This window comes from Pseudophryne corroboree, chromosome 2 (genome assembly GCF_028390025.1).
Source record: "Pseudophryne corroboree isolate aPseCor3 chromosome 2, aPseCor3.hap2, whole genome shotgun sequence".
NCBI classification, from domain to species: domain Eukaryota; kingdom Metazoa; phylum Chordata; class Amphibia; order Anura; family Myobatrachidae; genus Pseudophryne; species Pseudophryne corroboree.
This window is the reverse complement of record NC_086445.1, coordinates 521,678,359-521,822,537: the sequence shown is the minus strand read 5'-3', so window position 1 is coordinate 521,822,537 and position 144,179 is coordinate 521,678,359. Positions and strand designations below refer to the sequence as shown.

General features: G+C 46.5%; 1 protein-coding gene and 1 pseudogene across 2 annotated transcripts; both read right to left on the bottom strand.

The window, feature by feature from the left end:
- Positions 1-26,585: 26,585 nt before the first annotated feature.
- RLF (RLF zinc finger) lies at positions 26,586-143,534 on the bottom strand. 2 transcript variants are annotated; one of them, XM_063954177.1, is made up of 8 exons: positions 143,442-143,534; positions 51,516-51,670; positions 50,917-50,998; positions 50,126-50,261; positions 47,795-47,997; positions 47,369-47,505; positions 33,285-33,426; positions 26,586-31,101 (listed from the first exon to the last, which is right to left on the bottom strand). In XM_063954177.1, the coding sequence occupies exons 3-8, from the start codon at positions 50,971-50,973 to the stop codon at positions 26,965-26,967; spliced, it is 4,812 nt and encodes a 1,603-aa protein (XP_063810247.1). In that variant the 5' UTR covers positions 50,974-50,998; positions 51,516-51,670; positions 143,442-143,534; the 3' UTR covers positions 26,586-26,964. The 2 variants fall into 2 exon arrangements, with proteins under 2 accessions (XP_063810247.1, XP_063810246.1); XM_063954176.1 differs by lacking the exon at positions 143,442-143,534 and adding an exon at positions 143,212-143,435.
- LOC135052756 (5S ribosomal RNA) lies at positions 90,438-90,556 on the bottom strand (annotated as a pseudogene).
- Positions 143,535-144,179: the final 645 nt, after the last annotated feature.

Below are 144,179 nucleotides of genomic sequence, written 5' to 3'. Positions count from 1 at the left end.
GCAAACCGTAGATAAGGCGGCCAGATCGGAATGTGAAGGTATGCATCCTATATGTCCAGAGACATTAAGAATCCCCCCTCCTCCAGACCTGAGCTCACCACTCTCAGAGATTCCATCTTGAATTTGAACATTAGTAAGTACGGGTTCAACGACTTGAAGTTCAATATCGGTCTTACCGAACCGTACAGTTTTGGTACTACAAACAAGTTGGAATAATACCCCTTGTTTTGCAGATGAGTTGGAACTGGAACAATGACCTGAATCTGTACCAGTTTTTTGATGGCATCCTGTAAGGTTAAACTTGTCTCTTGCGAAACTGGTAAGCCTGATTTGAAGAATCTGTGAGGTGGGAGCTCCCGAAACTCAAGTCTGTAGCCCTGGGAAATAAGATCTATTGCAGGGTTCCTGGCATGAACCTGTCCAGATGTGACTGAAAATTTTTAGTCAGGCTCCCATCCGCCAGTCTTCCAGGCATTGCGGTCCACCGTCATGCTGAAGGCTTTGAGTAAGCAGAGCTTGAGCTCTGTTTCTGCAAACTGGCAGTTGATGGTTTGCGTGGTTTACCTCTAGCGCCTCTGGTGGCTGTAGAACCACCTCTGGCTTTGCCCTTAAACTTGGCTGTCCAAAAGGACTGTAGATTAGGTGCTGAGTAGGCCTTCCTGGCTGGGGGAGCTGCAGAAGGAAGATATGTGGACTTACCCGCAGTAGCTTTGGAGATCCATTTGTCTAGTTCATCTCCAAATAAGGCCGCTCCTGTGAAGGGCAGACCTTCCACGCCTTTCCTGGAGTCCATGGCAGCAGTCCACTAGTGTAGCCACAAGCCCCTGCATGCCGACAGTGCCATAGCAGTGGTGCGTGCGTTAAAGCAAGCCTCTCTCTTTTACGGCCTCCACCATACAGTTCGCAGAGTCCTGTATATGCTGCAGGAGTAAAACAACATCCCCCCTAGACAAGGAGTCTAACCCTTCAATTAGGTTAGCTGACCATTTTGCAATGGCTTTTGTGATCCAAGCACATGCAATAGTGGGTCTCTGGGCCACCCCAGCAGATGTATACAAGGATTTGAGTGTAGTCTCAATTCTACGATCAGCAGTGTCTTTTAGGGAGGCTGCACCCGGGTACAGGCAATACAATTTTTCGTGACAGCCTGGAAAGTGATGCATCCACTATCGGTGGATTTTCCCATTTTTTCCTATCCTCAGAAGGAAAAGATAGGAAATTTCAAATCCCTAAAAGGTTGCTATCAGGATTAAACCACGGTTCTTCAAACAGTGTATTTAGGTCCTTTGACACAGGAAAAGTGGCTGAGGATTTCTTTTTTATATTAAAACAGGATTTTGATACCTACCAGTAAATCCTTTTCTCCTAGTCCGTAGAGGATGCTGGGGTCCACTTCATGACCATGGGGTATAGACGATTCCGCAGGAGCCATGGGCACTCTTAAGACTTTTCAATGGGTGTGAACTGGCTCCTCCCTCTATGCCCCTCCTCCAGACCTCAGTTATAGGAACTGTGCCCAGGGAGACTGACATTTCGAGGAAAGGATTTACTTTAAAGTAGTGGTGAGATACATACCAGCTCACACCTCAACCATGCCGCACAACATGGCATTCAACAGAACACACACCAACAGGCATGAACCAATTACAGCAACATGCTGAAACTAATATAACACAACTTGTGTAACTCTAATAACAAAACTGCAGGTAAAGTACGCACTGGGACGGGCGCTCAGCATCCTCTACGGACTAGGAGAAAAGGATTTACCGGTAGGTATCAAAATCCTGTTTTCTCATACGTCCTAGAGCAGTGTTTCCCAACCGCGGTCCTCAAGGCACACTAACAGTCCTGGTTTTAGTGATATCCAGGCTTGAACACAGGTGACTTAATTAGTACCTCAGTTATTTGATTTAAACATCTGTGCTGAAGCCTGGATATCACTAAAACCTGCACTGTTGGTGTGCCTTGAGGACCGAGGTTGGGAATGCCTGTCCTAGAGGATGCTGGGGTCCACTTCATGACCATGGGGTTTATACCAAAGCTCCAGTACGGGCGGGAGAGTGCGGATGACCCTGCAGCACCGATTGACCGAACTTGAGGTCTTTATCTGCCAAGGTGTCAAACTTGTAGAATTTAGCAAATGTGTTTGACACCGACCAAGTAGCTGCTCAGCAAAGTTGCAATGCCGAGACCCCTGGGCAGCCGCCCAGGATGAGCCCACCTTTCTAGTGGAATGGGCCTTCACCGACGTCGGTAACGGCAATCCAGCCGTAGTATGAGCGTGCTGAATCGTACTTCTGATCCAACGCGTAATAGTCTGCTTGGAAGGAGGACACACAATCTTATTGGGAGCATACAGGACAAACAAAAACTTTGTTTTCCGTATTCTAGCTGTTTTAGCGACATAAATCTTCAAAGCCCTAACCACATCTAGAGACTTTGACTCAGTGAACGTGTCAGTAACTACTGGCACCACAATAGGTTGGTTTATGTGGAAAGATGAAACCACCTTCGGAAGAAAATGTTGAGTCCTCAACTCTGCCCTATCTTCATGGAAAATCAGGGAAGGGCTCTTGTGAGACAAGGCCCCCAATCCAGACACCCGCCGCGCGGATGCCAATGCTAAAAGCATCACCACTTTCCAAGGGAGAAACTTCAACTCTATTTCTTGTAGAGGCTCAAACCAATCTGATTGAAGGAACTGCAACACCACGTTAAGGTCCCATGGTGCCACTGGAGGCACAAATGGAGGCTGGATGTGCAGAACCCCTTTCACGAATGTCTGAACTTCTGGAAAGGAGGCCAATTGTTTTTGAAAGAAAACTTATAAGGCCGAAATCTGGACCTTGATTGACCCCAATCTAAGGCCTGCATCCACACCAGCCTGCAGAAAATGGAGAAAACGTCCCAACTCAAACTCTTCCGTAGGAGCTTTCTTGGATTCACACCAAGACACATATTTTCTCCAAATACGGTGGTAATGTTTAGACGTTACTCCTTTCCTGGCCTGAATAAAAGTGGGGATGACTTCCTTGGGAATACCCTTTCGGGCTAGGATTCGACGCTCAACAGCCATGCCGTCAAACATAGCCGCGGTAAGTCTTGATACACACACGGCCCCTGCTGTAGTAGGTCCTCTCGAGGAGGAAGAGGCCGAGGATCTTCTATGAGCAACTCCTGAAGATCTGGATACCAAGCCCTCCTTGGCCAGTCTGGGGCAATGAAGATTTCCTATCTTCATGGAAAATCAGGGAAGGGCTCTTGTGAGACAAGGCCCCCAATCCAGACACCCGCCGCGAGGATGCCAATGCTAAAAGCATCACCACTTTCCAAGGGAGAAACTTCAACTCTATTTCTTGTAGAGGCTCAAACCAATCTGATTGAAGGAACTGCAACACCACGTTAAGGTCCCATGGTGCCACTGGAGGCACAAATGGAGGCTGGATGTGCAGAACCCCTTTCACGAAGGTCTAAACCTCTGGAAGAGAGGCATATTGTTTTTGGAAGAACATTGACAAGGCCGAAATCTGGACCTTGATTGATCACAATCGTAGGCCCGCCTCCACACCAGCCTGCAGAAAATGGAGAAAACGTCCCAACTGAAACTCTTCCGTAGGAGCCTTCTTGGATTCACACCAAGACACATATTTTCTCCAAATACGGTGGTAATGTTTCGACGTTACTCCTTTCCTGGCCTGAATAAGGGTGGGGATGACTTCCTTGGGAACACCCTTTCGAGCTAGGATCCGGCGCTCAACTGCCATGCCGTCAAACGTAGCCGCGGTAAGTCTTGTTACACGCTGCAGCAGGTCCTCGAGAAGAGCAAGAGGCCGAGGATCTTCTATGAGCAACTCCTGAAGATCTGGGTACCAAGCCCTCCTTGGCCAGTCTGGGGCAATGAAGATTGCTCGAACTCTTGTTCTTCTTATGATCCTGAGCGCTTTTTGGGTCAGCGGAAGTGAAGGGAAGATATACACCGACCGAAACACCCACTGGGCCACCAGCGCATCCACTGCTATTGCTTGAGGGTCTCTCGACCTGGAACAATATTTCTGAAGCTTCTTGTTGAGACGAGATGCCATCATGTCTACTTGAGGAACTCCCCCAAAGACTTGTCACCTCTGTGAAGACTTCTTGGTGTAGGCCCCACTCTCCTGGATGGAGATCGTGTCTGCTGAGGAAGTCTGCTTCCCAGTTGACTACTCCCGGAATGAAAATTGCCACCAGAGCCTTTACATGTCTTTCTGCCCAGAGGATCTTCGTCACCTCTGCCATTGCCGCTCTGCTTTTCATTCCGCCCTGCCTGTTTATGTACGCGACTGCTGTTACATTGTCCGACTGGATCTGCACGGGATGATCTTGAAGATGTACCGCTTGTTGAAGGCCATTGTAAATGGCTCTCAATTCCAGCACGTTTATGTGAAGGCAGGCTTCCTGACCTGACCATTTTCCTTGGAAGCTTTCTCCCCGAGTGACTCGGAGACTTGCATCCGTGGTTACCAGGAGCCAGTCCTGAATCCCGAACCTGCGTCCCTCTAGTAGGTGAGAACTGTGTAGCCACCACAGGAGCGAAATCCTGGCTTTTGACGACAGGATTATCTTCCGGTGCATGTGTAGGTGGGATCCCGACCACTTGTCCAACAGGTCCCACTGGAATACCCTGGCATGGAACCTGACAAACTGTATGGCCTCGTAGGCCGCCACCATCCTGCCCAACAACCGAATGCACTGATTGATCGACACACTCTTATGGTTTCAATATCTGTTTTACCAATTTCTGGATTTCCAGAGCCTTTTCCACCGGGAGAAATACTCTCTGAACTTCTGTGTCCAGAATCATCCCGAGAAAAGACAATCTTGTTGTCAGTTCCAACTGTGACTTTGGATAATTTATGATCCAACCGTGTTGTTGGAGTATTGACAGGGAGAGTGTGATGTTTGTAACAACTGCTCCCTGGATCTCGCCTTTATCAGGAGATCGTCTAGATAAGGAATTATATTGACTCCTTTTTGACGCAGGAGAACCATCATCTCCGCCATAACCTTGGTGAATACCCTCGGCGCAGTGGAGAGACCGAAAGGTAACGTCTGGAATTGGTAATGCCAATCCTGAACCGCGAATCTCAGATAAGCCTGGTGAGGAGGATAAATGGGAACATGCAGGTAAGCATCTTTTATGTCTACAGACACCATGTAGTCCCCCTCCTTCAGACTGGAATCACTGCCCTCAGTGATTCCAATTTGAACTTGAATCGTTTCAAGTAGAGATTCAGATTTTTCAGGTTTAGGTTTGGTCTGACCGAGCCGTTCGGCTTCGGAACTACAAAAAGGCTTGAATAAAACCCCTTCCCTTGTTGTGACAAAGGTACCAGGACTATGACCTGATCCTGACATAATTTTTGGATTGCCGCTGTTACTGCTTCCCTTTCTGGAAGAGAAGCTGGCAAGGTCAATTTGAAAAATCGGCATGGGGGAACGTCTTGAAACTCCAGCTTGTATCCCTGGGACACTATTTGCAACACCCAGGGATCCAGGCCAGACAGAATTCAACCTTGGCTGAACAGTTTGAGACGTGCCCCCACCCGAGCGGCCTCCCGCAAAGGAGCCCCAGCGTCATGCTGAAGATTTGGCAGAAGTAGGGGTAGACTTCTGCTCCTGGGAACCTGAAGCTTCTGTGGACTTCTTTCCCTTTCCCCTACCTGCAAAGAAGGGGGAACTTCTCGCTTTTTTGTATTTATTGGGCCGAAAGGACTGCATGTGCGGGTGATAGGTCTTTTTTGCTGATGCAGGCGCAGAGGGCAAAAATGTTGACTTACCTGCGGTAGCCGCCGAGACTAACGCATCCAGTCCATTGCCAAATAAGGCCTCACCTTTATATGGGAGAGCCTCCATATTTATTTAGGAATCTGCATCCGCGTTCCACTGGCGAATCCACAATGCCCGCCGAGTCGATACTGCCATGGTAGCGGCTTGTGAACTCAAGAGTCCAATATCTTTCATCGCTTCTAGCATGTATGCTGCAGCGTCTTTGATATTCCCTAACTTAAGGAGTATTTCATCTTTATCAATCGTGTTAATTTATGAATGACACGCTTTCTGACCATTTTTCAATAGCGCAACTCACCCACGCGCAAGCAATTGTGGGCCTGAGTAGCGTATCATTGGCAACATAAATGGATTTCAATGTAGTTTCCATCTTTCGGTCTGCCGGCTCTTTTAGTGAAGCCGTGCCAGGTGCGGGGAGAATTACCTTCTTTGTCAACCTAGACAGTGCACTGTCTAACACGGGGTGACTCCAATTTTTTCCTGTCCTCCACCGGGAAAGGATAAGCTATCTGAATTCTCTTGGGAATACAAAATTTATTTTCGGGATTCACCCACATTCCTTCAAAGAGTGTATTAAGCTCGTGGGAACGAGAGAAAGTGACCTTAGGTTTCTTTTCTTTATAGAAATAAGCCTTCTCCTGAGGTACAGGAGTGGCTTCCGTGACTTCCCTTATAGCCACAATCATATATTGTATATTTTTTGCTAATTTATGATCTATTTCTCTGGAGTCACTATCGTCGACACAAGAATCAGTGTCCGTGTCGGTATCAGTATTCACAATATTCGCAAATGGTCTCTTATGTGACCCAGAGGGGTCGCCTGCGGATGGAAGAACAGAGCCCTGAAACATCACATCCTCCACAGATTTTCTCCAGCACTCAGCATGAGATTCAGACTTATCTAATTTCTTATTGATATGATGCATACTATCACGTATTTCTTTCACCTATGTAGGCTCTTGGTGTGCCGGCAGCGCCACCACATTACACTTCTGTGTCCCTAAAATGGTTTCCTCTGGGGAGGAACTCCCTGCCTCTGACATGTCTTACACACGTGTACAACACACACACAGACACACTGGGACTTATAGGGGACAGACCCACAGTAAAATCTGTCAGAGGGACACAGTTTAGGAGCAGCCAGCTCACAACCCCAGCGCCAGTATCTAATGCCTGTGAACACAGAAAGCCCACTGACATGCAGCGCTTTTTACACAGTAAAACACACTTGTAAAGCACCAAATTCGCTTGTGCCCCCTTGTTTTGCACCCTGATACTTGTAGTCAGAAGTGGAGGACCAGCAATGTCTCTGCAGCCTGAGGAGAGAGAACATGGCACTGAGCAGTGTGCTGGCTGCCTGAGGAAGAAGCTCAGCTCTTTTTACCTCAAACTTTTCATAATAATTATAATGGCGGGGGTAGGGCTGTGCCTGGGCATCTTATGCCCCCTTTTTGCCAGTTTATAGAGGTGTTTTTGCTGCTGTGTGTGTGGGCAGCAATGGCGCGCCGCGCTTTCCTCACCGTCACTTTTCTTGATAGATCTGTCTTCTTCTACTCACCTGTCTTCTGGCTCTGTGAGGGGGGTGACGGCGTGCTGTGGAAGTGAGCATCTAGGCTCGGCTAGCGTTCAGTTCCCTTCAGGAGCTAATAGTGTCCTGTCAGCCATAAGCAGAGCCATGAAACTCTTCAGGAAGTTGGTTCCTACTTCTGCCCCCTCAGTCCCACGAAGCAGGGAGTCTGTTGCCAGCAGTTCTCCCTGAAAATAAAAAACCTAACATAAGTCTTTTCAGAGAAACTCAGTAGAGATCCTCAGAGTGCATCCAGTCTGCCTGGGCACATTTCTAAGAGGTCTGGAGGAGGGGCATAGAGGGAGGAGCCAGTTCACACCCATTGAAAAGTCTTAAGCGTGCCCATGGCTCCTGCGGAACACTCTATACCCCATGGTAATGAAGTGGACCCCAGAATCTTCTAGGACGTATGAGAAAATAAGATTCCTGTCTCCTCTGTCACCTTATCAGGGATATGCAGAACTTCTGATAGCCTCTATTCCCTGTGACAGAGTAGCCCCACCACCTCTGAGTTCACCTCCCCCTCCTCCATGTCTGACCCTTCATCATCAGAGTCAGACTGCAGGATATGTGCCAAAGTATGTTTTTGCGGACAAATGGCAGGGGACCGAGACGCTGGTTTGGGGACAGAGTCTCTTTTCATAAACTCATCATCAATTGTCTTAAGTATTGTGTCTCTTTCTCATTGTGGGACAATTTAGTAGAAATATTGGAAATCATTCCCTTAATGGCGTCCAGTTAAGCTGGCTCGGCCTCGCTAGCCTGGGAAGGTACACTACACTGAGTACACCGTAGCGAACCCCCTGGAGAAGAGGAACACTGTGCCTTACATGAAACACTCTTTGTCTGACATACTGTGATAGCACACACACACACACAGGAAGAGGTTAAATGCACAATTAACCCACAAAGAGCCCTTCCAGGGAGAGACAGATAGTATGGAGCCAGCACACAGCGCTCTTACCACTAATTGCCAAGCTTAGCTGGGTCGCAGACTAAGTACCCAGATTGGGGACTTAATACACTAATAAACACGCCACCCCTGCTATGACCGACTGGTGCTGGAGCTGCGAGTCCCTGTCAGTCAGCATCTGTGTCCACTGCAGAGGGAAAATGGCGCTGGTGAGCTGCTGGATCCCCTCATAGTGAAGCCCCCTCCTTTCAATGGCACGCCATCTTCCCGCTCTTTTTAATACTGGCTGAGGTAATTTTGTGCCTAAAATGGAGTCAACCCCCTTTTAAGTCTGTAATGCCAATCTGGGTACTGTGTACACATAGTGTACAGAGACTCAGTTCGCCCCCATCAGAAGCTGTGCATCTGCACTGTGCACCGAGTCTGGAGACCCAGCTGCCCCATGTAGAAGCCGCAAGTCTCCGTACCCTCATGCCGCCATAATGGCCGGCGACCCGCTAACCAGTACGCCGGCTTAGTACTCACCACTCTTCTTTCTTCTGGCTGTTAGGGGTGGCAGCGTGCTGCGGGAATGAACGCTCGCCGTGGTGGGCTTGCGAATAGTTTCCTCCAGAGATCGTGTCCTGGCAGCGGGGAACGGGTCCACTAACCCTTCAAAAGGTTGGGTATTTCTCTTTCCCTCCCTCCCCCCCCCCAAGTCCCACGAAGTAAGCAGGCTGGTGCCATCCAGTCCTGCCTGAAAATAACAGATAAAATAAATAAAAATAACAAAATTAAAAAACAAATTGAAAAAAGTGCTGATACTCTAGAGTGCGGAGAGTAACATTTTTGGAAACTACTGGTCTGTGTATGTTTGGAATAGGGCTGGGTAGTAGCAAGGAGAGGGGAAGAGTCTGGTAGTTTAATAGCAGTGACTGGCTTTATGAGAGCTCTGATTTCGGTCCTGTATGGGACCAGCGGAGGGCAGGTACACCCAATATGCAGCAGTGGGCAACAGAGAATAGAAGAATTGGTGAAAAAATAAGATTTTACTTACTGGTAAATCTATTTCTCGTAGTCCGTAGAGGATGCTGGGACTCCGTAAGGACCATGGGGAATAGACGGGCTCCACAGGAGATAGGGCACTCCAAGAAAGCTTTGGACTCTGGGTGTGCACTGGCTCCTCCCTCTATGCCCCTCCTCCAGACCTCAGTTAGGGAAACTGTGCCCAGAGGAGATGGACAGTACGAGGAAGGATTTTTGTAAATCTAAGGGCGAGATCCATACCAGCCACACCAAACACACCGTATAACTTGTGATAACTTACCCAGTTAACAGTATGAACAACAACATAGCCACGGTTCAACCGATAAACTATAACATAACCCTTATGTAAGCAATAACTATATACAAGTCTTGCAGAAGAAGTCCGCACTTGGGACAGGCACCCAGCATCCTCTACGGACTACGAGAAATAGATTTACCGGTAAGTAAAATCTTATCTCTAACGTCCTTGAGGATGCTGGGACTCCGTAAGGACCATGGGGATTATACCAAAGCTCCCAAACGGGCGGGAGAGCGCGGATGACGCTGCAGCACCGATTGAGCAAACAGGAGGTCCTCCTCAGCCAGGGTATCAAACTTCTAGAACTTTGCAAAGGTGTTAGACCCCGACCAAGTAGCTGCTCGGCACAACTGTAATGCTGAGACCCCTCGGGCAGCCGCCCAAGAAGAGCCCACTTTCCTAGTGGAATGGGCCTTAACCGATTTCGGTAACGGCAATCCTGCCGTAGAATGCGCCTGCTGAATCGTGTTACAGATCCAGCGAGCAATAGTCTGCTTTGAAGCAGGGGCACCAATCTTGTTGGCCGCATATTGAACAAACAGAGCTTCAGTCTTCCTGATTCTAGCCGTTCTGGTCACATAAATCTTCAAAGCCCTGACCACATCCAGGGACTCGGAATCCTCCAAGTCCTGTGTAGCCACAGGCACGACAATAGGTTGGTTCATATGAAAAGATGAGACCACCTTTGGCAGAAATTGAGTCCTCAACTCTGCCCTATCCACGTGAAAAACCAAGTATGGGCTTTTATGTGATAAAGCCGCCAATTCTGAAACACGTCTAGCCGAAGCTAATGCCAACAACATGACCACTTTCCACGTGAGGTATTTCAACTCCACAGTTTTGAGTGGTTCAAACCAAGGTGACTTGAGGAAACGTAACACCACGTTAAGATCCCAAGGCGCCACCGGAGGCACAAAGGGAGGCTGAATATGCAGCACCCCCTTCACAAAAGTCTGTACTTCAGGAAGAGAGGCTAATTCTCTTTGAAAGAAAATGGATAAGGCAGAAATTTGGACCTTTATGGACCCTAATTTTAGGCCCAAAGTCACTCCTGTTTGAAGGAAGTGAAGTAGACGGCCCAAATGGAACTCCTCCGTAGGAGCAGCTCTGGCCTCACACCAAGAAACATATTTCCGCCATATACGGTGATAATGTTTTAACGTCACGTCTTTCCTAGCCTTGATCAGGGTAGGAATGACTTCCTCCGGAATTCCTTTTTCCGCTAGGATCCGGCGTTCAACCGCCATGCCGTCAAACGCAGCCGCGGTAAGTCTTGGAACAGACAGGGCCCCTGCCGCAGCAGGTCCTGCCTTAGAGGAAGAGGCCACGGATCTTCTGTGAGCAACTCTTGCAGCTCCGGATACCAAGTCCTCCGTGGCCAATCTGGAACAATGAGGATTGTGCTGACCCTGCTCATTCTGATTATTCTCAACACCTTGGGTATGAGAGGAAGAGGAGGAAACACATAGACCGATCTCAACACCCAAGGTGTCACCAGAGCGTCTACCGCTACCGCCTGAGGGTCCCTTGACCTGGCGCAATACCGCTTTAGCTTTTTGTTGAGACGGGATGCCATCATGTCGATTTGAGGCAGTCCCCATCGATCCGTGCGAAGACTTCTTGATGAAGTCCCCGCTCTCCCGGATGCAGGTCGTGCCTACTGAGGAAGTCCGCCTCCCAGTTGTCCACCCCCGGGATGAACACTGCTGATAGCGCGCTTACATGGCCTTCCGCCCAGCGTAGAATCCTGGTCGCTTCTGCCATGGCCACTCTGCTCCTTGCTCCGCCTTGCCGGTTTATATGAGCCACTGCCGTGACGTTGTCCGACTGAATCAGAACCGGTTTTCTCCTAAGCAATTCCTCCGCTTGACACAGGGCGTTGTATATGGCCCTCAACTCCAGGACGTTGATGTGGAGACAAGTCTCTAGGTTTGACCAGAGACCTTGGAAATTTCTTCCCAGTGTTACTGCTCCCCAGCCTCGGAGGCTTGCGTCCGTGGTCACCAGGACCCAGTCCTGAATGCCGAACCTGCGACCCTCTAGCAGGTGAGCACTGTTCAGCCACCGGGGAGACAGGGTGATCCATTGATGCCTCCGTAAATGAGACCCGGTCCACTTGTCCAAGAGGTCCCATTGAAAGGTCCTCGCATGGAACCTGCCGAAAGGGATGGCCTCGTATGAAGCCACCATCTTTCCCAGGACCCGCGTGCAATGATGCACTGAAACCTTTTTTGGTTTTAATAGGTTCCTGACCATGGCTATGAGCTCCTGAACATTTTCGATTGGAAGAAAAACCTTTTTCTAGTCTGTGTCTAGAATCAGACCCAAAAAGGTCAGACGCGTTGTAGGGACTAGCTTGGAGTTCGGTATATTGGGAATCCAGATGTGTATCTGCAACGTCTTCATGGACAGAGACACGCTGTCCAGCAACTTCTCCCGAGATCTCGCCTTTATGAGGAGATCGTCCAAGTATGGGATAATTGTGACCCCCTGCCTTGGTGAAAATGCTCGGGGCCGTGGAAAGCCCAAACGGCAACGTCTGAAATTGGTAGCGACAGTCCTGCACTGCAAATCTCAGGAACGCCTGATGAGGGGGGAATATCAGAACATGAAGGTATGCATCCTTTATGTCCAGGGACACCATCCAATCCCCCCCCTCCAGGCTGGCGATGACCGCCCTGAGTGATTCCATCTTGAACTTGAACCTCTTCAAGTACAGGTTCAGAGATTTTAGGTTTAAAATGGGTCTGACCGAACCGTCCGGTTTCGGAACCACAAACAGGGTCGAGTAATATCCCTCTCCTTGCTGGAGATGAGGAACTGTGACAATCACCTGTTGAATATACAATTTTTGGATTGCCGCCAACACTAGCTCCCTATCTGACGGGGAAGCCGGCAGAGCCGATTTAAAAAACCGGCGAGGAGGCAAGTCTTCGAATTCCAGCCTGTATCCCTGAGAAGCAATCTCTATTGCCCAGGGATCCACCTGCGAGTGAACCCAGACGTGGCTGAAAAACCGAAGACGAGCCCCCACTAAATCTGCCTCCCCCTGGGAAGCCCCAGCGTCATGCGGTGGACTTTGCAGAGGCAGGGGAGGAGTTCTGTTCTTGGGAACTAGCTGTGTGCAGCTTCTTTCCCCTGCCTTTCCCTCTGGCAACAAAGGACGATCCCCGTACCTTTTTGTTTTTATTGGAACGAAAGGACTGCATTTGATAATGAGGTGCCTTTTTTTTATGCTGCGGGGGGACATAAGGTAAGAAATTCGACTTACCAGCTGTAGCGACAAGATCCGAGAGGCCGTCTCCAAACAACTCCTCCCCTTTGTAAGGCAAGGACTCCATATGCCGCTTTGAATCGGCATCTCCCGTCCACTGTCAGGTCCACAAGAGCCGCCTAGCAGAAATAGACATAGCATTTATTCTGGAGCTTAATAAACAAATGTCTCTCTGAGCATCTCTCATACACAAGGCAGCATCTCTGATATGCTCTATGGTCATTTGAATAGCATCCCTATCTAAGGTGTCAATCTCCGTAGATAAGGAATCTGCCCATGCCACAACCGCACTACAAACCCAGGCCGACGCCATAGCCGGTCTAGCAATAGTACCTGAATGAGTGTAAATGTGCTTCAAGGTAATTTCCGGCCTGCGGTCAGCAGGTTCCTTGAGGGAAGCCGTATCCTGAGAAGGCAGTGCCACCTTTTTGGACAAGCGTGTCAGCGCCTTGTCTACTTTAGGCGAAGATTCCCAGCGTATCCTATCAGTTTGTGGAAAAGGATACGCCATAAGAACCCTTTTGGGAACTTGTGGTCTCCTATCCGGAGATTCCCAAGCCTTTTCGCATAATTCACTTAGTTCAAATGAGGATGGAAAGGTGACTTCAGGCTTTTTCCCTTTATACATGTGTACCCTCGTGTCAGGGACCAGGGGTTCTTCAGTAATATGCAAAACCTCTTTAATGGCAATAATCATGTACCGAATACCTTTTGCCACCTTCGGCTGTAATTTTGCATCTTCATAGTCGACACTAGAGTCAGTATCTGTGTCGGTATCTGTGTCATCGATCTGGGATATGGTGCGCTTCTGAGACCCCGAAGGGCCTGGCGCCACATGGACAGGCATGGACTGGCTACCTGACTGATCCCTAGCTTCTGCCTTGTCTAACCTTTTATGCAATAGATTGACATTTGCATTCAAGACATTCAGCATATCCACCCATTCCGGTGTCGGCGTTGCCGACGGCGACATGACATTCAAGCACTCCCCCTCCACATTAAGCAAGCCTTCCTCGTCAAACATGTCGACACACGCGTACCGACACTTCACACACACAGAGGGAACCCCTTTCCTGAAGACAGTATCCCGGTCAAGGCCCTTTGGAGAGACAGAGAGGAGTATGCCAGCACACACCCCAGCGCAATGATCCTGGAGACCAACACAAAATGTTTTTCCCCAGCAGCGCTGTATAATATGTTATCCGCCAATTATGTGCCCCCCCTCCCCTCTCTCTTTTAAACACCCCTTCACCGTGTGTAAGCAGGGGAAAGTCCGGGGAGCTTCCTCTCAGCGGTGCTGTGGAGAGAAAATGGCGCTGGTGAGTGCTCAGGGAGAAGCCCCGCCCCCTCGGCGGCGGGCTTCTGTCCCGCTCAAACTTACAAAAGTATGGCGGGGGCTCTTTTATATACATGTACAGTGCCCACCTGTACATGTATATTGTCTTTTGCCATAAAAGGTGTTTATATTGCTGCCCAGGGCGCCCCCCCTCCTGCGCCCTGCACCCTTAGAGTGACCGGAGTATGTGAGGTGTATGGGAGCAATGACGCACAGCTGCAGTGCTGTGCGTTACCTCCGTGAAGCTGAAAGCTTCTGCCGCCTGACGACTTCTGTCTTCTGTCCTTCTAGCTCTGTGAGGAGAACAGCGGCGCGGCTCCGGGGGTGGACGCCCAGTAAGAACCTGCGTTCACCCCCTCTGGAGCTAATGGTGTCCAGTAGCAGAGGAAGCAGAGCCTATCTTAGACAAGAAGGTCTGCTCCTCTCTCCTCAGTCCCTCGATGCAGGGAGCCTGTTGCCAGCAGTGCTCCCTGTGAAAAAGTAGAAAAAAAATCCAAACAAAAATGCTTTTAGGCAGAGAACTCAGCAGAGCTCTCTGCAGTGCACCCATCCTGCTCTGGGCACCATGTAAAACTGAGGTCTGGAGGAGGGGCATAGAGGGAGGAGCCAGTGCACACCCAGAGTCCAAAGCTTTCTTGGAGTGCCCTATCTCCTGCGGAGCCCGTCTATTCCCCATGGTCCTTACGGAGTCCCAGCATCCTCAAGGACGTTAGAGAAAAATGCAGATGTGTCGGTACCCAATACCACCTATGAAAGATTCACTAGGAATAGGTAGCAAATAAATCAGAAGCATATTTCAGATATACAGTGGGGCAAAAAAGTATTTGGAGAGCCACCGATTGTGCAAGTTGACCCACTAAAAAAGATGAGGTCTGTAATTTCCATCATAGGTACACTTGAACTGTGAGAGACCGAATCTGAAAAAAAGAAACAGGAAATCACATTGTATGATTTTTTTAAACAATTTATTTGCATATTCTTGCGGAAAAATAAGATTTTACTTACCGGTAAATCTATTTCTCGTAGTCCGTAGAGGATGCTGGGACTCCGTAAGGACCATGGGGAATAGACAGGCTCCGCAGGAGATAGGGCACTTTAAGAACGCTTTGGATTCTGGGTGTGCACTGGCTCCTCCCTCTATGACCCTCCGCCAGACCTCAGTTCGGGAAACTGTGCCCAGAGGAGATAGACAGTACGAGGAAGGATTTTTGTAAACCTAAGGGCGAGATTCATACCAGCCACACCAATCACACCGTATAACTTGTGATAACTTACCCAGTTAACAGTATGAACAACAACATAGCCACGGTATCACCGAAAACTATAACATAACCCTTATGTAAGCAATAACTATATGCAAGTCTTGCAGAAAAAGTCCACACTTGGGACGGGCGCCCAGCATCCGCTACGGACTACGAGAAATAGATTTACCGGTAAGTAAAATCTTATTTTCTCTAACGTCCTTGAGGATGCTGGGACTCCATAAGGACCATGGGGATTATACCAAAGCTCCCAAACCGGCGGGAGAGTGCGGAAAACTCTGCAGCACCGATTGAGCAAACAGGAGGTCCTCCTCAGCCAGGGTATCAAACTTATAGAACTTTGCAAAGGTGTTTGTCCCCGACCAAATAGCTGCTCGGCACAACTGTAATGCCGAGACCCCTCGGGCAGCCGCCCAAGAAGAGCCCACTTTCCTAGTGGAGTGGGCCTTAACCGATTTCGGTAAAGGCAATCCTGCCGTAGAATGCGCCTGCTGAATCATGTTACAGATCCAGCGAGCAATAGTCTGCTTTGAAGCAGGGGCGCCAACCTTGTTGGCCGCATACAGAACAAACAAAGCTTCAGTCTTCCTGATCCGAGCCGTTCTGGTCACAAATCTTCAAAGCCCTGACTACATCCAGGGACTCAGAATCCTCCAAGTCCCTTGTAGCCACAGGCACGACAATAGGTTGGTTCACATGAAAAGATGAGACCACTTTTGGCAGAAAGTGAGGACGGGTCCTCAACTCTGCCCTATCCACGTGAAAAACCAAGTACAGGCTTTTATGCGATAAAGCCGCCAATTCTGAAACACGTCTCGCCGAAGCCAACAACATGACCACTTTCCATGTGAGGTATTTCAACTCCACAGTTTTAAGTGGTTCAAACCAAGGTGACTTGAGGAAACGTAACACCACATTAAGATCCCAAGGCGCCACCGGAGGCACAAAGGGAGGCTGAATATGCAGCACCCCCTTCACAAAAGTCTATACCTCAGGAAGAGAGGCTAATTCTCTTTGAAAGAAAATGGATAAGGCCGATATCTGGACCTTTATGGACCCTAATTTTAGGCCCAAGGTCAGTCCTGTTTGAAGGAAGTGAAGTAGACGGCCCAAATGGAACTCCTCCGTAGGAGCAGCTCTGGCCTCACACCAAGAAACATATTTCCGCCATATACGGTGATAATGTTTTAACGTCACGTCTTTCCTAGCCTTGATCAGGGTAGGAATGACTTCCTCATGAATTCATTTTTCCGCTTGGATCCGGCGTTCAACCGCCATGCCGTCAAACGCAGCCACGGTAAGTCTTGGAACAGACTGGGCCCCTGCTGCAGCAGGTCCTGCCTTAGAGGAAGAGGCAAAAAGAGAAAAAACAACTTTGCAGTAGACTATTGTGTGGGTGCACTTTTGTTTTTGTTATACGACTAATAATTAAAACATAACTTTTATTAACTCATTTAAAATAAATCCTCACTCTCATACTCCACCATGTTTGGTTAATAAGATATATTTATATCTATACACACAAAAGTGCTTCAAAAAAATTGGAAATGTTCTGGTTAGTCTATCACCGAAAGACTTGTAGGGGGATGTAGACACTATGGCTCTACATCCGATTCCTAACCAACCAGCACAAGCGAAGCTTGTTTTAATGAGACCTCAATGGGTCATGATTGACCGGACCATTCTTATCAGGAGTATGTATCCTAAGAACAATATGTGCACATATGGGGGTGCCTGCTAGATTCCCCCGTGATTTGAGGATAATAAGTTTAACTGATTTTAGCTTTAGATATCTAGAAGAAGAAAGAAGACAGAAGATAAAAGGAAAAAAGGGGGAGAAAAAGTGGTGATCCTGCTGTTGGTATCTGGTCGAAATGGGTCATTAATTACAACACCGGGTATTCTCTGGGGGTCTCCCTCACAGATACTGACCCAGCCCGCCACCGTTTTGCTTCCAAGATCGGGCTCTGTCGGTGGGGTATGGTAGTAACTTTTAGACGCAATTGGTCGACTCACCAATGAGAGTGCACCGATTTAAAGATTTCAGAAGAAAGGCAAACTGCGGATCTGCTGTCTACGTTAGGCGCAGGTTTTAACCTGTGAATCATAGATGAGAGTCCGCTGATATAAAGAAAATTATAGGTAAAGATAACGGTAAACGTTTGCTGAAGAAGCTGTAATTATATCACTAGGCAGGTAAGAAAATACTGAGAAATCAATAGCATAAAATTGAATCTGGTATTGTTTTGAATTGTTGAGTAGGCAGTCAATCTGTTTGATAACTTAGACACACATTTTTTATATATAGAGCCCCTGCTGTGGGCTAAATTAGACTAGAACGGCTATAGCACATGCACCAAAAAATCCCACATAAAAAATATGATCATAACTACAACCCAAGGTGTAGGGCTGTTATACTGGGGAAACCAGCCATTAGAGAGGGGTGTGTCTAAACAACAAAATTATCAACTGCTCCCAGTTGTCTATAGGGCAACAGATAATTGTAAAGAAAAAACAGAATATGGAAAGACAGATACAATTATTATATCACGTCTATAACAGGCAAAATTAACACTATCAATCTGATAAAACAGAATGGGTTTTAGTGCTGCTAACAGATATTGGTTTCAGAAAGTTAAAAAAATGTACACAAAAATTATAAAATTGTGTGTGGAGAGATACAGAAAAATACCAGTCCCTGCCCAGTTCCCTGGGTCAGTCTGGAGTTAGGAGGATCTGCCTCATACTCCTGATGTCCTTGGTTAGAAGAGGAAAACGCGTTTCACCTGTCCTGCGGGCTTGTTCACTTCCAATGCTGCTAATTATGGTGGTAAGTCTGGTTTAAATACCTGTTACAGATAACCCAGCCAATCACTGGGATCCAAAATTTCTTGCCTGATTGGTTTCAGGCAATCAGCTAAAACCTGCGGAAGTGACGTCCTTCCACTGGTTGCCAGGTTACCTTTAATGATTAGGTTTACTAGAGGGGAAAAGGAATCCATGTGTGCGATTGCAAGCAAGTATAACAGGACTCATTGTCGCTGCACCTCTAGGCTATGCGCTGGCTACATCGCTGGTGCCCCATCACGTCTCCCCAGCAACCCGGGCAGAGGCGACACATACTATCGGGTCAATGCCTGAGCGTCCCTACAGCTTCTTCAGCAAACGTTTACCGTTATCTTTACCTATAATTTTCTTTATATCAGCGGACTCTCATCTATGATTCACAGGTTAAAACCTGCGCCTAACGTAGACAGCAGATCCGCAGTTTGCTTTTCTTCTGAAATCTTTAAAATCGGTGCACTCTCATTGGTGAGTCGACCAATTGCATCTAAAAGTTACTACCATACCCCACCGACAGAGCCCGATCTTGGAAGCAAAACAGTGGCGGGCTGGGTCAGTATCTGTGAGGGAGACCCCCAGAGAATACCCGGTGTTGTAATTAATGACCCATTTCGACCAGATACCAACAGCAGGATCACCACTTTTTCTCCCCCTTTTTTCCTTTTATCTTCTGTCTTCTTTCTTCTTCTAGATATCTAAAGCTAAAATCAGCTAAACTTATTATCCTCAAATCACGGGGGAATCTAGCAGGCACCCCCATATGTGCACATATTGTTGTTAGGATACATACTCCTGATAAGAATGGTCCGGTCAATCATGACCCATTGTGGTCTCATTAAAACAAGCTTCGCTTCTGCTGGTTGGTTAGGAATCGGATGTAGAGCCATAGTGTCTACATCCCCCTACAAGTCTTTTGGTGATAGACTAACCAGAACATTTCCAATTTTTTTGAAGCACTTTTGTGTGTATAGATATAAATATATCTTATTAACCAAACATGGTGGAGTATGAGAGTGAGGATTTATTTTAAATGAGTTAATAAAAGTTATGTTTTAATTATTAGTCATATAACAAAAACAAGAGTGCACCCACACAAGTCTTCAGCAAAGTTGTTTTTTCTCTAGTTTCTCCCTGACTCTGGGTGCACCACCAGGTACAATTATTAGGAAGTATACCTACTATACATATGATCATAATTCTGGTTCTATAAATTATCTTTTGAATTTTGAGGACTGGCGCGGAGTCACACCCTTGTTCGTTAGAGGAAGAGGCCACGGATCTTCTGTGAGCAACTCTTGTAGTTCCGGATACCAAGTCCTCCGTGGCCAATCTGGAACAATTAGGATTGTTCTGACCCTGCTTATTCTTACAATTCTCAACACCTTGGGTATGAGAGGAAGAGGAGGAAACACATAGACCGATCTCAACACCCAAGGTGTCACCAGAGCGTCTACCGCTACCGCCTGAGGGTCCCTTGACCTGGCGCAATACCGCTTTAGCTTTTTGTTGAGATGGGACGCCATCATGTCTATTTGAGGCAGGCCCCACCGATCCGCGATCTGTGCAAAGACTTCTTGATGAAGTCCCCACTCCCCCGGATGCAGGTCGTGCCTGCTGAGGAAGTCCGCCTCCCAGTTGTCCACCCCCGGGATGAACACCACGGACAGCGCGCTTACATGGCCTTCCGCCCAGCGTAGAATCCTGGTCGCTTCTGCCATGGCCACGCTGAAGTTCTCCGCTTGGCGCAGGGCGTTGTATATGGCCCTCAACTCCAGGACGTTGATGTGGAGACAAGTCTCCAGGCTTGACCAGAGACCTTGGAAATTTCTTCCCAGTGCCACTGCTCCCCAGCCTCGGAGGCTTGCGTCCGTGGTTACCAGGACCAAGTCCTGAATGCCGAACCTGCGACCCTCTAGAAGGTGAGCACTGTTCAGACACCACAGGAGAGAAACCCCGGTCCTGTGAGACAGGGTGATCCTTCGATGCATTTGTAAATGGGACCCGGACCACTTGTCCAAGAGGTCCCATTGAAAAGTCCTCGCATGGAATCTGCCGAAAGGGATGGCCTCGTATGAAGCCACCATCTTCCCCAGGACCCGCATGCACTAATGCACTGAAACCTTCTTTGGTTTCAATAGGTTCCTGACCATGGTCATGAGTTCCTGAACCTTTTCGATCGGAAGAAAAACCTTTTTCTGGTCTGTGTCCAGGATCAGTCCCAGAAAGGTCAGACGCGTTGTAGGAACTAGCTAGGACTTCGGTATATTGAGAATCCAGACGTGTAGCTGCAACGTCTTCATGGACAGACACGCTGTCCAGCAACTTCTCCCGAGATCTCGCCTTTATTAGGAGATCGTCCAAGTATGGGATAATTGTGATCCCCTGCCTGCGCAGGAGCACCATCATTTCCGCCATTACCTTGGTGAAAATCCTCGGGGCCGTGGAAAGCCCAAACGGCAACCTCTGAAATTGGTAGTGACAGTCCTGCACCGCAAATCTCAGGAATGCCTGATGAGGGGGGAATATTGGAACATGAAGGTATGCATCCTTTATGTCCAGGGACACCATCCAATCCACCCCCCCCCCCCTCCAGGCTGGCGATGACCGCCCGGAGTGATTCCATTTTGAACTTGAACCTTTTCAAGTACAAGTTCAGAGATTTCAGATTTAAAATGGGCCTGACCGAACCGTCCGGTTTCAGGACCACAAACAGGGTTGAATAATATCCCTCTCCCTGCTTGAGATGAGGCACTGTGACAATCACCTGTTGAACATAGAATTTTTGGATTGCTGTCAACACTGACTCCCTCTCTGACGGGGAAGTCGGCAGAGCCGATTTGAAAAACCGGCGAGGAGGCAAGTCTTCGAATTACAGCCTGTATCCCTGAGCAACAATCTCTATTGCCCAGGGATCCACCAATTATGTGCACCCCCCCTTTCTTTTAAGCATCCTTTCACCGTGTGTAAGCAGGGGAGAGTCCGGGGAGCTTCCTCTCAGCAGTGCTGTGGAGAGAAAATGGCGCTGGTGAGTGCTGAGGGAGAAGCCCCACCCCCTCGGCGGCAGGCTTCTGTCCCGCTCAACTTAGGAAAATATGGCAGGGGCTCTTTTATATACATGTACAGAGCCCACCTGTACATGTATATAGTCTTTTGCCATGCAGAGGTTTATATTGCTGCCCAGGGCGCTCCTCCCTGCGCCCTGCACCCTTACAGTGACCGGAGTGTGTGAGGTGTATGGGAGCAATGACGCACAGCTGCAGTGCTGTGCCTTACCTCAGTGAAGCTAAAGGCTTCTGCCGCCTGAGACGTCTTCTGACTTCTGTACTTCTGGCTCTGTGAGAACGGCGGCGCGGCTCCAGGGGTGGACGCCCAGTAAGAACCTGCGTTCACCCCTTATGGAGCTAATGGTGTCCAGTAGCCGAGGAAGCAGAGCCTATCTTTGACAAGAAGGTCTGCTCCTCTCTCCCCTGTCCCTCGATGCAGGGAGCCTGTTGCCAGCAGTGCTCCCTGTGAAAAAGTAGTAAAAAGTAGAAGAAAAATCCAAACAAAAATGCTTTCAAGCAGAGAACTCTAGAGAGCTCTCTACAGTGCACCCATCTTGCTCTGGGCACAGTGTAAAACTGAGGTCTGGAGGAGGGTCATAGAGGGAGGAGCCAGTGCACACCCAGAATCCAAAGCTTTCTTAAAGTGCCCTATCTCCTGCGGAGCCCGTCTATTCCCCATGGTCCTTACGGAGTCCCAGCATCCTCAAGGACGTTAGAGAAATAAATATTTGGACAATCAAAAAGTTTAACTCAATACTTTGTAATATAACCTCAGTTGGCACATACAAAGGTCAAACGTTTCCTGTAGTACTTAACCAGGTTAGCACACACTGTAGCAGGTATTTTGGCCCACTCTTCCATGCAGATCTTCTCTAGATCTGTCATGTTTTGGGGCTGTCGCCGGGCAACACAGACTTTCAACTGCCTCCACAGATTTTCTATTGGGTTGATGTCTGGAGACTGGCTAGACCACTCCAGGACCTTGAAATGCTTCTTATGGAGCCACTCCTTAGTTGCCCGGGCGGTGTGTTTGGGGTCATTGTCATGCTGGAAGACCCAGCCACGTTCCATCTTACTGAGGGAAGGAGGTTTTTGCCCACAATCTCACGATACATGGCCCCATTCATCCTCTCCTTAATACGGATCAGTCGTCCTGTCCCCTTTGCAGAAAAGCAGCCCCAAAGCATGAGGCTTCCACCCCCATGCTTCACAGTGGGTATGGTGTTCTTGGGATGCCATTCATCATTCTTCACCCTCCAAACACGGCGAGTGGATTTTATACCAAAAAGTTTGATTTTGCTCTCATCTGACCACATTACATTCTCCCAATCCTCCTCTGCATCATCCAGATGGTCATTGGCAAACTTTAGACGGGCCTGGACATATGCTGCCTTAAGCAAGGGGACCTTTCGGGCGCTGCAGGATTTTAATCCATGACGACTGTTACTAATAGTAACCTTTGTGACTGTGGTCCCAGCTCTCTTCAAGTCATTAACCAGGTCCCCGCCGTGTAGTTCTAACATAGTAACTAAAGGTTGAAAAAAGACAATTGTCCATCGAGTTCAACCTATTTGTGGTCTCCTATTGTGTCTTATTATAGGACTAGTTGACTAGTTATATTAACTATAATGCGTGCCTAAGGCACCATAACCCTGAATATCTTTATCCAATAGGAATTTATCTAACCCATTCTTAAAGGTGTTGACTGAGTCCGCCATTACTACTCTCTCAGGCAGGGAATTCCAAACACGTATTGTCCTTACTGTGAAAAAACCTTTTCGCCTCAATGTGCGGAAACTCCTTTCCTCTAACCTAAGTGAGTGACCACGTGTCCTCTGTGCTGATCTTAAAGAAAACAGGTCCCTCCCAAGCTCTGTGTATTGACCCCTTATATATTTGTAGATGTTGATCATGTCCCCTCTTAGTCTCTTTTCCAATGTAAACATGCCTAGCCTTGCAAGCCTTTCCTCATATTCCAGCGTCTCCATGCCCTTGATTAGTTTGGTCGCCCGCCTCTGTACCTTTACTAGCTCCAGGATATCCTCTTTGTAATAATATGCCCAAAATTGCACACAGTATTCAAGATGTGGCCTCACTAGCGATTTATATAATGGGAGTAAAATACTCATCTCTTGCATCAAGTCCCCATTTTATGCATGCTAATATCTTATTAGCCTTCTTTGCTACACTCCTACTTTGGGTACTGCTGCTTAATTTGTTATCTATGTGAACCTTTACATCTTTTTCCAGTACAGAATACCCTAATATTACCCCATTTAGTATGTAGGTGTTATTTTTGGTCTTGCCCCCACAGTGCATTACCTTACACTTGTCTGTGTTGAATCTCATTCTCCATTGTGCTGCCTATGCTTCCAGTTTAGTTAAGTCGTTCTGAAGAAAAACTCACCATCCCCCTCCGTATTTATAACCTTACACAATTTGGTATCGTCTGCGAAAATTGACACCATGCTCCCTAGACCTACGGTTAGGTCGTTGATGAAAAAGTTGAACAAAAGTGGTCCGAGTACAGACCCTTGTGGCACACCACTTAGTACTTTAGTCCAATTTGAAAAAGATCCATTGACCACAACGCGCTGCTCCCTATTATCTTACCAATTACTGGCCCAAGTGCATATTGTGCTCCCTAGTCCTATTTCTTGTAGCTTATAGATAAGACGCATGTGTGGTACAGTGTCGAAAGCTTTAGCAAAGTCTAAAAAGATTACATCCACCAGTTCTGGGATGATTCCTCACCGTTCTCAAGATCATTGATGCCCCACGAGGTGAGATCTTGCATGGAGCCCCAGGTCGAGGGAGATCGTCAGTGATCTTGTATTTCTTCCATTTTTTAATAATTGCGCCAACTGTTGATCTCTTCTCACCAAGCTGCTTGCCTATTGTCGAGTAGCTCATCCCAGCCTTGTGCAGCTCTACAATTTTGTTCCTGGTATCCTTAAACAGCTCTCTGGTCTTCACCATGGTGGAGAGGTAGCAGTCTGACTGTTTCAGGGTGTGGACAGCTGTCTTTTATACAGATAACCAGTTCAAACAGGTGCCATTAATACTGGTAACAAGTGGAGGATAGAAGAGCTTCTTAAAGTAAAGTAACATCTGTGAGAGACAGAAATCTTGCAGTTTGGTAGGTGTCCAAATATTTATTTTCCACAAGAAAATACAAGTAAATTGTTTAAAAATCATACAATGTGATTTCCTGTTTCTTGTTTATTTTTTTCAGATTCTCTCACAGTTGAAGTGTACCTATGATGCAAATTACAGACCTCTCATCTTTTTAAGTGGGTCAACTTGCACAATCGGTTGCTGTCTAAATACTTTTTGGCACCACTGTATAAACCATTGTAGAATTGTGTGTGTCAGTCCCATTAGTCATTAAATGAACCTAATTACTTCCTGTAAAATAAACAATTCGCTTAATAGAAATCAGGACATTAATATATTTGTAATGAGTTTCTTAAAAATAAGAACTTTTCTTAAGGATGCCAAAATACAGTATATTTAAGTTCTTTAAAAAATATTAACTTTATTCTTCAGTATCTGTTTTAATTAAATTCAACATGTTTAAGTAATTCTTACCATTGATTATACAGGTTTTTTTTGTGTTCCTTATATTATCTGTGTAGAAGGCTTCTTGACTTGAATAAGCTTTTCTTAATAAAACTCAATGTGTGAATGTAGTGGGGAATTGCAGAGTAGAGTCATCACACCTATGACAATGTCATTTTGAAAGTCTACTGGAACACTATCTCATCTGCTGGACAAAATGGATGTGATTCAGTTGTGGCAAGCGGCCCCTGCTGGGCGTTTAGTGAGCTATTCAATTGTTGCTCCGATAAGACAGCAACTAGCTGTGGTGTACATTTTTCTCTCTCGCAGCCTCTGGAGGTGCAAGAAAAAACGTGCGACTGGGCACCTGAATGGAGCAACAACTGAATAGCTCAACAGACATCCATTTGTACAGAGACCCAGCAGAGGGCGCATGCCACAAGTGAATCGCCCCCAACAAGTTCAACTATCATTAAGGACGCTATCTGTCCCTGCATTGGAGATCTACATGAACTCCTTGGCTGCTGGCTGCTACAAATTTTGGTAACACTGCGAATAAGTGTACTAACTTGGCCCAGCAATGTGCATAATGCTAAACATACACAAAGAGGATGCAACTACTGTGAACTGGAAATAACCACATCAGTGCTTAGCAATTACAAGAGAAAATCTTATTCAGAACAGGAAGGAAGTGTGGTTAATAGAAACGGTGATAGACAGTCATTGTTAAAGTCAGCTGCTAGTAACCATGATTAGCTCACGTATACTCATCTACATTCACCATCTCCTCATTCCAACCCTCTCACCAAAAAAATGCCAACTGCTGCTTTAATATTGGAGTTGAATAATAATTATGCCGTGCAATGGCCACAAAGTTTCCCAACCAACAGCTACAATTGTTATGACTACCTTATGTATCAATTGTTTCCCACAGCTCTTAAAATGTAAGCTTATTTTGGCAGTGCCAGGCTTTACCGTCATAATCTAATATGTAATTTGTAGCATTATTCTCAATGTACAGCACTGTATAGAATATGACGGCCAATCAAATTATATCTTCTCCAAGAATATGGGCAGAAACACATATTGGTTATTTGAAGTATTTCAACATTCCATTAACATTGTAATATAGCATTACAATACAGCATAAAGAAATAACAACCTGTTTTCGTTTTAACTTTATTAGTACCTTGAAGAGTCCTTAAACTTTTGTATGAAAACAAAATGGCCTAGATATATCAACAGCAAATATTACATTTTCTATTTTATAGTTTTAAGAATCTCACATTTTCAAATGGAAATTTTACAATCCTGCAAATATTTAATAAAAAGAAAGATGGTTTTCACATTTTAAAACTCAATTACGAGGGAAAAAGTATTAATATCTGCAGTGCATCAGAGAAATATCAGTTAAATCAAAGTATATTCATTCTACTTCGAGTAAAAAAAAAATATGTATGACAGACTAAGCCTACACTCAGTGCAGAAAATGCATACCTTTCTAAAGCACTTTCAAATGTAAGAAAGGAAGAAAACAACAAATGAAAATCAAGTGAATTTTTTTGCAAAAAATATTTAAAGCCTTATGTTATAGTAAAAAAATATATTTTAAAAAGTTGGAATGCTCCATCAAAACAGGTGAAATTTCGTAATTTATTGAAACAGAACTCAAAAAATATAAGAGGTTGTAGTGTACAATATATTACACAGTGCACTTTTAAGTGCATATTCATTCAAGTATGAAAACCTTGTAACACCCCAAAACTCCCAGACAATCATGCACATTTATTGTCAAAGGAAGCCCCGTTATATTGATGTCCTAGCACCAAGTACATTAATCTGTTGGGAAGATAAACCAAAAATTGTGATCACAGATAAAATACATTCATGAAATGTTACATCTAATTGCACAAAAAGTCTATATGGTACACCTTTTATTAACAAATAATCCTGTGTCACTCGATAGGTTCCCTCAAAATTAATACTGGCATATTTTTAGGGGAGGACAAATCTCTATGAAATACCCACACAGAGTTCATCAGTTTTTTTGCTGGAAAACAAGTCTATTAGAGGTGATGTAAAGTCAGAACGCTCCAGAACAACAACAGGCCTTTGATAAAGTTGGTGGAGCTGTTTTAAAGCTAGGTCACCACAGTCTGCCAAAGCTTTGTCCAACATTGTCCTTAAATTTTGTAATGTGGGTGTTGATGCTTCAGTTTTGCTATGGGACAAACATGTTTCATGATCATTTAGATCTTTACAGGATTGCTTCTGATTTTGCAAAGAATTCTGGAGCTTGCATTTCTGTGGATAATTCCATTCAAGCTCTTCAAACTCATCATCTGTTTCCCTACTCTCCTGTAAAAACTTTAAAAAAGATGATTCAAACCCCATTGGCTTAAAATTCTTTAGTCCAACAGCTGCCTGTCCTTGCTCTTCTTGATTGTCTTTTGTAGAAATGAGAGCATTCAAATCTACTGGATGAGTGAAGTAACTTTCTTTATTGTTTTCTGTTTTGTATGCCTTTTGGAAACTGGCAAGAGAAACATTTTCTTTTTCACTAGATTTAGCAGTTCTTTCCACATTTTTACGGAAAGGAGAGCGGATTTCTGTCTCTTTAAAGTTACTATTTGAGATCTTATTGTGTTTTGAGGATGTACTGTACTTCAAAAAGTCTCTCTCCACAGGACCATTTCTTCTGAAATCACTGTTCGAGTTCTTCAAAAAGTCATCCCCACCAAATGAGGTACAGCGAACATCGTTATGCAAACTGGGCATTTTGTGGTCTTGAATGCAGTCACGTTTGCGGGAACTGTATTCTTCTGCTGAAATGGATTGCTCTTTACTCCCAGGAAAGTTCTTAACACAGTAAACCAACTCTGCAGTATGATCAGCGACATAGGTGGGAGCCAGGTGATGTGTCAATTTGTAATGTCGAATAATACTACTTTCTAACTTTACGACTGAAGAGCACCCATGAATCATACATGGGAACTGCGTCATGTTGATATTTTGGGCACACATTTGTAATCCTTCCTCAATGGTTTTAAATTCAACCACCAGATCTTTCTTATTAACCCTGTTTTTAACTCTTAACCTTTTCCTTTTATAAAGCAAACGACCTCGACGTTTAGGTTCAACGTAGCTTTCATCCATTTCTTCTGCTTTTTTTTTCCTCTTTCTCCTGCTCTCATAGAGGTTATATTTCCGGTGACGGGACATGATGTGCCGGGCATATTTGTTATGATCTGTAAATACTGCAGTGCAGCCCTCTACATCACAGTAAATTTCAGACTCTTCGCTTTCAGTCTCTTCACTAAATTTTTCATCATCCGTTTGGCTTTTTAAGTGGTTATCAGCATCAAAGAGATCAAGGTCCAGGTCTTCAGTTTCACTATGATCGTGGCATTCTTTGTAATGCTTTGACAGTGCTCTGCCACAAATATAACTCTTTCTGCATTCTTTATATTTGCAAGTAAATATCCTTCTACATCCACCGTGCTCTGTCTTATGTTCCTTTTCTTTTTCCAAACATAAGGATTCCCTGTTATACTGATGCACAAGCTGGTAATGGCGAACTAAGCCCCGCTGGCTTGTAAAGGAAGAGTTGCATGATTTATGGATACAGTGAAATGGTTTGTGATACTTATTCAAGATGTAACAAAGCTTTCCTTGAGCTACCACTCGTCTCCTTCCCCTTCCTTTTCCAGTTGGATAGTCTTCATCTCTTGATGCGCCAAGCATATTACCAGTGTCTGTCTCATCAGAAAGTGAATCTGCGTAGGTCTCAGAATTAAAGTCCTCATTCACTGGAGATGTTCTTTCAGGACTTTCATTGCCGATTTCACTTGGCTGGAATTTTTTCCAGCAGTTTGTTCGTCGTTGACTTCTAATACGTGTTTTAATTTTCTTGTTTTCAAGTTTCCTAGCACTTGCCCTTGCCTTCTCTTTGCTTATGTGATGCTTCTTCTTATAATGAATGCGAAGTAACGTTCGCCTTGTAAAACGTCTTTGGCAGATATGGCACTCAAAAGGGGAATATTTTTTTTGTAACATGTTCAGTTTGAGAGCATTTTCCTTTGTATAGTTGTGTTTTTTACAATAATGCAATAAAAGAGCATCTTTTGTAACGAAAGCAGATTTGCAGCCTTTAAGCTCACAAAAAAATGGTTTGGCTGCTAAACGGGATAAATACTGGCTAAATATCTTTTCTTGCTTCTGGTTGATGCCATTGTGTGTCACAGCAGCGTTATTAGAACAACTGGCTACTGATTCGTTACCTTGAACCGAAGGTACTGTGGAATTAGAATTTTTTAGATTCAGTTGTCTCAGACTAGTGAGAAGTTCAGACAAGGTATCCTCTGAAGTAGCAGGCCTCTGAAAGCCATCAGAAGTAGGAATTTCTTCTTGTTCACTTTTTATGTTGATTTCTGCACATGCAATACCACATAATGTTTCTTCTGTTTTTTCATGTTCCTCTTTAACATAAGTACTGGATAGGGCATCGCTATTTACTAAGCTTTTGAGGACATTGTCTGAGTCACTTGTGTACTTAAATGTGGACTTCCGAAGTTTTTCAATATCAATTTGCCTTTTGTTTTCATTTTTACAACTGCAGTCTGAACTCGCATCATGATATAAACATGTTTCTGTATTGGCAGAATCTTCTGAGTGCTTGTCACTAAACTCTCTAGAGTTTCTACTTGGTAGCAAAGGTATGTAATTACAGCTAGAACCAAACAGTCCATCCTCCTCTTTTTTTGTGTCAGAAGATAAATCAGTTTTTTTATCAAAACAGTTTTCAGAGTGTGCTACGTGAGTGGCAATGTGATTCTGAAACTCAGAGTTACAATAATAAAACTTTTTGCATCGTGGAAAAGTACAAGTGTATGCAGCATCTCGAAAATGTTGAGCTTCATGATGGTAAAGACATCCTAAGTCACTAAAAACTAGGTGGCATCCTTCTAGTTCACACTTGTACTGAAGTTCCAAGTGCGTTTGTTTGTGATGTAGTAGTTCATTAATCGTTTTAAAACTTTCATTGCAGTCTATAGATACACACATGAAAGGCAGTGCTCCAAGATGAATTCTCATGTGCTGTCTTAAGTGAAAATTGGTTACAAAATGTCGCCGACAAAAAGCACACTTTTCTCTCAGATTCTTCAATTCTAAGTAATGCTTTGCATTTTCATCATTGTTTTGGTGTTCGGCTTTCAAATGTATACTTAAATATTTAAACTGTTTGAAAACTCTGGAACAACCTGTACCAGGACACGGATAAACATCTCGATCCTGCAGATTTTTATCTTGCATCATCCTAAAAGTGATGTAGCCATTGGTGTCGTGTTCTTCCTCGGCAAAATCTAGATCTGCTTTGAGTTCAACAACTTCATTTCTCTTTTTAGGACGATGTCGCATGGGCATTTTCATGTGGTCCATTACGTGAGGGACAAAGATTTCTTTCTTTTTGAACTTTTTCACACAAACAGGACATGTATATACTCCATCTTTGAGGTGCATTTTAGCATGATGGAGAATCCTCGCCTCAATGACTTCTCGTTTACAGATAACACAGTAAAACTTATATTGTAGCCAGCGTTTGTACCTTTCTGAAGACCCAATTGGCTTTTTCACTTTAATGCTCTCGGTTTCATTGGAAGCATATTCTTGGGATTCTTCATTCTGTTCAGTGTGTATAGCATAGCTAGCCAAAGAGGAATCCAAAATATCAGAATCATTAACTGAAGGTTCGCCATAGTTGTCTTCCTCTGCATCTGAAACTTCTTTTCCAAGGAGCTTAAGGCAATGCCGCTTTAATGTTTTCCAATCCCAGAACTCAGGATCAAACAACCAGTGACTTTTTAAGGATAGCAAGAGTTCACAGCGAAGAGAATTTGAAATAACGCTTGATTCTTCAACATTTTTTGGATCAGGCTGGAGAAAAAGTTCTTCCAATACACTTAGTCCTTCAGAAGTCGGTTCAAATAAAAATTCTGTGAGCTGGCAGGCTCGTCTCACCTCCAAATCTTGTGGCAAGAGGCATGCTATTGTTTTGCAAACAGATGTTTTTGTTGCATCGGTTTCATTTGACGTAATTTGAAGAGCCCGTATACATAGCATGATGGAAACTGGAACGCCGTCATCTCCAGCCTATAAGAGAAAAGTGTTTAAAGTTTTGATTCACAAGCATTTCAAAACATATTAAAATGCAGGAGCTACTTTTAATAATCAGTAACTTCTCCGTTTCACAGATTGTATTTATTGCAATAAGCAGCGATATTTGAATTTAACAGAGAAGAAAACCAAATAATTATACATTCCTGAGTAATTTTCTGTAAATGATCCACGTGCATAGGAAATTACTATAGGAAGAATTCATGAAAAGTGCACTACTTTTCTTTAATGTAAATGTGAAGCATAATAAATTATAGTTATTCCCAGTAAAACCAATAAAAGGTCACAAAATGTGAAAACAGATCTGGTCATGCAGATGGAAAGTATTTGAGATTTTGATGTATTTACTACTGCCGTCACATTCACATGCCAATGAATAGGCGATTCAGTGTTTCTTTTCAGAATGTAGCATAAACAAAAACAAATATATAATGCACACCAAAATCAGACATGTCCTGTGTTCCACAGCAAAATATTCTTTTATGATGCGCACGGTGATATATTTTTTTTTGCGATTTTGACTATATAGAAAGAAAGTTAGTGCAGATCGCAAGGTGTAAGTCACCTGGCGATCCCGATGCATGGTCGGTATCACAAGCCCAGATAGTCAAAATTGACTTGCGTGCACAGTCTATCTAGTATAAAAGATAGCCAAAATTGACATTAGCCAAATTCGTACAAAGCCAGTATTGCAAGCACAGTCATCTTTGCTTGCGATACCGACCTAGTCCCTATCGCATAGTGAGAATCAGGGTTTAGCCCAAATCTCACCGTGTGTATACACCTTTACTTGAATCCAGATAAAGAGCTACTGAAGTGTGTGCCACTTACCAACATCACTAATGATCCTATACAGTGGTATCTTTAACATGGATGGAGGAGGTATTAACTAAAACTTACCTGGTATTGAGAAAGCCATACAGATACAGTATTTCATATAGAGTATGCAAATACACACAGCTTCATTTTCTTACACCAACAAGATCTTATATTAACTACAATAAGCACAGCGACACCCTTGCACGTAACCCTGCTCTAGCCGCTTTGTCTGTGAAATGTTACGTTTTTTTTATGCTCTTAATCCTTTCACAACCTGGAGTATTTATATCACAGTGTGACCAGATCCCACGCCACAATTTTGCATCAGTTAAACCAAGAAAATTATTTTTGCTTGAATATTCTGTGCGCCTCACTAAAATTCAAATGCTTTTATTGGGAGATAGAGCTCACAATTAGCAGAATATTTAGGTAAATATTAACCAGAAACTTTTCCACAATTCCTGCAATAGTTACTTTGAACAAATTAATGTAGTGTAGATGGTTCACCTGAGTATAAGAATACCAAATATCTGTTTATAAAACATAGGGCACAATGGACTCTATTCAATTGAGCGCAATGTTAACTGCACCAGGAAGGAAATCCCGGAGCTATTCAATTGTCCTCATTGCTAGTAAGGAGATGCCAGTTCTCGCGCCTTAAGCCAGGTGTTCAGTCGTGAGTACCAACATTCTCTGACATAAGTACCTGTCGCGATGCTGTTTGCGCCGCGCTAAAAAGGCTGAAAACAGCACTGCAGCACTAGATTAGTCGGATTTCTGCTTGCACCTCAGGAGGGGTGTGGCTAGAAATCATCTAGTCAGACGTAACTTAGCATCCAATTGCATAGCTCCAGGACCTCCTTCCAGTGCTATTAACAAAATGTTGACTTTAATCAAGCTCAATTTTAGGACCCGCAAAGAGTTTTTTTTCACCCAATACAGCCGGTCTCTCATGTTGCCAGCAATGGTGGGTTAGGTGCAACCTGTAACAAGCTGAACAAGTCAGTAGCTAGTGTTATAGCCAGTACGAAGGAAAGGCCAGAAATAGACCTGCACTCACTGCACCTCCTATACAGACATTTAATTACTAGATCGCTTTATTCCAATGTAGAAAGCAGGCGCCTATTTGCTTCTGCATTGAATAGAAAACGTAGAGTCTCCAGCAATAAAGGTGTCCAGGAGCTGAATGCAACGTTTCCTGGCTACAGCTCTGAAACCTCATGCTGTCACTGAAGGAGCGTACAACTGCTAAAGATGGAAGACAGGCTGCCAAGCAGTAGGAGACAGATTAGGATAGACTAGAATTAAACAGAAAATGGAACAGATCATTTGGCACTTACCTCTGTATGCACAACTTTAATAAGAAAGAATAGGTGCTGACGTGTCTTGGCAATCACACCAAACTGCCTACATCTTTCAAGAAAAGTATTTAAGCATGGTTCAATACGCCGCTGAAGCTTACTCCAAAACAAGGTCAGCTCCCTGAAAGAAACAAAGACAGTACCCATAACGTCATGCCTCTCTTCCTTCCACAATCGCCAAAGCCACCTAGACAGGTCAACGTGACTTTCCCCAATACATTAAAGAAACACTCATTTATGCAGGCTGCAGATATAGATGAATACCATTTAGAATTTCAGGCGAACTTTACTACATGGTCCAAACATAAAACTTCTTACAATGAGCATCTTTGAAACTGCTGGAGAGTCAAAGCTTGGTAAAGAATTCTTATGATTAGTAGGTCTCAAGCTTTTCACCAACTCACATATATTACAAAATAAAGCATTTTTGTCAGTGTAATATGAGGACACACCATAGACTAAAAAATAAGAATTTACTTACCGATAATTCTATTTCTCATAGTCCGTAGTGGATGCTGGGAACTCCGTAGGGACCATGGGGAATAGCGGCTCCACAGGAGACTGGGCACAAAAGTAAAAGCTTTAGGACTACCTGGTGTGCACTGGCTCCTCCCCCTATGACCCTCCTCCAAGCCTCAGTTAGGATACTGTGCCCGGACAAGCGTACACAATAAGGAAGGATTTTGAATCCCGGGTAAGACTCATACCAGCCACACCAATCACACCGTACAACCTGTGATCTGAACCCAGTTAACAGCATGATAACAGAGGAGCCTCTGAAAAGATGGCTCACAACAATAATAACCCGATTTTTGTAACAATAACTATGTACAAGTATTGCAGACAATCCGCACTTGGGATGGGCGCCCAGCATCCACTACGGACTATGAGAAATAGAATTATCGGTAAGTAAATTCTTATTTTCTCTGACGTCCTAGTGGATGCTGGGAACTCCGTAAGGACCATGGGGATTATACCAAAGCTCCCAAACGGGCGGGAGAGTGCGGATGACTCTGCAGCACCGAATGAGAGAACTCCAGGTCCTCCTCAGCCAGGGTATCAAATTTGTAGAATTTAGCAAACGTGTTTGCCCCTGACCAAGTAGCTGCTCGGCAAAGTTGTAAAGCCGAGACCCCTCGGGCAGCCGCCCAAGATGAGCCCACCTCCCTTGTGGAGTGGGCATTTACAGATTTTTGGCTGTGGCAGGCCTGCCACAGAATGTGCAAGCTGAATTGTACTACAAATCCAACGAGCAATAGTCTGCTTAGAAGCAGGAGCACCCAGCTTGTTGGGTGCATACAGGATAAACAGCGAGTCAGATTTTCTGACTCCAGCCGTCCTGGAAACATATTTTCAGGGCCCTGACAACGTCTAGCAACTTGGAGTCCTCCAAGTCCCTAGTAGCCGCAGGCACCACCATAGGTTGGTTCAGGTGAAACGCTGAAAACACCTTAGGGAGAAACTGAGGACGAGTCCTCAATTCCGCCCTGTCCGAATGGAAAATCAGATAAGGGCTTTTACAGGATAAAGCCGCCAATTCTGACACGCGCCTGGCCCAGGCCAGGGCCAACAGCATGACCACCTTCCATGTGAGATATTTTAACTCCACAGATTTAAGTGGTTCAAACCAATGTGACTTTTGGAACCCAAAACTACATTGAGATCCCAAGGTGCCACTGGAGGCACAAAAGGAGGCTGTATATACAGTACCCCTTTTACAAACGTCTGAACTTCAGGGACTGAAGCTAGTTCTTTTTGGAAGAAAATTGACAGGGCCGAAATTTGAACCTTAATGGACCCCAATTTCAGGCCCATAGACACTCCTGTTTGCAAGTAATGTAGGAATCGACCCAGTTGAAATTCCTCCGTCGGGCCTTACTGGCCTCGCACCACGCAACATATTTTCGCCAAATGCGGTGATAATGTTTTGCGGTTACATCCTTCCTGGCTTTGATCAGGATAGGGATGACTTCATCCGGAATGCCTTTTTCCTTCAGGATCCGGCGTTCAACCGCCATGCCGTCAAACGCAGCCGCGGTAAGTCTTGGAACAGACAGGGTCCTTGCTGGAGCAGGTCCCTTCTTAGAGGTAGAGGCCACGGATCCTCCGTGAGCATCTCTTGAAGTTCCGGTTACCAAGTCCTTCTTGGCCAATCCGGAGCCACGAATATAGTGCTTACTCCTCTCCATATTATAATTCTCAGTACCTTGTGTATGAGAGGCAGAGGATGGAACACACACACTGACCGGTACACCCATGGTGTTACCAGAGCGTCTGCTGAGAAAGTCTGCTTCCCAGTTGTCCATTCCCGGAATGAACACTGCTGACAGTGCTATCACATGATTTTCCGCCCAGCGAAGAATCATTGCAGCTTCTGCCATTGCCCTCCTGCTTCTTGTGCCACCCTGTCTGTTTACGTGGGTGACTGCCGTGATGTTGTCCGACTGGATCAACACCGGCTGACCTTGAAGCAGAGGTCTTGCTAAGCTTAGAGCATTGTAAATGGCCCTTAGCTTCAGGATATTTATGTGAAGTGATGTCTCCAGGCTTGACCATAAGCCCTGGAAATTCCTTCCCTGTGTGACTGCTCCCCAGCCTCGCAGGCTGGCATCCGTGGTCACCAGGACCCAGTCCTGAATGCCGAATCTGCGGCCCTCTAGAAGATGAGCACTCTGCAACCACCACAGGAGGGACACCCTTGTCCTTGGTGACAGGGTTATCCGCTGATGCATCTGAAGATGCGACCCGGACCATTTGTCCAGCAGGTCCCACTGGAAAGTTCTTGCGTGGAATCTGCCGAATGGGATTGCTTCGTAGGAAGCCACCATTTTTCCCAGAACCCTTGTGCATTGATGCACTGAGACTTGGCTCGGTTTTAGGAGGTTCCTGACTAGCTCGGATATCTCCCTGGCTTTCTCCTCCGGGAGAAACACCTTTTTCTGGACTGTGTCCAGGATCATCCCTAGGAACAGAAGACGAGTCGTCGGAACCAGCTGCGATTTTGGAATATTGAGAATCCAACCGTGCTGCCGCAACACTACCTGAGATAGTGCTACACCGACCTCCAACTGTTCTCTGGATCTTACCCTTATCAGGAGATCGTCCAAGTAAGGGATAACTAAAACTCCCTTCCTTCGAAGGAGTATCATCATTTCGGCCGTTACCTTGGTAAAGGACCCGGGGTGCCGTGGACCATCCAAACGGCAGCGTCTGAAACTGATAGTGACAGTTCTGTACCACAAAACTGAGGTACCCTTGGTGAGAAGGGTAAATTGGGACATGAAGGTAAGCATCCTTTATGTCCCGAGACATCATGTAGTCCCCTTCTTCCAGGTTCGCAATCACTGCTCTGAGTGAATCCATCTTGAATTTGAACCTCCGTATGTAAGTGTTCAAAGATTTTAGATTTAGAATCGGTCTCACCGAGCCGTCCGGCTTCGGTACCACAACAGTGTGGAATAATACCCCGTTCCCTGTTGCAGGAGGGGTACCTTGATTATCACCTGCTGGGAATACAGCTTGTGAATGGCTTCCAAAACTGCCTCCCTGTCAGAGGGAGACGTCGGTAAAGCCGACTTTAGGAAAACGGCGAGGGGGAGACGTCTCGAATTCCAATTTGTACCCCTGAGATATCACCTGAAGGATCCAGGGGTCTACTTGCGAGTGAGCCCACTGCGCGCTGAAATTCATTGAGACGGGCCCCCACCGTGCCTGAGTCTGCTTGTAAAGCCCCAGCGTCATGCTGAGGGCTTGGCAGAGGCGGGAGAGGGCTTCTGTTCCTGGGAACTGGCTGATTTCTGCAGCCTTTTTCCTCTCCCTCTGTCACGGGGCAGAAATGAGGAAACTTTTTGCCCGCTTGCCCTTCTGGGAACGAAAGGACTGCGCCTGATAATACGGCGTCTTCTTATGTTGAGAGGCGACCTGGGGTACAAACGTGGATTTCCCAGCTGTTGCCGTGGCCACCAGGTCTGAAAGACCGACCCCAAATAACTCCTCCCCTTTATAAGGCAATACTTCCAAATGCCGTTTGGAATCCGCATCACCTGACCACTGTCGTGTCCATAACCCTCTTCTGGCAGAAATGGACAACGCACTTACACTTGATGCCAGTCGGCAAATATTACGCTGTGCATCACGCATATATAGAAATGCATCTTTTAAATGCTCTATAGGCAATAATATACTGTCCCTATCTAGGGTATCAATATTTTCAGTCAGGGAATCCGACCACGCCAACCCAGCACTGCACATCCAGGCTGAGGCGATTGCTGGTCGCAGTATAACACCAGTATGTGTGTAAATACATTTTAGGATACCCTCCTGCTTTCTATCAGCAGGATCCTTAAGGGCGGCCATCTCAGGAGAGGGTAGAGCCCTTGTTCTTACAAGCGTGTGAGCGCTTTACCCACCTTAGGGGGTGTTTCCCAACGCACCCTAACCTCTGGCGGGAAAGGATATAATGCCAATAACATTTTAGAAATTATCAGTTGTTATCGGGGGAAACCCACGCATCATCACACACCTCATTTAATTTCTCAGATTCAGGAAAACTACAGGTAGTTTTTCCTCACCGAACATAATACCCCTTTTTGGTGGTACTCGTATTATCAGAAATGTGTAAAACATTTTTCATTGCCTCAATCATGTAACGTGTGGCCCTACTGGAAGTCACATTTGTCTCTTCACCGTCGACACTGGAGTCAGTATCCGTGTCGGCGTCTGTATCTGCCATCTGAGGTAACGGGCGCTTTAGAGCCCCTGACGGCCTATGAGACGTCTGGACAGGCACAAGCTGAGTAGCCGGCTGTCTCATGTCAACCACTGTCTTTTATACAGAGCTGACACTGTCACGTAATTCCTTCCAACAGTTCATCCACTCAGGTGTCGACCCCCTAGGGGGTGACATCACTATTACAGGCAATTTGCTCCGTCTCCACATCATTTTCCTCCTCATACATGTCGACACAAACGTACCGACACACAGCACACACACAGGGAATGCTCTGATAGAGGACAGGACCCCACTAGCCCATTGGGGAGACAGAGGGAGAGTTTGCCAGCACACACCAGAGCGCTATATATATATATATATATATATATATATATATATATATATATATATATATATATATATATATATATATATATATATACAGGGATAACCTTATATAAGTGTTTTTCCCCTTATAGCTGCTGTATTTTTAATACTGCGCCTAATTAGTGCCCCCCTCTCTTTTTTAACCCTTTCTGTAGTGTAGTGACTGCAGGGGAGAGCCAGGGAGCTTCCCTCCAACGGAGCTGTGAGGGAAAATGCCGCCAGTGTGCTGAGGAGATAAGGCCGCCGAGAACGGGGCGGAGCCTATCTCCCGTTTTTCTGTGTATTTTGGCAGGGGTTAAATGCATCCATATAGCCCAGGAGCTATATGTGATGCATTTTTAGCCATCTAAGGTGTTTTTATTGCGTCTCAGGGCGCCCCCCCCAGCGCCCTGCACCCTCAGTGACCGGAGTGTGAAGTGTGCTGAGAGCAATGGCGCACAGCTGCGGTGCTGTGCGCTACCTTATTGAAGACAGGACGTCTTCTGCCGCCGATTTTCCGGACCTCTTCTGTCTTCTGGCTCTGTAAGGGGGCCGGCGGCGCGGCTCTGGGACCCATCCATGGCTGGGCCTGTGATCGTCCCTCTGGAGCTAATGTCCAGTAGCCTAAGAAGCCCAATCCACTCTGCACGCAGGTGAGTTCGCTTCTTCTCCCCTTAGTCCCTCGGTGCAGTGAGCCTGTTGCCAGCAGGACTCACTGAAAATAAAAAACCTAATTTAAACTTTTACTCTAAGCAGCTCAGGAGAGCCACCTAGTATGCACCCTTCTCGTTTGGGCACAAAAATCTAACTGAGGCTTGGAGGAGGGTCATAGGGGGAGGAGCCAGTGCACACCAGGTAGTCCTAAAGCTTTTACTTTTGTGCCCAGTCTCCTGCGGAGCCGCTATTCCCCATGGTCCTTACGGAGTTCCCAGCATCCACTAGGACGTCAGAGAAAATAGGATTTTAATACCTACCGGTAAATCCTTTTCTCCTAGTCCGTAGAGGATGCTGGGGACTTCAAAAGGACCATGGGGTATAGACGGGATCCGCAGGAGCTTGGGCACACTAACAAGACTGACTGGGTGTGAACTGGCTCCTCCCTCTATGCCCCTCCTCCAGACCTCAGTTATAGGAACTGTGCCTAGGAGAGACGGACATTTCGAGGAAGGATTTTTTGTTTAAACTAAGGGCAAAAAACATACCAGCCCACCCCACAAACATACCGTACAACTGGAGTAGCATGAAACCAGATAACCGTATGAATTAACAGCAACAAGCTGAACATAATTAATACACAACCCATGTGTAAACAAATATAACCAGTAACAACACAACTGCAAGTAAAAGTCCGCACTGGGATGGGCGCCCAGCATCCTCTACGGACTAGGAGAAAAGGATTTACCGTCGGGTATTAAAATCCTATTTTCTCTTACGTCCTAGAGGATGCTGGGGACTCCAAAAGGACCATGGGGTCTATACCAAAGCTCTAGAACGGGCGGGAGAGTGCGGACGACTCTGCAGCACCGATTGAGCAAACATGAGGTCCTCATCAGCCAGGGTATCAAACTTGTAAAAAACTTAGCAAAAGTGTTTGAACCCGACCACGTAGCTGCTCGGCAAAGCTGAAGTGCCGAGACCCCTCGGGCAGCCGCCCAAGATGAGCCCACCTTTCTGGTAGAATGGGCCTTTACTGACTTCGGTAACGGTAGCCCAGCCGAAGAATGGGCTTGCTGGATCGTATTACAAATTCAGCGAGCAATAGTTTGCTTAGAAGCAGAATTTTCAATCTTGTTGGAAGCATACAGGACAAACAAAGCCTCTGTTTTTCTGGTAAGAGCCGTTCTGGCGACATACAATTTTCAAAGCTCTTACAACATCAAGAGACTTTGGAACCGCCACAGCATCCGCAGCAACCACAATAGGTTGGTTAATGTGAAACGAAGAAACCACCTTCGGGAGAAATTGCTGACGAGTCCTCAATTCCGCTCTATCCGAATGGAAGATCAAATAAGGGCTCTTGTGAGACAAGGCCGCCAACTTTGAAACCCGCCTGGCAGACGCCAGAGCCAAAAGCATGACCACTTTCCAAGTGAGAAACTTCAACTCAACCTTACGCAAAGGTTCAAACCAGTGAGACATAAGGAACTGCAAGACCACTTCAAGATCCCACGGCGGCACAAATGGAGGGTGGATATTGTCGAAGTCGAAAAATATTGCAATACACACACCACATGCAAACACCACACAGATGGCATCCATGCATGTACTTAGTCTGGCGTGCGTGCAGCATACTCGCAAATTGCGTACAATCGCCTCCCACGGGAGTGCGCGTACAGGCGTGGTATGAGCAATTACAGAAAGATTCTTACTTGCAATGGAAATGATTACAGACACATGCCACAGTGCCCAGCCTGTGTCGAGTCACTGTACACACACACACACACACACACACACACTAATCTAACCAAACATGCACATCCTTCCAACACAATGTCTTGTTCACTCCAATGTTTGAACAGACCCCCTGGTCTGTGAAGAAAGACAAACACAAACTGAACAAGTCAACGTTTGGTGGGTGCCAGAACAATGGGAGACAAATATCCCAATAGATACACACAAGCCTGCGGTTGCAATTTATTAACTACAGGCAACCTGCAGTCTAGAAACCTTTGAAAGATAGATATAACAGCAGGGAAACACATATATATATATATATATATATATATATTTTTTTTTTTTTGTGTGCATCTTGAGAATGGTTGGTCATTTCATGTGTAGGATCATGTTGCCTGGAGATAACATAAGTAACCTAATGAACATGGAAATATCTGTCACACATTACATATTTCCCAAACTTAGTACACACATTACACATAGTCTCCCCTTTCCCCTCATGCAACTTTTACTTATTTACAAGGCACAACAAGGGAATTATACACCTTTACAGTATGCGAGGGGACAGTAACTGATCAGATCATGCTGCATGGTATCTACGTGTTCGGATAATTATGACTAATAATCCGGTGTTGGTTTGGAGAAGATCGCATGTCGTTGCGAATAGTTATTCGCAAAGGCAGATTAAAGGTATATTTGTGTTTATTATGTACTTGGTATGCGGCGGGAATCCAGAGCTGACCAGCTGTACACACCCCTGGATCAAGGCATCGCCCATCTCTTCAAACCGACCAATGACCTCTCCTGTACTGTAAACGACCATCCCTCCAACCAATCGGTGGAGAGCATACAACCCCATTGTATTGTATTTTGGGCAAGGTTATATAAACCTTGCACCTGGGCCGGTCACTCTCTCTCTCTGCTTTTTTAAAGACTCATAGGTCGTCTCGCCAGACGACTGGGAACCGGATCCGGGTGGCGCAAGCGACAAAGCGTACGTATCATTGGGTGTGACTCTCTCTCTGTGATTGAATTGTATTGTGTTGTACCATTTATATTGTAACTTATTGTAACCCCCTTTTTCAAATATATTATTACTTGTTGCTGCTTTGGACCACAACTTACAATCAAATACTGGTGTCGCATTCAGTTTCTGTTGAGCGTTTGTATAGTGTAATTGCCACACCTAGAGCTGCCTCGTGCTCTCAGCGTGTCGGTCTGTGTGTATGCACTGAGTGTAAGCTGCACGGCTATTCCGTCGTGTGTACGCAAAGTGCGTGCACAGTACGGGACTGTGTACGCTAACTGGGGACAGAGTACGTAGGTAAAGGATCTATTACAGCGATCGCAGCGGCTTCAGTTACAGTGTGCAATAGGGGTTAGTGGCTGCTTTCCAAGAAGTCTACAGAACTTCTCAATATGCAGCACTCCTTCACAAAGGTCTGAACCTCGGGAAGGACGGGCAATTCTTTCTGAAAGAAAATAGATAAAGCCGAAATCTGCACTTTGATGGAACCCAATTTCAGGCCTGCATCTACGCCTGCCTGCAAAAAATGGAGAAACCGACCCAAGTGAAACTCCTCCGCTGGAGCTACCTTAGTCTCAAACCGTGAAACATACTTCCTCCAAATACAGTGATAATGTTTTGCCGTAACCTCCTTCCTAGCTTTAAGGAGGAGAGTGGGGATGACCTACCCGGGAATACCCTTCCGAGCTAAGATTTGGCACTCAACCTCCACGCCGTCAAACGCAGCCGCGGTAAGTCCGGAAACACGCAGGGCCCCTGCAACAACAGGTCCTCTCTTAGAGGAAGCGGCCAGGGATCTTCCACCAGTAATTCTTGAAGATCCGGATACCAGGCCCTCCGTGGCCAATCTGGAAAGACGAGAATCGCCTGAACCCTTGTTCATCGAACGATCCTCAGCACCATCGGAATGAGAGGAAGCGGAGGGAACACATACACCGACTGAAAACACCCACAGAGTTACCAGGGCGTCCACTGCACTGGCTTGGGGGTCCCTTGACCTGGAACAGTACCTCGGAAGCTTCTTGTTGAGGCGAGACGCCATCATGTCTATCAGAGGCATTCCCCAACGCTTTGTCACTTCTGCAAATACCTCTTGATGAAGAGCCCACTCTCCCGGATGGAGATCGTGTCTGCTGAGGAAGTCTGCTTCCCAGTTGTCCACTCCCGGGAGAAAGACTGCAGACAGAGCGCTCACGTGCTGTTCCGCCCAGCGAAGGATTCTTGTGGCCTCGTCCATAGCCACCCTGCTCCTTGTTCCGCCTTGGCGGTTTACGTACGCCACCGCTGTTATGTTGTCCGACTGGATCAGGACAGGGAGACCCTGAAGGTTCTGTGCTTGCAACAGGCCGTTGAAAATGGCTCGCAACTCGAGAACATTTATGTGGAGACAAGATTCCTGGCTTGACCGTTTTCCCTGGAAATTTCTTCCTTGCGTGACTGCGCCCCAGCCTCGGAGACTTGCATCTGTTGTCAGCAGGACCCAGTCCTGGATTCCGAATCGGCATCCCACTAGAAGGTGAGAGCCTTGCAGCCAACACAGGAGCGAAATCCTGGCCCTGGAAGATACTTATTTTCCGGTGCATGTGCAGGTGAGACCCGGACCACTTTTTCAGCGGATCCCACTGAAACACCCGGGCATGAAACCTGCCAAACGGAATGGCTTCGTAAGCCGCAACCATCTTGCCTAGTACCCGAGTGCATTGATGAATCAACACACTCGTCGGCCTCAGAAGCTCCCTGACCATGGTCTGGATTTCCAGAGCTTTGATCTCTGGAAGAAACACACTCTGTACCTCCGTGTCCAGGACCATGCCCAGGAAAGACAGCCGAGTGGCCGGGATCAACTGAGACTTTGGCAAATTTAGTATCCAACCGTGATGTCGCAGAACCGAGAACAGAGATCCACATTTCTTAACAACTGCTCCTTGGACCTCGCCTTTATCAGGAGATCGTCCAAGTACGGGATAATTGTGACCCCTTGCTTGCGAAGGAGGACCATCATCTCTGCCATTAACTTGGTGAAAACCCTCGGGGTCGTGGAAAGCCCCAACGGCAACGCCTGAAATTGGTAATGACCATCCCGCACCGCAAACCTCAGGAAAGCATGATGAGGCGGGAATATCGAGATATGTAAGTAAGCATCCTTTATGTCGACTGACGCCATAAAATCCCCCCCTTCGAGGCTAGAGATCACCGCTCGAAGAGACTCCATCTTGAACTTGAAAGTGTTCAAGTATGGATTGAGGGATTTTAGTTCAGGTTCGGTCTGACCGAACCGTCCGGCTTCGGCACTACAAAGAGGCTCGAATAGAACCCTTTCCCCCGATCTGACGGGAAAACCGGCACCACGACCCTCTGTTGACACCGCTTTTGTATCGCATCCCTCACCACCTCCCTTTCGGGAAGAGAAGTTGGCAAGGCCAACACGAAAAACCGGTTGGGGGGCATCTCCTGAAACTCCAGCCTATACCCTTGGGACACTATGTCTAAAACCCAAGGATCCAGGGCCGAACGAGCCCAGACCTGACTGAAGAATTGGAGACGGCCCCCCACCGGCAGGGACTCCCCCAGGGGAGCCCCAGCGTCATGAGGTGGACTTGGTAGAGGCAGGGGAGGACTTCTGGTCCTGGGTGCCTGACACTGCAGGCGACTTCCTTCCCCTACCTCTACCCTTTGAAGCGAGGAAGGACGAATCCTTACCTCTTTTGTATTTATTAGGCCGAAAGGACTGCATCTGCTGATGGGGTGCCTTTTTCTGCTGTGTGGGAACATAGGGAAGAAAACATGACTTACCCGCCGTAGCGGTCAACACCAGGTCAGCCAGGCCGTCACCGAACAAGACACTACCTTAAAAAGGGAGAGCCTCCATATTCTTCTTGGGAGTCGGCATCAGCATTCCATTGGTGAACCCACACGGCCCTCCTGGCCGAAATCGACATGGCATTGGCTCTTGATCCCAAGAGGCCAACATCCCTCGCCGCATCCTTTAGGTAATCTGCAGCGTCCTTGATATAACCAAGAGTCAAAAGAATTTTATCTTTATCAAGAGCATCCATATCAGAAGCCAAATTTTCAGCCCACTTTGCAATAGCACTACTCACCCATACCGATGCCACAGCAGGTCTGAGCAATGCACCAGTAGTAACGAAAATGGCCTTCAATGTCGTCTCCAACTTGCGATCCGCCGGATCCTTGAGAGCAGCCGTGTCAGGAGACGGAAGCGCCACCTTCTTGGACAATCGCGAGAGAGCTTTGTCCACATTTGGAGACGACTCCCATTTTTCCCTATCGTCAGAGGGGAAAGGATATGCCATCAAAATTCGCTTGGGAATCTGCCACCGTTTTTCAGGCGACTCCCAAGCCTTTTCACAAAGCTCACTCATCTCATGAGAGGGGGAAAATTTTACCTCAGGTCTTTTCCCTTTAAATAAACAAACTCTTGTGTCAGGAACGGAAGGTTCCTCAGATATACGTAAAACATCTTTAATGGCAATAATCATGTACTGAATACTCTTGACAACCTTTGGATGCAAAGAAGTTTCATTCAAATCGACATCGGAGTTAGAGTCCGTGTCGGTACCTGTATCTGCCATCTGGTCAAAAGCACGCTTTTGTGACCCTGAGACTGTCTGTACCTGAGACAAAGCACCCTCCACTGACTGTCTCCATGTTTGTGTCTGAGAATCAGATTTATCCAGCCTCTTAGATAATATGGCCACATTCGCATTTAGCGTACTCAGCATAGTCATCCAATCAGCAGTCGGCTGTGCCGACAGAGACACACCCAAATCCTTTTCTGCACCCCCCCATAACTTCCTCCGGGGAGGAACATCCAGGCTCAGACATGCCGACACACCCACACAGTCCACAAGCCCGGGGACAGACCCACAGAGAAGCCCTTAGGGAGAACACAGAGGGAGTATGCCAGCTCACACCCCAGCGCCCATACACCAAAAAAACCTAATATATATGATCAGCGCTGATAACATAAATGAAAGCACCAATTTATGTGCCCACCCCCCGTCTTTCCTCCCTGTGTACTTGCGGGAGCTGTGGAGGTCCGGGCCAGCGTCTCTGCAGCTGTAGAGATACGAGAAAATGGCACTGGTGAGCAATGTGCGCTTAAGCCCCGCCCCTTCCCGGCGCGCAGTAGCCCGCTAAAATTCAAACTTGCACACTGGTGGGGGTAATGTATACGGCGTCCCGACACCGTATATTGTGCTTTTCGCCAGAAATAAACCCCAGTAACTGCTGCCCAGGGCGCTCCCCCCTAGCGCCCTGCAAGTGCCGTTGGTGATGCGCTGTACCTTCCGTTACTGAAGTCTTCTGCCGTCACTGAAGTCTTCGGTTCTTCTTAATACTCACCCGGCTTCTGGCTTCTGTGAAGGGGTTGACGGCGCGGCTCCGGGAACAAGCAGCTAGGCGAACCAAGTGATCGAACCCTCTGGAGCTAATGGTGTCCAGTAGCCTAAAAAGCAGAGCCCTTGAACTAAGAAGAAGTAGGTCTGACTTCTCTCCCCTCACTCCCACGCTGCAGGGAGCCTGCAGCCAGCAGGTCTCCCTGAAAATAAAAAACCTAACAAAAGTCTTTTCCAGATAAACTCTGTAGAGCTCCCCTAGTGTGTGTCCAGTCACTCCTGGGCACAAAGTCTAACTAATGTCTGGATGAGGGGCATAGAGGGAGGAGCCAGTTCGCACCCAGTCAAAGACTTTTTAGTGTGCCCAAGCTCCTGCGGATCCCGTCTATACCCCATGGTCCTTTTGGAGTCCCCAGCATCCTCTAGGACGTAAGAGAAATACTCACATTATACATTTAAATAACAAATCTATTTGCTTCCATTTTCTTCTTAGCTCCATGTGTATTTCTTTGTGCCTTCAGAATGCCTGTTACATGGCAGGATCCTTAACAGTTTTCCCTTCAAGAAATCAGGGTTGGGGCAGAAATGTCAGCATTCGGGACGTCAGCAGTCAGAATACCGACCATGGCATCCCAATGGTTGTAGTACAGATATGGGTCAGGTAAGTATTCTAACCTCTTTGGCGCAGTGGATGGAACCAGGAGGGGCAGTGAGGTCAGAATCTGCAGCCGCACAGTAGGCATTCTGACTGGTCACATCAGATGCGTCCATGTCATGGAAAGCCCAGCCTGGTGTGGTCGTTTCTGATGCAACCATGCCAGGCAAGTGGTTAAGACACAGTTTTACAACCAAAATGATCGTCTAATGGGGCCACATCGGCCTCACTAATGACCTTATTTATCAATGAGTGTTCCATTTCACTCAGTGATAAATTGCACCAGCCAATCCGCTCCTAACTGTCATTTTTCAAACACAATCTGTATCATGGCAGGTAGGAGCTGATTGGCTGGTGCAATTCATCACTCAGAGCGAAATTTATCACTCATTGATAAATAAGGGCATTAATATGTAGACTGGCCTCAGTGTATTCAAAACACTGTTTTAGACTTACTACTCAGGACAAAACCGTTCTTTTAAGATGAGCTTTTACACACTACAGTGACATACTTATTGATTTTCTGTAGAAAACGTTACAAATACCACTTACCAGGAGCAAGATGTTACTTCGTTTTGTAGCTGCTGAGTAAGATATGTAGTACAAAGTATAAACGCAGTGTTAACTTGGCCTTCGGATTCCAGGTTACATATCGTATCTAAAACCTCTTTCCCATCCATCCTTGAAATCTGTATTTATTAAAAGGAAACAAAGTGGTTAATGGCCTAAATCAGCTCAATATACCCGACTTTCCAGGCAGTGTCTACTTTGTGCTTCAACTATATTTCATTACATGCAATTATTTAATAAGGCAATAGCACAGGACTACCTATGCAATAGGTGTGCAATTGTAGTACTGGTTTACATCACCTACCTTGTCATCTAATGCCATGTCATTTGAAGCAATTAAGATTAGTTTGGGCTTGGAGGGCATAATATAATACATGCAATTGTGTTTTCTTGAATTCTTACACATACCTCTTTAAAAGCTTCTTCATTTGGTAACATGGTACATAAACATGTGATAAATGACTGGCGAAAATACAAGTCACTTGAAATCTCTGCAGACTCAGAGCAAACTTTCGATAGAAGCATTGCCTGCTGCATGCAGTTTGTCTTCATTAAATGTTTGATGCGCATCTGTAGAAAACAGGGGCCCTCTTGTGAAATCCATTTACAAACTGGTGTGAGAAAAGAAACAAAATATGCATTTAAGAAAAAAAGCACTGCTGCTCAGGTGATTTGGGTACTCTTTACAATTAAATAAAATCAAATACTTATTATGAAAAGGATAGAGGTATTATTCAGTTCCAATAATTATACAAACACTAAAAAACACTACATTTTTAAGTGCAAGCCGCAGTTCCATTTTAGGTGCCTTAGAGTAATATAAAAGGACTACTTGCATTACTATTGCTACGCGTCAATGTACCTATTTCATAATGGTAATTCGATAATACAGATTAAACACTTGATGACCATAGGTGTATCTCTCCTCTCCTCTTCATGGCCAGATGAAATTACCATTTTTTTTTAAATATATATATATATTTTTTAGATGCAACAGTGTAATTTTCTTAAGCTGGATACACACCTGTATGACAGTGCGACCCAGCAGCAAGAGGTCACTATTTATTGCATTGCCATACACACCACACGATCCACCATACCACAACGCAATATATTGTTACATGCTTCATGTAACAATACCACATCGTCCATGGAAGCATCCCATTGGACATGCAGAACAATCTGACAATGCGACCACCTAATTCATCAAACAATGAATTGGGTACATTTAAGGGTACACACTATGTGATGGTGATGGTCATTGTCCTTTATCCTATAGTGTGCACCCAGCTTTAGTCTACCCAAACATGTTTGGCACACTGAGTTAGTATGGGCACCAAGGAGGGGACCCTCCAACTCATTAAGCGGTTAACGTATACACAAAGATACGTTACATCTAGATTAACTTTCATTTATCTATAAACCTAAAGTACGTCCACAGAGATACTGCAGAGTCTTAGTTCGGCGAAAGCAGATGCATCTAACAATATCCCTTCAATCCTATACTGCCTATGCTGTTTATACCATTTAATTAGAAAATGTGCCACGTCTGCGGTGATGAGCAGTTTCTAACTGCAACATGGCTACTGTATCCAGCTCACAAGAGTTTGGAAACCATTTTTGTTTGTAACTAAATTGGTTTCTTACATTACAGAGAGAAATTTGCAGTCACTCCCCTGTTTAGCATTGCAATTCAGGATAAGGATTTTAACCGGCTGCTGATTTTCTAGTTCAGTATCTGCTCATCCAATCAAACATAACAGCAAGTAAAACACTGCATATGATTGCCAATGGAAATGAATGGGAGAAGCTCAGCCAATGTATTTCAAGTGGGCTTTCTCTTCCCAAAGAAACACAGTGCCAAATCTAATGAATGGGAAATAAAAAGTGAATTTTGCACAAAGTACAAATGCCCAAACTGGCTGATTTTAAAAGTACTTAGATGTTTAACGGATTGGAGAGTTTGAGGAATTTGCAATTTAATCACGGCACTTATTTTCTAAATACAATTAGCCATAAATAGTCTCTAATAACTGTCTGAGCACCATCATTACAGTTGCAGTTGGGTTAATTATGTACTTCCGGCAGACTGAATGCCGTCTGTCAATATCGCGACAGCGGCATCCCGCCCACTAGGAGTCCCCTTCTGGGCTCGCTGCGCTCGCCACGCTGCGGACTCTGTGGCTTGCCACAGGATCTGTGGACACCCACGAGTGGGAACAGCCCTGTTGTGCCAGGTATTCCGGCTGGCAGCACTGTCAGCTGTCGGGATTCCGGCGTCGGGATTCTGAACGCAGGGATCCCGACAGCCGGTAATACATACCGGTGGAAACAGTCGGCATGCCATGTCGTGGCTGTCCACGACACCCATAGAGTGAGAATAGAACCTGTGGCGAGTGCAGCGAGCCACAAAGCCCACTGCATGTGGAAAGCAGCGAGCCTGCAAGGGGCTTCGTTGCGGTTGCCTGCCTTAGCCGGTCCCCCATACTCAACCCCCCACAGTATGTACAGTTCTTGTACTGCCATCTATTGGTTGCTTTCTCCTCCCAGTGAGCAAGTACCCGGTTTTAGTCACCTAATTGGCTAGTTCAAGATTAGTGGTTTTCTCTTATGCACGATTCAATTTACTGTAATCAACGACATTTATAAAAAAAATTAAAAAAAGATCCAAATACCTACATTTCTCATGTCCCTGAGGATATAGTAATGGCATGGAACAACCAAGCTTAGCATACTCACCTTCTTCAGGCTTTTCTGTCTGCCGAGACAGGATTTTGACAAGCACTGGGCTCTGCCATGCTCCATTGCACGTGATGTTATCAACCAAGAATTGCAAATTGCCATTTCCAAATTCCAGCAATATGTCATGGGAATCCTGAGAGAGAGGTTATTTTCACAATTTGAAACATGTTAAAACTCACCAATAACAATGTTTGTATTAGGTTTGTTGTGAATTAAGCCTGGAAGTTTGGTCTCAATTTATGGGGTCAATTCAATTTGCCGACAGTTAAATAGCACCGGGAATTAGCTTCCGGCGCTATTCAATACAGTGCCATGTGACACTTAATTGTCGGGATCTCCTCTCGCACCCCCGGGGGGGTGCGAGCAGAAAGCAGAGAAAAGTGCCATCTCGCGGCTGGCGCGAGGCTGATTCTGTTGGGAATCAGCATCACGCTGGGCAGTTAAGTCGGAGAATGCCCGTTCTCCCGACAAATTAACCTGTTAAGTCCGGGAGAACAGGCATTTGCCGACTTAACATGAGCAGAATTAAATAGTGACGGGAGCTACTTCCCGGCGCTATTCGATTCGATTGTCGCCAAATTGATCTGACCCCTATGCGTAACTTTCTAAGCTGCACTTGTGGAAAGTATTCCCAAAATTGGTACTCAACAGATTTGGTACAATAGTAATTTTAGACTGGTCCACTACCAGTTAGAGGTCCATTTTTATAACTCTTAAAGAGTGCCATCATTAAAAAAGTACATTTTCTGAACACAAACACACATTAAGGAGCTTTAGAATTAACTCACCATAATAGACTTTTTAAATCGCAACCCAAAGTCAGATGAAAGATCATCTTCAGTCATTGAAAGTATGACTTCAAAACAACTCCTAAATATATATATAAAAAAAAAAAATACACTGAAGGAAAATTTTGCAAATTACAAGGTACTTTTAAAGCATGCGTCACACACACACACAACATTAAATACATTTATAGTGCTTTCCAGACTTGAGGAAATTCTCGGGAGAGAATTCAATTGTTTTGTGGGCACCCAAACTTAATGGGAATCCTCGGAGCAATTCAACTGTTCCAACCCCCACCTGCCCACAAGTGCAATGTTTGTGCGTCCATAAGTACTGCGATTAGCTGTGCAAAGGAGCTAATCCAGTCTAAGGTACTGCTTGGGGTGCCCAAATTTAAGTTTGGATGCCCAAAGTGCCGACTTATCGCACATTTCAGCTTGCACCTCAGGAGGCAGCAAGCTGAAATGTGGCTATTGGCATCCGAGCAGAGCAACAGTTGAATTGTTGTTCCCCGTATCGCAATCTACCGGCTGCCACAGGGAATAATAATTGATTCTACCCTCTAATGGAGACACAACACACATGCAAAGAGTTTACTTACAGAACAAGTTTATTAAGTAGCAGCAAAACCTCTTCAGACTCAGTGGTAAGATAAGGCCGTGCACTTGCAAAGCTTCGTAGAGAAGTTCCATATACATCTGTATAAAGTATAAGGTTTTCAGATGCTGTGTGATCTTCCGTGTGCTGCAGTAACACCTAAAGAAAGAAATCAGCTTCAGATTAGGAAATGCTTTTACACCACACAGGAACTTTGCTACCTAAACAATTGAGTAATTCTAGATAAAGACCAATATAAATTCTAAAATATATATTATTTTATTTTTGGTAGGAGACAGTACTTGATCCAGATAAAGAGCCATTAACGGCAAGATCCATAAAAAAAATTGTGATACACTGTAATATCAGATCGGAAGGATCAGCACTCACATACATACATTGAAAAAAGTAGTTAGTCGTTGAAAAATGTACAGCACAGGTAGGAGATTATATATATACAGGTTGAGTATCCCATATCCAAATATTCCAAAATACGGAATATTCCGAAATACGGACTTTTTTGAGTGAGAGTGAGATAGTGAAACCTTTGTTTTTTGATGGCTCAATGTACACAAACTTTGTTTAATACACAAAGTTATTAAAACTATTGTATTAAATGACCTTCAGGCTGTGTGTATAAGGTGTATATGAAACATAAATGAAATGTGTGAATGTACACACACTTTGTTCAATGCAAAGTTACAAAAAATATTGGCTAAAATTACCTTCCGGCTATGTGTATAAGGTGTATATGTAACAAAAATGCATTCTGTGCTTAGATTTAGGTCCTATCACCATGATATCTCATTATGGTATGCAATTATTCCAAAATACGTAAAAATCCGATATCCAAAACACTCTGGTCCCAAGCATTTTGGATAAGGGAGACTCAACCTGTATTATATATATATATATATATATATATATATATATATATATATATATATATATATATATATATATATACATATATATATATATATACATACACACACATATATATACACACACACACACATATATACACACACACACACACACATATATATATATATATATATATATACACACACACGCACATATATGTGTCTGATGCTGTCCAACAGATTGATAAGATGATGATTAAATTCAGAGAACGGGGATATGATCCCCGGGCATTACTACAAGCTAAAGTACATGCGCTGGCCAAATCTAGAGTACAACTATTGAATAATGTTAAGAGAGTATCACAATCCAAGAGATTTCCTTGGGTTAATCATTTCAATAGGACTAGCAGTGACATCAATCGTATCTCTAAGAGGTTGTGGCCAATTGTTTCTTCTGATTCAGATTTAGGATTGTCCGATACATCAATCATGCCCTGTTATACACGGGGCAAAAAAATAGGATTTTAATACCTGCCGGTAAATCCTTTTCTCTTAGTCCGTAGAGTATGCTGGGGACACTTCAAGAACCATGGGGTATAGACGGGATCCGCAGGAGACATGGGCACTTTAAGACTTTAAAAGGGGTGTGAACTGGCTCCTCCCTCTATGCCCCTCCTCCAGACTAGTTATAGTAACTGTGCCCAGGGAGACGGACATTTTCAGGAAAAAGGATTTATTTTGATTTAAACTAAGGTGAGATACATACCAGCTCACACCTCAAACATGCCGTACAACATGGAATTCAACGGCATGAATAATGACAGCAACAGGCTGACTATAACAGCAACACAACACGTGTGTAACCATAACCAATATCTGCAGATACAGTACGCACTGGGACGGGCGCACAGCATCCTCTACGGACTAAGAGAAAAGGATTTACCGGTAGGTATTAAAACACTATTTTCTCCTTACGTCCTAGAGGATGCTGGGGACACTTCAAGAACCATGGGGTTTATACCAAAGCTCAAGAACGGGCGGGAGAGTGCGGATGACTCTGCAGCAGAGATTGACCAAACAAGAGGTCTTCCTTAGCCAGGGTATCAAACTTGTAAAACTTTGCAAAAGTGTTTGAACCCGACCAAGTAGCTGCTCGACAAAGCTGTAATGCGCAGCCGCTCAGGATGAGCCCACCTTTCTGGTAGAATGGACCTTCACCGATTTCGGTAACGGCAATCCAGCCGTAGAATGAGCTTGCCGAATCGTATTACAGATCCAGCTGCAACAGTCTGCTTGGATGCAGGAGCCCCAATCTTGTTGGGATCATACAGGACAAACAGAGCCTCCGTTTTCCTAATCTGAGCCGTTCTCACTACATAAAATTTTCAAAGCTCTGACCACATCTAGAGACTTCGATTCCTCAAAGGCGTCAGTAGCCACTGGCACCACAATAGGTTAGTTCATGTGAAACAATGACACCACTTCAGGCAGAAATTGCTGACGAGTTCTTAACTCGTCTCTATCTTCCGCCAACTCAGACACCCGCCTTGCAGAGGCCAAGGCCAACAGCATGATCACTTTCCAAGTGACGAATTTCAACTCTACCTTACGTAAAGGTTCAAACCAATTAGATTGCAGGAACCGCAACACCACGTTAAGATCCCATGGTGCCACCGGGGGCACAAAGGGAGGTTGGATGTGCAGCACGCCTTTCACGAAAGTCTGAACTTCCGGAAGGGAAGCCAATTCTTTTGAAAGAAAATTGACAAGGCCGAAATTTGTACTTTAATTGAGCCTAACTTTAGGCCCGCATTCACCCCTGCTTGCAGAAAATGGAGAAAACGGCCCAGCTGAAATTCTTCCGTTGGAGCCGTCTTGGATTCACACCAAGACACACATTTTCTCCAAATACGGTGATAATGTTTCGCCGTTACCTCTTTTCTAGCCTGTAGCAGTGTGGGAATTACTTCACCGGGAATACCCTTTCGGGCTAGGATCCTGCGCTCAACCTCCAAGCCGTCAAACGAAGCCACGGTAAGTCTTGGTACACGCACAGCCCCTGCTGTAACAGATCCTCTCGCAGAGGAAGAGGCCAGGGATCTCCTATAAGCAACTCCTGAAGATCTGGATACCAAGCAATCCTTGGCCAGTCTGGAACAATGAGGATTGCCTGAACCCTTGTACTTCTTATGATCTTTATCACTTTTGGAATGAGTGGAATCGGAGGGAACACATATACCGACTGAAACACCCACGGTGTCACTAGGGCGTCCACTGCTATTGCTTGAGGGTCCCTCGACCTGGAACAATATCTCGGAAGTTTCTTGTTGAGGCGAGACACCATCATGTCTATTTGAGAAATTCCCCAACGACTTGTCACTTCTGCAAAGACCTCTTGATGAAAACCCCACTCTCCAGGATGGAGATCGTGTCTGCTGAGGAAGTCTGCTTCCCAGCTGTCTACACCCGGAATGAAGACTGCTGACAGAGCGCTTACATGCCTTTCCACCCAGCGGAAAACTTTTGTGGCTTCTGCCATTGCCGCTCTGCTCTTCGTCCCGCCCTGGCGGTTTACGTACGCCACTGCTGTTATGTTGTCCGACTGAATCAAGACGGGCAGATCGCGAAGATGATGTTCCGCTTGTAGAAGGCCGTTGTAAATGGCCCTTAACTCCAATATATTTATGTGTAGAGAAGTCTCCAGACTAGACCACTGTCCTTGGAAGTTTCTTCCCTGAGTGACTGCCCCCCATCCTCGGAGGCTTGCATCCGTGGTCACCAGGATCCAGTCCTGTATGCCGAACCTGCGTCCCTCGAGAAGATGAGCACTCTGCAGCCACCACAGCAAGGGCCAGGGTGATCAACCGATGCATCTGAAGATGCGATCCGGACCATTTGTCCAAAAGATCCCACTGAAAGATCCTTGCATGGAACCTGCCGAAGGGAATTGCTTCGTAAGAAGCCACCATCTTTCCCAGGACTCGCGTGCAGTGATGCACCGACACCTGTTTTGGTTTCAGGAGGTCCCTGACCAGAGATGACAATTCCTGGGCCTTCTCCTCCGGGAGAAACACCTTCTTCTGTTTTGTGTCCAGAATCATTCCCAGGAAATGCAGACGCGTCGTAGGGATCAGCTGCGACTTTGGGATCTTCAGAATCCAGCCGTGCTGTTGCAACATTTCCTGAGAGAGTGCTACGCTGACCAACAACTGCTCTTTGGACCTCGCCTTTATGAGGAGATCGTCCAAGTACTGGATAATTATAACTCCCTTTCTTCGAAGGAGTATCATCATTTCGGCCATTACCTTGGTAAATACTCTCGGTGCCGTGGACAGACCAAACGGCAACGTCTGGAATTGGTAATGACAATCCTGTACCACAAACCTGAGGTACTCCTGGTGAGGTGGGTAAATGGGGACATGCAAGTAAGCATCCTTGATGTCCAGCGACACCATAAAGTCCCCCTCTTCCAGGCTTGCAATAACCGCCCTGAGCGATTCCATTTTGAATTTGAACTTCCTTATATAAGTGTTCAAGGATTTTAAATTCAGAATGGGTCTCACCGAACAGTCTGGTTTCGGTACCACAAACATTGTGGAATAGTAACCCCGTCCCTGTTGAAGGAGGGGAACCTTGATTATCACCTGCTGGAGGTACAGCTTGTGAATTGCCGCCAGTACTACCTCCCTTTCCCTGGGAGCAGCTGGCAAGGCTGATTTGAGGTAACGGCGAGGGGGAGTCGCCTCGAACTCCAGCTTGTATCCCTGAGATACAATTTGTACAGCCCAGAGATCCACTTGTGAGCGAACCCACTGGTTGCTGAAGTTTCGGAGACGCGCCCCCACCGCACCCGGCTCCACCTGTGGAGCCCCAGCGTCATGCGGTGGACTTAGTGGAAGCTGGGGAGGATTTTTGTTCCTGGGAACTGGCTGCCTGGTGCAGCTTCTTTCCTCTACCCCTGCCTCTGGGCAGAAAGGATGCGCCTCTGATCCGCTTGCCTTTCTGAGGCCGAAAGGACTGTACATGATAATACGGTGCTTTCTTAGGCTGTGAGGGAACCTGAGGTAAAAAAGTTGACTTCCCGGCTGTTGCCGTGGATACGAGGTCCGAGAGACCGTCCCCAAACAATTCCTCACCCTTATAAGGCAAAACCTCCATGTGTTTTTTAGAATCAGCATCACCTGTCCACTGCCGAGTCCATAATACTCTCCTGGCAGAAATGGACATTGCATTAATTCTAGATGCCAGCAGGCAAATGTCCCTCTGTGCATCCCGCATATATAAGACGACGTCTTTTATATGTTCTATGGTTAGCAAAATAATATCCCTGTCGAGGGAATCAATGTTGTCTGACAGGGTATCAGACCATGCTGCTGCAGCACTACACATCCATGCTGAAGCAATAGCAGGTCTCAGTATAGTACCCGAGTGTGTATACACAGACTTCAGGATAGCTTCCTGCTTTCTATCCGCAGGCTCCTTTAGGGTGGCCGTATCCTGAGACGGCAGTGCCACCTTTTTTGATAAGCGTGTGAGCGCCTTGTCCACCCTAGGGGACGTTTCCCAACGTAACCTGTCCGTTGGCGGGAAAGGGTACGCCATCAGTAACCTCTTAGAAATCACTAGTTTCTTATCGGGGGAACTCCACGCTTCTTCACACAATTCATCAGATTGGGGAAAAGTCACTGGCTGCTTTTTCTCCCCAAACATAATACCCCTCTTGGTAGTAACCGGGTTAACATCAGAAATGTGCAATACATTTTTCATTGCAGTAATCATGCATCGGATGGCTTTTGTAGATTGTACATTTGTCTCATCCTCATCTATACTGGAGTCAGACTCCGTGTCGACATCTGTGTCTACCATCTGAGCTAGCGGGCGTTTATGAGCCCCTGATGGCCTCCGAGACGCCTGGGCAGGCGCGGGCTGAGATCCTGGCTGTCCCCAAGGCTGCTGCGTCATCGAACCTTTTATGTAAGGAGTTGACACTGTCTGTTAAGACCTTCCACATATCCATCCAATCCGGTGTCGGCCCTGTCGGGGGCGACACCACACTTATCTGCCCCTGCTCCGCCTCCACGTAACCCTCCTCATCAAACATGTCGACACAGCCGTACCGACACACCGCACACACACAGGGAATGCTGTGACTGAGGACAGGACCCCACAAAGTCCTTTGGGGAGACAGAGAGAGAGTATGCCAGCACACACCACAGCGCTATATAACACAGGGATTTACACTATAATGAGTGATTTTTCCCAATAGCTGCTTATTATCCTATTTGCGCCTAAATTTATGTGCCCCCCCTCGCTTTTTTACCCTTCTTGTACAGGATACTGCAGGGGAGAGCCTGGGGAGCGTCCTTACAGCGGAGCTGTGAAGAAAAAATGGCGCTGGTGTGCTGAGGAAGAAGGCCCCGCCCCCTCAGCGGCGGGCTTCTCCCGCGTTTTGTATAGCTTAGTGGCGGGTTTTTTTACACATATACAGTTTTCCAGACTGTATTATGTGTATTTAGTGCCAAAAGGTATTCTTATTGCTGCCCAGGGCGCCCCCCCCAGCGCCCTGCACCCTACAGTGACCGGAGTGTGTGGTGTGCTGTGGGAGCAATGGCGCACAGCTGCAGTGCTGTGCGCTACCTTAATGAAGACCGGAGTCTTCTGCCACCGATTTCATCTCCTTCTTCTGTCTTCTGGCTCTGCAAGGGGGACGGCGGCGCGGCTCCGGGAACGGACGATCGAGGTCAGGCCCTGTGTTCGAACCCTCTGGAGCTAATGGTGTCCAGTAGCCTAAGAAGCACAAGCTAGCTGCACGCAGGTAGGTTTGCTTCTCTCCCCTCAGTCCCACGTAGCAGTGAGTCTGTTGCCAGCAGATCTCACTGAAAATAAAAAACCTAACAAATACTTTCTTTCTAGCAAGCTCAGGAGAGCCCACTAGGAGCACCCAGCTCTGACCGGGCACAGATTCTAACTGAGGTCTGGAGGAGGGGCATAGAGGGAGGAGCCAGTGCACACCAGATAGTACCTAATCTTTCTTTTAGAGTGCCCAGTCTCCTGCGGAGCCCGTCTATTCCCCATGGTCCTTACGGAGTTCCCAGCATCCACTAGGACGTCCGAGAAAAAGAAAAAACGACATCTACAACAGAGTGAACAGAATCAAAACTTTTTGTCTTTAAAAAAACGTCTGTTATAAATGTCTTAATTGTACCACTTGCAGATCACTCACTGCTGGTACTTCTTTTAACCATCCATATTTGGGTAAGAAATATACCATCCGACACACTTGCACTACCAGGTTTATTGTGTATTTGATTTCGTGCCCTTGTTCCTTACATTATGTCGGTAAAACTGACAGAACCCTTATAGAAATGCTTTAGAAACAGGACACTCAGATCAACCTGTAGCGCTGCAGTTTTTGCATGCCGGGCAGTTTGGCCAATCTTCGGTACATGATCATTGATCATGTACCTCCATTAATTCACGGTGGTAACCGTTCACTACGGTTATTACAATGTGAATCGGGCTCTGATCCATAGACTGGGGACTTTGAGCCCACGTGGTCTAAATGAAACCCTGGGACTGCATTGCTTTTCGTAATAAAAGGACACTGGCTTTGTTTTCGTGTCTGACTTGGATAAATAATTTAAGATATCTATATTAGGTTAATGTGCAAGTTGCTCTGTGACTTATTTGCTAGCTGTATGTATGCATTATTTTCACTTTGTGTATATTGTGAAATGTTTTTTGTACTTTTGTATCAGCTCTCAGTGGTTTATAGTTGTTATTGTATCAAGTGATGCTACTTTGTAATTTGCGTTTCTGTACAATATGTGCCATTCTCAGGTGATTGTATTTGTTTTAAATTGGGCCTGCTGATTCAGTGGGTGCGGGTCCATGATTGGCTTGCATACCTTGACTTAGGATGTGTACACATGGTGAGATTCGGGCTATGCCCGATTCTCACTATGCGACAGGGGCTAGGTCGGCATCGCAAGCACATAATGACTGTGCTTGCGATACTGACTATGTGCGATTTTGGCTAAGTGTCAATTTTGACTATCTCTTCTATAGAGATAGTCAAAATTGACTTGCCTGCACAGTCTATCTTTTCTTTTAATGCCGACCGCGCATCGGCATCGAATCAGGATCGCAAGGTGACTGTCATCTTGCGATCTGCACTGACTTTTCTTCCAATTCTGACTATATAGTCAGAATCGTAAGAAAAAATCTCACCGTGTGTACACACCCTTAGTTGACCGGAAATGTGTCACGCGTGTATGTATATAAAGTAACTTCTGTTTCACGGCTGAATTAAACTACCTGCCTTCAAAGTCTTTTTGATCCAGGTGCCGCCTCACTGCTTTCTTTATTGGAACTGAGCTTCAGGTTAATTAGGCTGGGCACCGGACGGCTGTTATCCACGGTATAAGGTGTGCTGCTCTTATTGCTAAGATACATACATATATACACACACACATACCACAGAATAAGTCAAAACGATGTTCCCAATTTCTATGGTTTGCTATGGGAAATGGGAGTGTTTCTTGCTGCGAGATGTGTGCTTTGAAAGTCAATCTCTTAAAGTTCAAATTCCCCGCTGCTGGTTCTGCTAGCATCAGTCAGAAGCCAGCTGAGGAAAAGGTTGACTATTGAAAAGCATAAGGCATTCTGTGTTCTTGATTTTTATACAAATTACTACAGAGCTTGTTGTGAGCATTCAACAGCATATTCAGATAAAATCTGGGAGAGACTCATTTAGCACTAAATCAAGACGGAGGTGGTAACTACAATTTTAAAATACGGGCTGCAAGTGAAAGTCAATAGGGCGTCCGTCAATAGGGGAAGTAGTAGTGGAACATATCCAAACTTCATCCTGCAGAAACATTTGCAGATGAGACCCTACCGTTTGCTGCAAGCTCTTAAGAACAGTGACTTAGACATGCGAGTGTCTTTCTGTGACTATCTGCTCAGGCTAATGAAAGAAGATTGTTAAAAAAAAAAATCAACCTTGAAGGAAGCAGACTAGTTTTTATTGCAATTTATAAAAACATACAAAGAGATTATATATATATATATATATATATATATATATATAGAAACGAAGAAGCCGGCGCTTAGGTACTGTTTGCGGTACTAAACTTATATAATGACGTTTAAACACCTAGGGCTGTAACATAACACTCCTCAAGTTTTATTTCAGTGGCAGCTTGTGAAGCTGAAATGTGTGTTTGTTAGACACATGCAGTGGATAAAGGAAATAGAGAACACAAGCGCCAAAATGTGTTTTAAATTGTATACAAAGGTAAAAAGCAGGTATATAGGGTGGTAAGTTTTAGCCTGATCACTTATCTGGTTTAGATCTGCAATGATCTTTCAACCTTCATTTTGGATTCGGTACATGGAAATAAAAAACAGCAAAACATAGTGTGTACCATTCAAAAACAGATCGCATAACATTTGTCTGAATCAAAGCGGCATCAATAGGGAATTAGCAAGTTCCCACTAGTAAATACTTCTTAGCCACATCAGAGAGAATTTTTTTTAAAAACATAAATTTAATACTTCATCTTGATGTAGTCCAGACACTGACGGACGAAACGCGTTGGAACGCTTTGCCGATATCCAATCTATGGACAGATAAGCTTTATATGTTTTTCATTCTTGTACGTGTGTCATTCAGCCATTTTTATGTCATTGTATTAAATTTATGTTTTTAAAAAAAATTCTCTCTGATGTGGCTAAGAAGTATTTACTAGTGGGAACTTGCTAATTCCCTATTGATGCTGCTTTGATTCAGACAAATGTTATGCGATCTGTTTTTGAATGGTACACACTATGTTTTGCTGTTTTTTATTTCCATGTACCGAATCCAAAATGAAGGTTGAAAGATCATTGCAGATCTAAACCAGATAAGTGATCAGGCTAAAACTTACCACCCTATATACCTGCTTTTCACCTTTGTATACAATTTAAAATAAGATTTTACTCACCGGTAAATCTATTTCTCGTAGTCCGTAGTGGATGCTGGGACTCCGTAAGGACCATGGGGAATAGCGGCTCCACAGGAGACTGGGCACAACTAAAGAAAGCTTTAGGACTACCTGGTGTGCACTGGCTCCTCCCACTATGCCCCTTCTCCAGACATCAGTTAGGATACTGTGCCCGGAAGAGCTGACACAATAAGGAAGGATTTTGAATCCCGGGTAAGACTCATACCAGCCACACCAATCACACCGTATAACTCGTGATACTATACCCAGTTAACAGTATGAAATATAACTGAGCCTCTCAACAGATGGCTCAACAATAACCCTTTAGTTAGGCAATAACTATAAACATGTATTGCAGACAATCCGCACTTGGGATGGGCGCCCAGCATCCACTACGGACTACGAGAAATAGATTTACCGGTGAGTAAAATCTTATTTTCTCTGACGTCCTAAGTGGATGCTGGGACTCCGTAAGGACCATGGGGATTATACCAAAGCTCCCTAACGGGCGGGAGAGTGCGGATGACTCTGCAGCACCGAATGGGCAAACTCTAGGTCCTCCTCCGCCAGGGTGTCAAACTTGTAGAATTTAGCAAATGTGTTTGACCCCGACCAAGTAGCTGCTCGGCAAAGTTGTAGAGCCGAGACCCCTCTGGCAGCCGCCCAAGAAGAGCCCACTTTCCTCGTGGAATGGGCTTTCACTGATTTAGGATGCGGCAGTCCAGCCGCAGAATGTGCAAGCTGAATCGTGCTACAGATCCAGCGAGCAATAGTCTGCTTAGAAGCAGGAGCACCCAGCTTGTTGGGTGCATACAGGATAAATAGCGAGTCAGTTTTCCTGACTCCAGCCGTCCTGGAAACATATACTTTTCAGGGCCCTGACTACGTCCAGTAACTTGGAATCCTCCAAGTCCCAAGTAGCCGCAGGCACCACAATAGGTTGGTTCACATGAAAAACTGATACCACCTTAGGAAAGAATTGGGAACGACTCGAGTCCTCAATTACGCCTTATCCATTTAAAAAAATCAGATACCGGCTTTTGCTTGACAAAGCCGCCAATTCTGATACACGCCTGGCCGACGCCAAGGCCAACAGCATGACCACTTTCCACGTGAGGTATTGTAGCTCCACGGATTTAAGTGGCTCAACCCAATGCGACTTCAGGAAATCCAACAACACGTTGAGATCCCACGGTGCCACTGGAGGCACAAACGGGGGCTGACTATGCAGCACTCCCTTAACAAAAGTCTGAACTTCAGGCAGTGAAGCCAGTTCTATTTTGGAAGAAAATATATTAGAGCCGAAATCTGGACCTTAATGGAACCCAATTTTAGGCCCATAGTCACCCTGACTGTAGGAAGTGCAGAAATCGACCTAGCTGAAATTCCTCCTTTGGGGCCTTCCTGGCCTCACAGCACGCAACATATTTCCGCCATATGCGGTGATAATGGTTTGCGTTCACTTCTTTCCTAGCTTTAATTAGCGTAGAGATAACTTCCTCCAGAATGCTCTTTTCCTTCAGGATCCGGCGTTCAACCGCCATGCCGTCAAACGCAGCCGCGGTACGTCTTGGAACAGACAGGCCCCCTGCTGCAGCAGGTCCTGTCTGAGCGGCAGAGGCCATGGGTCCTCTGAGATCATTTCTTGGAGTTCTGGGTACCAAGCTCTTCTTGGCCAATCCGGAACAATGAGTATAGTTCTTACTCCTCTCGTTCTTATTATTCTCATTACCCTGGGTATGAGAGGCAGAGAAGGGAACACATACACCGACTGGTACACCCACGGTGTTACCAGAGCGTCCACAGCTATCGCCTGAGGGTCCCTTGACCTGGCGCAATATCTTTGTAGCTTTTTGTTGAGGCGGGACGCCATCATGTCCACCTGTGGCCTTTCCCAACGGTGTACAATCATTTGGAAGACTTCTGGATGAAGTCCCCACTCTCCCGGGTGGAGGTCGTGTCTGCTGAGAAAGTCTGCTTCCCAGTTGTCCACTCCGGGAATTAACACTGCTGACAGTGCTAAAACATGATTTTCCGCCCATCGGAGAAACCTTGTGGCTTCTGCCATCGCCATCCTGCTTCTTGTGCCGCCCTGTCGGTTTACATGAGCGACCGCCGTGATATTGCCTGACCAGATCAGCACCAGCCGGTGTTGAAGCAGGGTCTAGCCCAGGGGTGGGCAATTATTTCAGCTGGGGGGACGCTTAACACTTACAGCGAATAGTCGAGGGCCACACACAAAATACACCAAAAAATCCCCTTTTTACACATTACGGCAGACAGCGTCCCCTTTTTACTCATTACGGCAGACAGCGTCCCCTTTTTACTCATTACGGCAGACAGCGTCCCCTTTTTACACATTACGGCAGACAGCGTCCCCTTTTTACACATTACGGCAGACAGCGTCCCCTTTTTACACATTACGGCAGACAGCGTCCCCTTTTTACACATTACGGCAGACAGCGTCCCCCTTTTTACACATTACGGCAGACAGCGTGCTTTTTTCTACACATTACGGCAGACAGCGTGGCTTTTTTTACACATTACGGCAGACAGCGTGCCTTTTTTTACACATTACGGCAGACAGCGTGCCCTTTTTTACACATTACGGCAGACAGCGTGCCCTTTTTTACACATTACAGCAGACAGCGCCCCCGTTTTTTACACATTACGGAAGAAAGAAAGAAAGAAAGAAAGAAAGAAAGAAAGAAAGAAAGAAAGAAAGAAAGAAAGAATTATACTTACTCTCTCCGCTGGCTCAGGCTCCTCGGTGCAGCTTCTGCAGAGATCCCGGGCAAGGAGGGAAGGGGAGGAGGGAGCCGCAGCAGCGCTGTGTAATTGGTGGAGGCTCTGCTGCTGCTGTCCCTCTGCTTCACCATAGGCTGTTCTCCACCGCTGCGAATGCTGGGATACGCTTCCCAGCATTTACAGCGGCGGAGGGCAGCCTATGGTGAAGCAGAGGGACAGCAGCAGCAGCGCCTCCACCAATTACACAGTGCTGCTGCGGCTCCCCCTCCCTCCTCCTTCTCCCCAGTGCGCTCTTCTCCTCAGTCACTGACCGCCGCCAGGGCTGGCAACAGAAATATTGGGGCCCGATACACTGATATCTCTAGGGCCCCCCTTGTTATACCCCCTTTACCCTTGATCCCCAACCTTAGCGGTAAGCACACCCCACCATCACACACAGCAGCCATCCTACACAACCCCCGTCTTCCAAACTCACAGCAGTGGCCAACATTACCTCCCCCTCCAGTACAGAGCAGTGGCTGGAGTCACAATCACAATACACCCCCCTTCCTCTCCCCCACAGCACACAACAGGCAGCATCCAGCACCCCAATCCATCATCCCTCCAGTACATAACAGTGGCCAAAGAGAAACCCCCTTTCAGTATAGCTGCAGCCAGAGAGACCCCCCACCCACTGCATTTGACAGCCCCCTCTCTCACTCCACATACAACAGCCAGCATCCGACACCCCCTCCCCCACTCCACACACAGCAGCCGGTATCCGACACCCTCCTATACACACAGCAGCCGGCATCCAACACCCCCTCCACACACTGACCTGAGGCTGAGCTCTCAGCTGGGGGAAGTGAGGGGCGACCACGAGCCTGACCTATACAATTTTTTCAATCTATGCCTTGCTGCTGCCGCTGCTGTACCTTGGCGCTTGGGGCCTGGCCGCCGCTCCTGCTCACTGCCTGTTCCCCCGTGCCGCCCAGCGCATAACAGAGGAAATCCCGGTCAGCTGACCCTGTGACGTGACCGGGATTTCCTCAGCGGCGCAGCGTCTGGGAGCAGGGTAGCGCAATGACAAGTGGCTCAGCCTGTCGGGCCATGTGTCATTGCACTCTGATGGGGCACAGCGGGCCAGGCAGGATCGGTCCACGGGCCGCATCCGGCCCGCGGGCCGCATGTTGCCCACCCCTAGTCTAGCCTGTCTTAGGACATTGTAAATGGCCCTTAGTTCCAGAATATTTGTGTGTAGGGAAGTCTCCTGACTTTTCCATAGTCCTTGGAAGTTTCTTCCCTGTGTGACTGCCCCCCAGCCTCGAAGGCTGGCATCCGTGGTCACCAGGACCCAGTCCTGTATGCCGAATCTGCGGCCCCCTAGAAGATGAGTACTCTGCAGCCACCACAACAGCGACACCCTGGCCCTTGGAGACAGGGTTATCCGCCGATGCATCTGAAGATGCGACCCGGACCACTTGTCCAACAGATCCCACTGGAAGATCCTTGCATGGGACCTGGCGAATGGAATTTCTTCATAAGAAGCTACCATCTTTCCCAGGGCTCGCGTGCATTGATGCACCGACACCTGTATTTGTATTAGGAGGTCTCTGTCTAGAGACGACTACTCCTAGGACTTCTCCTCCGGGAGAAACCCTTTTAATCCTGTTCTGTGTCCAGAACCATACCCAGGAACAGTAGACGCGTCGTAGGAACCAGCTGCGAATTTGGAATATTCAGAATCCAGCCGTGCTGTTGTAGGACTTCCCGAGATAGTGCTACTCCGACGAACAACTGCTCCCTGGACCTCGCCTTTATAAGGAGATCGTCCAAGCACGGGATAATTATTTCGGCCATTACCTTGGTAAATACCCTCGGTGCCGGAGACAGACCAACGGCACCGTCTGAAATTGGTAATGACCATCCTGTACCACAATTTTGAGGTACTCCTGGTGTAGAGGGTAAATAGGGACATGCAGGTAAGCATCCTTGATGTCCATTGATACCATGAAATTCTCCAGGCTTGCAATAAATCGCCCTGAGCGATTCCATTTTGAACTTGAACCTTCGTATATAAGTGTTCAAGGATTTCAATTTTAGAATGGGTCTCACCGAACCGTCTGGTTTCGGTACCACAACATTTTGGAATAGTAACCCCGGCCTTGTTGAAGGAGGGGTACCTTGATTTCACCTGCTGGAAGTACGGCTTGTGAATTGCCGCCAGTACTACCTCCCTTTCTCCGAGGGCAGCAGGCAAGGCTGATGTGAGGTAACGGCGAGGGGGAGTCGCCTCGAACTCCAGCCTGTATCCCTGTGATACTACTTGCAGAACCTAGGGATCCACCTGTGGGCAAGCCCACTGGTCCCTGAAGTTCCCGAGACGCGCCCCCACCGCACCTGTCTCCACCTGTGGAGCCCCAGCGTCATGCGGTGGACTCAGAGGAAGCGGGGGAAGATTTTTGATCCTGGAAACTGGCTGTCTGATGCAGCTTTTTCCTTCTTCCCTTATCTCTGTGCAGAAAGGAAGCGCCTTTGACCCGCTTGCTTTCTGAAGCCGAAAGGACTGTATCTGAAAATACGGTGCTTTCTTAGGCTGTGAGGAAACCTGAGGGAAAATATTTTCTTCCCAGCTGTTGCTGTGGATACAAGGTCCCAGAGACCATCCCCAAACAATTCCTCACCCTTATAAGGCACTATCTCCATGTGCCTTTTAAAGGCAGCATCACCTGTCCACTGCCGGGTCTCTAATACCCTCCTGGCAGAATGGACATTGCATTAATTCTGGATGCCAGCCGGCAAATATCCCTCTGTGCATCCTTCATATATAAGACGACGTCTTTAATATGCTCTATGTTAGCAAAATATTATCCCTGTCTAGGGTATTAATATTATCTGACAGGGTATCAGACCACGCTGCAGCAGCACTATTTATGCTGAGGCAAATGCAGGTCTCAGTATAGTACCTGAGTGTGTATATACAGACTTCAGGATAGTCTCTTGCTTTTTATCAGCAGGCTCCTTCAAAGTGGCCGTATCCCAAGACGGCAGTGCCACCTTTTTTGACAAACGTGTGAGCGCCTTATCCACCCTAGGGGATATCTCCCAACGTGACCTATCCTCTGGCGGGAAAGGGTACGCCAGCAGTAACTTTTTAGAAATTACCATTTTCTTATCGGGGGAACCCACGCTCTTTACACACTTCATTCACTCATCTGATGGGGGAACAAAACACAGGCTGCTTTTTCTCCCCAAACATAAAACCCCTTTTATGTGGTACTTGGGTTCATGTCAGAAATGTGTAACACATTTTTCATTGCCGAGATCATGCAACCGATGTTCCTAGTGGATTGTGTATATGTCTCAACCTCGTCGACACTGGAGTCAGACTCCGTGCCGACATCTGTGTTTGCCATCTGAGGTAACGGGCGTTTTTTTGAGCCCCTGATGGCCTTTGAGACGCCTGGGCAAGCGCGGGCTGAGAAGCCGGCTGTCCCACAGCTGTTACGTCATCCAGCCTTTTATGTAAGGAGTTGACATTGTCGGTTAATACCTTCCACCTATCCATCCACTCTGGTGTCGGCCCCACAGGGGGCGACATCCCATTTATCGGCCTCTGCTCCGCCTCCACGTAACCTTCCTCATCCAACATGTCGACACAGCCGTACACACACAGGGAATGCTCTGACTGAGGACAGGACCCCACAAAGTCCTTTGGGGAGACAGAGAGAGTATGCCAGCACACACCAGAGCGCTATATAATGCAGGGATTAACACTATAACTGAGTGATTTTTTCCCCCAATAGCTGCTTGTATACACATATTGCGCCTAAATTTAGTGCCCCCCCCCTCTTTTTAACCCTTTGAGCCTGAAAACTACAGGGAAGAGCCTGGGGAGCTGTCTTCCAGCTGCACTGTGAAGAAAAAATGGCGCCAGTGTGCTGAGGGAGATGGCCCCGCCCCTTTTCCGGCGGACTTCTCCCGCTTTTTCTGGAATTCTGGCAGGGGTATTTTTACACCTATATAGCCTTCCTGACTATATATGGTGTAGATTTGCCAGCCACGGTGTCTTATATTGCCCTCAGGGCGCCCCCCCCCCGCGCCCTGCACCCATCAGTGACCGGAGTGTGAGGTGTGCATGAGGAGCAATGGCGCACAGCTGCAGTGCTGTGCGCTACCTTGTTGAAGACAGAAGTCTTCTGCCGCCGATTTTCCGGAACACTTCTTGCTTCTGGCTCTGTAAGGGGGCCGGCGGCGCGGCTCCGGGAACGAACACCAAGGTCGGGTCCTGCGGTCGATCCCTCTGGAGCTAATGGTGTCCAGTAGCCTAAGAAGCCCAAACTACCACCAGTTAGGTAGGTTCGCTTCTTCTCCCCTTAGTCCCTCGCTGTAGTGAGTCTGTTGCCAGCAGATCTCACTGTAAAATAAAAAACCTAAAATATACTTTCTTTCTAGGAGCTCAGGAGAGCCCCTAGTGTGCATCCAGCTCAGTCGGGCACAAGATTCTAACTGAGGTCTGGAGGAGGGTCATAGTGGGAGGAGCCAGTGCACACCAGGTAGTCCTAAAGCTTTCTTTAGTTGTGCCCAGTCTCCTGCGGAGCCGCTATTCCCCATGGTCCTTACGGAGTCCCAGCATCCACTTAGGACGTCAGAGAAAACACATTTTGGCACTTGTGTTCTCTATTTCCATATATATATATATATATATATATATATATATATATATATATATATATATATATATATATATATATATATATATATATACATATACACATACATACACACACACACAAAATCTGAGGGCGCTAATGACTTATTAATCTATTACAGACAGTCACAATAATTTAAAAAATGTATTCATAAAACACAATGTTATCTTCATTTCATAGTGTCAATAACATTATCACCATACAGGATGGATATTCAATCTGACATCTATAGATTTCAATATACACCAATTAGGTTTGATCAGATGCAGAACCCAATTCCAATATACACCAATTAGGTTTAATCAGATATAGCAACCAGATAAGTGATCAGGCTAAAACTTACCACCCTATATACCTGCTTTTCACACCTTTGTATACAATTTAAAACACATTTTGGCACTTGTGTTCTCTATTTCCTATATATATATATATATATATATATATATATATATATATATATATATATACACATACATACACATAAAAATATATATAGATATATAGAGAGAGAGAGATTACAGAGTAATAGCGCATAATGAAATGTTGAATCTTAGCGACAAAGCAGCATTACACATTTCAGGAAAGAACAATTGTCACAATTCAGTTGTGTTTGGGGGACCATGCCATCTCACATGTTGCACCCACAAACAATGTCAGACCTTAGGGCTACTGAAATTCTGAAATTGTCCCAACGTTCTTACAACATGAGCATGATTCCACCAAAGGCAATGGGGGGAAGGAGGATTAAATTGTGCTGCACCCTCCCTGCTGGCCATAAATAGTAATGGGTGTCTATCAGAGAAATTCAATTGTTGCTTTGAACAGGTGCCCACCTGAGCTTTCAAGAAGAAATGTGCGATAAGTCCGTGATTTGAGTGCCCATACCAAGACTTTAGATGGGTTTAGCTGCTATACTTCGCTAAACCACATCTATTTGGGCATGATAATTAATACGCTCGGATCAATTTAATTGCTCTGTCGGGCACCCACACAGGCACTCAAATCACGGACTTATTAAACATTTCTTCTTGACAGCTTAGGTGGCTGCGAGAAGTGTCTCCCTCTGCGGCACTCGCTCGAACTGAGCAACAACTGAATTGTTCCATTGGGCACCAACTAGTGAGAGCTATGGGGGAAACCAAATGAATTGCCAATATTATGTTCACCTACATTACAATAAGCTTGAGTAAAAAAAAAAAAAAAAAAACACAAAAAAAAACAAAAAACCTGAAATCGGGAATATCATTTTGCCTTACCCTGTATATAAAAAGGTAAACAATAATTACAGACCAATGTCCTTATTTACTACACTGAATAAATTCTTGGAATACTGAACGGAAGATATAAATACATAATCTAGCCACGTAAATTGATTACTCATTCAGGCTCACATGTTGAGTGGCCAAAGCCGTCAAAATCAGTGTTCATGCAAGGTGGCTGATCCAGATCACACCGGGGTATCACATTTCTGCTTTCAGACAGCAATATGCACTTTAAAGAGTTCATCAATTAATTTACATTCTCCAATATCAAGTTAATTGCCGGATATTGACAGTGATATAATGTATGGTAGACTTTAGAAAACATTTATATAAACTGTTGTACAGGTAATTGTGCAAAAACTTGTTTAACTATGAAATTGTCATTTTTTACAGTATGGAAATTAAATGCAACCATTATTGGCTGCTGTGTGTTAAAAGTAATTTACCAGTTTTTCTAAATGTCCACAACAAGCAGTTAACGACAGGATAGACCATTATTTTCAGCATGGTGAACTCTCCCTACACCCACATAATGGACAGTATCCAAATTACCCACCGTCATTGACCGTGGGTAATTGATTCGCCGGGGATCAAATTAGCGCTGATAAAACGGCGCATGACGAGTTTTATCTATGGAAAACCGGGCACTAGTTGAATTGCTTGGAAACAAATTGCAGCGAAGTTCAAAAACAAAACAAAAACGTGAACATGTCCCTTTTAGCACCGAAAAATTAATCTGGGATATTTGAATTACCTCCTAAATAAGGAGATTTATGGTCGACTTACCTTTGTTAAATCTCTTTCTGCAAGGTACACTGGATTCCACAGGGAATAACCTCGGGGTGTAGAGTTGGATCTTGATCCGAGGCACCGACAGGCTCAAAACTTTGACTGTTCCCAGGATGCACTGCTCCACCTCCTCTATATAACCCCTCCTCTGTGGACAGGAGCTCAATTTTGTTAGCCAGTCCAATGCAGTAGCAGGTAAAGAGACGGTAGATGTTAGTCACATAGAACCATGATCTCAACAGGAGAAGGGACCAGCGGATAATGCCATACAAACCCAAAGAAGCTAAGTGCGTCAGGTTGGGCGCCCTGTGGAATCCAGTGTACCTCGCAGAAAGAGATTTAACAATGGTAAGTTTGCCATGAATCTCCTTTTCTGCAGTGGGGTACACTGGTATTCCACAGGGAACATCATCGGGGATGTACTAAAGCAGTTCCTCATGGGAGGGGACGCACTGTAGTGGGCACAAGAACCCGGCGTCCAAAGGAGGCATTCTGGAAGGCAGAAGTATCAAAAGCATAGAACCTGATGAACGTGTTCACAGAGGACCATGTAGCCGCCTTGCACAAATTGTTCTGCGGACGCGCCACGGCGAGCCGTCCAAGAAGGTACAACAGACTGGAGTAGAATGGGCCTTGATAGCAGCAGGAGCTGGTAGACTAGCCTGCGCATAAGCTTGTGCAATCACCATTCTAATCCAGCTGGCCAAAGTTTGCTCGTTTGCAGGCCAGCCACGTTTGTGAAAACCAAACAGTACAAAGAGGGAATCAGACCTCCAAATAGAGGCAGTCCTCTCCACATATATACGGAGCCCCTGCGACATCCAAAAGACCTTTCTTTAGAAGACAAACCAAGAGAGATAAAGGCCGGAACCACAATCTCTTGGTTAAGGTGGAAAAGATGACAAAACCTTAGGCAGATAACCAGGGCGAGTACGGAGAACTGCCCGGTCACAATGAAATATCAGGAAGGGCAGACGACAGGACAAAGCGCCCAAGTCCGACACTCTTCTAGCAGAGGCAATAGCAAACAGGAACAGGACCTTAATAGTAAGCCATTTCAGGTCCACCAAATCAAGAGGCTCAAAGGGAGACCCTTACAGGGCATAAAGGACAACAGACAGAACCCATGGAGCCACAGGAGGAACATAGCGAGATTGTATCCGCAAGACACCTGAGTGAAGGTATGAACGTCAGGTATAGACGCAAGTTTCCTCTGAAACCACACCGATAAGGCAGAAATATGAACCTTGAGGGAGGCCAGACGAAGACCTAAATCCAGGCCTTGTTGTAGAAAAGCCAGAAGCCATGGGGTTCTTAACTTGTAAACATCGTAGTTCTTAGCAGCACACCAAGTTAAGTAACAGTTCCAGACCATGCAGTAAATCCGAGTCGAAGCCGGTTTACGGGCCTTCAACATAGTTTGGATGACTGCCTCAGAGAAACATTTTGCCCTCAGGAGTGCCGCTTCAAGAGCTACGCCGTCAAAGCCAATCTGGCCAGGTCTGGGTAGACAGAAGGGCCCTGAACGAGGAGGTCTGGGCGTTGAGGAAGTAGTAGAGGACGTTTCATCGATAGACCATGCAGGTCTGAAAATCAATGCCGTCTGGGCCACGCTGGAGAGACTAGAAGTAGCATTCCTCATTCTTGCTTGAACTTCCGTAGAACCCTGGGCAGGAGTGACACCGGAGGGAACACGTATGGCAGTCGAAATTTCCATGGAATTGCCAGTGCGTCCACGAACGCTGCTTCAGGATCCCTTGTCCGTGATCCGAAGACCGGAACTTTGTGATTGTGTCGAGACGCCACCAGGTCTATGTCTGGTAGGCCCCACACTAGGAGTTGAAACATCTCCGGGATGAAGGCTCCACTCTCTGACGTGTACGTCCTGACAACTGAGAAAATCCTCTTCCAAGTTGAGGACACCCGGAATGAACACTGCCGATACTGCCGGCAGATGGCGTTCCGCCCAATGAAGAATTCTGGACACTTCCATCATTGCTTTTTGGCTTCGAGTGCCACCTTGATGATTTATGTACGCCACCGCGGTGGTGTTGTTCGACTGTACTTGAACAGGCCTGTTCCTTAACAGAGGCAGGGCTAGTGTCAAGGCATTGAACACTGCCCGCAGTTCCAGAATGTTGATGGGGAGGAGAGACTCCTCCTTGGTCCAGCGACCCTGTAGAGTGTTGCTCAAAAACCGCGCCCCATCCCCGCAGACTTGCGTCTGTCGTCCGGAGGACCCAGTGGAGAATCCAGAAGGGACGGCCCCTGCTCAACTGTTGATCCTGGAGCCACCAGGACAGGGATAAACGGACCTCCGGAGTCAGGACCATCATTTGAGACCTGAGCCGCTAATGCAGACCGTCCCACTTGGATAGGATTAACCATTGGAGAGGGCGAGAATGGAATAGAGCATACTCTACCATGTCGAAAGTCGACACCATCAGGCCTAGTACTTGTGTCGCCGAGTAAAGAGACACGTTTGGCCGAGAGAGGAAGTATCTGATCCTGTCCTGAAGCCTCAGGACCTTCACTGGAGACAGAAACAATCCAGCAGGGACCCCAGGTGCACCATGCGCCGCGCAGGGACCAGGGAGGACTTTTTCCAATTGATCAGCCATCCGTGGGCTGTGAGGAATTGCACCGTCAGCTGGAGATGACTCAGGAGGACATCTTGGGAGCTTGCCAGGATCAGCAGGTTGTCCAGATATGGCAGGATCCTGATTCCCTGTTGACGGAGATGAGCGGTCATCACGGCCATGACCTTGGTGAAAATCCGAGGGGCCGTAGTCAGTCCAAACGGCAGAGCCCTGAATTGATAATGGAGGTTGCCAATAGCAAACCGCAGATATTGCTGATGCGAAATGGCAATAGGTATATGCAGGTAAGCATCCTGTATATCCAGGGATACCATGTAGTCCCCAGGTTCCATGGCCAGTACAACGGAGTGCAGTGCTTCCATACGGAACTTGGAAACTCTCACAAACTTGTTTAGTGACTTGAGGTTGAGAATAGGCCAGAAAGACCCATTGGGTTTCGGTACTAGAAACAGGGTCGAGTAGTAGCCCCTCCCTGTTTGGGAGATAGGCACCGGCACCACCACTCCTGTCTCCATGAGGGATTGGATAACCAAGTGTAGAGCTTGCGCCTTCAATGGGTCCAATGGGATGACCGTTGCGCAGAACTGGCAAGGGGGATGGCTCTTGAAAGAGACCGCGTACCCGTGAGAGACAACTTCCTGCACCCACGCGTCTGAAGTGGCCCTTAACCAGACCTGGGTGAACTGCAGGAGTCGGCCTCCCACCCTGGGGTCCCCCAGGGGGAGGCACGCCCCGTTATGCTGCAGACTTCTCCTGTTTGGAAGCAGGCTGACGGGCAGCCCAGGATTGTTGAGATTTGGACTTACCGGCCTTTGAAGTACGAGGCTTGCTCGAGCACCCCTGACCCTTTGATTTACCAGAGGTCCGAACGGAACGCAAAGTAGTACTTTTAGCTTTCGGAGCAGAAGGAGCAGTGTTAGGAAGGCACGCAGTCTTAGCAGAGGCTAACAGTCACGATCTTATTAAGATCTTCACCAAAAAGTATGTCTCCCTTAAAAGGGAGAGCCTCCAGAGTCTTCTTAGAATCTAGGTCCACCTTCCAGGACAGCAACCATAGAATTCGGCAAGCCAAAATAGACGTAGTGGATGCTTTGGTGCCAGAATACCTGCCTCAGAGGACGCCTCTTCAATATAATGGGAGGCGGTGGTAATATGAGACAGACACTGTTTGGCAATGTCAGAAATATCCAGAGACAGCTCTTCCTCCAGTACCTAGACCCACGCATCAATAGCTTTTGCAGCCCAGGAGGCCGCAATAGTGGGCCTGTGAATTGCCCAGTTGGGGAATAAATACACTTCAGGCATCCCTCCACACGCTTATCTGTCGGTTCCTTCAGGGAGGTGACAGTGGTGACAGGCAGAGAAGAGGAAACAACAATCCGGGCGACAGGGATAGGAAAACGAGCCAACATCTTCCTGGATAGGGCAAACTTCTTTCCTGGGGAGACCCAAGCCTCTTGACGTATGTCAAGTAAAAGGTCAGAGTGAGGAAAAACTACCTTTGCCACCTTCTGACGCTTGAATTTATCAGGCTTTTTTTGATGCAGTAGTGGGATGAGCTTCATCATCAATCTGGAGAACCATTTTGATAGCTTCCACTAATTCAGGGACTTCGATCTGAGGTATATGCTCCCCATCAGAGTCCACCGAGTCAGAATCAGTCGGATCAGTATAGGCCCCATCTTCATCAGAAGTATCTGAAACATAAGTGGATTGAGAGGAGGAAATCACACTTAGAGGACCCCTTAGCCCCAGAGGGCTGAGATGTAGACTTCTGTTTACCCAAGGATTTATTCAAAACCTGTATCTGGTTAGATAGTGTGTCCGCCCTAGGCGGGTTAGCTACAGGGACAATTTGTGGCTGCAATGGCACAGGCAGTCCCGCAGGAGGCACAAGAAGTGTTAGCAAAGTATTTAACATACAAGAAAAGGAGGCCCTTGGTTGGCCATGGGGGCCACAGGTGGAGTGGGAGATGTAAGGGAACCAGTACCCACATCCCCAGCAGCAGGTTCCCCTCTCAGTAAATCTGTGGAAGCAGCACTGCCTGATGCAGGAGCGTCCATGGAATTCCCGCCCTGTGTGGCAGACATTATGAGGAATGTAGCCGTGGGGCACACAGTACAACATAGCCAAACAATAGTAATACCGCAACCCCCTGATTTAGGTGCTAATAAAAGCAGGACACAAACAGAGAAATGAATCGGTATGGGGTGACTGAAAATACACAGAAAAATAAGATTTTACTCACCGGTAAATCTATTTCTCGTAGTCCGTAGTGGATGCTGGGGACTCCGTAAGGACCATGGGGAATAGCTGCTCCGCTGGAGACTGGGCACAGCTAAGAAAGATTTAGGACTACCTGGTGTGCACTGGCTCCTCCCACTATTACCCTCCTCCAGACTTCAGTAAGGATACTGTGCCCGGAAGAGCTGACACAATAAGGAAGGATTTTGAATCCCGGGTAAGACTCATACCAGCCACACCAATCACACCGTATAACTCGTGATATTATACCCAGTTAACAGTATGAACATAACAGCCTCTCAACAGATGGCTCAACAATAACCCTTTTAGGTAACAATAACTATATACAAGTATTGCAGACAGTCCGCACTTGGGACGAGCGCCCAGCATCCACTACGGACTACGAGAAATAGATTTACCGGTGAGTAAAATCTTATTTTCTCTGACGTCCTAGTGGATGCTGGAGACTCCGTAAGGACCATGGGGATTATACCAAAGCTCCCAAACGGGCGGGAGAGTGCGGATGACTCTGCAGCACCGAATGAGAGAACTCAAGGTCCTCCTCAGCCAGGGTATCAAATTTGTAGAATTTTGCAAACGTGTTTGCCCCTGACCAAGTAGCAGCTCGGCAAAGTTGTAAAGCAGAAACCCCTCGGGCAGCCGCCCAAGAAGAGCCCACTTTCCTCGTGGAGTGGGCTTTTACAGATTTAGGCTGCGGCAGGCCAGCCACAGAATGCGCAAGCTGAATTGTGCTACAAATCCAGCGAGCAATAGTCTGCTTTGAAGCAGGAGCACCCAGCTTGTTGGGTGCATACAGGATAAATAGCGAGTCCGTCTTCCTGACTCCAGCCATCCTGGAAACATAAATTTTCAAGGCCCTGACTACGTCCAGTAACTTCCAAGTCCCTAGTAGCCGCAGGCACCACGATAGGTTGGTTCAAGTGAAAAGCTGATACCACCTTAGGAAGAAACTGGGGACGAGTCCTCAATTCTGCCCTATCCATATGGAAAATCAAATAGGGGCTTTTACATGACAAAGCCGCCAATTCTGATACACGCCTTGCCGAAACCAAGGCCAAAAGCATGACCACTTTCCACGTGAGATATTTTAAATCCACGGTTTTGAGTGGCTCAAACCAATGTGACTTTAGGAAACCCAACACCACGTTGAGGTCCCACGGTGCCACTGGAGGCACAAAAGGAGGCTGAATATGCAGCACTCCCTTGACAAATGTCTGAACTTCAGGCAGTGAAGCCAGTTCTTTTTGGAAGAAAATCGACAGAGCCGAAATCTGGACCTTAATGGAACCCAGTTTTAGGCCCATAGTCACCCCTGACTGTAGGAAGTGCAGAAAACGACCTAGCTGGAATTCCTCCGTTGGGGCCTTCCTGGCCTCACACCACGCAACATATTTTCGCCATATGCGGTGATAATGTTGTACGGTTACATCTTTTCTAGCTTTAATGAGCGTAGGAATGACTTCCTCCGGAATACCCTTTTCTTTTAAAATCCGGTGTTCAACCGCCATGCCGTCAAACGCAGCCGCGGTAAGTCTTGGAACAGACAGGGCCCCTGCAGCAGCAGGTCCTGTCTGAGCGGCAGAGGCCATGGGTCCTTTGAGATTAATTCTTGAAGTTCCAGGTACCAAGACCTTCTTGGCCAATCTGGAACAATGAGAATAGTTCTTGCTCCTCTTTTCCTTATTATCCTCAGTACCTTGGGTATGAGAGGCAGAGGAGGGAACACATAAACCGACCGGTACACCCACGGTGTCACTAGAGCGTCCACAGCTATCGCCTGAGGGTCTCTTGACCTGGCGCAATATTTTTCTAGCTTTTTGTTTAAGCGGGACGCCATCATGTCCACCTGTGGCCTTTCCCAACGGTTTACAATCAGTTGGAAGACTTCTGGATGAAGTCCCCACTCTCCCGGGTGGAGGTCGTGCCTGCTGAGGAAGTCTGCTTCCCAGTTGTCCACTCCCGGAATGAACACTGCTGACAGTGCTAACACGTGATTTTCCGCCCATCGGAGAATCCTTGTGGCTTCTGCCATCGCCGTCCTGCTTCTTGTGCCGCCCTGTCGGTTTACATGGGCGACTGCCGTGATGTTGTCTGACTGGATCAGAACCGGCTGGTTTTGAAGCAGGGGCTTTGCCTGACTTAGGGCATTGTAAATGGCCCTCAGTTCCAGAACATTTATGTGTAGGGAAGTCTCCTGACTTGACCAAAGTCCTTGGAAGTTTCTTCCCCGTGTGACTGCCCCCCAGCCTCGAAGGCTGGCATCCGTGGTCACCAGGACCCAGTCCTGTATGCCGAATCTGCGGCCCTCTCTGAGATGAGCACTCTGCAGCCACCACAGCAGAGACACCCTGGTCCTTGGAGACAGGGTTATCAACCGATGCATTTGAAGATGCGATCCGGACCATTGGTCCAACAGGTCCCACTGAAAGGTTCTGGCATGTAACCTGCCGAATGGAATTGCTTCGTAGGAAGCTACCATCTTTCCCAGGACTTGCGTGCAGTGATGCACCGACACCTGTTTTGGTTTCAGGAGGCCTCTGACTAGAGATGACAGCTCCTTGGCTTTCTCCTCTGGGAGAAACACTTTTTTCAGGACTGTGTCCAGAATCATCCCCAGGAACAGTAGACGTGTCGCCAGAACCAGCTGTGACTTTGGAATATTCAGAATCCAACCGTGCTGGTGTAGCACCTCCTGAGATAATGCTACGCCGACCAACAACTGCTCTCTGGACCTCGCCCTTATCAGGAGATCGTCCAAGTATGGGATAATTAAAACTCCCTTTTTCCGAAGGAGTATCATCATTTCGGCCATTACCTTGGTAAATACCCTCGGTGCCGTGGACAGGCCGAACGGCAACGTCTGGAATTGGTAATGACAATCCTGTACCACAAATCTGAGGTACTCCTGGTGAGGATGGTAAATGGGGACATGCAGGTAAGCATCCTTGATGTCCAGAGATACCATGTAATCCCCCTCTTCCAGGCTTGCAATAACCGCCCTGAGCGATTCCATCTTGAACTTGAATTTTCTTAAATATGTGTTCAAGGATTTCAAATTTAAAATGGGTCTCACCGAACCGTCCGGTTTCGGTACCACAAACATTGTGGAATAGTAATCCCGTCCTTGTTGAAGTAGGGGCACCTTGACTATCACCTGCTGGGAATACAGCTTGTGAATTGCCTCTAACACAGCCTCCCTGCCTGAGGGAGTCGTTGGTAAGGCAGATTTGAGGAAACTGCGGGGGGAGGGGGAGGGGGATGTCTCGAATTCCGGCCTGTACCCCTGAGATACCACTTGAAGGATCCAGGGATCTACTTGTGAGCGAGCCCACTGATTGCTGAAGTTTTTGAGACGGGCCCCCACCGTACCTGGCTCCGCCTGTTGAGCCCCAGCGTCATGCGGCGGACTTAGCAGAAGAAGCGGGGGAGGACTTTTGTTCCTGGGAAGTGGCTGTATGCTGCAGCTTTTTTCCCCTACCTCTGCCTCTGGGCAGAAAGGACGCGCCTCTACCCCGTCTGCTCTTTTGGGGGCGAAAGGACTGTACCTGATAATACGGTGCTCTCTTTGGTTGTGAGGGGACATGTGGCAAAAATGCTGACTTCCCAGCCGTTGCTGTGGACACTAGGTCCGAAAGACCATCCCCGAACAACTCCTCACCCTTATAAGGCAAAACTTCCATGTGCCTTTTAGAATCTGCATCACCTGTCCACTGCCGGGTCCATAACCCTCTCCTAGCAGAAATGGACAGTGCACTTATTTTAGATGCCAGCCGGCAAATATCCCTCTGTGCATCTCTTATGTAGAAGACAGCGTCTTTAATATGCTCTACGTTTAGCAATACAGTGTCCCTGTCTAGGGTGTCAATGTTTTCTGACAGGGAGTCTGACCATGCAGCTGCAGCACTGCACATCCATGCTGAAGCAATAGCTGGTCTCAGTATAATACCAGTGTGCGTATATATAGCCTTCAGGAGAGCCTCCTGCTTTCTGTCAGCAGGTTCCTTTAGGGCGGCCGTATCCTGGGACGGCAGTGCCACCTTTTTTGATAAGCGCGTAAGTGCTTTATCCACCCTAGGGGGTGTTTCCCAACGTGACCTATCCTCTGGCGGGAAAGGGTACGCCATTAGTAATTTTTTTGAAATTACCAATTTTTTATCGGGGGAAGCCCACGCTACTTCACACACTTCATTTAATTCTTCAGAAGGGGGAAAAACTACTGGTAGTTTTTTCTCCCCAAACATAATACCCTTTTTTGTGGTACCTGGGGTCACCTCAGAAATGTGTAAAACATTTTTCATTGCCTCAATCATATAACGAGTGGCCCTATTGGACATTACATTAGTCTCTTCGTCGTCGACACTGGTATCAGTATCCGTGTCGACATCTGTGTCTGCCATCTGAGGTAGCGGGCATTTTAGAGCCCCTGATGACCTTTGAGACGTCTGGGCAGGCACGGGCTGAGAAGCCGGCTGCCCCGCATTTGGCATGTCGTCAAATTTTTTATGTAAGGAGTCGACACTTTCGCGTAATTCCTTCCACAAGTCCATCCACTCCGGTGTCTGCCCCGCAGGGGGTGACAACACATTTATAGGCACCTGCTCCTCCTCCACATAAGTCTCCTCATCAAACATGTCGACACAGCCGTACCGACACACCGCACACACACAGGGAATGCTCTGACAGAAGACAGCACCCCACAAAGCCCTTTGGGGAGACAGAGAGAGAGAGTATGCCAGCACACACCAGAGCGCTATATAATACAGGGATTAACTAAATTATATCCCCTTATAGCTGCTATATGTATATTGCGCCTAAATTTAGTGCCCCCCCTCTCTTTTTTACCCTTTCTGTAGTGTAGACTGCAGGGGAGAGCCAGGGAGCTTCCTTCCAGCGGAGCTGTGAGGGAGAAATAGCGCCAGTGTGCTGAGGGAGATAGCTCCGCCCCTTTTTCAGTGGACTTTTCTCCCGCTTTTTTATGGATTCTGGCAGGGGTATTTATCACATATATAGCCTCTGGGGCTATATATTGTGATATATTTGCCAGCCAAGGTGTTTTTATTGTTGCTCAGGGCGCCCCTCCCAGCGCCCTGCACCCTCAGTGACCGGAGTGTGAAGTGTGTATGAGGAGCAATGGCGCACAGCTGCAGTGCTGTGCGCTACCTTGGTGAAGACGGATGTCTTCTGCCGCCGATTTTCCGGATTCTTCTTGCTTCTGGCTCTGTAAGGGGGCCGGCGGCGCGGCTCCGGGACCGAACATCAATGGCCGGTTCCATGCGGTCGATCCCTCTGGAGCTAATGGTGTCCAGTAGCCTAAGAAGCCCAAGCTACCACCAGTTAGGTAGGTTCGCTTCTTCTCCCCTTAGTCCCTCGCTGCAGTGAGTCTGTTGCCAGCAGATCTCACTGTAAAATAAAAAACCTAAAATATACTTTCTCTCTAGGAGCTCAGGAGAGCCCCTAGTGTGCATCCAGCTCAGCCGGGCACAGGATTCTAACTGAAGTCTGGAGGAGGGTCATAGTGGGAGGAGCCAGTGCACACCAGGTAGTCCTAAATCTTTCTTAGCTGTGCCCAGTCTCCTGCGGAGCCGCTATTCCCCATGGTCCTTACGGAGTCCCCAGCATCCACTAGGACGTCAGAGAAAAATACACTGAATTGTATAGACTATGTAGCACTATATATGTACATTTATATTCAAATAAATGTGGACCCTGACGCACTTATCCTCACAGGGTTCCGAAAATATATATGTAATGGTAAGAACTTACCGTTGATAACTGTATTTCTCCCAAGTCCACAGGTTCCACAGGATAACAATGGGATATGATGGAGCGACAGCAGATTGGCACAAACGATCACAAGCTTTCAGGCCTCCCAGGATGCAATGGGCCCATCCATATATCCCCACCCACTTGCTCAGGCAAATCAGTTGGATTCCAAAGCATCTAGGCAGGAGCATCATGTAGAGCCCTAATTAGGTGAGAAGAACACACATGCACACCCTTCCATACAAGAAGGAAGAGGTTAGCGAGTAGCAGGATCCTCAAATCAGGTGCGTCAGGGTGGGATCCCTGTGGAACCTGTGGACTTAGGAGAAATGCCGTTATCAACGGTAAGTTCTTGCCATAACGTATATTTCTCCGGCAAGGTCCACAGGATAACAATGGGATTTCCCAACGCAATTTTAGTGGTGGGGACGCTCCAGATTGGACAGGAGAACCTTTTGCCCGAATACAGCGTCATCAGAGGCAAAAGTATCCAAGCATAATGTCTAATGAATGTGTTAATGGAAGACTATGTGGCTGCCTTACATATCTGTTCTACTGAAGCACCATGTAGTGCTGCCTATGAAGGACCTACCTTACAAGTAGAGTGAACAGAGACATTAGCCGGAACTGGGAGATCCGTTTGAGAATATGCTTCCTAAATCGTCATTCGAAGCCCTCTAGCCGACGTCTACTTATAAGCAGGCCATCCTCTCTTGTGAATTCCATAGAAAATCAAGAGAGAATCTGTCTTTCTGATGGCACTGGTGCGATCCACGTAGATCCTTAATGCTTGGACTACGTCCCGCAACGCATCTCCCGCAGAAAGTCCAGATACCTGAGAAAACCGGGACTACAATTTCTTCATTATGGCGGAATTTCGACCCCACCTTAGGAAGATACGCAGACTTAGTTCTGAGAACGGCTTTATCTGGATTAAAAAAAAAAAAAAAAAAAATCAGAAAGAGAACATGACAGCGCTCCTAAATCTGACACTCTTCTAGCTGATGCATAGTCAGTAGAAAGAGAACTTTAGCTGTCAACCATTTAAGATCCACTTTATTAAGTGGTTCAAACGGAGCAACTTGAAAGGCTTTGAGGACTAGACTTAAGTCCCAAGGCACAGTAGGTCAGGATAGAGGGTTTCAAGAGCCACGCCGTCAACGATAGTCGACCCGATGCCAGTGATAACAAAGACTGCATTAGTAGATCTGGACGTTGAGTGAGCAGAAGTGGAGCATCCATCGACATTCTCTGCAGATCTGTGTACCAATGCCTTCTGGGCCAAGCTGGAGCTATTAGAATCACGGCACCCTTTGCTTCTTTTATTTTCCTTACCACCCTGGTAGCAGGATGATCGAAGGAAATAGATACGCCAGATGAAAATCCCATTTCTCTGACGTCCTAAGTGGATGCTGGGGACTCCGTCAGGACCATGGGGAATTAGCGGCTCCGCAGGAGACAGGGCACAAAACTAAAGCTTTAGGATCAGGTGGTGTGTACTGGCTCCTCCCCCTATGACCCTCCTCCAAGCCTCAGTTAGGTTTTTGTGCCCGTCCGAGCAGGGTGCAATCTAGGTGGCTCTCTTAAGGAGCTGCTTAGAAAAAGTTTTTAGGTTTCTTATTTTCAGTGAGTCCTGCTGGCAACAGGCTCACTGCATCGAGGGACTTAGGGGAGAGAAGTTCAACTCACCTGCGTGCAGGATGGATTGGCTTCTTAGGCTACTGGACACCATTAGCTCCAGAGGGAGTCGGAACACAGGTCTCACCCTGGGGTTCGTCCCGGAGCCGCGCCGCCGACCCCCCTTGCAGATGCTGAAGATTGAAGGTCCAGAAACAGGCGGCAGAAGGCTTTTCAGTCTTCATGAAGGTAGCGCACAGCACTGCAGCTGTGCGCCATTGTTGTCACACACTTCACACCAACGGTCACGGAGGGTGCAGGGCGTTGCTGGGGGCGCCCTGGGCAGCAATGTATAATACCTTATTCTGGCTAAAAATACATCACATATAGCCCCTGGAGGCTATATGGATGTATTTAACCCCTGCCAGGTCTCGGAAAAACGGGAGAAGAAGCCCGCCGAAAAGGGGGCGGGGCCTATTCTCCTCAGCACACAGCGCCATTTTCCCTCACAGAAAGGCTGGTGGGAAGGCTCCCAGGCTCTCCCCTGCACTGCACTACAGAAACAGGGTTAAAACAGAGAGGGGAGGCACTTATTTGGCGATATGTATATATATATTAAAATGCTATAAGGGAAAAACACTTATATAAAGGTTGTCCCTGTATAATATAGCGTTTTTGGTGTGTGCTGGCAAACTCTCCCTCTGTCTCCCCAAAGGGCTAGTGGGATCCTGTCCTCTATCAGAGCATTCCCTGTGTGTGTGCTGTGTGTCGGTACTTGTGTCGACATGTATGAGGACGATGTTGGTGAGGAGGCGGAGCAATTGCCGGTAATGGTGATGTCACTCTCTAGGGAGTCGACACCGGAATGGATGGCTTATTTAAGGAATTACGTGATAATGTCAACACGCTGCAAGGTCGGTTGACGACATGAGACGGCCGGCAAACCAATTAGTACCTGTCCAGGCGTCTAAAACACCGTCAGGGGCGTTAAAACGTCCTTTTACCTCAGTCTGTCGACACAGACACGGACACTGACTCCAGTGTCGACGGTGAAGAAACAAACGTATTTTCCTTTAGGGCCACACGTTACTTGTTAAGGGCAATGAAGGAGATGTTACATATTTCTGATACTACAAGTACCACAAAAAAGGGTATTATGTGGAGTGTGAAAAAACTACATGTGGTTTTTCCTGAATCAGATAAATTAAATGAAGTGTGTGATGATGCGTGGGTTTCCCCCGATAGAAAATTATTGGCGGTATACCCTTTCCCGCCAGAAGTTATGGCGCGTTGGGAAACACACCTTAGGGTGGATAAGGCGCTCACACGCTTATAAAAACAAGTGGCGTTACCGTCTCCAGATACGGACGCCCTCAAGGAGCCAACTGATAGGAGGTTGGAAAATATCCTAAAAAGTATATACACACATACTGGTGTTATACTGCGACCAGCGATCGCCTCAGCCTGGATGGGCAGCGCTGGGGTGGCTTGGTCGGATTCCCTGACTGGAAATATTGATACCCTTGACAGGGACAGTATTTTATTGACTATAGAGCATTTAAAAGATGCATTTCTATATATGCGAAACTCTGGCATCAAGAGTAAGTGCGATGTCCATATCTGCCAGACGATGTTTATGGACACGACAGTGGTCAGGTGATGCAGATTCCAAACGGCACATGGAAGTATTGCCGTATAAAGGGGAGGAGTTATTTGGGGTCGGTCCATCGGACCTGGTGGCCACGGCAACAGCTAGAAAATCCACCTTTTTTACCCCAAGTCACATCTCAGCAGAAAAAGACAGTCTTTTCAGCCTCAGTCCTTTCGTCCCCATAATATCTGCCCAGGGATAGAGGTAAGGGAAGAAGACTGCAGCAGGCAGCCCATTCCCAGGAACAGAAGCCTTCCACCGCTTCTGCCAAGTCCTCAGCATGACGCTGGGGCCGTACAAACAGGTGCGGTGGGGGGTCGTCTCAAGAGTTTCAGCACGCAGTGGGCTCACTCGCAAGTGGACCCCTGGATCCTACAAGTAGTATCCCAGGGGTACAGATTGGAGATTCGAGACGTCTCCCCCTCGCAGGTTCCTGAAGTTTGCTTTACCAACGTCTACCTCCGACAGGGAGGCAGTATTGGAAACAATTCACAAGCTGTATTCCCAGCAGGTGATAATCAACGTACCCCTCCTACAACAAGTAAAGGGGTATTATTCCACACTATATTGTGGTACTGAAGCCAGACGGCTCGGTGAGACCTATTCTAAATGGAGTCACTCAGAGCAGTGATAGCGAACCAGGAAGAAGGGGACTATATGGTGTCCCTGGACATCAAGGATGCTTACCTCCATGTCCAAATTTGCCCTTCTCACAAAGGGTACCTCAGGTTCGTGGTACAAAACTGTCACTATCAGTTTCAGACGCTGCCGTTTGGATTGTCCACGGCACCCCGGGTCTTTACCAAGGTAATGGCCGAAATGATGATTCTTCTTCAAAGAAAAGGCGTCTTAATTATCCCTTACTTGGACGATCTCCTGATAAGGGCAAGGTCCAGAGAACAGTTGGAGGTCTGAGTAGCACTATCTCAAGTAGTTCTACGACAGCACGGGTGGATTCTAAATATTCCAAAATCGCAGCTGTCTCCGACGACACGTCTGCTGTCCCTAGGGATGATTCTGGACACAGTCCAGAAAAAGGTGTTTCTCCCGGAGGAGAAAGCCAGGGAGTTATCCGAGCTAGTCAGGAACCTCCAAAAACCAGGAAAAGTGTCAGTGCATCATTGCACAAGGGTCCTGGGAAAAATGGTGGCTTCTTACGAAGCGATTCCATTCGGCAGATTTCACGCAAGAACTTTTCAGTGGGATCTGCTGGACAAATGGTCCGGATCGCATCTTCAGATGCATCAGCGGATAACCCTGTCTCCAAGGACAAGGGTGTCTCTTCTGTGGTGGCTGCAGAGTGCTCATCTACTAAAGTGCCACAGTTATGCATTCAGGACTGGGTCCTGGTGACCACGGATTCCAGCTTGAAAGGCTGGGGAGCAGTCACACAGGGAAAAATTTCCAGGGAGTGTGATCAAGTCTGGGGACTTCTCTCCGCATAAATATACTGGAGCTAAGAGCAATTTACAATGCTCTAAGCTTAGCAAGACCTCTGCTTCAAGGTGAGCCGGTATTGATCCAGTGGGACAACATCACGGCAGTCGCCCACGTAAACAGACAGGGCGGCACAAGAAGCAGGAGGACAATGGCAGAAACTGCAAGGATTCTTCGCTGGGCGGAAAATCATGTGATAGCACTGTCAGCAGTTTTCATTCCGGGAGTGGACAACTGGGAAGCAGACTTCCTCAGCACGACCTCCACCCGGGAGAGTGGGGACTTCATCGAGAAGTTGTTTCCACATGATTGTGCACCGTTGGGAAAGACCAAAGGTGGACATGATGGCGTCCCGCCTGAACAAAAAACTGGACAGGTATTGCGCCAGGTCAAGAGACCCTCAGGAAATAGCTGTGGACGTTCTGGTAACACCTTGGGTGTACCAGTCGGTGTATGTGTTCCCTCCTCTGCTTCTCATACCAAAGGTACTGAGAATTATAAGACGTAGAGGAGTAAGAACTATACTCGTGGCTCCGGATGGGCCAAGAAGGACTTGGTACCCGGAACTTCATGAGATGCTCACAGAGGACTCAGGGCCTCTGCCGATAAGAAGGGACTTGCTTCAGCAAGTACCATGTCTGTTCCAAGACTTACCGCGGGTGCGTTTGACGGCATGGCGGTTGAACGCCGGATCCTAAGGGAAAAAAGGCATTTCGGAAGAGGTCATTCCTACCCTGGTCAAAGCCAGGAAGGAGGTGACCGCACAACATTATCACCACATGTGGCGAAAATATGTTGCGTGGTGTGAGGCCAGGAAGGCCCCACGAAGAAATTTCAACTCGGTCGATTCCTGCATTTCCTGCAAACAGGAGTGTCTATGGGCCTCAAATTGGGGTCCATTAAGGTTCAAATTTCGGCCCTGTCGATTTTCTTCCAGAAAGAATTGGCTTCAGTTCCTGAAGTCCAGAAATTTGACAAGGGAGTACTGCATATACAACCCCCTTTTGTGCCTCCAGTGGCACTGTGGGATCTCAACGTAGTCCTGGGATTCCTCAAATCACATTGGTTTAAACCGCTCAAATCTGTGGATTTGAAATATCTCACATGGAAAGTGACCATGATGTTGGCCCTGGCCTCGGCCAGGCGAGTGTCAGAATTGGCGGCTTTGTCTCACAAAAGCCCATATCTGATTGTCCATTCGGACAGGGCAGAGCTGCGGACTCGTCCCCAGTTTCTCCCTAAGGTGGTGTCAGCGTTTCATCTGAACCAGCTTATTGTGGTACCTGCGGCTACTAGAGACTTGGAGGACTCCAAGTTGCTAGATGTTGTCAGGGCCCTGAAAATATAGATTTCCAGGACGGCTGGAGTCAGGAAAACTGACTTGCTGTTATCCTGTATGCACCCAAAAAACTGGGTGCTCTTGCTTCTAAGCAGACGATTGCTAGTTGAATGTGTAGTACAATTCAGCTTGCACATTCTGTGGCAGGACTGCCACAGCCAAAATATATAAATGCCCATTCCACAAGGAAGGTGGGCTCATCTTGGGCGACTGCCCGAGGGGTCTCGGCTTTACAACTTTGCCGAGCTGCTACTTGGTCAGGGGCACACCCTGGCTGAGGAGGACCTGGAGTTCTCTCACTCGGTGCTGCAGAGTCATCCGCACTCTCCCGCCCGTTTGGGAGCTTTGGTATAATCCCCATGGTCCTGACGGAGCCCCCAGCATCCACTTAGGACGTCAGAGAAAATAAGATTTTACTTACCGATAAATCTATTTCTCGTAGTCCGTAGTGGATGCTGGGCGCCCATCCCAAGTGCGGATTGTCTGCAATACTTGTACATAGTTATTGTTACAAAAAAATCGGGTTGTTATTGTTGTGAGCCGTCTGTTCAGAGGCTCCTACGTTTGTCATACTGTTAACTGGGTTTAGATCACAAGTTATACGGTGTGATTGGTGTGGCTGGTATGAGTCTTACCCGGGATTCAATATCCTTCCTTATTGTGTACGCTCGTCCGGGCACAGTATCCTAACTGATGCTTGGAGGAGGGTCATAGGGGGAGGAGCCAGTACACACCACCTGATCCTAAAGCTTTAGTTTTGTGCCCTGTCTCCTGCGGAGCCGCTAATTCCCCATGGTCCTGACGGAGTCCCCAGCATCCACTACGGACTACGAGAAATAGATTTATCGGTAAGTAAAATCTTATTTTCATTGACAAGGCATCCACAAAGATCGCTCCGGGATACTTTGTTCTTGCACCGTATGCGGGCACTTTGTTGTTCAGATGGGACGCCATAAGATCTATCTCTGGCAAACCCCACTTGTCTACCAGAGTCTGAAAGACTTCTGGGTGTAGAGCCCATTCGCTTGCTTGAATGGCGTGTTGACTGAGAAAGTCCGCTTCCCAGTTTAGGACTCCCGGAACAAATACTGCGGACAACGCTGGAAGATGGAGTTCTGCCCACTTTAGTATGTGACTTACCTCCTTCATTGCTGTTTGGCTGCGCGTTCCTCCCCGATGGTTGAGGTACGCCCCTGCCGTTAAATTGTCCGAGAGGATCTGGACTGGTCTTCCTTGAAAAGTGTCCTTTGCCTGAATCATTGCCATGTATATGGCCCAAAGTTCTAACGGATTTCTTGGCAGGCAACTTTCTTCTGTGGTCTATTGTCCCTGGAACCATAATATTCCGGACACTGCTCCCCAGCACTGAAGACTGGCATCTGTTGTCAGGATCCTCCTTCTGATATCCAAAAAGGTTCTCCCTTTGTCTAGATGAGATGTCTGTAGCCACCAGGCTGATGACTTTCTTACTTTGTGTGAAAGTACCATAGTCTGTTTCTTTATTGTCTGATGTATTCCATTCCATCTGGCCAGAATCAGACTCTGCCGAGGTCTTGAGTAGAATTGTTCATACTCCACCATGTCGATTGTTTACACCATCAAACCCATCAGTCGCATAGCTGCGTGGATTGATATTGTTTGTGTAACAACTCCTGAGTACTTGACTGTACCTTGGATATCTTGTTCCGAAGTAATCAATTTTTGCAGACTTGAATTCAGTACAGCCCCACAGTGAGTCATCCGTTGTGACGGAACCAGAGATGACTTTGACCAATTTATGAACACCCGTGCCTCTGCAGAAGAGTCACTGTCTGTTGGAGATGGCACAGAAGCTTTTCCTGTGATTGTGCCAGGATAAAAAAAAGGTTGTCGAGGTATGGCAATTTAATTATCCCCTTCTTGCGGTGATAAGCTGCCATAATCATCATAATTTTGGTACATACTCTGGGGGCTGTGGCTAACCCAAAGGGTAAGGTCTGGAACTGAAAATGTTGCTGGAGGATGGTGAACCTTGAGATAACACTGATGGAACAGTGCTATAGGAACCTGTAGGTAAGCATCATGACTATCCAGGGATACCATGTAATTTCATGGCTCCATGAAAAAAAACATGGAGCGCAATGTCTCCATGTGAACCGTGGTACCCAAACTTATCTGTTTGGGATTTTGAGAATGGGGTGAAAGGATCCTTCTGAACCCAAACCCAGTTGGAGTAAAAACCCCTGTCCCTATTGTGCAGGGGTTACTGGAATGACTATTCCTGAGAAAAGCAATTTCTGAACTGCTTTTTGCAAACCCCTGTCCTTCGCCTCTACCCGAGACAGACTGGAACAGAAGAACCTTCAAGGAAGATGCTTCTAGAAGGGAAAGCATAACCTAGAGATAATGCTTCTTGCACCCAGGCATCTGTTTGTAGACTGCTACCAGATCTGTGCAAACTGAAGAAGTCAGCCCCCTATCCTTTTGGGGTCCCCAAGAAGGAGGCCCGCACCATCATGCTGATGGCTTATCCTCTGGTTTGCAAGCTGGCCCTCTGGTTGCCTTTTTGCTTCTTTGCCTTACCAAACTTATTTTATTGGGGCTGTTATGTTCCTTTATGACCGACAAGGCCGAAACCGGACCCCTAGGTTTGGGGTTATATGTGTAAGGAAACGTGACCTTCTTGTAGTCTGTTTCTGGCTCCAGAATATCTGTTAACACCTTCCCAAACAGAAACTTCCAGTCAAAGGCCAAGTTTCCAGAACCTTCTTTGATTTTGAATCAGCCTTCCATGTATGTAAGCAAAAACTGCTCTACGAGCAGCTATTTTTAATGCTGATGCCCTAGAACATTAGTGTCCATATGAGCTATATGGGATTCTTGCTCCCTTGCAGGCGCTGAAAACCTGTCTTCCAGTACCTCAGCCCAGTGTACCTACAGCACCTGGTATTCCAAGGTGGTCTCCCATCCAAGAACTAGCCAGACCCAACACTGCTTAGCTTCCAAGATCTAGTGAGATTGGGCCTATCCAGTGTGGTGTGGCTGTAGATTGCAAGGTGAAGTCATGGCTGGCCTTATGACTGCCCCAGACAGAGACCATATGGTTTTCAGAAAACCATCCCTCTTTTGACGTTGACGGCAAAGGCCATATAGATCTTCACACTATCAATGATATGCGTATCTACTTTAGGAGGCACTTCCTAGTTTTTAACAGTCCCCAGCTGGAAAAAGATATTTGGAATCCCATTTACTGGGAACCTATATTCCTTATCGGGTATAGCCCACACCTTTTCCATGATTTCCATCAGCTGCTGGGGTCCCCCATGAGGAGGCCCTATTTTTTGGGACGTTTAAACCTAGGTACCTTATTTTACTGCTCTCATTTTTTCAGCTATATTAACTGAGCTGATACCCTCTACTTTCTATGCCGAAGTAGAGTATGTAGAGCTTTCAGCGTCTGATGAATCATCATGTGTAGCCTGTGCAGTTGATGATTTATTTACACTCGGTTTATCAGCTTGTTTTATTGGAGAAGCTGTTGTATGGGTTGTATGCATGTATGGGTTAATAGTGAACCCTATTCCCGGTATTGACGCTGTAGGAATTAACCTTTCAGCTATACTGGACAAGGTCTGTGCAAACATCACCCAAGGGGGATCTATCTGTACTTGACGTAGATCAGGGATCTGCCTTGTATTATGCTGAAAAGCAAACCATTTTACACATAAACCATCCTGTACCAGATCAGAGAGAATAATACAGTTTTTGCAAGACATGATATGAGTGTTGGTGTTACTGTAAGTGTACTCTCGTCACTTTTGCCGCTCTTAGACATGATAATCAGCACTTTCACAGTGTACTACACAATTTTTGACTGTAATCACTTTATCGTTCTAAAGTGATATCAATCTGACCCTTACCCATGCACCCGCATTGAGGATCAGAAGACCAACTGACAAACATATATAAAAGTCAGCAATCACACTAGCAGGCAGTCACATGTTCTATATTAGTCATATGAGCACATAATCAACTACGAACACATTTTAAAGTATGTAGGAGTACATATTACTGAATTCTGTTTTATACAGATCTTAACGTATTCAGACGCAATGCGAAGAAAACCACAGTAATGTACACAGACTTATATGCAATAGGCACTTAAATTTAACTATTCATACTGACAAAAGTAGATAGAAATTTAGGGGGTAATTCCAAGTTGATGGCAGCAGGAAATTTTTTAGCAGTTGGGCAAAACCATGTGCACTGCAGGGGGGGCAGATATAACATGTGCAGAGAGAGTTAGATTTGGGTGTGGTGAGTTCAATCTGCAATCTAAATTGCAGTGTAAAAATAAAGCAGCCAGTATTTACCCTGCACAGAAACAAAATAACCCACCCAAATCTAACTCTCTCTGCAAATGTTATATCTGCCCCCCCCCCTGCAGTGCACATGGTTTTGCCCAACTGCTAAAAAATTTCCTGCTGCGATCAACTTGGAATTACCCCCTTAGTGCTGTATAACCCGTTCTCAGAGTGGGATACAGGGAGACTCACCTCACTTCCAAGATCGATCAATACGTTAGCGAACGCTGAGTGGATCGAGACGCTACTAGTGTACACTGCCGCTCCGGGAACTTTTAGTGAACACAGACACACTGTGCATACAGACGCACCGGCCATACAGACGCCTGTATTGCGACCGGGTCTCCTCGCGGTAGCACTTAGTGAACACAAATGCAGCCGCCTATGCTGCGACCGAGACCCCTCGTGGTAGCGTCTGAGATGGAAGTGAGGCAACAGTTCATGGTGGGAGACTCGCGGAAACTGGTCATGAACTGGGGGGAGGGGCGACCAGGAGAGCGTCTAACTCCCCACAGCTGACATCAACCCTAGGGATCGCAGCCTCATATTATTCCTGGTGCCTTATGATCCCTAAGGCCTAGCGCTGGAGCACCCGTGGTGGCGGCGCGTCAGCTACTGTTTGGTAGTCTCCTTCCAATACAGTGCGGCTGTGTCCGTATTTCCAGACTACGGGGAACCGATGCCTTACCTTCTCCCCGTGCTCCGGCCACAGCCTGGTAACCTCTGCTGGACCTGCTAGTATATCCGACACAGACACCCACCGAGACAGCACTGTACACATGGGTAAGCATTGTTGCAACCCGGCGGAGAGTTGTTGGAGCAACTCTTTCCATTATGTGTATAAGACGCTGTTAAGAAAGATCGCTCAAAAACATAGTAAGACTATAAAAATAAAATACGAAAGCTTAGGGCTGCCATAGAATAGCAGCCCTCTGACCATGGTCCGGCTCCTGACGCACCAAACAAAAAAACGATTTGCCTGAGCCAGTGGGCGGGGATATATGGACGGGCCCGTGGTATCCTGGGAGACCTGAAAGCTTGTGATCGTTTAGTGCCAATACGCTGTCGATCCATCATATCCCATTGTTATCCTGTGGATAACCTGTGGACCCAGCCGGAGAAATAATGATAGCAAGGGTGTGATACACTTGAAAAAAAAAAAGAGCACAAACAGTAGCTATATGGCACACTCAGTCAAAAACACACAATGCAGGAATAATATACACAACAATAATACTGGACTGGCAATTTACATACAATATCAGATATGTATATGCAGAGAGATAACAATGCACAGCAGTACTGGATGTATATCCCAGAATAATTGTACCACTTATTCTGTCAACACACTTATTTCTTAACTAACACAGTCAAATGACAGGAGGATACTCAAGTGTCCTGTATAAGCACGGCGCTGGAACAGGCGGCTATACAGAGGATATGGAAACGGGGCCTGGACTGCACACCCTAGCTTATTATAATGGGATGTGCTACTTTGCTGGGACTAAGTACTGTAATACTACAACATAGGAACAAAGGGTGCAGGTGCACCATACACCATTAAAATTATTATAACCATAATATAATATTTGAGGTTCTTGGCATATATTGGCCAGTATATATATGAGCCTGCCCACCTGCTTCACGGTGACCTCATCGGACAGGTCCCTAACACTATAGGGGTTCACCTCCGGGACGCAGAGCACCCCCAGACCACCCCAGCCAAACCACCCCAGGGCATCACACAGAAAAAAGGATAGGAGTGAAAGATCAGTGTTAAGCAAATGAAAGAGGCTGCTGAATGTAAAAGAAAAGAAGAGGACAGCAGTAAAGTGTTAGAATGTGAAGTTTAGCTGAGCAGTGTTAGAAGTGTAAAAAATATGTGAAAAAAAGCTACATAAATATAAAACAAACACAATGTGATATAAGTGTTAAAAGTAAATGTAAGGTGGTGGTGCCCCAAGGTGGCCCAGCCAGAGCAATATAGGGAGCTCCACGCCCCAAAAGCTCACCCCCAAACTGACTTTGTATATAATTAAAAGGATCATACCTATGTCTTTTGTGCAGTCAGAATGTGCTGGTTCCCTGTTTAAAAGCCTGAGAGGCAGTGGGTGGGGTGCTAATCCAGAGATGAGGGCTGTCCCAATCCCTCAGGTGTGTATACACACATAATATAGACTATATGGAAACGGGGCCTGGACTGCACACCCTAGCTTATTATAATGGGATGTGCTACCTTGCTGGGACTAAGTACTGTAATACTACAACATAGGAACAAAGGGTGCAGGTGCACCATACACCATTAAAATTATAACCATAATATAATATTTGAGGTTCTTGGCATATATTGGCCAGTATATGAGCCTGCCCACCTGCTTCACGGTGACCTCATCACCTTACATTTACTTTTAACACTTATATCACATTGTTTGTTTTATATTTATGTAGCTTTTTTCACATCTTTTTTACACTTCTAACTGCTCAGCTAAACTTCACATTCTAACACTTTACTGCTGTCCTTTCTTTTACATTCAGCAGCCTCTTTCATTTGCTTAACACTGACCTTTCACTCCTATCCTTTTTTCTGTGTGATGCCCTGGGGTGGTCTGGGGGTGCTCTGTGTCCCGGAGGTGAACCCCTATAGTGTTAGGGACCTGTGCGATGAGGTCACCGTGAAGCAGGTGGGCAGGCTCATATACTGGCCAATATATGCCAAGAACCTCAAATATTATATTATGGTTATAATAATTTTAATGGTGTATGGTGCACCTGCACCCTTTGTTCCTAGGCTATACAGAGGAGACAGCACCCAGCATACCCATAGAGAGCAGCCCTTAGCTAAAAATGGCGCCAGGTCTCAGCAGGGAGTGGAGAGGAAAGTGAAAGCAGCTCCACGGAGCTGGAGGGAGGGGCTACAAGCAGCGATCTATCCCCCACAGTGCTGGACTTCACCACCAGTATTTAGTGGAGCCTAAAATATATGCCTGTGCTCCGTTTACTGCCCTGGTGGATATAGTCCCTGAGCATTACAGTGTCCACACCAGCCGCGCGGTCAGTCTCCCATGGGCTGTACGCAAATCGCGATTTGTACCCGGCAGGTCCCCCTGGGGGACCCTCTTACCTCCTCCCCAAGTCCAGCAGCCACACGATCCTGGAGATGATGCAGCTGCTGTGTGCCAAAATACCGGTGCGTCTCCGCTGTAAGCACCCAGGAACCAGGCCGCGGGAGTATACAGCGCCGCAAAGGGGAGGTGATGGAGCCACAGCACGGCATGTCTCCCAGACATAGAAGTGTTGCGGCTCAGTCAGCATAGTAAAAGCTTTCTTCATTTTTCAAAGTCTTCAGGGCTGCCCCTCTGTTAATGACCTGCACAGCAGGCACCAACTGTAAAACTGATCTCCTGTGCATGGAGGAGGGGTTATATAGAGGAGGCGGTGCAGTGCATCCTGGGAACAGTCAAAGTTTTTAGCCTGTTGGTGCCTCGGATCAAGATCCAACTCTACACCCCGATGTTATTCCCTGTGGAATACCAGTGTACCCTGCTGCAGAAATTTTAATACTAGAGCAAGGGAGTCCAAACTTTTTTCTAGAAATGCCATATTAAGAAAATTACTTTCAACATAGGGCCACACATTTTTTTCTCCCAGCCTCCTAGCAAATTACCCTTACCTTTATACAAAATCACACTTACAAGTTTCAAAAAAAGTGAATCCACAGCATGTAAAAACAGAATATAAAAAACAGCCACATCAAACTACCATATTGCAGTAATACACTAAAGTCAAGCCATGGCATGGCATCTGTCCGTCACTTACAACAAACAAAACAAAAAATAAATAAATAAAATAAGAATTTACTTACCGATAATTCTATTTCTCGGAGTCCGTAGTGGATGCTGGGGTTCCTGAAAGGACCATGGGGAATAGCGGCTCCGCAGGAGACAGGGCACAAAAGTAAAGCTTTTACAGGTCAGGTGGTGTGTACTGGCTCCTCCCCCTATGACCCTCCTCCAGACTCCAGTTAGGTACTGTGCCCGGACAAGCGTACACAATAAGGGAGGATTTTGAATCCCGGGTAAGACTCATACCAGCCACACCAATCACACCGTACAACTCGTGATCTAAACCCAGTTAACAGTATGATAACAGAGGAGCCTCTGAAAGATGGCTTCCTAAACAATAACCCGAATTAGTTAACAATAACTATGTACAAGTATTGCAGATAATCCGCACTTGGGATGGGCGCCCAGCATCCACTACGGACTCCGAGAAATAGAATTATCGGTAAGTAAATTCTTATTTTCTCTATCGTCCTAAGTGGATGCTGGGGTTCCTGAAAGGACCATGGGGATTATACCAAAGCTCCCAAACGGGCGGGAGAGTGCGGATGACTCTGCAGCACCGAATGAGAGAACTCCAGGTCCTCCTTTGCCAGGGTATCAAATTTGTAAAAATTTACAAACGTGTTCTCCCCTGACCACGTAGCTGCTCGGCAGAGTTGTAATGCCGAGACCCCTCGGGCAGCCGCCCAAGATGAGCCCACCTTCCTTGCGGAATGGGCCTTAACAGATTTAGGCTGTGGCAGGCCTGCCACAGAATGTACAAGTTGAATTTTGTTACAAATCCAACGAGCAATCGACTGCTTAGAAGCAGGTGCACCCAACTTGTTGGGTGCATACAGTATAAACAGCGAGTCAGATTTTCTGACTCCAGCCGTCCTTTAAATGTATATTTTTAAGGCTCTGACAACGTCCAACAACTTGGAGTCCTTCAAGTCGTCTGTAGCCGCAGGCACTGCAATAGGCTGGTTCAGGTGAAACGCTGATACCACCTTAGGGCAGAGCTGCGGACGCGTCCGCATTTTCTCCCTATGTCGAATGGAAAATTAAATAAGGGCTTTTATAAAACAAAGCCGCCAGTTCAGATACTCTCCCGGCCGAAGCCAGGGCCAGTAACATAGTCACTTTCCATGTGAGATATTTCAAATCCACATTCTTTAGTGGTTCAAACCAATTGGATTTGAGGAAATCTAAAACTACATTTAGATCCCACGGTGCCACCTTAGGCACCACAGGAGGCTGTATATGCAGTACTCCTTTGATAAAAATCTGGACCTCAGGGACTGAGGCCAATTCTTTTTGGAAGAATATTGATAGGGCCGAAATTTGAACCTTAATAGATCCCAATTTGAGACCCATAGACAATCCTGATTGCAGGAAATGTAGGAAAACGACCCAGTTGAAATTCCTCCATCGGAGCACTCCGCTGCTCGCACCACGCAACATATTTTCGCCAAATACGGCGATAATGCTTCGCGGTGACTTCCTTCCTTGCCTTTATCAAGGTAGGAATGACTTCTTCTGGAATGCCTTTTCCTTTTAGGATCTGGCATTCAAACGCCATGCCGTCAAACGCAGCCGCGGTAAGTCTTGAAAAAGACAAGGACCCTGCTGAAGCAGGTCCCTTCTCAGAAGTAGAGGCCACGGATCGTCCGTGACCATCTCTTGAAGTTCCGGGTACCAAGTCCTTCTTGGCCAATCCGGAGCCACTAGTCTTACTCCTCTTTGCCGTATAGTCCTCAATACCTTTGGTATGAGAGGCAGAGGAGGAAACACATCTACCGACTGGTACACCCAAGGTGTTACCAGCGCGTCCACAGCTATTGCCTGCGGATCTCTTGACCTGGCGCAATACCTGTCCAGTGTTTTGTTGAGGCGAGACGCCATCATGTCCACCATTGGTTTTACCCAACGGTTTAATAGCATGTGGAAAACTTCTGGATGAAGTCCCCACTCTCCCGGGTGAAGGTCGTGTCTGCTGAGGAAGTCTGCTTCCCAGTTGTCCACGCCCGGGATGAATACTGCGGACAGTGCTATCACGTGATTCTCCGCCCAGCGAAGGATCCTGGCAGCTTCTGCCATTGCCCTCCTGCTTCTTGTGCCGCCCTGTCTGTTTACATGGGCGACTGCCGTGATGTTGTCCGACTGGATCAACACCGGTCTTCCTTGAAGCAGAGGTTCCGCCTGGCTTAGAGCATTGTAGATTGCTCTTAGTTCCAGAATGCTTATGTGAAGAGACTTTTTCAGGCTCGACCACACTCCCTGGAAATTTCTTCCCTGTGTGACTGCTCCCCAGCCTCTCAGGCTGGCATCCGTGGTCACCAGGATCCAATCCTGCATGCCGAATCTGCGGCCCTCCAATAGATGAGCCTCCTGCAACCACCACAGAAGGGATACCCTTGTCCTCGGCGACAGGGTTATCCGCAGGTGCATCTGAAGATGCGACCCTGACCATTTGTCCAACAGATCCCTTTGCATGGAATCTGCCGAAAGGGATTGCTTCGTAAGAAGCTACCATTGTTTCCCAGGACTCTTGTGCATTGATGTACAGACACCTTTCCTGGTTTTAGGAGGTTCCTGACCAGGTCAGATAACTCCTTGGCTTTTTCTTCGGGAAGAAAAACCTTTTTCTGAACTATGTCCAGAATCATCCCCAGGAACAGCAGACGAGTTGTCGGCATTAATTTGGATTTTGGAATATTCAGAATCCATCCGTGCTGCTTTAGCACCTCTTGAGATGGGTTTAGCACTATCTCTAGCTGTTCTCTGGACCTTGCCCTTATTAGGAGATCGTCCAAGTATGGGATAATTAATACGCCTTTTCTTCGAAGAAGAAATATTATCTCGGCCATTACCTTTGTAAAGACCCGAGGTGCCGTGGACAAACCAAACGGCAGCGTCTGAAACTGATAGTGACAGTTTTGTACAACGAACCTGAGGTACCCCTGGTGTGAGGGGTAATTGGAACGTGGAGATACGCATCCGTGATGTCCAAGGATACCATAAAGTCCCCTTCTTCCAGGTTCGCTATCACTGCTCTGAGTGACTCCATCTTGAACTTGAACTTCTTTATGTACAGGTTCAAGGACTTCAGATTTAGAATAGGCCTTACCGAGCCATCCGGCTTCGGTACCACAAAAAGAGTGGAATAATACCCCTTCCCTTGTTGTAGAAGAGGTACTTTGACTATCACCTGCTGAGAATACAGCTTGTGAATGGCTTCCAAAACCGTCTCCCTTTCTGAGGGGGACGTTGGTAAAGCAGACTTCAGGAAACGGCGAGGTGGCTCTGTCTCTAATTTCAACCTGTACCCCTGAGATATTATCTGCAGGATCCAGGGATTTACCTGCGAGTGAGCCCACTGCGCGCTGTAATTCTTGAGACGACCGCCTACCGCCCCCGAGTCCGCTTGCGAAGCCCCAGCGTCATGCTGAGGCTTTTGTAGAAGCCGGGGAGGGCTTCTGTTCCTGGGAAGGAGCTGCCTGTTGCTGTCTCTTCCCTCGTCCTCTGCCTCGTGGCAGATATGAATAGCCCTTTGCTCTCTTATTTTTAAAGGAACGAAAGGGCTGCGGTTGAAAGGTCGGTGCCTTTTTCTGTTGGGGAGTGACTTGAGGTAGAAAGGTGGATTTCCCGGCCGTAGCCGTGGCCACCAAATCCGATAGACCGACCCCAAATAACTCCTCTACGCATCGCCTGTCCACTGTCGTGTCCATAAAGCTCTTCTGGCCGAAATGGACATAGCACTTACCCGTGATGCCAGTGTGCAGATATCTCTCTGTGCATCACGCATATAAAGAAATGCATCCTTTATTTGTTCTAACGACAGTAAAATATTGTCCCTGTCCAGGGTATCAATATTTTCGATCAGGGACTCTGACCAAACTACCCCAGCACTGCACATCCAGGCAGTCGCAATAGCTGGTCGTAGTATAACACCTGCATGTGTGTATATACCTTTTTGGATATTTTCCATCCTCCTATCTGATGGATCTTTAAGTGCGGCCGTCTCAGGAGAGGGTAACGCCACTTGTTTTGATAAGCGTGTTAGCGCTTTGTCCACCCTAGGAGGTGTTTCCCAGCGCTCCCTAACCTCTGGCGGGAAAGGGTATAAAGCCAATAACTTCTTTGAAATTAGCAGTTTTTTATCGGGGCACCCCACGCTTCATCACACACGTCATTTAATTCTTCTGATTCGGTAAAAACTACTGGTAGTTTTTTCACACCCCACATAATACCCTGTTTAGTGGTACCTGTAGTATCAGCTAAATGTAACATCTCCTTTATTGCCAAAATCATATAACGTGTGGCCCTACTGGAAAATACGGTTGATTCGTCACCTTCACCACCGGAATCAGTGCCTGTGTCTGGGTCTGTGTCGACCGACTGAGGCAAGGGACGTTTTACAGCCCCTGACGGTGTTTGAGGCGCCTGGACAGGCACTAATTGAGTGTCCGGCCGCCTCATGTCGGCAACGACTGCTTAAGCGAGTTGACGCTATCCCGTAATTCCACAAATAAAGGCATCCATTCTGGTGTCGACCCCCTAGGAGGTGACATCCTCATATTTGGCAATTGCTCCGCCTCCACACCAATAACGTCCTCATACATGTCGACACACACGTACCGACACACAGGGAATGCTCTATACGAAGACAGGACCCACTAGCCCTTTGGGGAGACAGAGGGAGAGTCTGCCAGCACACACCAAAAAGCGCTATATATGACAGGGATAGCCTTATGATTAAGTGCTCCCTTATAGCTGCTTTTATATTAATATATTGCCATTTATTTTGCCCCCCCTCTCTGTTATACCCTGTTTCTGTAGTGCAGTGCAGGGGAGAGACCTGGGAGCCTTCCTGACCAGCGGAGCTGTGACAGAAAATGGCGCCGTGTGCTGAGGAGATAGGCCCCGCCCCTTTTCCGGCGGGCTCGTCTCCCGCTATTTAGTACATTTAGGCAGGGGTAAATATCTCCATATAGCCTCTGGGGCTATATGTGAGGTATTTTTAGCCTTTTTAAAGGTTTTCATTTGCCTCCCAGGGCGCCCCCCCCCCAGCGCCCTGCACCCTCAGTGACTGCCGTGTGAAGTGTGCTGAGAGGAAAATGGCGCACAGCTGCAGTGCTGTGCGCTACCTTAAGAAGACTGCAGGAGTCTTCAGCCGCCGATTCTGGACCTCTTCTTGCTTCAGCATCTGTGAGGGGGCCGGCGGCGTGGCTCCGGTGACCATCCAGGCTGTACCTGTGATCGTCCCTCTGGAGCTTCATGTCCAGTAGCCAAGAAGCCAATCCATCCTGCACGCAGGTGAGTTCACTTCTTCTCCCCTCTGTCCCTCGTTGCAGTGATCCTGTTGCCAGCAGGAATCACTGTAAAATAAAAAAACCTAAGCTAAACTCTCTAAGCAGCTCTTTATGAGAGCCACCTAGAATTGCACCCTTCTCGGCCGGGCACAAAAATCTAACTGGAGTCTGGAGGAGGGTCATAGGGGGAGGAGCCAGTACACACCACCTGACCTGTAAAAGCTTTACTTTTGTGCCCTGTCTCCTGCGGAGCCGCTATTCCCCATGGTCCTTTCAGGAACCCCAGCATCCACTTAGGACGATAGAGAAATAAAAGGTTGGCACTTGTAGTTCCTGGGGTGGGGATGGGATTTTAATAGCTAACCTATGATTAAAAAAAAAAAATTGTGATTATTAACCAAGCCATTCAACTGTTTATTAATTTCATATAGCCAGCACTGGTATATCCTTATTTTTCTAGAGACAGCACATGGAACTCTATCTTTCTATTACATTTTGCCCAAAGCATGGAGTTTAGATGGGTTTAGCCGTTTTAGGCGGCTAAACCCGGTCTGTTTGGACACAACATGCGCAATGGCATGGGCCAAAAAGTCCTGTTTAGACGGGATTTTTAGACGCTCAAAACAATTGAATTGGCACCTTGGACAAGCTAATCCTGCATCCAGCTCAATATCTACCTATTGTGTTGAACAGTGGTTCTCAAACTGTGTATCATGGCACCCTGGGGTGCCTCGGGACACTTGCATGGGTGCCCTGGGTTGGTGTTCCAGGACCAATTAAAATTTATGGTCAATATAATAGGAAAAACCAGTGCTGGACAACAAAAACAAATCTGGTCTCTCACCACACAGTTGGAACCTAAGGATGACAAACACAATTTACTTAATTTAATATTTTTTTTTTTATATTTCTTTGAGTCATCATGAGTAAAAAAGTATTAACAGATCAATAATAAATGCCAGTTGTTTTGAATAAACTCAATGTCGAACAGCTTAGCATACGTTAACAGAAATAAAAAGAAAATAAAAGAAAAATTTACAGTGTACAATCCTGTTGTGTTAACAATGTCAATTCGTGTCACCGAAATCTGCTTAATTTAATATTTCTTTCTAAATTTCTCAATATGAAACTTTTGGCTTAGGGGTGCGGTGAAAAAAAATCTGATGCTCTAGGGCAGTGTTTTCAACCGCTGTGCCGCGGCACACTAGGTTGTCAGATGTGCCGCCGCTGCCCGTCAGAGATGCTTGCTGCTCTGCTGTCGATGTCATTGCTATATGGTTCTGGCAGCTCACTTCTTTCTTCTGCAGCTCAGCCCATAACCTATACTCATAGGTTACGCTCGTCATTCTGTTCACACGCGCGCACTCTCCAGCCCGCCTTCCCAGCTTTTCTGCACGCACTCCTGCTCCGTGCTGAGCAAAAAAACCTGAGGTTGGGGCCAGTGTACTTTATTTATGTGATTGATGTGGGGTCAGTTTTGGAATTACTGGGGTGGGGGGAAGGGGCACAATGTGTGACATTACTATGGGGGGGGGGGGGGCAGCGTGTGGTGAAATTACTGGGGGTGGGGGGCACAATGTGTGATATTACTATGGGGGACAGTGTGTGGTGGAATTACTGGGGGGACGGGACACAATATGTGACGTGACATTACGGGGGACAGCGGGGTGGAATTACTGGAGGGTGGGGTGACTCAATGTGTGACATTACTATGGGGGACAGTGTGTGGTGGAATTACTGTAGGGGGGGACACTGTGTGGCATTAATATGGCAGAAGTAGTGTTGGAATTACTGGGGGGGAGACACACACACAATGTGTGACATTACTGTGGGTGACTGTGTGGTGGGTGGAATTACCATAACTTTGTTTTACTACAATTGGGGCCAATGTGTCTGTTTTATTTACTACGGGAGATATTATATATTAGTTGATTAAAAAAAACGGAGTGCCTTGCCAATTTCAAGATCTCGTTTAGTGTGACAAGTTTAAAAAGGTTGAAAATTCACTGCTCTAGGGTGCAGTGATTCAAAAAAGCTTGGGAACCACCGGTGTAGAAACATCCAGCCGAGTCATCCCCTCCCCCCGTTTCTACCTTCTCTTTTCTTTACCTTGTAGGTAGTCATCATACTCCCTCTACTTTATTTCTCTTCTGCACTCTATCCTCCTAAAAATTGAATGAGACTACCTTTTTATGTATGTGATTACGGTATATAATATAACACATTAATAAGTAATATGGGCAATATGGCTAAACCTAGGTACGCACCACAGTGGCACATCGACAGACGTGCCGACAGAGTAGCCGATTAGTTATTAATCGGCCAATCGATATGTTGGCCAGATGTCACAACTGGGCGGGCACAGCTATGATGCAAGTCTCTACAACCAGTGCATGGGTGGTCGGAGGGTTGCCCGTACAGAGAGTCAGACATGCAGATGTATCGGCAGTGCTGCAGGGCTGACACGATATGTCTGAACGATTTAGATCAGGAGACATCAGGTGTACACACCTGCTGATCCGCTACAGCTATAATGTTTGTCACTCAAACAAAAGATATATCTGTGTACCCATATGTAAGATTGCCGCTGCTATATTTCAAGGGATGCAGTGGTCTCTATGCAGGATAGCTAAATACACAATCTCACCTGTCTGCTGTATAGGAGATTGTCTGGGCGGGCAGTGTACGTTTCAAAATAGTGTAGCTATCACCTCACCAATGTCAATACTGGGGCCACTCTCTATAGTAACCCCCATGGGCCACTCTGATGTTCAAACTGCAGTTTGCCTAGAAGGCCGGATTGAAGGAGGAGGAGGGCCACGCCTGGCCCTCAGGCCGTAGTTTAGATGATGCTCCTGGACAAGAGCAACAGTAGCATTTTAATAATATTTCTATAATTAGGTCTTGGGGGTTTTCACTCTATGTATACTGCTTTAGGAACAGTCATGACAAAGGGAGGAACTCAATGAGCAAAAGTGCAGCTATATGTGGCACTTACAGTACTGTACCGTAGCTCTGGACTCGCTGATTCTGGTTTCCAGCCCCAAAGGACTCCGAATTCAGTTGCCAATGCAACGGCAACTTGCATACCCTCAAAGCTAACTGAACTAATCCCTAAAAGTATATAACCATTATAGAAATAGCCCTTAAAGCCATTTCAGGAAGTGTTATAGGGTCAATAATGGTTTTTCTAAGAAATTCTACAGTTGCTTAAGTAATATGCTTAATCAGATGTGTTAGCTGTACACCATGGATAGACTTACTTGCAAGGTGAAACTATACTAGCATATGGTCGTTCTCACTTTAGAGATCTACCGTATGTGTGGAATTCAATTATATACAATGTGCAGCCAGGTACTGTCACCATGTCCGGTAGCACAAATCAGCCAGAAATGGGAGTGCGACTTTTCCCTTGCATCTCTATGGGATGTAAGGTAAGACCTGAGATGAAGGGGCCACACAATGTGGGGAATTCAAATGTTTGAAAAGTCAGTTGGGTGTCTGTTTTTTCCTATCTAACAGACACCCAACTGACTTTTCAAACATTTGAAATCCCCCCCAATGGGTCTTACTGGAACAGTACATTGCATCTAACTGAAATTTCTCCTTTGGATCAGGTTTTCTTCCAAATGCCACACCAAGAAAGCTGGGGTGTTGCTAGGTTACCAAGAAACCCAAAACCACATTTTATGTGGACAAACATCTATACATATACACACACACACAAAATTTCCCATAAAGCTTTGCATACTGGATTTTGCGTCTTTCTACGATGGGTTTCAATGGGAATTAATGCGGATTTAATAGTGGTTAAATTAGGATAGAATTTATTTTTATAGAAGAAATCAAAGTGATAGGGCCTCATTCAGATGTGGTTGTTTTTGAGATTGCTGTTGCTATCTTTTGTCGTATGCAATTATATGCTAATAAGGCAGAAGGTAACTTGAGTATAGGTACGCCCACTGCTGTTGCATCATTTCCGTTCAAAGGCGAATAATTGCCGATACATCGGTACCATCACAAAGTGGGTCAAGTCGCAGATTCGAGTACCTCTTCAGACGCGCAGGATGAGCTGCTCTCCAGTAGCAAGATCACAACTGCTAATTTATGCCCAACCAGAAAACGCTGTCCCACTCCCTGTTACCACTCCTAAATGCCATCTTCCGGTCACTAACTTTGCCACGTATTCCTCGATGCAACCGCCATCGCTATTCTCTTGCTGCATGTGCGCACTGAGGCTCAGACGCATGCGTAGTATGGAAACATCACCCGATTTGCACACAATAGCAGCATTGCGACCACATCTAAATTAAGCATAAAGTGCAGTACCCATGGGACACCCCTGCCAAGAGGTTTTTAAGCAGGGAAATACAGCCAAGAGACATGATTTTCTCTAAAAAGCAGAACAATTTTTATTGATGTGGGAGAAGTATTTTGAGGTGTTGTATTGTTAGAAAATTAATTTTTGAACTTGCAGGGAAAAATAAGAATTTACTCACCGGTAATTCTATTTCTCGTAGTCCGTAGTGGATGCTGGGAACTCCGTAAGGACCATGGGGAATAGCGGGCTCCGAAGGAGGCTGGGCACTCTAGAAAGATCTTAGACTACCTGGTGTGCACTGGCTCCTCCCACTATGACCCTCCTCCAAGCCTCAGTTAGGTACTGTGCCCGGACGAGCGTACACAATAAGGAAGGATTTTGAATCCCGGGTAAGACTCATACCAGCCACACCAATCACACCGTACAACTCGTGATATGAAACACAGTTAACAGTATGAAACAATAGAGCCTCTCAACAGATGGCTCAACAATAACCTGATTTAGTTAACAATAACTATGTACAAGTAATGCAGATAAACCGCACTTGGGATGGGCGCCCAGCATCCACTACGGACTACGAGAAATAGAATTACCGGTGAGTAAATTCTTATTTTCTCTAACGTCCTAGTGGATGCTGGGAACTCCGTAAGGACCATGGGGATTATACCAAAGCTCCCAAACGGGCGGGAGAGTGCGGATGACTCTGCAGCACCGAATGAGAGAACTCCAGGTCCTCCTCAGCCAGGGTATCAAATTTGTAGAATTTTGCAAACGTGTTTGCCCCTGACCAAGTAGCTGCTCGGCAAAGTTGTAAAGCCGAGACCCCTCGGGCAGCCGCCCAAGATGAGCCCACCTTCCTTGTGGAATGGGCATTGACAGATTTTGGCTGTGGCAGGCCTGCCACAGTATGTGCAAGCTGAATTGTACTACAAATCCAACGAGCAATAGTCTGCTTAGAAGCAGGAGCACCCAGCTTGTTGGGTGCATATAGGATAAACAGCGAGTCAGATTTTCTGACTCCAGCCGTCCTGGAAACATATATTTTCAGGGCCCTGACAACGTCTAGCAACTTGGAGTCCTCCAAATCCTTAGTAGCCGCAGGCACCACAATAGGCTGGTTCAGGTGAAACGCTGACACCACCTTAGGGAGAAATTGGGGACGAGTCCTCAATTCTGCCCTATCCATATGGAAAATCAAATAAGGGCTTTTACAAGACAAAGCCGCCAATTCTGATACTCGCCTGGCAGAAGCCAAGGCCAATAACATAACCACCTTCCATGTGAGATATTTCAGATCCACGGTTTTTAGTGGTTCAAACCAAAGTGATTTTAAGAAAACTCAACACCACGTTGAGATCCCAAGGTGCCACAGGAGGCACAAACGGGGGCTGACTATGCAGCACTCCTTTTATAAATGTCTGAACTTCAGGTACTGAAGCTAGTTCTTTTTTGAAAGAAAATCGACAGAGCCGAGATCTGTACCTTAATGGAACCCAATTTAAGGCCCATAGTCACTCCTGCTTGCAGGAAATGCAGAAATCGACCTAGTTGAAATTCCTCTGTTGGGGCCCTTTCGGCCTCACACCATGCAACATATTTTCGCCATATGCGTTGATAATGAGTTGCTGTAACCACTTTCCTGGCTTTAGTAAGCGTAGGAATTACTTCCTCCGGAATACCCTTTTCCTTCAGGATCCGGCGTTCAACCGCCATGCCGTCAAACGCAGCCGCGGTAAGTCTTGGAACAGACAGGGCCCCTGCTGCCGCAGGTCCTGACTGAGTGGCAGAGGCCATTGGTCCTCTGATATAAATTCTTGAAGTTCTGGGTACCAAGCTCTTCTTGGCCATCCACGAGTATCGTTCTTACTCCTCGCCTTCCTATTATTCTCAGTACCTTTGGTATGAGAGGCAGAGGGGAGAACACCTAAACCGACTGGTACACCCACGGTGTTACCAGAGCGTCCATAGCTATCGCCTGAGGGTCCCTTGACCTGGAGCAATATCTTTTTTAGCTTTTTGTTAAGGCGGGACGCCATCATGTCCACCTGTGGCCTTTCCCAATGGTGTACAATCCTATTGGAAGACTTCTGGAGGAAGTCCCCATTCTCCCGGGTGGAGGTCGTGTCTGTTGAGAAGATCTGCTTCCCAGTTGTCCACTCCGGGAATGAACACTGCTGACAGTGCTAACACATGATTTTCCGCCTATCGGAGAATCCTTGCGGCTTCTGCCATCGCCATCCTGCTTTTTGTGCCGCCCTGTTGATTACATGAGCGACTGCCGTGATGTTGTCTGATTGGATCAGTACCGGCTGGTTTTGAAGCAGAGGCCTTGCTGGCCTCAGGGCATTGTAAATGGCCCTCAGATCCAGAATATTTATGTGTAGGGAAATAACCTGACTTGACCAAAGTCCCTGGAAGTTTCTTCCCTATGCGACTGCCCCCCAGCCTCAAAGACTGGAATCCATGGTCACTAGGACCTAGTCCTGTATGCCGAACCTGCGGCCCTCTTGAAGATGGGCACTCTGCAGCCACCACAGTAGAGATACCCTGGTCCTTGGAGACAGGGTTATCAGCCTATGCATCGGAAGATGAGATCCAGGCCACTTGTCCAACAGGTCCCTCTGAAAAGTTCTTGTATGGAACCTGCCTAATGGGATTGCTTCGTAAGAAGCTACCATTTTTCCCAGGACTCGCGTGCAATGATGCACCGCTACCTATTTTGGTTTTCAGGAGGTCTCTGACTAGAGATGACAACTCCTTGGCTTTCTCCTCCGGGAGAAACACTATTTCTGGTTTATGTCCAGAACCATCCCCAGGAACAGTAGACGTGTCATAGGAACCAGCTGTGACTTTGGACTGTTTAGAATCCACCTATGCTGTTGTAGCACTTTCCAAAATAGTGCTACCCCGACTACCAACTGCTCCTTGGACCTCGCCCTTATAACGAGATTGTCCAATTACGGGATAATTACAACTCCCTTTTTTTGAAGGAGTATCATCATTTCGGCCATTACCTTGATAAAACACCCTCGGTGCCATGTACAGTCCAAACGGCAGTGTCTGGACTTGGTAATGGTAATCCTGTACCACAAATCTGAGGTACTCCTGGCGAGGATGGTAAATGGGGACATGCAGGTAAGCATCCTTGATGTCCCGGGATACCATGTAATCCCCCTCGTCCAGGCTTGCAATAACCGCCCTGAGCGATTCCATCTTGAACTTGAATTTTTTTATGTTCAAGGATTTTAAATATAAAATGGGTCACACCGAACCATGCGGTTTCGGTACCCCAACCCGTGTGGAATAGTAACCCCGTCCTTGTTGAAGTAGGGGCACCTTGAGTATTACCTGCTGGGAATACCGCTTATTAATTGCCTCTAGCACAGCCTCCCTGCTTGAGGGAGTTGTCAGCAAGGCATATTTTAGGAAACGGCTGGGGGGAGACATCTCTAATTCCAGCTTGTACCCCTGAAATACTACTTGGAAGAAACAGGGATCCACCTGTGAGCGAGCCCACTAATTGCTGAAATTTTTGAGGCGGCCCCCCACCGTACCTGGCTACACCTGTGGAGCACCCGCGTCATGGTGTGTACTCACAGGAGGCGGGGGAAGAATCTTGATTCTGGGAACAGGCTGACTGGTGCAGCTTTTTCCCTCTACCCTTGTCTCTGTACAGAAAGGAAGCGCCATTTGACCCGCTTGCTTTTCTGAAGCCGAAAGGACTGTACCTTTTTCTGTGAGGAAACCTGAGGTAAAATTATTTCTTCCCAGCAGTTGCTGTGGATACGAGGTCCCAGAGACCATCCCCAAATAATTCCTCACTCTTATAAGGCTCTCTATGTGCTTTTTAAGTCAGCATCACCTGTCCAGTGACAGGTCTCTAATACCCTCCTGACAGAATGGACATTACATTTATTTTGGATGCCAGCCGGCAAAATATCCCTCTGTGCATCCCCCATATATAAGACAACGTCTTTAATATGTTTTTATGTTTGCCAACTAGTATCCCTGTTTGACAGGGTCACCGACCACGCTGCAGCAGCACTATCTGCAGGTCTCAGTCTAGTACCTGAGTGTGTAAATACAGACTTCAGGATAGCCTCCTGTTTTTTTTATCAACAGGTACCTATTAAAGTGGCCGTATCCTAAGACGGCAGTGCCACCTTTTTTGACAAACGTGTGAGCGCCTTATCCACCCTAGGGGATATCTCCCAGCGTAACTTATCCTCCTGGCGGGAAAGAGTACGCCATCAGTAACTTTTTATAAATTACCAGTTTCTTAACGGGGGAACCCACGCTTTTCACACACTTCATTTATTCATCTGATGGGGGAACAAAACACTGCCTGTTTTTTCTCCCCAAACCTAAAACCCATTTATAGAGGTTAAAGTCAGAAATGTATAACACATTTTTTATTGCCGGGATCAAGTCACGGATTGGATTGTGTATATGTCTCCACCTTGTCGACACTGGAGTCAGACTCCGTGTCGACATCTGTGTCTGCCATCTGAGAGAGCGGGCGTTTTTGAGCCCCTGATGGCCTTTGAGACGCCTGGGCAGGCGCGGGCTGCGAAGCCGGCTGTCCCACTGCTGTTACGTCATCCACCCTTTTATGTAAGGAGTTGACACTGTCGGTTAATACCTTTTACCTCTCTATCCACTCTGGTGTCGGCCCCACAGGGGGCGACATCACATATATCGGCCTCTGTTCCGTCACCATATAAGCCTCCTCATTCAACATGTCGACACAGCCATACCGACACACTGCAGACACACAGGGAATGCTCTAAACGAGGACAGGACCCACAAAAGCCCTTTGGGGGGACAGAGTGAGAGTATGCCAGCACACACCAGAGCGCTATATACTGCAGGGACTAACTGAGTTATGTCCCCTATAGCTTTATATCTATATATATAATGTATACTGCGCCTAAATTTAGTGCCCCCTCTCTCTTTTTTTAACCCTTGTAGACTGCAGGGGAGAGCCAGGGAGTTTCCCTCCAACGGAGCTGTGAGGGAAAATGGCGCCAGTGTGCTGAGGAGATAGGCTCCGCCCCTTTTTCGCGGCCTATTCTCCCGTTTTTTATGGACTTCTGGCAGGGGTATTTACCTCATATATAGCCCCTGGGGCTATATATTGAGGTATTTTTGCCAGCCAAGGTGTTTTTATTGCTGCCTCAGGGCGCCCCCCCCCAGCGCCCTGCACCCTCAGTGACCGGAGTATGAAGTGTGTGAGAGGAGCAATGGCGCACAGCTGCAGTGCTGTGCGCTACCTTGGTGAAGACTGAGTCTTCATGCCGCCGATTTTCCGGACCATCTTCTTGCTTCTGGCTCTGTAAGGGGGACGGCGGCGCGGCTCCGGGACCGAACATCAAGGCTGGGCCTGCGGTCGATCCCTCTGGAGCTAATGGTGTCCAGTAGCCTAAGAAGCCCAATCCGGCTGCAAGCAGGCGAGTTCGCTTCTTCTCCCCTTAGTCCCTCGCTGCAGTGAGCCTGTTGCCAGCAGGTCTCACTGAAAAGAACAAATTCTAAGACTATAACTTTCTAAGAGCTCAGGAGAGCCCCTAGTGTGCATCCAACCTCGGCCGGGCACGAAATCTAACTGAGGCTTGGAGGAGGGTCATAGTGGGAGGAGCCAGTGCACACCAGGTAGTCTAAGATCTTTCTAGAGTGCCCAGCCTCCTTCGGAGCCCGCTATTCCCCATGGTCCTTACGGAGTTCCCAGCATCCACTAGGACGTTAGAGAAATGGGTGGTACATTTTATTTCCAACATGGTTTATTTCCAACATTTTACAAACTTGTTTTCTCTATCGTCCTAAGTGGATGCTGGGGTTCCTGAAAGGACCATGGGGAATAGCGGCTCCGCAGGAGACAGGGCACAAAAAAGTAAAGCTTTTACCAGATCAGGTGGTGTGCACTGGCTCCTCCCCCTATGACCCTCCTCCAGACTCCAGTTAGATTTTGTGCCCGAACGAGAAGGGTGCAATCTAGGTGGCTCTCCTAAAGAGCTGCTTAGAGAAAGTTTAGCTTAGGTTTTTTACTTTACAGTGAGTCCTGCTGGCAACAGGATCACTGCAACGAGGGACTTAGGGGAGAAGTAGTGAACTCACCTGCGTGCAGAGTGGATTTGCTGCTTGGCTACTGGACACTAGCTCCAGAGGGACGATCACAGGTACAGCCTGGATGGTCACCGGAGCCGCGCCGCCGGCCCCCTTGCAGACGCTGAAGAGAGAAGAGGTCCAAAATCGGCGGCTGAAGACTCCTGAGTCTTCATAAAGGTAGCGCACAGCACTGCAGCTGTGCGCCATTTTCCTCTCAGCACACTTCACACAACAGTCACTGAGGGTGCAGAGCGCTGGGGGGGGCGCTCTGAGAGGCAAATAAAAACCTTATTAGAGGCAAAAAATACCTCACATATAGCCCACAGAGGCTATATGGAGATATTTAACCCCTGCCTAACTTCAAAAATAGCGGGAGACGAGCCCGCCGAAAAAGGGGCGGGGCCTATCTCCTCAGCACACAGCGCCATTTTCTCTCACAGAAAAGCTGGAGAGAAGGCTCCCAGGCTCTCCCCTGCACTGCACTACAGAAACAGGGTTAAAACAGAGAGGGGGGGCACTGATTTTGGCGATATTGTATATATATAAAAGATGCTATAAGGGAGAAACACTTATATAAGGTTGTCCCTATATAATTATAGCGTTTTTGGTGTGTGCTGGCAGACTCTCCCTCTGTCTCCCCAAAGGGCTAGTGGGTCCTGTCCTCTGTCAGAGCATTCCCGGTGTGTGTGCTGTGTGTCGGTACGTGTGTGTCGACATGTATGAGGACGATGTTGGTGAGGAGGCGGAGAAATTGCCTGTAATGGTGATGTCACTCTCTAGGGAGTCGACACCGGAATGGATGGCTTATTTAGAGAATTACGTGAGAATGTCAACACGCTGCAAGGTCGGTTGACGACATGAGACGGCCGACAATCTATTAGGACCGGTCCAGGCGTCTCAGAAACACCGTCAGGGGTTTTAAAAAACGCCCATTTACCTCAGTCGGTCGACACAGACACAGACACGGACACTGAATACAGTGTCGACGGTGAATAAACAAACGTATTTCTCATTAGGGCCACACGTTAAGGGCAATGAAGGAGGTGTTACGTGTTTCTGATACTACAAGTACCACAAGAAAGGGTATTATGTGGGAGTGAAAAAACTACCTGTAGTTTTTCCTGAATCAGATAAAATAAAATGAAGTGTGTGATGATGCGTAGGGTTACCCCGATAGCAAATATTGGCGTTATACCCTTTCCCGCCAGAAATTAGGGTACGTTGGGAAACACCCCTTAGGGTGATAAGGCGCTCACACGCTTATCAAGTGGCGTTACCGTCTCCAGATACGGCCGCCCTCAAGGAGCCAGCTGATAGGAAGCTGGAAAAATATCCTAAAAAGTATATACACACATACGGTGGTTATACTGCGACCAGCGATCGCCATCAGCCTGGAGATGCAGTGCTGGGTTGGCTTGGTCGGATTCCCTGACTGAAAATATTTTATTCATGTAGAGCATTTAATAGGATGCATTCTATATATATGTATGTGAGATGCACAGAGGGATATTTGCTCTCTGGCATCAAGATAAGTGCGTTGTCCATATCTCCCAGAAGATGTCAGGGACACGACAGTGGTCAGGTGATACAGATCCCATACGGCAGATGGAAGTATTGCTGTATAAAGGGAAGGAGTTATTTGGGGGTCGGTCCATCGGACCTGGGGACCACAGCAACAGCTGGGAAATCCAACCTTTTTTACCCCAAGTTACATCTCAGCTAAAAAAGACACCGTCTTTTCAGCCTCAATCTTTCCTTTCCCATGAGGGCATGCAGGCAAAAGGCCAGTCATATCTGCCCAGACATAGAGGTAAGGGAAGTAGACTGCAGCAGGCAGCCCTTTCCCAGGAAAAGAAGCCCTCCACCGCGTCTGCCAAGTCCTCAGCATGACGCTGGGGCCGTGCAAGCGGACTCAAGGTGGGGGGGTAGTCTCAAGAGTCTCAGGGCGCAGTGGGATCACTCGCAAGTTGACCCCTAGATCGTACGAGTATTATCCCAGGGGTAAAGATTGGAGAGTCGAGACATCTTCTCCTCGCAGGTTCCTGAAGTCTGCTTTACCAACGGCTCCCTCCGACAGGGAGGCAGCATTGGAAACAATTCACAAGCTGTATATCCAGCAGGTGATAATCAAAGTACCCCTCCTACGACAAGGAAAAGGGTATTATTTTTCCACACTATATTGTGGTACTGAAGCCAGACGGCTTGGTGACACATAGTCTAAATCTAAAATGTTTTGAACACTTACATAAAAGGTTCAAATCGAGATAAAGTCACTCAGAGCAGTGATAGCGAACCGGAAAAAAGGGGACTATATGGTGTCCCTGGACATCAAGGATTACCTCCATGTCCAAATTTTGTCCTTCTCATCAAGGGTACCTCTGGTTCGTGGTACAGAACTGTCAATATCAGTTTCAGACGATGCCGTTTGAATTATCCACGGCACCCCGGGCCTTTTTACCAAGGTAATGGCCGAAAAGATGTTTCTTCAAAGAAAAAAGGCATCTAAATTATCCCTTACTTGCACGACCTAAAAAGGGCAAGTTCCAGAGAACAGTTGGAGGTCGGAAGAGCACTATCTAAAGTAGTTCTTCGACGGCACGACTGGATTCTAAATATTCCAAGAATCGCAGCTGTTTTCCGACGATACGTCTGCTGTTCCTAGGGATGATTCTGGACACGGTTCAGAAAAAGGTTTTTCTTCCCGAGGAAAAAGCCAAGGAGTTATCCGACCTGTCAGGAACCTCCTAAAACCAGGAAAGGTGTCTGTACATCAATGCACAAGAGTCCTGGGAAAAATGGTGGCTTTTTACGAAGCAATTCCATTCGGCAGATTCCATGCAAGAATTTTCCAAAGGGATCTGTTGGACAAATGGTCAGGGTCGCATCCTCAGATGCACCTGCGAATAACCCTGTCGCCAAGGACAAGGGTATATCTTCTGTGGTGGTTGCAAAAGGCTCATCTATTGGAGGGCCGCAGATTCGGCATACAGGATTTGATCCTGGTGACCACGGACGCCAGCCTGAGAGGTTGGGGAGCAGTCACACAAGGAAGAAACTTCCAGGGGGTATGGACGAACCTGGAAAAGTCTCTTCACATAAACATTCTGGTACTAAGAGCAATCTAAAATGCTCTAAGCCAGGCGGAACCACTCCTGCAAGGAAAACCGGTGTTGATTCAGTCGGACAACATCACGGCGGTCGCCCATGTAAACAGACAGGGCGGCACAAGAAGCAGGAGTGCAATGGCAGAAGCTGCCAAGATTCTTCGCTGGGCGGAGAATCACGTAATAGCACTGTCAGCAGTGTTCTTCCCGGGCGTGGACAACTGGGAAGCAGACTTCCTCAGCAGACACGATATTCACCCGGGAGAGGGGGGTCTTCATCCAGAAGTCTTCCACATGCTAATAAACTGTTGGGAAAGACCAATGGTAGACATGATGGCGTCTCGCCTCAACAAGAAACTGGACAAGTATTGCGCCAGGTCAAGAGATCCACAGGCAATAGCTGTGGACGCACTGGTAACACCTTGGGTGTACAAATCAGTATATGTGTTTCCTCCTCTGCCTCTCATACCAAAGGTATTGAAGATTATACGGTGAGGAGGAGTAAGAACAATACTAGTGGCTCCGGATTGGCCAAGAAGGACTTGGTACCCGGAACTTCAAGAGTTGGTCACGGACGACCCGTGCCCTCTACTTCTGAGAAGGGACCTGCTACAACAGGGTCCCTGTCTCTTTCAAGACTTACCGCGGCTGCGTTTGACGGCATGGCGGTTGAACGCCAGATCCTAAAAGGGAAAGGCATTCCAGAAGAAGTCATTCCTACCTTGATTAAGGCAAGGAAGGAAGTCACCGCGAAACATTATCACCGCATTTGGCGAAAATATGTCGCGTGGTGCGAGGATCGGAGTGTTCCGACGGAGGAATTTCAACTGGGTCGTTTCCTACTTTTCCTACAATCAGGATTGTCTATGGGTCTCAAATTGAGATCTATTAAGGTTCAAATTTCGGCCCTGTCAATATTCTTCCAAAAAGAATTGGCCTCAGTTCCTGAGGTACAGACTTTTGTTAAAGGAGTACTGCATATACAGCCTCCTGTGGTGCCTCCGGTGGCACCGTGGGATCTAAATGTAGTTTTAGATTTCCTCAAATCCCATTGGTTTGAACCATTGAAAAAGGTGGATTTTAAATATCTCACATGGAAAGTGACTATGTTACTGGCCCTGGCTTCCGCCAGGAGAGTATCTGAATTGGCGGCTTTATCTTATAAAAGCCCTTATCTAATCTTCCATTCGGATAGGGCAGAACTGAGGACTCGTCCGCATTTTCTCCCTAAGGTGGTATCAGCGTTTCACCTGAACCAACCTATTGTGGTGCCTGCGGCCACTGGCGACTTGGAGGACTCCAAGTTGTTGGACGTTGTCAGAGCCTTAAAAATATACATTTCAAGGACGGCTGAAGTCAGAAAATCTGACTCGCTGTTGATACTATATGCACCCAACAAGTTGGGTGCCCCTGCTTCTAAGCAGACGATTGCTCGTTGGATTTGTAACACAATTCAACTTGCTCATTCTGTGGCAGGCCTGCCACAGCCTAAATCTGTTAAGGCCCATTCCACAAGGAAGGTGGGCTCATCTTGGGCGGCTGCCCGAGGGGTCTCGGCATTACAATTCTGCCGAGCAGCTACGTGGTCGGGGGAAAACACGTTTGTAAAATTCTACAAATTTGATACCCTGGCAAAAGAGGACTTGGAATTCTCTCATTCGGTGCTGCAGAGTCATCCGCACTCTCCCGCCCGTTTGGGAGCTTTGGTATAATCCCCATGGTCCTTTCAGGAACCCCAGCATCCACTTAGGACGATAGAGAAAATAAGAATTTACTTACCGATAATTCTATTTCTCGGAGTCCGTAGTGGATGCTGGGCGCCCATCCCAAGTGCGGATTATCTGCAATACTGTACATAGTTATTGTTAACAAATTCGGGTTATATTGTTAAGGAGCCATCTTTAAGAGGCTCTTTCTGTTATCATACTGTTAACTGGGTTTAGATCACAAGTTGTACGGTGTGATTGGTGTGGCTGGTATGAGTCTTACCCGGGATTCAAATTGCCTCCCTTATTGTGTACGCTCGTCCGGGCACAGTACCTAACTGGAGTCTGGAGGAGGGTCATAGGGGGAGGAGCCAGTGCACACCACCTGATCTGGTAAAAGCTTTACTTTTTTGTGCCCTGTCTCCTGCGGAGCCGCTATTCCCCATGGTCCTTTCAGGAACCCCAGCATCCACTACGGACTCCGAGAAATAGAATTATCGGTAAGTAAATTCTTATTTATACACACTTAAAAATCACTATAGACCCATGCTACTGGAGGACCACCCTGCAGCCTCCTATTACTTGCTGGCTCCAAAGAGTTGATTTCTACATTGCTATGGAGGAAACTCCCTACACCCCAACAACCGAATGTCTCTAGGATCATTGCTTCCTGGTGAGTGAGACTGGCTCACCTTTAAAGAACCTCAGGTTTATAAAACCTATATGACAGCAGTCCCTCCTACGGCATCTTAAAACCATCATGGTGACCTTCCGTCTTCCTTTTCCCTATTTCGTCCCCCTCTTTCCTCTTTCTACTTTTTGCTCCTTTTTCCTTCATACTTAATTTCTCTTACATTTACAAGTTTGACTACCTTTACAACTTTGGGAAGATTTTATGCTGTTTTCTTGGATGCCCTAACAGTTTGGCTTTGTGCTATAAACCGCATTCTTTTTTATATTCTCTTACCCACAATGTGTTTACCGGTTTCTCTGCATTTCTGTGATTTCTGGATTTCTGTAAGTCTCTTTATTGATGGTCAATAAAACTTGAGATTGCCAAAAAAATCACTATAGAGACATGTTAATGTACCACAAAATACTCTAGACTTTTTAAATTGCAGAAATACAATTGGTATCATTTTAATTTTTTTATAAAGTTGGTGAAAATCAACCATTTAACAGTCTCCAATAATTGCTTTTGGCCACTATCACCCATCTACACAGCAGTTTTATCTTATTTGAAACTTTTTGGGGAGTCCCTATTTCATATAGGTCGCACACTACAGAATTAAGAGTAACATTGCCGCAATGCCCAAGACTCGTGCCTTAGAATTACATTTCATGGTAATCGAGAAGACAGCTTGATGAAAAATCCCACAAAAGTACAGATGTTGCCACGCTCATTTAACCGGACAAGCCAGGCTCAGCAAAGTGTGCCTGCGACTAGGATGTGTGTCTAAGTACACACGCCCATAAGAATACATGGTTGGCATAGGTGTCTAGGGGCAGCGAGTGTGCGGCCATGCCGCAGGCTGGATGACCGTGGGTACATCTATAATAAGGGACTTCACATTACAGAACTTGAAGCTAACTGAATTCAGCCCAGTGTGATATGCATGACACCTGGCTAGCTAGGTTCATGGCTTGTCCCCATTTCAACATTACAGGTATTTTAGGGGGCTATTCAATTGGTTTCCCGTAGCTGCCACTAGATGGCACTTGTCAGAACAATTCAATTGTTTCTGTGGAGGAGTGGGGAGGGGGACATTTTTCTCACAGACTCCAGAGGTGGTGAGAAGAATTGTGTGAAAAGGCAGTGGTTTGGGTGCCCAAACAGCAGTTGTAGTGCCCTAACTGGGTCTTTAGATTGGTTTAGCCCTTGCACACGTCTAAGCCCCATCTATTTGGGCGCAACAATTGGTGCCCAGAACAATTGAATTGCTCTGTTTGGTGCACATTAATTATAGGGGTGCAAAAAAAGAATTTAAGTCCCTCTTAAGGTCTGCTAAGGGGTTAAAGACTACAAGCATCTTAAAAGGTCTGTGATATGGAGTTAGTTTCCTTACACTGACGAGCGAAATTTGACAATTTGCAGACCGCAAAATATTCCATAGATCATAACGCTTACTAAATCAATTTCTAATCATAAATTAACTAAGATTTTGGCCATGTTAAGATATCCTACACTATTTCCTTTGAAATTCCTTCAGCTCCTAAACAAAGGAAAATAAGAATTTACTTACCGATAATTCTATTTCTCGTAGTCCGTAGTGGATGCTGGGGACTCCGTAAGGACCATGGGGAATAGCGGCTCCGCAGGAGACTGGGCACATCTAAAGAAAGCTTTAGGACTATCTGGTGTGCACTGGCTCCTCCCCCTATGACCCTCCTCCAAGCCTCAGTTAGTATACTGTGCCCGGACGAGCGTACACAATAAGGAAGGATCTTGAATCCCGGGTAAGACTCATACCAGCCACACCAATCACACCGTACAACTTGTGATCTGAACCCAGTTAACAGCATGATAACAGAGGAGCCTCTAGAAAAGATAGCTCACTACAGCAATAACCCGATTTTTTGGTAACAATAACTATGTACCAGTATTGCAGACAATCCGCACTTGGGATGGGCGCCCAGCATCCACTACGGACTACGAGAAATAGAATTATCGGTAAGTAAATTCTTATTTTCTCTAACGTCCTAAGTGGATGCTGGGGACTCCGTAAGGACCATGGGGATTATACCAAAGCTCCCAAACGGGCGGGAGAGTGCAGATGACTCTGCAGCACCAAATGAGAGAACTCCAGGTCCTCCTCAGCCAGGATATCAATTTTGTAGAATTTTACAAACGTATTTGCTCCTGACCAAGTAGCTGCTCGGCAAAGTTGTAAAGCCGAGACCCCTCGGGCAGCCGCCCAAGATGAGCCCACCTTCCTTGTGGAGTGGGCATTTACAGATTTTTGGCTGTGGCAGGCCTGCCACAGAATGTGCAAGCTGAATTGTACTACAAATCCAACGAGCAATAGTCTGCTTAGAAGCAGGAGCACCCAGCTTGTTGGGTGCATACAGGATAAACAGCGAGTCAGTTTTTCTGACTCCAGCCGTCCTGGAAACATATTTTCAGGGCCCTGACAACGTCTAGCAACTTGGAGTCCTCCAAGTCCCTAGTAGCCGCAGGCACCACAATAGGTTGGTTCAGGTGAAACGCTGAAACCACCTTAGGGAGAAACTGAGGACGAGTCCTCAATTCCGCCCTGTCCGAATGGAAAATCAGATAAGGGCTTTTACAGGATAAAGCCGCCAATTCTGACACGCGCCTGGCCCAGGCCATGGCCAACAGCATGACCACTTTCCATGCGAGATATTTTAACTCCACAGATTTAAGTGGTTCAAACCAATGTGACTTTTGGAACCCAAAAAACTACATTGAGATCCCAAAGTGCCACTGGAGGCACAAAAGGAGGCTGTATATGCAGTACCCCTTTTACAAACGTCTGAACTTCAGGGACTGAAGCTAGTTCTTTTTGGAAGAAAATTGACAGGGCCGAAATTTGAACCTTAATGGACCCCAATTTCAGGCCCATAGACTCTCCTGTTTGCAGGAAATGTAGGAATCGACCCAGTTGAATTTCCTCCGTCGGGCCTTACTGGCCTCGCACCACGCAACATATTTTCGCCAAATGCGGTGATAATGTTTTGCGGTTACATCCTTCCTGGCTTTGATCAGGATAGGGATGACTTCATCCGGAATGCCTTTTTTCCTTCAGGATCCGGCGTTCAACCGCCATGCCGTCAAACGCAGCCGCGGTAAGTCTTGGAACAGACAGGGTCCTTGCTGGAGCAGGTCCCTTCTTAGAGGTAGAGGCCACGGATCCTCAGTGAGCATCTCTTGAAGTTCCGGTTACCAAGTCCTTCTTGGCCAATCCGGAGCCACGAATATAGTGCTTACTCCTCTCCATCTTATCAATCTCAGTACCTTGGGTATGAGAGGCAGAGGAGGGAACACATACACTGACTGGTACACCCACGGTGTTACCAGAGCGTCTACAGCTATTGCCTGAGGGTCTCTTGACCTGGCGCAATACCTGTCGAGTTTTTCCCAACGGTTTATAATCATGTGGAAGACTTCTGGGTGAAGTCCCCACTCTCCCGGGTGGAGGTCGTGCTGAGGAAGTCTGCTTCCCAGTTGTCCACTCCCGGAATGAATACTGCTGACAGTGCTATCACATGATTTTCCGCCCAGCGAAGAATCCTTGCAGCTTCTGCCATTGCCCTCCTGCTTCTTGTGCCACCCTGTCTGTTTACGTGGGTGACTGCCGTGATGTTGTCCGACTGGATCAACACCGGCTGACCTTGAAGCAGAGGTCATGCTAAGCTTAGAGCATTGTAAATGGCCCTTAGCTTCAGGATATTTATGTGAAGTGATGTCTCCAGGCTTGACCATAAGCCCTGGATATTCCTTCCCTGTGTGACTGCTCCCCAGCCTCGCAGGCTGGCATCCGTGGTCACCAGGACCCAGTCCTGAATGCCAAATCTGCGGCCCTCTAGAAGATGAGCACTCTGCAACCACTACAGGAGGGACACCCTTGTCCTTGGTGACCGGGTTATCCGCTGATGCATCTGAAGATGCGACCCGGACCATTTGTCCAGCAGGTCCCACTGGAAAGTTCTTGCGTGGAATCTGCCGAATGGGATTGCTTCGTAGGAAGCCACCATTTTACCCAGAACCCTTGTGCATTGATGCACTGAGACTTGGCTCGGTTTTAGGAGGTTCCTGACTAGCTCGGATAACTCCCTGGCTTTCTCCTCCGGGAGAAACACCTTTTTCTGGACTGTGTCCAGGATCATCCCTAGGAACAGAAGACAAGTCGTCGGAACCAACTGCGATTTTGGAATATTGAGAATCCAATCGTGCTGCCGCAACACTACCTGAGATAGTGCTACACCGACCTCCAACTGTTCCCTGGATCTTACCCTTATCAGGGAATCGTCCAAGTAAGGGATAACTAAAATTCCCTTCCTTCAAAGGAATATCATCATTTCGGCCATTACCTTGGTAAAGACCCGGGGTGCCGTGGACCATCCATACGGCAGCGCCTGAACTGATAGTGACAGTTCTGTACCATAAACCTGAGGTACCCTTGATGAGAAGGGTAAATTTTGACATGAAGGTAAGCATCCTTGATGTCCCGAGACATCATGTAGTCCCCTTCTTCCAGGTTCGCAATCACTGCTCTGAGTGACTCAATCTTGAATTTGAACCTCTGTATGTAAGTGTTCAAAGATTTTAGATTTAGAAATCGGTCTCACCGAGCCGTCCGGCTTCGGTACCACAACAGTGTGGAATAATACCCCGTTCCCTGTTGCAGGAGGGGTACCTTGATTATCACCTGCTGGGAATACAGCTTGTGAATGGCTTCCAAAACTGTCTCCCTGTCAGAAGGAGACATCGGTAAAGCCGACTTTAGGAAACGGCGAGGGGGAGACGTCTCGAATTCTAATTTGTACCCCTGAGATATCACCTGAAGGATCCAGGGGTCTACTTGCGAGTGAGCCCACTGCGCGCTGAAATTCATTGAGACGGGCCCCCCACCGTGCCTGATTCTGCTTGTAAAGCCCCAGCGTCATACTGAGGGCTTGGCAGAGGCGGGAGAGGGTTTCTGTTCCTGGGAACTGGCTGATTTCTGCAGCCTTTTTCCTCTCCCTCTGTCACGGGGCAGAAATGAGGAACCTTTTGCCCTCTTGTCCACGAAAAGACTGCGCCTGATAATACGGCGTCTTCTCATGTTGAGAGGCGACCTGGGGTACAAACGTTGATTTCCCAGCTGTTGCCGTGGCCACCAGGTCTGAAAGACCGACCCCAAATAACTCCTCCCTTTAATAAGGCAATACTTCCAAATGCCGTTTGGAATACGCATCACCTGACCACCGACGTGTCCATAACCTTCTACTGGCAGAAATGGACAACGCACTTACTCTTGATGCCAGTCGGCAAATATTCCGCTGTGCATCACGCATATATAGAAATGCATCTTTAAAATGCTCTATAGGCAAAAATATACTGTCCCTATCTAGGGTATCAATATTTTCAGTCAGGGAATCCGACCACGCCAACCCAGCACTGCACATCCAGGCTGAGGCGATTGCTGGTCGCAGTATAACACCAGTACGTGTGTAAATACATTTTAGGATACCCTCCTGCTTTCTGTCAGCAGGATCCTTAAGGGCGGCCATCTCAGGAGAGGGTAGAGCCCTTACAAGCGTGTGAGCGCTTTATCCACCCTAGGGGGTGTTTCCCAACGCACCCTAACCTCTGGCGGGAAAGGATATAATGCCAATAACATTTTAGAAATTATCAGTTGTTATCGGGGGAAAACCACGCATCATCACACACCTCATTTAATTTCTCAGATTCAGGAAAACTACAGGTAGTTTTTCCTCACCGAACATAATACCCCTTTTTGGTGGTACTCGTATTATCAGAAATGTGTAAAACATTTTTCATTGCCTCAATCATGTAACGTGTGGCCCTACTGGAAGTCACATTTGTCTCTTCACCGTCGACACTGGAGTCAGTATCCGTGTCGGCGTCTATATCTGCCATCTGAGGTAACGGGCGCTTTAGAGCCCTTGACGGCCTATGAGACGTCTGGACAGGCCCAAGCTGAGTAGCCGGCTGTCTCATGTCAACCACTGTCTTTTATACAGAGCTGACACTGTCACGTAATTCCTTCCAACAGTTCATCCACTCAGGTGTCGACCCCCTAGGGGGTGACATCACTATTACAGGCAATCTGCTCCGTCTCCACATCATTTTTCTCCTCATACATGTCGACACAAACGTACCGACACACAGCACACACACAGGGAATGCTCTGATAGAGGACAGGACCCCACTAGCCCTTTGGGGAGACAGAGGGAGAGTTTGCCAGCACACACCAGAGCGCTATATATATATATACAGGGATAACCTTATATAAGTGTTTTTCCCCTTATAGCTGCTGTATCTTTAATACTGCGCGTAATTAGTGCCCCCCCTCTCTTTTTTAACCCTTTCTGTAGTGTAGTGACTGCAGGGGAGAGACAGGGAGCTTCCCTCCAACGGAGCTGTGAGGGAAAATGGCGCCAGTGTGCTGAGATAAGGCCGCCGATAAGGGGGCGGAGCCTATCTCCCGTTTTTCTATGTATTCTGGCAGGGGTTAAATGCATCCATATAGCCCAGGAGCTATATGTGATGCATTTTTTGCCATCCAAGGTGTTTTTTTTTTTTTTTATTGCGTCTCAGGGCGCCCCCCCCAGCGCCCTGCACCCTCAGTGACCGGAGTGTGAAGTGTGCTGAGAGCAATGGCGCACAGCTGCAGTGCTGTGCGCTACCTTGTTGAAGACAGGACGTCTTCTGCCGCCGATTTTCCGGACCTCTTCTGCCTTCTGGCTCTGTAAGGGGGCCGGCGGCGCGGCTCCGGGACCCATCCAGGCTGGGCCTGTGATCGTCCCTCTGGAGCTAATGTCCAGTAGCCTAAGAAGCCCAATCCACTCTGCACGCAGGTGAGTTCGCTTCTTCTCCCCTTAGTCCCTCGATGCAGTGAGCCTGTTGCCAGCAGGTCTCACTGAAAATAAAAAACCTAGACTAAAACTTTCACTAAGAAGCTCAGGAGAGCCCCTAGTGTGCACCCTTCTCGTTCGGGCACAAAGATCTAACTGAGGCTTGGAGGAGGGTCATAGGGGGAGGAGCCAGTGCACACCAGATAGTCCTAAAGCTTTCTTTAGATGTGCCCAGTCTCCTGCGGAGCCGCTATTCCCCATGGTCCTTACGGAGTCCCCAGCATCCACTTAGGACGTTAGAGAAATAGTGCATACACGCGGTAAGATATAGCATAAGATTAGCACAATAGATTTAGCATAAGATAGGACTTCTCACTTTATTGTGATTTTTAGATTGTAAGTTCGCAAGAGCAGGGACTTCTTTCCTCATGTGCCTTTCCTTTTCTTAGGGTGTGTACACACGGTGAGATCCTTGCTATGTCCTATTTTTACTTGCGATTTCCCCTGAACTCCCCGGAGGCCAGATAGGACAGATTTTGACTAACTTTTCTTGAGATCTGTACTATGTGTGCTTACGATTTTGGCTTATGTGAGATTTTGGCTCATGTGAGATGTAATTGACATGTGAGAAGAACTAGATAGTACACCGATCTAGCAAGGATTGACTTGCCTGCACAGTCTATCTTTTCTTGCGATGCCGACCTGGCGGGACCGCGCATCGGGATCGCAAGGTGACTTTCACCTTGCGATCTGCACTAACTTTTCTTACGATTTTGACTATATAGTCAAAATCTTAAGAAAAAATCTCACCGTGTGTACACACCCTTACTCACACTGTCTTATACTCCCTTTGATGGCACCTAACCCCGGGTTTTCTATACCTGTCCTATTTTGTCCTGTACTGTAAGTGCGGTTTTCTTGTTTGCTCATTTTATTATGTACTGTGTAATGGGCGCTGCGGATCCCTTGTGGCACCATATAAATAAAGGATAATAATAATAATAATGCAAATCGGATACAATATCATACATTAACATACACACTGTACAATATGCACTAGATAGTGTAGCTAAAATTGAGCTGCATGTTCATCAGGCATAGGGGTCAATTCAAACTGAATAGCACCGGGAATTAGCTCCCGGCGCTATTCAATACAGCGCCAAGTGACACTCAATTGTCGGGAATTCTTCTCTCACCCCGGGGGATGGGAGAGGAAATCCAACAAAAGTGCTGCCGCGAGGCTGATTCTGTCGGGAATCAGCGTCGTGGCGGGAGTTGTCGGAGAATGCCCATTCTCCCGACAAATTAACCTGTTAAGTCCGGGAGAACGGGCATTCGCCGACTTAACTTGAGCTGAATTGAATAGCGATGCGAGCTAATTCCCGCCGCTGAATTGAATCGACCCTGTAGAATATCTGATACTACCTGTGGGAGCGTGCACACACTATATCGCATAAAATATAGTGCACTATACCGCAGTCTAGCTAGATAGTGTACGATATAGTGCAAAAAAAATTGCACTGTGTACCCAGCCTATGGGGTATATGCAATTGCGGGCGAATTGCGGCAATTTTTCGCCAGTTTTTTAATTCGACACAATTAGACCGTCGAATTCCGGCAGGTGGGTGCCGGAATTCGACATATTCAATAAAAAACGGATTCGACAGTCCCGCTGTCGAAAAACGGCCGATTTGACGGATTTTGATCCGATTTTTAAAAATGGTCAAATAACGGTAAAAAACCCGAAAAAAAATTGCATGGGGTCCCCCCTTCTAAGCATAACCAGCCTCGGGCTCTTTGAGCCGGTCCTGGTTGCCAAAATACGGGGAAAAAAATGACAGGGGATCCCCCGTATTTTAACAACCAGCACCGGGCTCTGCGCCTGACCGCGGGTAACCCCACCGCTGACCGCAAAGTTCCCACCATTGAAACTAATGGAGGAAGCTGTGCGATGCGCTGTCTGCCAGCTCAGACGCGCAAAGCCAATCAGGAGAGTGCCACGAAGTGGCGCTTCCTGATTGGCTGAAGGGACCTTTCTGTGACAGGAGTCACGGGGGGTCTCTGCATTCGGGGAAAGGGGTCCCATGTGTAAACATGGGACCCCTTTCAGTCCGTCTGGTTCAGGTTAATGCGGTTTGTTTTTTTGCCAAGTACGTGGATTATAATAAAAGACCAGGACACTGGATCAGGTGAGTATAATTGTATTTTCAGGTACCCCGGACGTCGACATTGGAGACGAGGCCAGAGTCGGCGTGTCAACATAGGTAAGTATGTGTGTCTGCATGTATGAAATAAAGTTGTATTTTCACGGTGTCTGTGTCCTGTTTTTATTTGGGTATTTTTTTTGCAGTAGAACTACAGGTACCAGCGGGCCCGTTTCCCCCCCGCATGCTGGTACTTGTGGTTCTCCAAGTACCGGCTTGCAGGGAGGCTTGCTGGGACTTGTAGTTCTGCAAAAACCAATATTCTTACATTTTACTCAAGGCTATCAGCACCCCATCCGCAGCCCTTGGATGGGGGGGGGGGGGGGGGGGACAGCCTCGGGCTTCACCCCTGGCCCTTGGGTGGCTGGGGGGGGACCCCTTGATTGAAGGGGTCCCCACTCCTCCAGGGTACCCCGGCCAGTGGTGACTAGTTGGATATTTAATGCCACGGCCGCAGGGCGCTGTATAAAAGTGACCCCGGCTGTGGCATTATCTGTCCAGCTAGTGGAGACCGGTGCTGGTACAAAAAATACGGGAGACCCCTACTCTTTGTCCCCCGTATTTTTTGCACCAGGACCAGGCGCAGTGCCCGGTGCTGGTTGTTAAAATACGGGGGATCCCGTGTCATTTTTCCCCCCGTATTTTGGCAACCAGGGCCGGCTCAAAGAGCCCGAGCCTGGTTATGCTTAGGAGGGGGGACCCCACGCATTTTTTTTTATGAATTTTACCCCATTACATAAAAAAAATATATAAATAATACTTGTGCCTCATAAATAGACAAACCAAGTACCTAATCCCTTCTAATATAAATAAATAGATATGCTATTACCAATAAAAAAAAACACAAAAAAAAATCCATGCTTTTAAAATTTTTTATTAGATTCCGCCAGCAAAGTGTGGCAGATTGAAAATGACGAATTTACTGTCTAAAAGCACTGTTGTCGAATTTACAATCTTCAATTGAATATACTTTTGTCGAATTGCCGCATTTGTACCATTGCAGAAATGTCGAATTTGACAAATGTCGAATTTGGAATGGACGTTTTTTTTGCGAAAAGTACTGTATTGCATTGTCGAATTTCTTTTTTTGACGAAAATGTCCCGATTTTCGACATTTTCAGGAATTCGACCGCAATTGCATATACCCCTATGTCTATAACCAGACCACCTTTCACCCAGCAGTTTAAACACAACCCTCTCAAGACCTGTATTGGTCATCAACAAATTTTGGAGGCTCAAGACAAAGTTTCCATCTAAACTTTGTGAATCAAAGAATTTGCTTAACAATTTGGAGCAGAGAAGCATTCCACACAAGAGAACATAAGAAACATAACCATATTCTTTCCCAATTTAACCCAGGTAGAAGACACAATTTATAAACATTTGCAAAGTCAGGATAATTGGTATGTGTGCAGAGTTGGGGAAAAAAAATTAAAAAATTGTATTAAAAAAACAAAACACAACACAAAAACAAACTTTTGGTTTAAACCAGGTTTCTTTTGCATTAATGTTTTAATGAAAAAAAAAAATCCTTATTATATTAATGCTGTGAAACATTTCTACGTATAAGAATCCTTGATCAACCATGCTCTCTAACTTTGGCTTTCTAAGCAGTTATTGGACTTCGATATTAATTATTTTACATCTTTCATTAAAACAATTTTACCTGCTTATTTTTCCTATTGCATCGGAATATAATAAGATTTTACTCACCGGTAAATCTATTTCTCGTAGTCCGTAGTGGATGCTGGGAACTCCGAAAGGACCATGGGGAATAGTGGCTCCGCAGGAGACTGGGCACAACTAAAAGAAAGCTTTTAGACTACCTGGTGTGCACTGGCTCCTCCCACTATGACCCTCCTCCAAGCCTCAGTTAGGATACTGTGCCCGGAAGAGCTGACACAATAAGGAAGGATTTTGAATCCCGGGTAAGACTCATATCAGCCACACCAATCACACCGTATAACTCGTGATACCATATCCAGTTAACAGTATGAAACATAACTGAGCCTCTCAACAGATGGCTCATAACAATAACCCTTTAGTTAACAATAACTATGTACAAGTATTGCAGACAATCCGCACTTGGGATGGGCGCCTAGCATCCACTACGGACTACGAGAAATAGATTTACCGGTGAGTAAAATCTTATTTTCTCTAACGTCCTAGTGGATGCTGGGAACTCCGAAAGGACCATGGGGATTATACCAAAGCTCCCAAACGGGCGGGAGAGTGCGGATGACTCTGCAGCACCGAATGAGAGAACTCAAGGTCCTCCTCAGCCAGGGTATCAAATTTGTAGAATTTAGCAAACATGTTTGCCCCTGACCAAGTTGCAGCTCGGCAAAGTTGTAAAGCCGAGACCCCTCGGGCAGCCGCCCAAAATTAGCCCACTTTCCTCGTGGAATGGGCATTTACTGATTTAGGATGCGGCAATCCAGCCGCAGAATGCTCCAGCTGAATTGTGCTACAAATTCAGCGAGCAATAGTCTGCTTAGAAGCAGGAGCACCTATTTTGTTGGGTGCCTACAGGATAAAAAGAGAGTCAGTTTTCCTGACTCCAGCCGTCCTGGAAATATAAATTTTTAAGGCCCTGACTACGTCCAGTAACTTGGAATCTTCCAAGTCCCTAGTAGCCGCAGGCACTACAATAGGTTGGTTCAAGTGAAAAGCTGATACCACCTTAGGGAGAAACTGGGGACGAGTCCTCAATTCTGCCCTATCCATATAGAAAATCAGATAAGGGCTTTTACATGACAAAGCCGCCCATTCTGACACACGCCTGGCCGAAGCCAAGGCCAATAACATGACCACTTTCCACGTGAGATATTTCAAATCCACAGTTTTAAGTGTCTCAAACCAATGTGATTTTAGGAAACTCAACACCACGTTGAAATCCCAAGGTGCCACAGGAGGCACAAAAGGGGGCTGAATATGTAGCACTCCCTTTACAAATGTCTGAACTCCAGGCAGTGAAGCCAGTTCTTTCTGGAAGAAAATCGACAGAGCCGAAATCTGGACCTTAATGGAACCCAAGTTTAGGCCCATAGTCACTCCTGACTGTAGGAAGTGCAGAAAACGACCCAGCTGAAATTCCTCTGTTGGGGCCTTCCTGGCCTCACACCACGCAACATATTTTCGCCAAATACGGTGATAATGGTTTGCGGTTACTTCTTTCCTGGCTTTTATCAGCGTAGGAATGACTTCCTCCGGAATGCCCTTTTCCTTTAGGATCCGGAATTCAACCGCCATGCGGTCAAACGCAGCCGCGGTGAGTCTTGGAACAGACAGGGCCCCTGCTGTAGCAGATCCTGTCTGAGCGGTAGAGGCCATGGGTCCTCTGATATCATTTCTTGAAGTTCTGGGTACCAAGCTCTTCTTGGCCCATCCGGAACCACGAGTATCTTCTTACTCCTCGTTTTCTTATTATTCTCAGTACCTTTGGTATGAGAGGCAGAGGAGGGAATACATAAACCGACTGGTACACCCACGGTGTCACTAGAGCGTCCACAGCTATTGCCTGAGGGTCCCTTGACCTGGCACAATATCTAGTTTTTTGTTTAGGCGGGACGCCATCATGTCCACCTGTGGCCTTTCCCAACGGTTTACCAACAGTTGGAAGACTTCTGGATGAAGTCCCCACTCTCCCGGGTGTAGGTCGTGTCTGCTGAGGAAGTCTGCTTCCCAGTTGTCCACTCCCGGAATGAACACTGCTGACAGTGCTAACACGTGATTTTCCACCCATCGGAGAATCCTTGTGGCTTCTGCCATCGCCATCCTGCTTCTTGTGCCGCCCTGTCGGTTTACATGGGCGACTGCCGTGATGTTGTCTGATTGGATCAGTACCGGCTGGTTTTGAAGCAGAGGCCTTGCCAGACTTAGGGCATTGTAAATGGCCCTCAGTTCCGGAATATTTATGTGTAGGGACGACCAGTAGAACAAGAAAAAAGTCTGTATTGTCGGTGCACAAAAGGGAGAGTGACCTGATACTCACATCTACCTCAATACTCATATAAAATTTAACTTTTAATATTTTTGAATTAAAACAGTGTGACAATGACTAACACACAAACTACAGGTATAGGCGAAACATAGAGGTTAAAATTTAGACACATACAAAACATTGAATAAGTGCATGAAAAAAATAAATGTGATTAAAGATTTAAAAATATGTGTCCGCGTGTTTATTCTAATGCCCTATTGGGTATACTATTATTCTTAGTTTAAACCAGTAAGTTGATTTATCAGTAATTCATCTCTTGGATCACTTATTCATATGGCACATGCCATGATTGTCCCACTCATGTACTGATATTCTGGCTAACAATATAAATCAGTTTCCCTCAGCCAGTAATCATATGCTGCTTGTCATATTCTCAGCAATCTCTTAAAAGTGCTAATAGTGCTGGTAATACAGTATGCAATTATCCACACTGTATAATTCCTCTGGAGGATGGTATCCTTTGTTAAATATTACTCTGTTATACAACCACTCATATAAGATTTGTTGCAAATATATAAAATGCCCAGGTATGATATCAATTTATTTAGTCACCAGTAATTTATCTCATGGTTCACTAATTCATATATCATAGATTGTAAGCTTGCGAGCAGGGCCTTCCTACCTCTATGTCTGTCTGTTTTTACCCAGTTTTGTTCTATTACTGTTGTTCTAATTGTAAAGCGCAACGGAATATGCTGCGCTATATAAGAAACTGTTAATAAATAAACTGTTAATAAATAATGTGCCGTAATTACCCCGCTTAAGTAATAATATCGGCGGCTTGGCAATATAATTGGGCTTTTCTCAACCTATGATCGTATATTGATTATCATATTTCCAGCATTCTCAAGATTTGCAACAAATCTTATATGAGTGGTTGTATAACAGAGTAATATTTAACAAAGGATACCATCCTATAGAGGAATTATACAGTGTGGATAATTGCATACTGTATTACCAGCACTATTAGCACTTTTAAGAGATTGCTGAGAATATGACAAGCAGCATATGATTACTGGCTGAGGGAAACTGATTTATATTGTTAGCCAGAATATCAGTACATGAGTGGGACAATCATGGCATGTGCCATATGAATAAGTGATCCAAGAGATGAATTACTGATAAATCAACTTACTGGTTTAAACTAAGAATAATAGTATACCCAATAGGGCATTAGAATAAACACGCGGACACATTTTTAAATCTTTAAATCACATTTATTTCTTTCATGCACTTATTCAATGTTTTGTATGTGTCTAAATTTTAACCTCTATGTTTCGCCTATACCTGTAGTTTGTGTGTTAGTCATTGTCACACTGTTTTAATTCAAAAATATTAAAAGTTAAATTTTATATGAGTATTGAGGTAGATGTGAGTATCAGGTCACTCTCCCTTTTGTGCACCGACAATACAGACTTTTTCTTGTTCTACTGTACTTACCATAACTGTAGTTGGTAGCACCCCCACAATAAATGGTAGATACCAAAAATTAAATTGGGGTTCTATTGGAGCCTTAGTTCCATCTCTCTATCTAAAAAGTTGAGTGTGTGCAGATACAATCTTGCCTTGTGTAGGGACGAGTCCTGACTTGACCAAAGTCCTTGGAAATTTCTTCCCTGTGTGACTGCCCCCCAGCCTCGAAGGCTGGCATCCGTGGTTACCAGGACCCAGTCCTGTATGCCGAATCTGCGGCCCTCTTGAAGATGAGCACTCTGCAGCCACTACAGTAGAGATACCCTGGTCCTTGGAGACAGGGTTATCAGCCGATGCATCGGAAGATGCGATCCCGACCACTTGTCCAAGAGGTCCCACTGAAAGGTTCTTGCATGGAACCTGCCGAATGGAATTTTGCTTCGTAAGAAGCTACCATTTTTCCCAGGACTCGTGTGCAGTTATGCACAGATACCTGTTTTGGTTTCAGGAGGTCTCTGACTAGAGATGACAGCTCCTTGGCTTTCTCCTGCGGGAGAAACACTTTTCTGTTCTGTGTCCAGAACCATCCCCAGGAACAGTAGGCGTGTGGTAGGAACCAGCTGTGACTTTGGAATGTATAGAATCCATCCGTGCTGTTGTAGCACTTCCCGAGATAGTGCTACTCCGACCAACAACTGCTCCTTGGACCTAGCCTTTATAAGGAGATCGTCCAAATACGGGATAATTAAAACTCCCTTTTTTCGAAGGAGTATCATCATTTCTGCCATTACCTTGGTAAAGACCCTCGGTGCCGTGGACAGTCCAAACGGCAGTGTTTGGAATTGGTAATGGCAATCCTGTACCACAAATCTGAGGTACTCCTGGTGAGGATGGTAAATGGGGACATGTAGTAAGCATCCTTGATGTCCAGGGATACCATGTAATCCCCCTCCTCCAGGCTTGCAATAACCGCCCTGAGCGATTCCATCTTGAACTTGAATTTTTTTATGTATGTGTTCAAGGATTTAAAATGGGTCTCACCGAACCGTCCGGTTTCGGTACCACAAACAGTGTGGAATAGTAACCCCGTCCTTGTTGAAGTAGGGGCACCTTGACTATCACCTGCTGGGAATACAGCTTGTGAATTGCCTCTAGCACAGCCTCCCTGCCTGAGGGAGTTGTCGGCAAGGCAGATTTGAGGAAACGGCGTGGGGGAGACGCCTCGAATTCCAGCTTGTACCCCTGAGATACTACTTGAAGGATCCAGGGATCCACCTGTGAGCGAGCCCACTGATCGCTGAAATTTTTGAGGCGGCCCCCCACCGTACCTGGCTACGCCTGTGGAGCCCCCGCGTCATGCGGTGGACTCAGAGGAAGCGGGGGAAGAATTTTGATTCTGGGAACTGGCTGACTGGTGCAGCTTTTTCCCTCTTCCCTCGTCTCTGTGCAGAAAGGAAACGCCTTTGACCCGCTTGCTTTTCTGAAGCCGAAAGGACTGTACTTGATAATACAGTGCTTTCTTAGGCTGTGAGGAAACCTGGAGGTAAAAAATTTTCTTCCCAGCTGTTGCTGTGGATACGAGGTCCCAGAGACCATCCCCAAACAATTCCTCACCCTTATAAGGCTCTGTGTGCCTTTTAAAGTCAGCATCACCTGTCCAGTGTCGGGTCTCTAATACCCTCCTGACAGAATGGACATTGCATTAATTCTGGATGCCAGCCGGCAAAATATCCCTCTGTGCATCCCTCAAATATAAGACGACGTCTTTAATATGCTCTTATGTTCGCAAAATAGTATCCCTGTTTGACAGGGTCACAGACCACGCTGCAGCTATCTGCAGGTCTCAGTCTAGTACCTGAGTGTGTAAATACAGACTTCAGGATAGCCTCCTGCTTTTTATCAGCAGGTACCTTCAAAGTGGCCGTATCCTAAGACGGCAGTGCCACCTTTTTTGACAAACGTGTGAGCGCCTTATCCACCCTAGGGGATATCTCCCAGCGTAACTTATCCTCTGGCGGGAAAGGGTACGCCATCAGTAACTTTTTAGAAATTACCAGTTTCTTATCGGGGGAACCCACGCTTTTTCACACTTCATTCACTCATTTGATGGGGGAACCAAACACTGCCTGTTTTTCTCCCCAAACATAAAACCCTTTTTTAGTGGTACTTGGGTTAATGTCAGAAATGTGTAACACATTTTTTATTGCCGGGATCATGTAACGGATGTTCCTAGTGGATTGTGTATATGTCTCAACCTCGTCGACACTGGAGTCAGACTCCGTGTCGACATCTGTGTCTGCCATCTGAGGGAGCGGGCGTTTTTGAGCCCCTGATGGCCTTTGAGACGCCTGGGCAGGCGCGGGCTGAGAAGCCGGCTGTCCCACAGCTGTTACGTCATCCAGCCTTTTATGTAAGGAGTTGACACGGTCGGTTTATACCTTCCACCTATCCATCCACTCTGGTGTCGGCCCCACAGGGGGCGACATCACATTTATCGGCATCTGCTCTGCCACCACATAAGCCTCCTCATCAAACGTGTCGACACAGCCGTACCGACACCGCACACACACAGGGAATGCTCTGACTGAGGACAGGACCCCACACAGCCCTTTGGGGAGACAGAGAGAGAGAGTATGCCAGCACACACCAGAGCGCTATATAATTTAGGGATTAACACTATATTGAGTGAATTTTTCCCAATAGCTGCTTGTATATACAATATTGCGCCTAAATTTAGTGCGCCCCCTCTCTTTTTAACCCTTTGAGCCTGCAAACTACAGGGGAGAGCCTGGGGAGCTGTCTTCCAGCTGCACTGTGAAGAGAAAATGGCGCCAGTGTGCTGAGGGAGATAGCTCCGCCCCTTTTTCACTGACTTTTCTCCCGCTTTTTTATGGATTCTGGCAGGGGTATTTATCACATATATAGCCTCTGGGGCTATATATTGTGATATTTGCCAGCCAAGGTGTTTTTATTGCTGCTCAGGGCGCCGGCGCCCCCCCCCCCCCCCCCCCCAGCGCCCTGCACCCTCAGTGACCGTAGTGTGAAGTGTGTATGAGGAGCAATGGCGCACAGCTGCAGTGCTGTGCGCTACCTTGGTGAAGACTGATGTCTTCTGCCGCCGATTTTCCGGACCTCTTCTTGCTTCTGGCTCTGTAAGGGGGACAGCGGCGCGGCTCCGGGAACGAATACCAAGGCCAGTTCCATGCGGTCGATCCCTCTGGAGCTAATGGTGTCCAGTAGCCTAAGACGCCCAAGCTAGCTGCAAGCAGGTAGGTTTGCTTCTTCTCCCCTTAGTCCCTCGATGCAGTGAGCCTGTTGCCAGCAGGTCTCACTGTAAAATAAAAAACCTAAAATAAACTTTCTTTCTAGGAGCTCAGGAGAGCCCCTAGTGTGCATCCAGCTCGGCCGGGCACAGAAATCTAACTGAGGCTTGGAGGAGGGTCATAGTGGGAGGAGCCAGTGCACACCAGGTAGTCTTAAAGCTTTATTTTAGTTGTGCCCAGTCTCCTGCGGAGCCGCTATTCCCCTTGGTCCTTTCGGAGTTCCCAGCATCCACTAGGACGTTAGAGAAATGTAGATAGACATTACATATTAAAACATACAAGCTACACTACAAGATAGATGAAACTGAAAATAAGAACAAGTTAATGTTAAGCATTAGCCCTACTTATTACTTATAATTAAATAAATCTGAATAGTTTTGCATTTTCCATTTTGTATAAGAAAATTTCAGAGAAAGACATATACACACAAAGGATGAGTTAAGCATTAGCACTGGGCCACTAGCATTAAACAGTTTGAATAAAAACACTAGTTTATCTAGTCTAATATGCTTTTTTTTTTTTTTTTTTTAAGTTAGAACATTGTGCCTGTAATCACAGCATAATAAAATAGTGAGTGTGAGAGAGAATTTTTTTTTTCTTTTTTTTTTTTTTTTTTAAGATATGCTGCCGATTCTGGCACCATGTAGGGTATAAGTCATCTAGACTTTTTTCAGCTCTCCCCTATTTTTCCAGTTTCCTCTATACTGCAGCAAGGCACCCAATAAATGGGATCAGTATGATTTACCCACAATCAAAATCCCGATGGTCAAAATAACGACATGGTCAAAAGTCGACATGAGTTTTTCCAATTTTTTGGGTGTATGTCGAAATAGGTCAACATGGACACCGTATAAGTATACCGCTGCACTCGCCATGCTTCGGGCACGGAGAATCGCTGCGCTCGGGATTTTGATTGTAAGAAAATTGATTGCATCCCCAATAAACAGACCACAACTATGCCATTTCCTTTCTAAATTTCACAAAAGCATTTGCCAATTCTGCCAGAAAAAACAGCTGCATTCAGGTGATCATAACAAAAACATCTGAGTGAAAGCTCTTATAGAAAGTGATCCCATCATGATCCCAAAATAACACATTGGGGATTTATTAACAACAGTTTGAACAATGTAGAGATTTTTTTTTTTACTTAAAAAAATAATAAATTGTCTTTTTTTAGAAAATAAAACACTTTGGGGTCGATTTTAATCGGCAATTTAAGAATAGCGCCGGGAATTAGCTCCCGACGCTATTCAATTCAGCTCCAGTTAAGTCGGCGATGTCCCGTTCTCGCCGACTAAACAGGTTGAATTGTCGGGAGAACGGGCATTCTCCGACTTAACTCCCCGACGCGAGGCTGATTCCCGACAGAATCAGCCTCGCGCCGGCCGCGAGGCAGCACTTTTGCCGGGTTTCTTCTCTTATCCCCCGGGGATGAGAGAAGAATTCCCGACAATTGCGGGTCACTAGCAGCTGAATTGAATAGCGTCGGGAGCTAATTCCCGGCGCTATTCTTAAGTTGCCGAATAGAATCGACCCCTTTGAACATTAATTTTTATGGAAACACACCGCTATGTTATACATTATGTGGACAAAAGTGATTGGACAAGGACAGCAAATATATCAACAAGATTTTATTGACTTCAGTACTTTGTAGGTCCGCCAAGTGCAGTGATTAAGGCAGACACCCTTCTTGGCAAACTGTCCACAAGTTCCTGGACTACAGCAGACAGCATGTTTTGCCATTACGCCTTACATACAGTGACCAACTGTGATGCTGAGGAAGGTCTAGTCGGTCTAGAACACACCGTTGCTCCAATTTGGCCTAGAGGTTCTCAATTCGAGTTACCAAATTCTCTGTTTACTAGTCCAACGTTGCCCTGGAAACATGACATATAGTCGTGATAAAAAGAGTTGTCGTTTCTGTAGAACTGCCACAATGTAGGGAGCACAGCTATCAAGAACATTTAGACCTCTCAGAGTTAACGTGACCATACATTACAACTCATGGACTCATGCCAAACCAGCTGAAGCAGCACCACAGCATAACACCACCACCTTCTTGCTTAATGTAGGAACTGTACACTCTGGCAATAGATGTTCTCTTGCATAACCCAAACATGCCCACCTGCTCTGAAATGTGTAAGTTGTGATTTGTCACTCCATAGCACCTGCCACCATTGTTCCACTGTCCAGTTTTTGTGCTCTTTACATCATGGTATATGCCGGGCTGCATTCTTCTTTGTCACTAGGTCCATGAGCAGCTGCCCGCCCATAATAGCCGAGTGCATGGCTACAAACGGCTCTTGTCGAAACCGGCACATTAGTGGTGGTTTGGAACTTGTGTGCAATGGTATGCATGGGATGATCCCTATTATTTTGTAGCTCCCTGGTTTGCAGATTCGGGGGGTCTTCCAGGGCAAAGTGCATTACTGCAATGACCGTTCTTCCGCGCATTAAAGACAAAAGACAGTGGATTTAGGAACCTTCGTAACATCTGCAATGCTTCTCGTACTCATACCTCCAATCGAGCAGCCTATGATGAGCCCCTTTTCAAACTCTGTTAGCTCCTATTTAACAATCCATTTTGCTAGCAATTGATCTATTCTGTGGGGTCGATTCAATTCGGCAACTTATGCATAGCGCCGGGAATTAGCTCCCGACGCTATTCAATTCAGCTCCAGTTAAGTCGGCGATGGCCCGTTCTCACCGACTAAACAGGTTGTTTTGTCGGGAGAACGGGCATTCTCCGACTTAACTCCCCGGCGCGAGGCTGATTACCGACAGAATCAGCCTCGCGCCGGCCGCGAGGCAGCACTTTTGTCGGGTTTCTTCTCTCATCCCCCGGGGATGAGAGAGAATTCCCGACAATTGCAGGTAACTAGCAGCTGAATTGAATAGCGTCGGGAGCTAATTCCCGGCGCTATTCATAAGTTGCCGAATTGCATCGACCCCATTGACTCTCTACCCATTTATTACCTTCACGATCGTGTGTCTGCTGCAGGAGAACACCAATTCACTTGCGCGGGGGTGTACAATCACTTTTGTCTACATAGTGTATACCATATGATAGCCCATAAAAAGAGTTTTAAAATGAGACTATGCCCAACTGTCAATAGGGGGTACACACCTAGAGACGTGTGCTGAGCGATCACAGACCACTCAGCACACATCTCTCCCCCCCCCCCCGCTCAGAGCGCAATGCGTGCTGAGCGTAGGGGGGGGGGGGGTTACTACACAGTGCTGAAGTGAGCAACTTGCTAACAATCTAGAACCGGCGATAACGATGCGCAGGGCCAAGCATCGCTATCGCTGTGGGCATACACACGGAGAGATCTGTGCTTAATTTCTAGTCAGATTGCTTAGAAATTAAGCACAGAACTCTCCGTGTGTACCCCCCTTAACGCAATTTAGGTGATCTGCAAGTCCAATTTGAAAAAAATGTTAATTGCAATTCTTTTGCGGAAAGATTGCAGTTTTAAAAGTCATGTAACTTTAAAGCCAGTGCACATATCAGCCTAAGATTTGGCACCATTTATTTTACCAAATTTCATTACAAGAAAACAGTCAGTCAGAAACCTGTGTGGAATGACCCAGTAGTATGTTTTGGTAGTCTAGTTTTCACATCTAAAATGGGAATGTTTAGACACCCAAACAATTGTCATTATTTAATTGTGTTTGAGCGCTCATGTATATCGTGACCAAACAGAGGGTTTAGCCATGTAAAACAGCTACAAATATCTAATGTCCTGCTTTGGGCGACCAAAGTGCTGAGTTTGCACACTTTTTTCCTCGATCAGCAGGAGCCTGCAAACAGCAGAACAATTGAATTTGTGTGGCGCCATCTAGGGGCAGCCACACAAAAAAAAAATCAATTTAATTCCCCCCCAAAGTCAGTTCAGCATTTCAACTGCATTGACAAAATGGTGCAGAGAAACAAAAAAACAGAAATTTTATTATCTAATGGCACTATTCAATTCAATGACAGTTGAATAGCGCTGGGAATTAGCTCCCGTGGCTATTCAATACAGCAAAGTGGTAAGCTGGAGAATGCCCATTCTCCTGGACTAAACAGGATCTTTTGTCTGGAGTTCCGGCATTCTCCGACTTAAATGCCCAGCGCGGCGCTGTTTCCGCTGGGCTAAGGGCAAAAATCAGCATTGTGCCGGCACTTTTGTTGGATTTCTTTTCGCACTACTACGGGTGTGCGAGAAGAAATCTCGTCGTTGGGTGTCACAGGACACTATATTAAATAGCCCTGGGAGTTAATTCCTGGCGCTATTCAACTGTCTTCGTATTGAATCGTGCTCTAAGATTTCTACAAGGTTTATAAAATACAGAATACTAGTGTATAGCATTCCTCCAAAATATTACTAAAAAGTAATCTACCATACAACTAAATAATGTTTTTCAAGATGAACTACAAAAAAAACCTATTCTGAACATAACCCACTTCAAGGACAGGGAAAGATTATAGTGAATTTCAATCTTCCAGAAGAAAATGTGACATTTCTGTTAAAATACACACCACATACATGGTTTTTGTTAATTACTGTGAAATCACACAAAGCAAGACAGAATATCACTGAGAACCTATGAGGAGCTGACAAGGTCAGTTAAAATGTCCACAAGCTATATTGTATATTCAACAGACATTATCCGAATTACACTATCGGGAGTTTAAAATCATATATGCTTTTTGATTTGCATTGCTGTTTTGACAGCACAAGACAATTACTGTACCCCTTAATTTTCGTTGAGGGGCTTAATACATACAACTTAAGAAAATAAAGAATGCATGAAAAGGTTAATAGTTGCTCATAGAAAATTGTTTCAAAGATTGCAGTTATCACAGTTCTTTAAGGCCCTACACACTTAAAGATTATCTGTCCAATCTGGCTGATTGGAAAGAAAATCTGGCAATGGCTGGGAGCAAATGACAATCAACAATTTGCTACCAAAATCAAGAAAATGGACAAAAACAGTTCAGATAAATTGGTTTAATGAAACAAACTTAACCAATTTGTCTTAAAGTCCATTTTTGTCTGTTTTCCAATGTTTGAGAGCAAATAGTGAATTGCCATTTGCTCCCATACATTGCCAAATTTTCTTTCCAATCAGCCAGATTGGACAGATAATCTTTTAGTGTGTAGGGCCCTTTAGAGGCGAAGAGTATCTGCAAAGAAAAGCTCCACATAAACCCTCAAACAGCCATCAAATGGATGAATGGCTCTGGTCACAATAAACTATTAATACAGAATTTCTTGCAACCCCCAGAAGGTGTGGAACCTGTCATACAGACACATAGCCTTGAACAAGAAAACATGCCAAAGAGGACAAAAAAAAAAATTATCTTAATTTGTGAATTTCTTAAATTGTTCCTTTATTGAAAAATTCTCAATGCAATAAATAGTAAATATACCGAAATTTGGATATGTTACTGCCTGACTTATATTGACAAAAAAAAAAAAAAAAGAAGTCTCTATGGAAGGATTACAACCATGGCCCTGTGTGGAGTTTGTATATTCTCCCCATACGTGCGTGGGTTACCTCCAAGTACTCCGGTTTTCTCCACCAGTCTAAAAATATACTAGTGGTTAATTGGCTCTTGACAAAAACCAATGCTGGCCATACACTTGCGTCGCATCGCACCGGCAGTTCAGGTGCGATGAAATCAGACATGAACTATCAAAGTGATTACCATGCGATAGATCGCATGGTAATCACGTGATGGGCACGTCACAGTCAAGTGGAAGCGGCCTCTGGCGGGTGCCCATCGCAGTGCGATATATCTCATGTGGGTTTAAAACCACATGCGATAGCACTGCGATGCGATGCGAGAAATATTAAGTGCAGCACATAATATCTTGAGACGCGATATTCGTGCGGCGTGGCCACGCATCGCGTCTCAAGGTACCTAAAATGTGCATACAATCCTTCGATTTCTCTCACAAATGTGGTCGAAATCGAAGGATAGCACAGATTATCTAATAAGTGTATGGACACCATATCCCTAGTGTGTGTCTAGATCGGCCAAGTGGTTCTTACCTGCCATCAATTTAGGATTCTATTTAAATGCACTAAGGACCACACCAACCTTTAAAATAACTTTATTTTATTACTATTAAAATGTATTTCAAACCCAAGACTAGTCATCATTCCAAGCAAAATCATGAAAAAAAAAACTAATAAAAGAAACAGTGTAAAAGAAAATAATATGAGTTAAAAACAAACCATGTCTTTGCAATTATATATTATCTATTAGGTAGTTACGGTACACATAAATTTAGGAGCATGTATTAATTCCCCTGACAGATATTTACTCACTTATTGATTTTCAGGATTTCACATTGTGAATGATCCTCCTTATTAGGGGTAATTCTTAAATAGTCAGAGATAGTTTAGAGAGAAAAAAAAACTTGTGACAAAGTTCCAACCAATCAGCTTTGAACTGTCATTTTTCAAAACACAGCCTCTAAAATGTAAGGTAGAAGCTGACTGGCTAGTACTTTATCGTTTACAAGTTTCTCTCTTAGGCTCGATTCAATTCTAAAAGTTGAATAGCGCCGGGAATTAGCTCCCGGAGGGGTGCGAGCAGAAATCCGACAAAAGTGCAGCCACGATGCTGATTTCTGTACTTAGCGCGCCAGAAAGTGTCGCGATGGCCACTTAAGTTGGAGAATGCCAGTTCTCCAGACAAAACACCCTATTTAGTCCAGGAGAATGGGCATTCTCTGACTTGTCACTGCGCTGTATTGAATGGCCACGGAAGCTAATACCCGGCGCTATTCAACTCTCCTAGGGGTCAATTCAATTTGCAGACAGTAGTATAGCGCCGGGAATTAGCTCCCAGCGCTATTCTATACAGCGCCATGTGACACTTAATTGTCGGTATTTCTTCTCGCACTCCTGGGAGGGTTGTGAGCAGAAATCCAACAAAAGTGCTGGCACACGCCGGGCATTTAAGTCAGAGAATGCCTGTTCTCCCAACAAATCAACCTAAGTCCAGGAAAATGGGCATTCACCGCCTTAACATTGAGCAGAATGAGCGCTATTCAAATGTTGCCAAATTGAATTGACCCCTTTGAAATTGAATCATGCCCTCTGAACTTTGTTAAATACCCCCACTTAACAGTAAATTCAATACTAGCTGTGGTTTACTCCACACACTGTTATATTAGTAGTGTGAGGGGAAAAAAAAAAACAACATGAAATACAAAACTGAAGTTACAATGGATCAATAATAGCTGTGGTTTGCTCCACAAGGTCATGTTTCCAGTGTGAACTATAGTAAGATGAAATTGATACATTATTAAGGTTTGTTGCTAAACATCATGCACAGTTTCTGGTAATGGAAGTGAAAATGCCTTGCTACTGAAAAAACTGTCTAGGGAAGATAAGTTCAAATGTCTCTAAAGAATGTAACATTTCAAAAAGTATATCTGCAACCAGCATTCAGCACTAAGGAAAGCTGATCTCAGAATTAAAACCAGTTTTCATACAATAATCAAATGTTACTAGGAAAATTTACAATTGACGACAACCTGGACTTGGTACTTGTCCAATACTGGCACATGCAAAGCAGATCTGAAAACGCTTTGCTGCATTACCCTAGCAGGCCACAAAGAAGATCAAAGGTTAGATTTGCTACAGGCCTGTAATCTGATAGACAGGAACAGCTCACGAATTCACCCAGGTTATTATGACCACTTTACAACCAAAGCCTGGCTCCGATAAACATCAACTAATAGTTTGGATTTCAAAACTGAGGATCAAAGTCATTACTGGGTGCACATGATGTTGTGACAATATAGGAAAAATAAGGCATTTCCGACAAAAGGACAGGGCCCGAGCAGCCAGATCAGAGCTCTCTTTTGCCTTGACCAGTAACACAGCAATGCACTTCCCGTACAGCATGGGCACAGTGCAGGTTACAGCAATGCACTTCCCGTACAGTATGGGTACACTGCAGGTTACAGTAATGCACTTCCCGTACAGTAAGGGCACACTGCAGTTTGCACAGCCCCTAACTCCTGCTCATGTCCACCTGCTCCAGCACTTCCCATGCACAGTATGCATAGCCATTACACTCCCCGCATACATACATACATACATACATACATACATACCGCTGCAGTAGTGGCGACACAGAGTAACCCAGTTTCCTCAATTAATGTTCCCTAGCACATCGGCCGCTGTGCATTGTGGGAGCGATCCTCCGCCATTCCACCGAGCACCGGCCCCGTTACAGCCGCTGTGCGGCCATCGCTGGCCGTGGCGGCGGGTGAGCGGATCGGGTGTGTATGTGCTGGGAGAAGGACTGGGCTGGCGACGGACCCTCCCACGTAACCCGCCCCCACCACTGACTGTCATCCACCATAATAAAACGCCACCATCACCCACTATGACCCTAATAACTGAGCCTTATCGGCCTCAGGCAGCTGCCGGCGGTCCCGGTGCCTGCTATCCCCCATCTCCTCCCCCACTCACCTCGCAGAAGCGTCTGCAGTAAGCAGAGGAGGTAAGCACCGCTACCTCGTCCTCCCTCAGCCTCTCCTCCAGCGCCTGCAACATTTCCGGGAGGCGGTGGGGCTGCGGCGGGGAGGGAGAGGGGGCAACCGTGCCCCCATTCGCCAGCCCCGCTCGGGACTCTCCCTTCCCGTCCGCCATCTTCTCTCGCCTTTGCCGCGCGTAGGCAACACTCTCGCACACTCACTCACTGCGTCACGTGATTCGGCGTCGGTTGAGCGACGTCATCACCAGGGAGACCTGCGTTGATACGCCCCTTCACTCGACGTCATGTTCCTCCACAAGAGACAGGCTGCGCAGACATAGCGGCCATTTTGTTTGTTGACATACATATTTGTATGCATGTGATTGGTGGGGAGGGATTCTGTGCACTGTTTATTCATTTGTTAGACAGAATAACATTTGGTACTAATTAATTGGTTTGTAAAATTACAGATTGCATTTTCTTCTGATTTTCAAATAAGTAGTTTAGAGTGCCATAGTTGCCTACCTGCCCGCGTTCTGCAGGAGACTCCCTGAAATAGTAGCAATCTCCCTGACTTCCCTGAATAGACCAGCAATCTCCCTGATTGCATCTTATCCCCATTATGCAGATGTTAGATTATTGGGGGGGGGGGGGGGGGGGAATAAAACAGATACATACTGCACATTCAAATGAGCTCATCAGCCCCATGTCCCTGTATTGGTTATAAGGCCCAATGATCCCTATGACTACATGCATTTTAAAAAAGGTTTTTCGTGGCCACTTACAGTATATGGAACTCTTGTAAAACACAATGTACGAACAAATTCTGCAAAATATCAGTGTCTTTTCTTCAACAAGTTGATCTTACTAACTTTGGGGCTCAGTTACATTTGTGTGAAAGTCATTTTTATGACAAGCCTCTCAGATATAGAAGTATATGTCAGCGCTGATAAGTGTCACTCAC

Excerpts from the sequence above, each read along its gene's own strand:
- RLF (XM_063954176.1), bottom strand. The coding sequence starts at position 143,391 with ATGGCGGACGGGAAGGGAGAGTCCCGAGCGGGGCTGGCGAATGGGGGC. Across the intron at positions 50,262-50,916 it reads GATTTAAAAAGTCTATTATG|GATTCCCATGACATATTGCT; the intron begins GTGAGTTAATTC and ends CCTCTCTCTCAG. Across the intron at positions 33,427-47,368 it reads GAAGTAACATCTTGCTCCTG|GGAGCTGACCTTGTTTTGGA; the intron begins GTAAGTGGTATT and ends TGTTTCTTTCAG.